The sequence below is a fragment of the Bos grunniens genome, chromosome 11, assembly GCF_055505025.1.
Source record: "Bos grunniens cultivar Pamir isolate PY7600 chromosome 11, Bosgru_T2T1.0, whole genome shotgun sequence".
Taxonomy (NCBI): domain Eukaryota; kingdom Metazoa; phylum Chordata; class Mammalia; order Artiodactyla; family Bovidae; genus Bos; species Bos grunniens.
The window spans coordinates 78684968-78829146 of NC_141175.1; the positions used below are offsets into that span (position 1 = coordinate 78684968).

A 144179-nucleotide genomic window follows, 5' to 3' on the forward strand; every position below is an offset into this window, starting at 1 on the left:
CTATTTTATTATTTTCCAGTATTTTAGTTATTAACTCCACAAACTACATGTTAACATGTTTCATAATCAATGTTTGTCTATACTTACCTGCATATTTATCATTTTCTGGAACTGACCATTATTTCTTTAATGGTCATTAAATTAATTTCATTAATTTTGAGCTCATTTTCTTCTTCCTGAAATATGCCTTTTGGAATGTCCTCTACTGAGGATTTGGTTGGTTTAAACTCACCTGCTTGCCTAAAAATGTCTATCTCATTCTTGTTCTTAAGGAGAGATTTTAATTTTCTACCCCATGTCTTCCCAAGGCTAAGGCTAGGATAAAAACATATTCCCGCTGCCTTTTTTGTGTGTAAGTGGGGTTTTATAGTAAATCCACTGAAAACAATGCTTTGTAGGGATCCATGCTTTATGCACCTATGTCTAATCTAACCTTCCCACCTTGCTCAAGTCCAGGGCTTTGTCTTCTATGCACATGATGCTTTAAGTAGGTTTTAGACACTGACAGATTGTTGGAACTAATGTACATTTTGGACTTCTTTTTCTTCGTTTCTGGGCTCTAAGAATCATTATTTCCTGCCAGTTGATACATACACAGAAATTTTATATACTTATATGAATATGTATACATGTAAATGGCACCCCACTCCAGTACTCTTGCCTGGAAAATCCCATGGACAGAGGAGCCTGGTAGGCTGCAGTCCATGGGGTCGCTAAGAGTCAGACATGACTGAGCGACTTCACTTTGAAACATGTAAATAAATATTTTCCAGGATTTTTATTGTACGACTAAGTTTCTCTGGCTATCTTTTCACAATGCTGTTGGAGACTTAAGTCCATCTATTTGATCTGTACGTCTAAAACTGCAAATCTTTTAGCAGGATGGAAAATTAAAAACCAAGAAAGAACACCATTGCCCCCTGGTGGAGGAACTTACTATGAGAACATATAAAGGAGACCCACTATAACTCAACTTCTCATTTCCTCATTTAGTCAACAAGGCAGTCAAATCTTTTAACAGCTCATTCGAATCTGTCCCTTCATTTCCATTCTCTGAGTATCACCTTGGTCTAGTTTTTTTGTTGTTGTTGTTAGAATTGCTGTTTTTGAAACAGTCTCTCTCTTTAGTTACTATTCTTTCAATATATTTTCTCTGTACATTACTTTTATAATACTACATTAATTGATGGTTTGTTTATCACATTCTTGCTGATGGTTATGAGCAAAAAACTTGGAGCCAATAAAAGTAGTCTGATTAGGGATGAGAACACAGTATAGATTCAATAAATGTTAGCTGAATCGAAACAAGTATTTAGTATCAGTTATTCACTTACCAAATTCATCTGGGAGGCAGCATAAGCACAGAAGTCCCCAAGCTCTTTTCCTGCACCAACAGACTGATGAATGACATTCACACGTATCATTCTGTTGGCTTACTTAGATTTTTAAGAAACTTAAAACTATTTTTAATTGCAAAATACATGAGCAATATTAAACAATTCAAAGTTCTGCAATAATGATGCTGGAGACCCAGGTTCTCATTGTGGAAGAAGATACAAATATCAAATGGGTAAAGGCAAGAAAGAACCCTGTGGGGCTGGTTTGGAATTGAAGGTATTAGAGAAACTGGGGATATCTAATAAATGTTTCTTGGTTCTTTCTGTTGAAGGCCCTATAAGCAATGACAAGCCAGCAGGTCTAGATCTTAGTTTCTGAACACCATTGTCCACTGAAAGAAACTAAGAATCTTTGGAGAAATGGCTGATTTCCAGGGATGGGTGAAGGGAAAACAACACGATAAACTTGGAACATTTTGTGCTGGAGAGTAAGAAACTTCTCAAAGAACGATAAAAACATGTCAAAAAGACTCAGAAGCCAGCCTAGAAGGTCTCCCACTGACCAAATATGGAACAATTTGACATTAAAACAAATGAGAGTAACAGAGGAATAAAATAGGAATTTATGAGTTCATACTAAAAGAAGTGAGAAAAGGAATCTTTTCCTTATAGTAGAATGCCAACTAATAAATGTGGGGGAATGACAGAACTGGAAAACCATCATTTGGCAGCCATCAGAGTAACAATTCAGCCAAGAAGCATCACTAGATGCTAAACTTAGCGTATGAAAGTTTGCTGAGAAACAGAATATTTACAGTCTCAAAGTATCTCCCCACAAAATGCTTGCTAACTTAAAAGAAAAAAATTAGAAACTTTACAGTGTAAAAATCTAGCAGATACCACCAAAAATAAGTGATCAAAATGAACAGCTTGTGATGGAACAACCAATACCATGATTCGGTGCACTCAAAAGGACACAGTGCCACTTCTATGATATTCTTGCCAAAAAGACATAAGCTCAATTTAATCACAAACAAACATCGGAAAAATCTCAAATTAAGGGACACTTCATATACGTAAGTAGTCTATGTTTTTCACGCCCTTGACATTTCTGAGAGACAGACTGAAGAAGTGCTCCAGACTGAAGGAGACTAGAGACTTGACAATTAAATGGAATGTGTTATTCTGGATTGAATCCTGGACCAATTCTCCCTGGCCATTACTGGAACAACCAGTGAAATGTGGAAAATATTAGATACGCTGTATTAATGCGAATTTTCTGATTTTGATAATTATGCTGTGGTTATATAAGAAAATATCCTTATTCTTAGAGAATACACATTTAAGTTATTTGGGGTAAAGAGGAATCACCTGTAAGTAATATTCAAGTGATCAGAAAAAAAGCATTTATTCTACACTTATGATAAATAGACAAAGGGAAACCTTTTCTTTAGAGTAGTATGACAACTAATTAATATAGAAAGAATAATGCAGGTAGAAAAATCACAATTTGGTAAACATCACAGTAAAAATTTATTCAGACAAAAATCATCAAAAGATGCTAAATCTAGGAGGGGAAGGTTTGACAAGGAATAGAACATCAATCAACCTGGTCTCAAAGTTTCTCCTCACAAATTATCTACTAATTGCAAAAGTTAAAACAGGAACTTAACGATACAGTGGAGAAACTGGACAACATCTTACTCAAGTGATAAAATTAACATCACCAATAAGAGGCGAGGGGACATTCTGAGAGCCTAGACATGACACTGAGAGGACACATCAGTCACAGGATTTCAGCCCATACTGCATAATCCAAATCTAACCATAAGGAAGAATCAGAAAAACCCAAACTGAAGGATAACCTATACTTTAACTGTCCTGTATTCTCCAAACAAATACTATAAAAGACAAAGAAAGGCTGAAGAACTGGTCCAGATTAGAGTCATGATAATCTAACATATGATCCTGGGTTAGATCCTGTAGCAGTAAAAAAATTTACCAATGGGACAACAAAACGGAACTGGAACAAGATTAGATGAAAATATTAATGTTAAATTCCTGAATTTGATAACCATACTTTACATGCTTGTTCATATGAAGTACTGCTGCTGCTAAGTCACTTCAGTCATGTCCGACTCTGTGCGACCCTATAGACGGCAGCCCACCAGGCTCCCCCGTCCCTGGGATTCTCCAGGCAAGAGCACTGGAGTGGGTTGCCGTTTCCTTCTCCGATGCATGAATGTGAAAAGTGAAAGTGCATATGTAGTATTAAAGGGTATGATGTCTGCAATGTATTCATCACGTGGTCAAAAAAATGTGCAAGGAGACAGAAAATGGTAAAGGAAATAGGAGAAACATTAACAATCTGAAGTGCAGAACAATGTATATATTTCTTCTGCTTGAAATTCTCAAGAAATAAATACGTATCTATGCATGTAAATACATATTTCTAGGATATGAAAATTATTATTACTCTCCTGCTCCCCCAGGTAAAGGAATTAGAAGCTAAAAAGTACTAGGTAGTTGGCATGAGGCTGTAAAGGGGTTAAGTCTCTCTTCTGAACCCTTAGTTCTACTCCACAGAGAAAAACCATCAGTGGCCTTCAGATGTTTTCTATTTGTATACATAAACTTCTGCACAAATACATAAATCTTGTATTATTTTGATGACTGCATATTTTAATGAGTGAAAGTACTTAAGAAGTGTTCTGTTGGTATTTGTTTCTGACATACATACATTAAATACAATCTGAGATTAAAAAAATGTTATTTAACTTGATAGAGGCTAGATATGATCTTAATCCTGTCATCTTAATGTTATATTTTCTATTTTTTAATTTCTTTAAAAATATTTTACGTTTATGTTTTATTTTGGGACTTTCTTCCTCTTTTAATAACTTCTATTCAATTTATGGCAGTCACATTGTTATTTCAACAATATGAAGGTCTATAACACTTACACTACTCTGAGGTATAACACTGACAAATATCTTCACAGAACAACCTGAGTCTGGCCATTGGATCATTTACATAGAAGGCTAGTCAGGCACGAATAGGAAATATGAGTTGTGGAAATCCACATCCCAGGTGATACCTGAAAAATGTACCTTCCCAAAGCTGACCAATATAGCTTTTAATGGATCTGGGTCACCCTCTTACCCAGGTCCTATTATGTTTCCCTTGTGCTGATTTTAGTTTAAAATCCCAAGCTAAAGCGTGAGAAGATACTTCTTGCCCTCAGAGCTATTGTTATTATATTTTGCAATTATCGCTGTGATATTTCTGGGTAAGGATAAGAACGTATCCTAGGGGGGAAGAAACCTTATAGATAAAATTAAACAGTTAAAACTTTAAATACTTTCCACAGTAATTTTAAAACAAATAAAAATGTGGTATCTATACCATGTGTATCATCACTGTATCTAGTCTACCATTTTATAGTGATACGTATTTATACTGCACTTGGCAATGGGGAATACTTTTCTTGGCCTCCCACAGTAAGCTTGTTTCAAAAGCAGAAGTCCTGTACCTCTGAAGGCAGCGAAAGAAAAGGCTTTGTTTGAAACCTGAAAGTGAACAGACAGCCCAGAAATAAACCCACACACCTATGGCCGATTAATCTTCAACAAAGGAGGCAAAAATATACAATGGAAAAAAGACAATCTCTTCAGCAAGTAGTGTTAAGGGAAAGTTGGACAGCTGCATGTGAATCAATGAAGTTAGAACACATAGAACACACCCTCTCACCATACACAAAAATAAGCTCAAAATGACTTAAACACTTAAGTATAAGACGTGATACTGATACCATAAAACTCCTAAAAGAGAAGGCAGGCAAAACATTCTCTGAAATAAATCGTACCAATGTTTCTGAGGTCAGACTACCAAAGCAATAGAAACAAAAGCAAAATTAAACCAATGGGACCTAATCAAACTTACAAGCTTTTGTATAACAAAGGAAATCATATACAAAATGAAAAGAACCTACAGACTGGGAGAAAATATTTACAAATGATGTGACTGACAAGTGCTTAATTTCCCAAAGACACAAACAGTTCATATAATTCAACACAAAACCCAAACAACCCAATCAAAAAATGGGCAGAAGACCTAGACACTTCTCCAAAGAAGACATATAGATGGCCAACAGACACATGAGAAGATGCTCAACGTCACTAATTATTGGAGAAAAGAAAATCAAAACTACAATGAAGTACCACCTCACACCAGTCAGAAAGGCTATCATTAAAAAAATCTACCAATAACAAACGCTGGAGAGGGTATGGAGAAAAGGGAATCCGCCTACAGTGTTTGTAGGAATATAAGTTGGTACAGTCACTATAGAAAACACTATGAAGGTTCCTCAAAAAACTAAAAATTGAACTAACATATGATCCAGCAATCCAACTCCTGGGCATATATTCAGACAAAACTACAATTCAAAAGACTGACACATACAATGGAATTTATTACTCAGCCATTAAAAGAATGAAATAATGTCCAATTAACATGACGGCCTTAGAAATGACTGTACTAACTGAGGTCAGAAAGACGGATACCATATGATTTCACTTAAAGGCAGAATCTAAAATATGACACAAACAAACCTAAGAAACAGAAGGAGACTCACAGACAGAGAACAACCTTGTGACTGCCAAGGGGGCTGTGGGGTGGGGAGATGGACTGGGAGTTCGGGGTTAGCAGATGCACAGAAGGGATGAGCAACAGGGTCTCACTGCATAGCACAGGGAAGGTATTCAGTATCTTGTGATATAGCATAATGGCAAAGAATTTAAAAAGCAATGCATATAGACGTATACCTGAATCATTCTGTTGTACACAGCAGAAATTAACACAACATTGTAAATCAGCTACACTACAGTTAAAAAAAAACCTCAAAGCAGTCTTTTAGCAGTCTACATTATATATATATTAAAAAAAGAGTCAAAATGTTTGCTTTGTCTATTTATTTTTGGTGGGGGAGGGAAAAGAAGAGGAGGTTAAAAAAATGCTTGGTGTCTGCTTCAAAGCACTTTTCCGAAGAATGGTGATTCATTCACTATACATCATTATGGGTGTACAGTGTTCTTCTGGCTTTCATGATGGCCTGAATTCAGGGTGATATGTGTTTTTCTGAAATCCAGTGTATTTTTTTGGACATATGTGGGTTGTCCCCTGAGTTCCTGTTCTCATATCAAAGGTATTGGCACTTTGGCTTCACAAATGAATAAAAAATAACATAAAAACAACTTTTGTTTAATTTGGGTTTGGGCTAATTTATTTAAGGAACTATTTAACAATAATGGGCTCAGATATTTAAATGCCCTATGATGCTGCCATTAATTAAGGAACTGCTGATCCTAAAACTACACAACCAACAGGGAATGAGGGAAGGATTACAAGTCTGAATGCCAAATTCAAAGCCATATATCAATAACTTCCTTCTTACTTTTGCGCTATCTATAATGTAGAGGGAAAAAGAATAAAAATTATATGAGTAATGATAAATTAAAAAGTGCATACAGAACCAGGAAAATATTTTTGTTAGATTTGTTACTTACTCCAGTTAAATAAGATGTTTGTAAAGAAAAGCTTGAGGCAGAAAACTAGTTACATTGCTGCTGAACTTCTTGACAGCAAAAGAAAGAATACCAGTCTGCTTCCCTGGTTTACTTAAGACATGTTATCTTGTAACTTGAACATCTAAGTTATGCCTTGAAAATTCAAAGCAAAAAGTAAAATCATACAGAAAACCAGAAATTTCAATACATCTAAACAGACGTTTGCTTGTAGTTTTTGGTATCCAAAACCTTTTTCCCACACATAGCGCAGATGCCTAAAACAAACAAACAGAAAACTCACGTAAGCAATCAAGTGTTAACAACAACTAATTATACCAATCAAATATTTAACTAATATCAAGGATTTGGTTTATTTAAGTCACTGCTGAAGGTAAAAAAAAAAAAAAGTTAAACAGCATCAGAAAAGAGAAAACGAATATACTTTTAACTATGACACGTTCTATATTCTTTGCCTTAGAAGAAAGAGCATTTATCTGACAAATAAGGTTTATGAAGGGCTACTCTTATACTGTGTTATCCAAATCAGTATCAAAAGAGGTACATTTGATATGAATATAAAAGTGGTATTAAGAGAAACTCACCCTTTTTGTAGGCACAGCCCTGGCAATAATGAGAACCCGGCTGGTGTACAGAACTTTTACAAATTCTGCAAGTGGAGAACTTATTCTTTCCATACGGATCAAACCTAGAGATTTTTTTTAAAGAAAGAAAAATATACAATACAATAGAAATACTCTTAAATAACCTCACTTGGCAACAAATGTGATTAAACTATGCCCTCCGGTCCCTCCAACTCTACAATTGATAGGCAGAGCACTCTTCTAACTGGCTACTCTCTTAACATACCTGCACACTTCTGCCCCTTCCATGTAAGCTGTATGCTTATAAAGAGTCATCTGTACTTAATTCCAAACCTGTTTATAATAGTTGTATTTGTCAATCTATTCATGTGGTACAATTAAATATTATGGAAACTCATGAAATGAAGAGTACAAAAAAAGTAACTGATTCTATTAAAAACTAAGTAAATACTTGAGGATGACCAGAAAAGAGTGAATCATTAAAACTGCTACAGCATTAGTCATGGGTAAGAAAACTTAAAAATTGAGAAAAAATTCTAAATGGAAGGACTTGGCACTTGAAAAGTTATCAGTTCTTGAGCTACTTTAAAGATATTGAAAATATATATTCTGGTTATGATTTATATAAGGCAAATGATAAAGCAGACTCATATTCAAAAAGTCTTGTCTCAATGTAAAATGACTGATGAAATATATGTACAGTTATATGGTTTGACTTAAAATAAGGTATGTGTATCTCTTCATGACTACCTAGTTTAGCTGATAATTTCAATTAACTGATGTAAACTTCTTTGGATAAAAAGTTTCTATTAAATGAAAATGTCACCTTACTGTAACTGGAGTGCAAAATAATTTCAGAGGAAATACTTCCCATCAAATTGGCAGTAACTTTTTGTAACTGAACTCACATACTGAACACTAACACTGTTGAGACCTGGTTTCTTCTCTTGGGTACAATACGATAGCTCATTTTCAAAGGTTAATTTTTCTAAATCCAAAAGAATGTCACTTTACTTCCCACAAGGGAAGTTAAGAGTGAACCTGATTCTTCCTTTGAATAACAAGCTCAATTTGTTTGAACTTACAAATCTAGAGATTACTTTTTCTTAGAACTATATATTTTTCTAAAATGTACATTTTAATATCTCAGAAATCTTATGTACACTTCCCAAAGTGAGACATTTAAAATACCCCAAAGTAATAGCTACTTATTAATGTTACCGAAGTAAGTTTGGGAGCATAAAGGAACTAGGACCTAAAACTGTACGCTCTGTAAAAGGAACAACTTGGTCAATAATAACTGAATGATCTTAGAAGACATCAATAGGTCAGTCAACAATACACAATGAGACAATGCACTGAAGTTTAAGTCTATTATGCTATTTTATACTCATTATTTAATAAACACCTTTATGTGTAAGGCACTTTATGTATTAGCAGCTTTATCATTAAAAGCCAAAGATGAACTTGACAAAGCTTCTGTCCTCATCCAGTTGACATTTGTGAGAGGAGATAGACAGTAAGTAAGGAGACAACCACACTTTTAAGACAGTAATACCTGTTGTAGAGAAAATTCAAAGAGGATACTGTGGTGGACAGGAGGGGAAGGAAGAAGGAAGGAAGACATTTGTTTAGATGCTGCTTAGGGACTGTCTCTGAAAAAATGACATTTCAGCTGTGACTCAAGTAACCAGAAGGAGCCAGCTACGTGAGCTCTTAGGGATGAGTTCTAGGAAGAGGGCACAGTAAGCAAAACCTCTTCCAATGAGAGTGTGCTTGGCAAATCTGATTCAAGAGTTGGCTCAATGGGAAGTCACAGAGGTAGGAGGGGCCAGACCATAAAGGATCCATGAGAACATGGCACAGGGCCTAGATTTTATTCAATGTAAAAAGAAACCCAAGCAAAGGAGTTACATATCCTTTAAGGAACCACGCTGACTATTTTGAGAATGAAGTATAGGGAATCAGAGAGGAAACAGGGAGACAGAAGTTATTACAGTATTCAATAAGAAATAATGATGGTTTAGAAGAGGGTACTAGCAGTGAGATGAGCAGAAGAGGGTGGATTCAGGTTGCTTTTTGGTAGTAGAGCCATAGAACTCACTAATGGATATGGGAAGTAAATGAAATGAAGAAATCAGTGAGGAATTTTGGTTTGTACAAGTAGATTGAACCCCAGAGCCATGATGAGAAGACTATGATTAGACTGAAGGAAAAAGAGGATAACTGTCAAACATCAAATTAGAAAAGTCAAGGAGGCAACTGGATATATGTCTGGAGTTCAGAAAAGTCATGATGAGATATACACATGGAAGTCATTAACATACAGTTTGAATTTAAAGGTGCTGGACTAAAGTCACTTGAGGAGAGATAGCAAATTTATAAATGGGGAAAAAATATCTAGGATTGAGTCTACAAGTACTGGATTGAGAAGGAACAGTTAGTGAGTTAAGAGGAAAGGAGAATGTGGTATCTCAAAGCCAAGAGAATAAATAGCTGCAAAAAAAAGAGAGAGAGAGAGACAGCACGCTGTTCAAGGTTAAGAAAGGTAAGAACTGAGAAGTAGCCAACAGTTTCAAAGTTCATGTGTGATCTTGACAAGAGTAGGTTTAGGAGTGTGGTAGAGGCGGAGGCCTGACTACAGTGGCTGAAGGAGTGAATAGAACTTAAGGACACTGAGAAAGTACTCTAGATATGGCTTTTGAAAAGTTCTGCTATAAAAGGAAGCAAGAAAATGGATGGCAGCTGGAAGAATTTATGGGGCTTTTAAAACTGAATATAGTAGAGCATAGTGTCAAAAATTGTTTTTATGGTGGGACACATTTTTATCCCCATTCCTCGGTAAAAAAGCAATGTTCAGGAAAGTTAAGGAACTGTTTTGACTTGCTTAAGGTTCTAGAACTAGACAGTACAACGTCTAGATTCAAATTTATGTCTGACTTTAGAGCTCATGATCTGTCCACATTTGTCTGCTGCCTGTGATTCAGAGAAAAGCTAAGAACTACTAAAAATAAGTACTATTTTCTGGTCAAATTATAAAAATAATACATAATATCTTCATATATTGATACAGTGAAAAGAACAGGGTGAAACCAATAGGATGTAACAGATAGCTTGGTTATACACCCTGGGAAGTACCTAAGTCTATGCTTTATTACAACAGAATGAGGCAAAACAAATTCATTCCAATATACTTAATAGTAAAAAGAGTGGAAATTTATCACTGCTGTACAGATGCTCTTTTACCTACCTTGCTTTTTTTGAGGTCAAAGCCTTATTTTCGTTCAGCTTTCTTCCACCACTTTCTGTATTGAAATATACATACACTTTAGTGGGTTATTTCTACACATTTCACATAATAACATAGCCATGCAACATATAACAATTAGAATGTTCATTTTTTGACTTCTAACCAATCAGTTCAGTTCAGCTGCTCAGTTGTGTCCGACTAATTGGGACCCCATGGACTGCAGCATGCTAGGCTTCCTTGTCCATCACCAACTCCCAGAGCCTACTCAAACTCATGTCCATCAAGTTTGTGATGCCATCCAACCACTTCATCCTCTGTGGTCCCCTTCTCCTCCTGCCTTCAATCTTTCCCAGTAGTAGGGTCTTTGCAAATGACTCTGTTCTTTGCAATCAGGTGGCCAAAGTAATGGAGTTTCAGCTTCAGCATCAGTCCTTCCAATGAATATTCAGGACTGATCTCCTTTAGGACGGACTGGTTGGATCTCCTTGCAGTCCAAGGGACTCTCAAGAGTCTTCTCCAACACCACAGTTCAAAAGCAACTATTCTTCGGTGCTCAGCTTTCTTTATAGTCCAACTCTCACATCCATACATGACCCCTGGAAAAACCATAGCCTTGACTAGACGGACCTTTGTTGGCAAAGTAACATCTCTGCTTTTTAACAGGCTGTCTAGGTTGGTCATAACTTTTCTTCCAAGGAGTAAGCGTCTTTTAATTTTATGGCTGCACTCACCATCTGCAGTGATTTTGGAGCCCCCCAAAATAAAGTCTCTCACTGTTTCCATTGTTTTCCCATCTACTTCCCATGAAGTGATGGGACCAGATACCATGATCTTAGTTTTCTGAATGTTGAGTTTTAAACCAACTTTTTCACTCTCCTCTTTCACTTTCATCAAGAGACTCTCTAGCTCTTCAGTTTTCGCCGTAAGGGTGGTGTCATCTGCATATCTTAGGTAATTGATATTTCTCCCGGCAATCTTGATTCCACCTTGTGCTTCATCCAGCCCAGTGTTTCTCATGATATAGTCTGTATATGAGTTAAAAAACAGGGTGACAATATACAGCCTTGACGTACTCCTTTCTTGATTTGGAACCAGTCTGTTGTTCCATGTCCAGTTCTATCTGTTGCTTCTTGATCTGTATACAGATTTCTCAAGAGGCAGGTCAGGTGGTCTGGTATTCCCATGTCTAGAAGAACTTTCCAGTTTGTTGTGATCCACACAGTCAAAGGTTTTGGTGTAGTCAATAAAGCAGAAGTAGATGTTTTTCTGGAACTCTCTTGCCTTTTCAATGATCCAACAGATGTTGGTAATCTGATCTCTGGTTCATCTGCCTTTTCTAAAACCAGCTCGAACATCTGGAAGTTCATGGTTCACGTACTGTTGAAGTCTGGCTTGGAGGATCTGGGGCATTACTTTGCTAGCATGTGAGATGAGTGTAATTGTGCAATAGTGTGAACATTCTTTGGCATTGAAATGAAAACTGATCTTTTCCAGTCCTGTGGCCACTGCTGAGTTTTCCAAATTTGCTGGCATATTGAGTGTAGCACTTTCACGGCATCATCTTTTAGGATTTGAAATAGCTCAACTGGAATTCCATCACCTCCACTAGCTTTGTTCATAGTAATGCTTTCTAAGGCCCACATGACTTTGCATTCCAGGATGTCTGGCTCTAGGCGAGTGATCACACCATCGTGGTTATCTGGGTCATGAATATCTTTTTTGTATAGTTTTGTGTATTTATGCCACCTCTTCTTAATATCTTCTGCTTCTGTTAGATCCGTACCATTTCTGTCCTTTATTGTGCCCATCTTTGCTTGAAATGTTCCACTGGTATCTCTAATATTCTTGAAGAGATCTCTAGTCTTTCCCATTCTATTGTTTTCCTCTATTCTTTGCATTGATCACTGAGGAAGGCTTTCTTATCTCTCCTTGCTATTCTTTGGAACTGTGCATTCAAATGGGTATATCTTTCCTTTTCTCCTTTGCTTTAGCTTCTCTTCTTTTCTCAGCTATTTGTAAGGCCTCCTCAGACAGCCATTTTGCCTTTCTTTTTCTTGGGGATGGTCTTGATCACTACCTCCTGTACAATGTCATGAACCTCCGCCCATAGTTCTTCAGGCACTCTATCAGATCTAATCCCTTGAATCTATTTGTCACTTCCACTGTATAATCGTAAGGGTTTTGAGTTAGGTCATACCTGAATGGTCTAGTAGTCTTCCCTATTTTCTTCAATTTAAGTCTGAATTTGGCAATAAGGAGTTCATGATCTGAGCCACAGTCAGCTCCTGGTCTTATTTATAGAGTTTCTCCATCTTTCGCTGCTAAGAATATAGTCAATCTGATTTCGCTATTGACCATCTGGTGATGTCCATGTTTAGTCTTCTCTTATATTGTTGGAAGAGGGTGTTTGCTATGACCAGTGAGTTCTCTTGGCAAAACTGTTAACCTTTGACCTGCTTTGTTTTGTACCTCAAAGCCAAATTTGCCTGTTACTCCAGGTGTTTCTTAACTTCCTACTTTTGCATTCCAGTCCCCTATAATGAAAAGGACATCTTTTTTGAGTGTTAGTTCTAGAAGGTCTTGTAGGTCTTCATAGAACCTATAGCTTGTTCAGCATTACTGGTTGGGGCACAGACCTGGATTACTGTGATACTGAACGGTTTGCCTTGGAAACGAACAGAGATCATTCTGTTGTTTTTGAGATTGCTTCCAAGTACTGCATTTTGGACTCTTTTGTTGACTATGATGGCTACTCCATTTTTTGTAAGGGATTCTTGCCCACAGTAGTAGATATCATGGTCATCTGAGTTAAATTCACCCATTCCAGTCCATTTTAGTTCACTGATTCATAAAATGTTGATGTTCACTCTTGCCATCTCCTGTTTGACCACTTTCAGTTTGTCTTGATTCACGGACCTAACATTCCGGGTAGACTAGCCTATATCAACATTTTCAAAAATCTTCATTTAAAAGCCAGGTTTTAAAGACACTACTTAAAAATAAAACAATTTTTTACTAGGAGAATAAAATTTGAATAAAAGGCAATCATTATAGGAATTCCCTGGCAGTCCATGGCTAAGACTTTGTCCTTTCACTGTCAAGGGGGTGGATTCGATCCCTAATCAGGGAACTATGATCCTGCAAGCTTCACAGCATGGTTGGGGATGGGGGGCAGGGTGTGGTAGTGGGAAAAAAGCAATCATCTTATTCCTCAGACTCAATGTAGGACTTTGGAAATGGGTCTATATTTACTCTATCTAATGTAAAATCCAGACGCCACTACTTTACTGCCAGTGACATTGAATAGTGAAAATATTTCTTTTTGTTCCCTCTGAAAAAATCCTCAGTGTATTTAATGATTATGATGGTGAAAACATTTAAATAATTTGTTCAAGAATATAAAAATCAGGTGAGGCTTTCAATACTAACCCTATGTAAGCTTAATCAAATGAGAGTTGGACTGTGAAGAAGGCTGAGCGGTGAAGAATTGATGCTTTTGAACTGTGGTGTTGGAGAAGACTCTCGAGAGTCCCTTGGACTGCAAGGAGATCCAACCAGTCCATTCTAAAGGAGATCAGCCCTGGGATTTCTTTGCAAGGAATGATGCTAAAGCTGAAACTCCAGTACTTTGGCCACCTCATGCGAAGAGTTGACTCATTGGAAAAGACTGATGCTGGGAGGGATTGGGGACAGGAGGAGAAGGGGATGACAGAGGATGAGATGGCTGGATGGCATTACTGACTTGATGGACATGAGTCTGAGTGAACTCCGGGAGTTGGTGATGGACAGGGAGGCCTGGCATGCTGTGATTCGTGGGGTTGCAAAGAGTCGGACACGACTGAGCAACTGATCTGATCTGATCTGATGATGCACTTGTTGCTTAAAATTCATTTAATTATTTTGCTATTTCCTTTCTACCAAATCAGGAACCCTGACACATCACTGAAAGAATGAAATAGAAGAATATATTAAACTGTTGGGAGATCTAGTATTCTTTAATGTTTAATAAATAAAGTATGTTGTACATATAACAATATTTCATTTTACAAATAATGTGAAAATGAAAACATTATTCACAGGAAGTATCTGATTCAATATCTATGTTCTAAAAGGAAAAATACCTGTGGTATTCCTTGCACCATCTTTCCATGTATCTGGAGTAATAACAGTACCAAGTTTCTTTTCACCTGTTATAAAAAGATAGTAAAAACAAGGGGGATTAGTGTTTACTATCTAATAAATACACTACATTGTGCCTAAAGTTCACAATGGTATCACCAGTCATAATATGTACAAGCTTGTTCATGTTGGGGTCAGGGCCACTAAACTGAGACTTAAGATATTAACTGTGGGCAATGGATAACTGACTCTCAAGTCAAATTTGTGGATAACAGGATGGCTTATAATAGGCTTCCTCTGTACGTGTATAAACAAATCTGATAAATCTATTCATTCCGTAAATATTTACTAAGCATCTCTGATGTATAAGCCATTGTACAAAGTACAGAGAAAAGTAAAATGAATTAGATAAAGGTCTAGATTTCAAGGAGTTTATAGCACACTCATTTCCCTAACAGTAGTCCTTAGTCTGAGTCCCACAGGTAGGCCACAGACGATATATGAATAAGACAAAACCATACACAAACTTTTTGTATATTCATTTTTAAGCAGACTATACTAAGTCCATAGCTTTCATCACATTCTCAAAGGGCTCAGAGAACCACCCCCAAAAGTTAAGAACTATTCAACTAAAATATAAGCTGGAAAATAAGCAGTATAACAATTCAGAATTGTAGTATTAGGAGAAATCCCATGGAAGAAAAAATAACCTTGATCAGGGAAATCCAGGAAACCTTTGTGGGGAAGGCAATAGAGAGGGTTAGTGGCAATAGGACTGGTAAGAGGAGAAAAGAGGATGAAGGTAACCTGATAAACACCACATCCGGGGGAAAAGCATGAAAAACTCAGGTCAGGCATACGAAACAGTTTGGTTTGGCTGAACTGCAGAAAATAAGGGTTAGTGAAAATGAAGTTTAAAATGTAAGCTGAGGCTGTATTGTGGAGGGTCCTCCCGAATGCCAGGCACCAAATATAAAAACACCAAATTATTTTCTGTACTCTGAGAATTTAACAAAGAAACCATCCATGGTCATTCTTTCACCTAATATAAAAACTCTGATTCAAACTCACAGGCGTTTGTGTTCAAAGTTTTATATACTATGGGGATATAAACAAAACGGATCATGTTAATTATCACGATATGAGGACTTGAATCTTTTTTACAGAAGAGTCAGACATACCTAACGGTACGAAAAAGGTATTTGAGGATATGACAGCTCTTTTCAAAGCTATAACCAGTTTGTGACGTCAAAAAATCATATTTTCTAGAACTGTCAAGGGTTAGCGTTAGAGTCACCGAATGGCAACTATAAGGAGGAAAGTGTTAGTCGCTCAGTCCTGTCTGACTCTTTGCGACCTCATGGACTGTAACCTGCCAGGCTGCTCTGTCCATTGAATTCTCCAGGGAAGAATACCGGAGTGGGTTGCCATTCTTTCTCCAGGTGATCTTCCGGACCGCGGGACGGAACCCGGGTCTACCTGCACTGCAGGCAGATTCTATAGATTCTGAGCCATCAGGGAAGTCCATAAGGAGGAAGGACTTCTCTAAAAGCCAGTGAAAACTACAGGGACTTCTTTGAAGATGGTAAGATTCTCCTAGGCCCGTGCCTCAGTACTCTAGGCATTCATGCAAAGAGCACTTAATCATTGGGTGGGATCCTCATTTAGGCTTGTTAGATAAAGCACAGGACACCCAGTGAGATTTAAATTTCAGATAAACAAAGAATACTTTTTCAGTAAAGAATGTCGTAAAAGTGCGTGCTTTGGGACAAAGCACTTAAGAGTAGTAAGGAGCAGCAAACAGGGCCAAGTCTCAAATACTGCATAGGACATATTCACACTAAAAGTTATTCGTTGTTTACCTGAAATTCAAATTTATCTGGGCGTCCGGTACTTTTATTTGCTAAATCCAGCAACTCCAGATGTTGTGGAAGTGATTTTTAAGATCCATTCCAACCCTGAGGGTCTGTGAAGCGAGGGAGCCTGTCAAGAAGCAGTACAGGATGATAGCCGGGGTCAAGGGGAAGCAACCGACATAGACAAAACGGGGGCAAAACTGAGACCACCCCGAATCCAACAGATACAGGACTATACGGTCATTGGGGAGGGGCCGGAATGGTCAAATAGCAAGACAGAAGGACAGAGACTAGAATCAGAGGCCTGTGGCCGAAGGAAAAACAAAGGGCAGAGTTTCCGGGGAGTTCGAATTAGGGTCTCCCAGCCTCTTTCTCCCAGAGAAAAGTCTCCTTAACTCACATTTTTCGCACACCATCCTTTCGCGATGATACCCTCAGCCGCAGAACAAGCAGCAGCTGGAAGATATCAACACTACAGCCAAGAAAGAACTCAGCTTCCGGGTTACTAAAACCCACTTCCGGCCCTACGGCCCTTCGCCCCGCCTATCCTGCACCTGGAAAGCAGCGGGAGCAATAAACGCGAGCGAGAAGGCGGGGCTGGCTTCTTGGTCCGCCCCTCCACTTCTGCGATTGGCTGTGAGGCCTTGGGTCTCCGCCCCACAGGCTGCGCCTGCGCGAGGCTCAGGGCAGTGAGTGGCACCTGATGGTGGGCGGTAGTAACCCTCGCTTCCGTTCGGCGGGCGAGAGAGATAGGTAAGCCCAGCCGAACGCCCTCGCATGTGAGCTTCCCGAGGCTGCAAGCCACTTTCGCCAACTGCCCAACTGGCCGGAAATCTCTGTCCCCGGCCAGTTGGCGCCTGCCTGCCCCTCGAGCGCCGCCCTTCCGGCGTTACCCAAGGGTTGCCGTGATGGACTGGCCTCTTTCAGATACGTCTTTCTGTGTCTGTACCTCTGTTTCTGTTGGTCTCCACGTCTGTGTTCTTTGATTATGCTTCTCAGCTCGTCCCTCGCTGCCCACACTCCGGTCGGCTGAGACGGGCTTAGGCAGAGTCCAGAGCAATACAATTTGGGATGAAGCTGCAGGTTCATGTCCCGCCAAGGCTCCTGTAGGAGTCGCTCAGAAGGGCCTTCTCTACCTCTGCAAGGCTTGAGGGCCTGGGTCAGGTCTGACTGCGGATGCCGGGTTCCTGGCCACCTGAGAGGGCACCTGACCAGAGTCGTCCTCGGCTGGCCAGGACCTAACACAGGGCTGGTTTCTCAGAGGGGCAGCACTGGACCAACTCTTTGTTCATTCACTCATTCCGCAAGCTATCTAAGTTTGGGTACCGCTCACTGTTTTAGGTCCAGATCTGCTTGGTCAGTCGGGATTCTGAGGGTGGCCCAGAAAAATATCTGAAGGGTTGTCTATTGAGAGAATATATTCTTTTTTTTTTTTTTTTGAGAATATATTCTAGATCTCCCTCCCCGGCCCTCAGCTGAGCGTAGCACCTGTGAGAAACATTTCCTTTCTTGCCATTCATTCGCTTTTCGACCCCCTTGGTGCGTATATATCAGCGAGGCTAGGTTTTGAAATGGCTTTAGCACTTGAGAGCTTGAGACCTTGGAGTATTTCTTAATCTGTTTTAGCCTGTTTCCTTATCAGTAAAGTAGTAATATTTGCCTTTGAAAAGTATAGATGTGAATTAATGAGAACGTTGGGATAAGGTGTGGATTCGCCCTTTTGCCCTGGTGGGTGTCCTGTGTGTATCTATAAAATATATACATATGCATATATATATGTGTGTGTGTGTGTGTGTACATATATATATGTAGGCTTCCCTGGTGGCTCAGCGGTAGGTAGAGTGCTCACTCAGTCCTGTTCGACTCTGCGACCCTGTGGACTATAGCCCGCCATGTTGCTCTATCCATGGGATTTTCTGGGCAAGAATACTGGAGTGGGTTGCCATTTCCTTTTCCACAGTGCCTGCAAAGCAGGAAACTCAGGAGACCTGAGTTCGATTCTGGCCGGAACAATTCCTTGGACAGACGGGCCTGGCAGGCTACAGTCTATAGGGTCGCAAAGAATCGGACACGACTGCGTGAATGAGCACGTTGTCCATATCTATATGTATGTTCATGTAAGTTTTTCTGGACTGTTCACCACAGTGTAACCTGTGGACTGTTACTTTAATAAACGCCTTACTTAACATCAGTCCATACCATGTATAAGCTCTCTGTTAGGTAATCTGTAAATATGTACATACATCAAATATGTGTTTTATAGAAAGAAAGTAGGTATTTTTCTTCCTTTCATTCATACCCTGCTTTTGGTTGGAATCTGGCGTCTGTAACGGACATTGCCATTTTGGTATTTTTGCAGCACTGGGATTCCTTGGTTTAGCATAATGTTCTTTGAAAGCTCTTAATAACACTGGCTGCCATTTGAGTATTCCAGTGTGTACCTGGTGTTACTTGGCATTTGCTAGAAAATGTGAACTTCTGTGACGTTAGACAAAGGTCTGTAATGGTAAAAAATGCCAACAGTCCAGCCAAAGTGTATTATGGGGTTCCTAGAATGCATAGCCTATAATTCCAAAAGGGCAAGTTATTAACCTATGTCCTTTGTTTTCACCTCTGATTTTGGCAAAGAAAAAAAGGAAAAGTACAATGGATTGCTTAAACAGTCCTAGCATATGAGCATGTTGCAGAAACTAAACACAAATATTTAAGAAATTAGTTAATGTGTCCTTTTTTAGGCTGTGAGAACAGTTTGTACCATATTAGTCTACATGTATATTTCCAGATATGCATCTCCCTGTGCTCTAGCACTTAGACATTTTTGCCCATAGAAAACTGACTTTGGTTCATGGCTTATTTTTAGATGTCTAAGCATTTAGGACAATGCAAAAAGTCATTATTGTCTATGCTCTTTTCTTAATTTGTTTTTCATTAGATAGCCACTCAAGAAAACACCATGAAAGATACTGACATCAAGAAACTACTGTATACCCATCTTTTATGCATATTTTCAATTATCCTAAGCATCTTCATTCCATCATTCTTCTTGGAGAACTTCTCAATATTGGAGACACACTTGACATGGTTATGCATCTGTTCTGTTTCTGTAACTGCCGTCAATTTAGTATTGTATTTAGTAGTGAAACCAAATGTGTCTTCTAAAAGAAGTTCATTATCATACAAGGTAAGGCTTTATTTCTTGATAAATGATTTTCAGATGTAGGTAATTTTTCTTTTACTTGAAGGATAAAGTATTAGTCAAGCATTTATTAGGCTATTTACAGTGAATAAAGAAGCTGATATTTTCACCCCCAAATCAGTAGTGTATTGCTTGCTGAAAGATTGTCCATTATGTTTGATAGATTCTTGCCATGAGTTCATTGGATATCATAGCATTGTGAACCTATATAGTCATGTTTTATGTCATCCTAAAACATGATGAAGATAAAAACATGTAGCAATTGCACCTTTAATCTTTATAAGACATTTCAGTTTATTTTCATGCATCTTTTGCATTTCTGAAAGACACAATGGGTTTTTTAGACATTATAAAATAAACCACCTTGGTAGCTCTTGTTTCAAACATGGCCTTCCTTGACTAAATAGTAGTTGAAGTTTCAGATATTGGAATCTATTTTCTGGAATATTTATTACAGTGTAACACAACTATTATTTGAAAAGTCCTCACTGAACATTATTCAGTACTATATGTATGCTATTAGGTAATTTAAAACATGTTTACTGCCCTTTGATATAAGAAGCTCAGTGTGTGTTTTACCGTTAGATCTTCTTGAAGTCAAGTAGGTCCCACACACTGATTTTCAAACATGCAGGCCTTTTTTATAATAACATAAATATGATTCGGGGAATTATTTAATATTGTAATTTTTTGTCCAGTTTTTCTAGGAATTTTGTTTTAAAATGAAAAAGATTTATTATAGTTGTTATTTTCTATAAATATTTCACGTGTAACATTATCACACAATAAGGACTATTTGTTTTTTGTGTATCCTAGCACTCTTATTGGTAAATATTTCGTAAATACTGCGTAACAGCATAATTCAGTACTCTTGCCTGGAAAATCCCATGGACGGAGGAGCCTGGTGGGCTGCAGTCCATGGGGTCGCTAAGAGTCGGGCACGACTGAGCGACTTCACTTTCACTTTTCACTTTCATGCATTGGAGAAGGAAATGGCAACCCACTCCAGTATTCTTGCCTGGAGAATCCCAGGGACAGAGTAGCCTAGTGGGCTGCCGTCTATGGGGTCGCACAGAGTCGGACATGACTGAAGTGACTTAGCAGCAGCAGCAGCAGAGGAACAAAAATGTTTTCTGACTCTGCTGTTGGTTAGGTGTGTGGAATATGGAGGTCGATTCTTATCTTTTAGGCTTTTTAAAAGTGTTGTGCAAAGCATATGTGATCTGACTTCAGGAGCAAATCCAAAGAATAGTCCCCTGTACCACTCAGTGTGGGACCAAGTTGTATTTGTAGATAAAATTCAAAGTATCTGCTGTCCTTCAGGCACTCTTGATTCTTTAAATTGTTCATTTCTTTTTTTAGGTAACCAGATTTTTGAAATGCTGTATCTACTTTCTTACGTCTTGTTTCTTCTTTCATGTAATTTTTGTTCTGTATGGAGCACCACTAATAGAGTAAGTCTGAAATGTGTACCTTAAGCCAATTATATTTTAAAACAGTCATTGGTAAAACCAAATGCTGATTCTGTTGGTGATTAGAGAAATAAAATGGTGTGTTCCGTTAATGGATCACAGAAGGATACTGAAATCATTGCCTTTCCTTGCCAGTGTTATTTATTTTTTTTAAAGACAGTGAAATAACTTAATTCACTAAATGCTCCTATTATCTAGCCTTCTGTTACCCAGTTGCCTGAGGAGGGACGTACATGAGAAATTGTCATATACCAGTAAGTGTATGATACTGGTAATCATAAGTCCTTAGAACCTCTAAGGAAACTGATTATAATGATACATGTAAATTAGTTATAAACAGCATATCAGTTCGGTCAGTTCAGTCACTCAGTCGTGTCTGACTCGTTGCAACCCCATGAATCGCAGCACACCAGGCCTCCCTGTCCATCACCAACTCCCAGAGTTCACTCAGACTCACGTCCATCGAGTCAGTGATGCCATCCAGCCATCTCATCCTCTGTCGTCCCCTTCTCCTCCTGCCCCCAATCCCTCCCAGCATCAGAGTCTTTTCCAATGAGTCAACTCTTCGCATGAGGTGGCCAAAGTACTGGAGTTTCAGCTTTAGCATCATTCCTTCCAAAGAAATCCCAGGGCTAATGTCCTTCAGAATGGACTGGCTGGATCTCCTTGCAGTCCAAGGGACTCTCAAGAGTCTTCTCCGACACCACAGTTCAAAAGCATCAATTCTTCGGTGCTCAGCCTTCTTCACAGTCCAACTCTCACATCCATACATAACCACAGGAAAAACCATAGCCTTGACTAGATGGACCTTTGTTGGCAAAATAAACAGCGTATCAGTTCCTAGTAAATGTGATTCTAAACTGCTCAAAAAGTTTGTTTTCTTAAAAGTCAGTAGATTGCTGTATTGGAGAAGGCAGTGGCACCCTGCTTCAGTACTCTTGCCTGGAAAATCCCATGGATGGAGGAGCCTGGTAGACTGCAGCCCATGGGGTTGCTAAGAGTCGGACATGACTGAGCGACTTCACTTTCACTCTTCACTTTCATGCATTGGAGAAGGAAATGGCAACCCACTCCAGTGTTCTTGGCTGGAGAATCCCAGGGTTGGGGGAGCCTGGTGGGCTGCCATCTATGGAGTCGCACAGAGTCAGACACGACTGAAGTGACTTAGCAGCAACAGCAGCAGCAGCAGCTTGCTGTATTTAATTACATAATAAGCTAATGTTTATAGTTGAAAGGTAAAATTTGACTAAATACCTTTTCTAAACTGAAAAATTTTTAATTAGGGAAAGGCAGATTCTTGAATATGTGTTATGCACACAGTAGTTGAAGAAAGTTCAGCTTAGCAGTGATAAATGATCATGGTGAAATGAGTGATGTAATACACATACACACACATAGCTGTGTGTGTATATATTTGTGTGTGTGTATATCTGGTTATATGTACACACAATAAGTTAATAGGCAGTTATTTTCTAGAGAGGGGACAAGCCCTTGGTAACAGGAAATGGTAGTTTTCTGTCTAATCCATTTAGAGTAGAGTGGATGTCTGGAGCAGTGGTTCTCCAAGTGAGGTTCTAAAACCAACAGCATCAGCATTTTATCAAAATGCAAATTCTCAGGCCTTAGAAACTAGTTTACTAGTTCTTCATATGGTTCCAGTATAAGCTAAATTGAACCACTGGTTGCATAGAAAGTTCCAGAGACTATTGAGGAAAAAGTTAATGATCTAGAAGTGGGTTTTCTTGCAATGGACAGTTTCAGTGTCAAAGGGCATTTAACACTTCTGAATTCTATAGTTAAAGCCACATATCTGCTAGATTGTTTTTTATAGTTTGCATTTCATTAGTAACATTTTTTATAGTCATCATTTTGGTAAGACAGTAGGTTTATATTATTAAATCTGTTTAAATAAAAATGACACAAAATGTGTCCATGCACGTTTAACAGTTCTTAAAAAGTTAATGAAGGTTTCCTTTTTTCTAGGTTGGCTTTGGAAACATTTTCACTTGCGGTTATTTTGTCCACTTTTACTACCATACCTTGTTTATGTTTGTTAGGACCAAACTTCAAAGCCTGGCTAAGAATTTTCAGTAGAAATGGGTAAGTTTTAATTTTATATTCTAGAGATGTTTGAAGTATTAAAAAAACTGACTAGTTAGTATTAAAAAACTAACGAGGTCCTTTTCTATTCGGGGCAACTGTTTCTCAGCCCTGGATGGTTCCCAGAGATGCCTTCCGGGCCCACTGCAGCTGGGGACTGGGACCAGGGGAGGATTGTGTGCACTCGAGGGGGACCCAAGCAAGCAGAACTATAGGCCTCTCCCTCCACTTCAGCATGAGCAGCTCTGCTTTTCTTTTTTCCCCTGTATGGCAGAATTTCACTTAGTCTTTTGTGGAAAAAGAAAACTGCTACTGAAAGAAAACCTTGGAAACACTCCTTGGGGACAGTTTGTCACTGTGATAAAATTGCCGATAAAATTGCTTCCATACATCTTATTATGTAGAATTGGCATTCATTAGCCAAAAATGTTTAGTGTTAACAACCATAGTTTTTTGTTCACCCTCTTTTGTGGTGAGACATCCAAGTGCAGGTTTTACAGGATTTTATTCCCTTAGTAGCTGTATGTATTTTTAGCATCACTAAGTTAAAATTTTAGTTTCTTAAAAAGCATTGAAATTACTTATATCAGAAATGGTTGAGTCATAACTAAGAAAACTAGAAGTTAGTTGGTACCCATGATTTTGTCCTATTTATCATCCAGCAGCAAAAACTTCTTGAGCCTTTAACTCTGTTTAGAGTTTGTACAGAGTTTGTACAAACAGAGTTTTTGGAGGCTGAATCAGCTGATTCTCTCCCTAAGGGGCTTGGATGTTCGAGGGGCAGGGATGAGAGGAGCAAAAACATAAGACTAAATTTGTGTAAACAGTAAAGTTTTAGGAACTCAGTAGCAGGGTTAGGGTTAGGGTTAGGGTTAGGGTTAGGGTCCCTGAAGAGTGAGCTATAATGGGGATGATCTATGAAAGACTTAGATCAGGAGTAAGAGATTTGGTGAGACTCGGGAAAGGGGAGACACTGCATGATAGAGGAATGAGTGAAATCATAGAAACTGAAATGAATGTGGTATTTTGTGTGATTTGGAAGAGAACAGCCCAAGTAGAGAGATACTGCTGTGTAGCGAGACTCCATACATTACTGACTTTTTCCTTTGGAAATGCATACTGTTGGTACCCCTTCAGGACCATCTTCTAGTGTTCATAAAGTCTCTAGAAAACAAAAGTGTATCACCGTTTGAATACCTTTTCCTACATCATTACCATATTATTCCAAATAGCATTGATTTCTTTTAGCATTTTAGTTTGAAAATTTTAAACAGTGAAAATCATTTGAAATCTTACTGGTTTGGATTGATGATTTATCCAGCTTTGATTTCTGTTTCTGATGATAGCACCGATGGTGCATTTAGAGTGATATTGTTATCTGATTGGACAGTCAGTTCTACTGTATGATGCATACCTAAAAATCCTTGCATTATACAGAACTAAGCAGTAAACACAGAGCTTGTGAAGAAAATGGGATTGAGGTGCAACACTCAGAAACTTGGTCAGTAACACATCATAAAAGATATTTGGTATTCAGAAGAGCATGTGCCCGCGTGTTCAGTCGTGTCTGACTCTTTGTGACGCTGTGGACTGTAGCCCACCAGGCTCCTCTGTCCATGGGGATTCTCCAGGCAAGAATGCTGGAGTGGGTTGCCGTATCATCCTCCAGGGGATCTTCCCAGTCCTGGGATTGAACCTGTGTCTCAAGTAGATATGGGAGGGGTTGCGTCTTGTAAGGAGGGTTGTTAAAAAGTTAAGGCGGATGGTGGAAGGTGTGGCTCAGATACGTGAGGGGAACTGAGACAGCTGGGAGGCAGGTTTTTTTTTAAATAGTATGGAGATATAATTCAGACACCATATATGTCACCTATATAGTGTCCAATTCAGTATTTTTAATGTATTCACAGATATGTGCAACAGATATGTCAGTTTTGAATATTTTCATCACCTAAAAAAGAAACTGTTTCCTTTGGCTATAATTCCCTTATTCCTCTCCCCTAGCCGTAAGCACCCTGGAGAGGGAAATGGCAACCCACTCCAGAATTCTTGCCTGGGAAATTCCATGGACAGAGGAGCCTGGTGGGATATAGCATGGGTCGCAGAGACTCAGCAACTGAACAAGCCCTAAGCAACCACTAATCTATTTACTGTCTGTAGATTAGCCTGTTTTGGACATTTCATAACAATGGAATCATATAATATGTGATCTTTTGTGACTGGCATTTTCATTTATCATGATGTTTTTGAGGTTTATCCACGTTGTAGCGTGTTGTTAAGTCATGTCTGACTCTTTTGCAACCCCATGGACTCTAGTCTGCCAGGCTGCTCTGTCCAGGGGATTTCCCAGACAAGAATTCTGGAGTGAGTTGCCCTTTTCTTCTCCAGGGTATCTTCCCTTCCCAGGGTTTGAACCCTGTCTCCTGCTTGGCTGGCGATTCTTTACCACTGAGCCTCCTGGGAGGCCAGTTGTAGCGTGTGTTAGTACTGTATTCCTTTCTGTGGTTGAATAATAAGGATGGATATGTACTGCATTTTGTTCATCCATTCGTCAGCTGATAGACATCTGAGTTTTCACTTTTTGCTATTCTGAAAAAGTTGCTGAAGGAGTCTGTGTGCAGATTTTTGTGTGGATATATTTTTAAATATGAAGCAGTTTTTTATTTTATGTTTTTAAACTTTACTGAGGAATAATTGATGATATAAAATTATACATATTTAAAGTGATTTGATATACATTGCAGAATGATTTCAAGATCAAGATAAGTAACGCATATGGATAAATGTTTTTATTTTACTTGAGTGTATGCCAAGCAGTGGAGTTGTTGGGTCATATGGTAACTCCACATTTAATCATTTGAACAACCGCCAGACTTTTTCAACGTGGCTCTTCCATTTTACATGCCCATAGCAGTGTGTGAGGGCTCCAGTCCCCTACATCCTCACCGACAGCTGTTAGTATTTGACTTTTTAATTAATGGGTGTGAAGTATTATCTATTTGTGTTTTTTATTTGTATTTCCCTTTTGACTAGTGAGGTCAAGCGTCTTTTCCTGTTCCTATTGGCTGTTATGTTTTCCTTGAAGAAATATCTCTTTAGATCCTTTGCTCATTTTTCAATTGAGTTTTTTATGTTTTTATTGTTAAGTTGTTAGAGTTCTTTATGTATTCTGGATACAAGCCCTTTATCAGATGTATGCTTTGCAAATATTATTTACTCTCTTTCTGTCTGTTGTTTTTTCACTTCCGTGATAGTGTTCTTTGAGACACAAAGGTTTTAATTTTGATGAAGTCTAATTTTTCTTGGGTTGCTTGTACTTTTAGAGTCATATTTAAGAACACATGGCCAAATCCAAGGTGTTGAAGATTTACTCCTGTGTTTCCTTCTAAGAGCTTTCTAATTTTAATTCTTAAATTTGGGCCTTTGATCCATTTTGTGTTAGTTTTTGTGTATGGTGTGAAGTAGGCGTCTCCCACTTTATTCTTTTGCCCGTGGCTTCCAGTCGTGCTAGCATCATTTGTTGAAAGGCCGTTTATCCCTCTGAGTGATCTTGGCACCTCTGTTGAAAATCAGTTGATCATAAGCACATGATCCATTTCTGGACTTTCAGCTCTTATTCCATTAATGTATATCCTGATGCCAGTATAACACTGTCTTGATTAGCTGCTAGATGTTTGAGGAGTGTGCATGTTGTATGTATTCGTACGCTGCTCAGTTGAACTAGGTGCAGTTTTTGTGTTCACTCAGTGTTTCTCACAGACAAAGTCACTCCTATTGTTCTTTAATATATCAATCAAATTGGAATAAATTCAAAATTTCAAAACAAGCATTATAGCAGAACGAACTAAATATGTATAAATTCCTAATATTTTAAAATTAAATAAAGTCAAACTTTAAAACTGAAGGGAAACAGAGTAACCATTCTTAGTTTCTCATAGTAATTTATCATGAACTTATTATATAGACATTTTCTGAGCCTTTTTCTTTTGATAATTTTTTTGAAGTATAGTTGTATTATATGTTACAAGTGTATAGCATAGTGACTCACAATTTTTAAAGGTTTTACACCATTTTCAGTTATTATAAAATATTGATTGCATTCCCCGTGTTGTACAATATATCCTCGTAGCTTATTTTGTACGTGATAGTTTATACCTCTTAATTCCCTGCCCCTGTATTGCCCCTCCCACCCTGAGTTGAGTGAGGTTATGAAATAGTAAGTGCTCAAGAAATGTTTGTCAACTGGATTAACAGTTGTCAGGAGACATTTGTATACTTCATGCTCCCAGTCCTGACTGCCATCTGTCTTAGTACTTTTCTTGGTTTAGGTAACAGACCAAGGAGTGCTAAGCATAGACAACCACAGGGAAGGAAGAATGGTTTTTACAGTATATTTAATGTAAAGTTGATTTGAACTTTGTCGTGGGGAGCTTAAGTCTTCATGCTTCTACCATACATTAGTGATATTTCAGTTTCCTCCTATCACTTCCCTATCACTTTTATCACACTTGAAGGATTTAGTATAAATATGTCACATGTCCAATTTTGAATGAGGTAGGAAATAATCTGATACAGTAACTTGTTTAATGTTAGAGTTAGCCTTAAATGTTCACTTTTATGCAAAAAATTTTAAAAATTCAAAGATCTGGTGATTCTGCACTGTTAGTATGAAATACCTAAGAAAAACAATGACTTGTGTGTTATTTTGAAATTATTTGAATATATTAACATTATTTATATTGAGTTACAACTTTAATTTAAAATAATGTTATAATTTAAGGAGGTTATATAGAACATATGAATAATACTTTTCTTCCTAACCAGTAATCATTTTCAGCAGAAATTAAAGTTCTGATTTGAAGTACTTATGCTATAGTTCTAATTCACTGAAAGTATTTTAAATACCTTAAAGTACTGATTGAAGATTTTAGAACTTTAAATTTTTATCATTCATCCTGTGTTTTAGTATACAAAACATAGTAGAGTATTTTCCTTTTGTTTTGCTTATTTAAAGTAGGCCCTTGTATTATTTTTGAAATATAACTAATTCAGGTGTTGAGTATGAATAGCTCAGTTTGGAATTAGGCTGAGATCATATGTTCTGTATAACCTCCTTAAATTATTGATTTTTGTAGAGTTTTTTCCTTTTGTTTTGCTTATTTAAAGTAGGCCCTTGTATTATTTTTGAAATGTAACTAATTCAGGTGTTGAGTATGAATAGCTTGGAATTGGGCTGAGATCTTGTTCAGTATTGAATCAATATTTTGTACTATTTTAAGTGAAATATCATTATATCCTAATTTTTAGTGTATTTATTTGCATGTTTAACACTGAGTAGATGATAATCAAATAAAGACTGAAGACACCAAAGCTCTGAATTTGAGAACTATGTAAGAGATGCATCCCAAGAGTAAAGGGCCAGTTGGACACTATTCAGATTGAATATGTAATTAAATGACACTGTTTTCACAAGACTTTTTCTTAAAGGCATGTAAAATTATTGTAAATTTTTTTTTTTTTTAAAGAATGCTATTTTAAAGAGGCTTGAAGATAGAAAAGTCATTTGGTTTCCTAAAAAATTCTAGCGACTTCTTTTTGGTATACTTTATTACTGAATATACTCAATTTGTACTGCTGCTGCTGCTGCTAAGTCACTTCAGTCGTGTCCAACCCTGTGTGACCCCATAGACGGCAGCCCACCAGGCTCCCCCGTCCCTGGGATTCTCCAGGCAAGAACGCTGGAGTGGGTTGCCATTTCCTTCTCCAATGCATGAAGGTGAAAAGTGAAAGTGAAGTCGCTCAGTCATGTCTGACTCTTAGGGACCCCATGGACTGCAGCCCACCAGGCTCCGCCGTCCATGGGCTTTTCCAGGAAAAGTAATGGACTAGTTTACTTACATTTGTTGCTTTGGTGTTGTAATTATTGTGGGGCCTTTTTTTTTTTCCATTTGTCGACTTCCTTATAAAGGAAAATAATAATTCGACTATCTTCATCCTACATTTTTCATTCAAGTTTGCTTTTTCTTTTATCAGTTTATTTTATGCTTTTATTTGAATGTTTCAGAATCTGATCACTTTTCATGAAATGAAAAAGTTTAATTTCTGAATACGTTCCTGAATCTGTGATTATCTTGCCAAGGTAAAGACAGCCTATAAGCCCTATTTGTATAGTGAAAACAATAGGCCTCTTTTTGCCATCTTTGTGTTGAAATGGACTTTATATTGAAAAAAACCACTGTGGACATTAAAAGTGAAAGGATGGTGAATGACCAATTTTTATATGTATTAAAATTAGGTAATTTAGTCTTAATGTGGGTACAAAAATTTAGTAGCAAAGAGGCATTGGTTTTAATATTTATTCAGTGGGGGAAGGGGAAAGTTTATGTAAGATTTCTGTAAATATCTTTAGCCACTAGGAGGAGTTGTTTAGTGCCTCTTTTTTAGATAGAGATCAACAGTTAAAAAGATCAACTCCATCTAAACAAGCACTGTTGTGGTGACAGCCTGTCTGAGCCATAGTATTTATTGTTAACTATCTCAGATGACTGATACAGTGTCTGGAACATAGATAGTAGGCATTTGAAATGGTTTATTTATTTCAATTAAGATTTGATTAAATGAATTTCAGTGGAGTCAAATAATGTGGACATTTACTTAGAACTCACTGTCACGAAGACTGATCTGTAATATTCAGTCACTTCTAAGTTTGTTTGCAGAATAGTGCACTATGTATTCTATTCTCAATCATATATATATATATATATAGAACTTAACTATGAAGAAATTAGCCATTAACCATCGAATTCCAATGGCTTTATTATGGAAATTTATAAAATGAAAATAAATCAATGTCAGTGCTGCTATAAATCAGTGACTAGAAAGGAATTTATGCTTTTTGTTTTTTACAAAAGAATATTATAAAAATTCAAATAATAGAAATCAAAAGTTAAAAAGAACAGCTGTTACTAACAGATTTTATATGTTCCAGATTTTATCTATGAAAAAATATATGTAATTTAAAAATAAAACTGGTTATACTAGTCACTGCTTTATAATTTGCTTTACTTCTCACTTATTGGGCTGGTAGGGAAATGGCAGCAACTTCTCTTCTCTCCTTAAATCTTCCTAAACTAATCATTGGGAAAGAATGGGATCACCATGATTTAATTAGCCTAATCATCAGAAATGAGATGAATGTTGGCAACTAATCATCATTATAAGTATTCCATGTACCATGATTTAACTCATTTCCTATTGAGGGCTATTATCAAATTTTCATGATATAAATAATGTTGTTATGAACATCTTTGTACCATATAATTTTGTATACTTGTACAGTGATTTCTGTATACCAGATTTCTGGAGTAGAATTCCTAGGTCAAAAGAAGTTGATAGACATCACCAAATTAAAATTCTAATTTGAAATATATACACACACAATATATATACTTTATTATTATATACATATATATATATATACACATATAGCTTCCCAGGTGGCACAGTGGTAAAGAATTGCCTGCCAGTGCAGGAGACCCAAGTTCAATACCTGGGTTGGAAGACCCCTGGAGTAGGAAGTGGCAACTCACTCCAGTATTCTTGCCTGGAAAAATCCATGGATAGTGGAGGCTGGCAGGCTACAGTCCATGGGGTTGCAAAGAATTGTACACATCATCTGAGCACATCTGACCTTATATCACACAACTGAGCACACACATCATCCTCAAAACTCAAACACATGCAGACACCTCAGCAGAGTGCCAGCTTCCCTGAACCCCCATTAGTGCTGTTTATACTCTTTATCAGTCTCCCAGGGCTGCTGCCTACTGGGTTTTACCCAGGAAGCAGACTGTTCTACTATAGTTTCATCTGATTCCTAATGGGATACATAAGCACTGGTCAAAATTTTTGTTAATTTGTAGCACCACCATTCATTAAATTGCAGCTGAATATTTCTGATTATATTGCAAAGACACCATTTCCCTTGCCTTGGCTCTCTGCCTCCATTCTTTCCTTCTGCCTCATGTCACCGAAAATTTGATAGAAAAGAACATCCAGTCCTCAAAATGCAACTTCAAGACTTAAAAAATTGATGTTGGTTAAGATAGAAAGGCGGCTTCAAATAACACATTTGTTTTATCCAAACAAATGGGTAGTTTGGGCAGCCTGACCATATGAAGTATGGGCAAGTTGAAAAGAAATGGTCTGACAATGCCTAAAAACAAACTATAGAAGAAGAAAAAGGCATGTAGAAGATAAGGAACTCAGCCTGGAAGAAAATACTACCCAAGGAACAAAAACAAAAAAGCTCCACACAGTTTACCACTGAAAAAAATGTTATTAAGGATATTAATGCAATAAAATAAGAGCTCAAAGATGAGATAATTAAAGAAAATGAGGTGGAGAAGGAAATTGAAAAATTAATGAAATAAATTCAGAATCCAGATCATACTATTAGATCATAAATTAGAAACATAGATAAATTAGAAAATCAAGTTGTAGCAGCAAGAAAGGTTTGAGCTAATCAAAATGAATGAAAGCTAATGGGGGTTGGGAAGAATAAAGCAATTAGAGAAGAAATGATAAATATAGAGAACATACAAAGGAGATCACTTAAGACAAGTTCCAGTTCCAGTTCTGTCACTCAGTCGTGTCCGACTCTTTGTGACCCCATGAATCACAGCACGCCAGGCCTCCCTGTCCATCATCAACTCCCGGAGTTCACTCAGACTCATGTCCGTCGATTCGGTGATGCCATCCAGCCATCTCATCCTCTGTCGTCCCCTTCTCCTCCTGCCCCCAATCCCTCCCAGCATCAGGGTCTTTTCGATTGAGTCAACTCTTCGCGTGAGGTGGCCAAAGTATTGGAGTTTCAGCTTTAGCATCATTCCTTCCAAAGAACACCCAGGACTGATCTCCTTTAAAATGGACTGGTTGGATCTCCTTGCAGTCCAAGGGACTCTCAAGAGTCTTCTCCAACACCACAGTTCAAAAGCATCAATTCTTCAGCGCTCAGCTTTCTTCACAGTCCAACTCTCACATCCATACATGACCACAGGAAAAACCATAGCCTTGACTAGACGGACCTTTGTTGGCAAAGTAATGTCTCTGCTTTTTAATATGCTGTCCAGGTTGGTCATAACTTTCCTTCCAAGGAGTAAGCATCTTTGAATTTCATGGCTGCAGTCACCATCTGCAGTGATTTTGGAGCCCAGAAAAATAAAGTCTGACACTGTTTCAGTACCCCTAAAATACAAAGCAAAAAATAACTCAAAGATATGATAGAAGACAGTTCCCCCAGATGAAGGAATTACTGAGTGCATATATAAGGGGGTTACTATATCAATGAATTGGAGTTCAGAACAGAATATAAATACTGTATAAATATCATAGTTATACAGTGGGTGAAGGGAAGATGGAGAAAGATGCACCCCCAACCACTCCGGCTACCCCCAGATCCTGAGCCTAGTTGCTACAACCTCTTCAGGAAGGCTTAAACAAAATTCTACATACTAAGCAATGAGTCTGTACCTTATGCCTAGTCCTTTTTATCTTCTAGGCCCAGAACACTGACAGCCAGGCTTATACCATCTAGGCAGAATACTGAAATGATTTCTCTCTGAGAAAAATGGTCCCAAAACACCTATAGATACTGACATTTGAGATTTCTCTTAACAGGCAGGGTTCCTACCCAGTTCCTGAAACAGTGAAGCCCATCAGTTGAATCATGCTATTTGTGTACAGTGATCAGCCAGCCAGCTGTTTAGAGTTTCACTTTTTTTGTTGTCTTTTTAAAAAGCACATTATTGAGATATAACTTGAAGCTATAAAACTCACCCATTTAAAGCGTACAGTTCAAGGGGACTTCCCTGGTGGCCCAGTGGTTAAGACTCCACGCTTCCACTGCAGGGGACAGAAGTTCAATCCCTGGTTGGGTAACTAAGATCCCACATAACGGCCAAAAAATAAAGCAATGAAATGTATAACTCGATAGTTTTTTTGTGTAGGTACTGTTTTGTAACTGTCAGTACAATCTTAAGAACATTTCATCACCCCAAAAGAAATACCTGTCAACAGTCGTTCTCCATTCCCACCCTTCTCTCCCACCCACCCCTTACTCTCCATCCCAGGTAAACACTAAAGTACTTTCTGTCTCTATAAATTTGCCTTTTCTGGACATTTCATATATAGTGTTTTACATTTAAGTAGAATGGTAACTGAAGAATCACTAGACATTTGAAGAACACCTCTAAGCTGAAAACCAGAAATGGAAACAACAAGAAAACTCAGTGGAAATAAAAGCAGTGTAAGAACCAGAAGATAACTTTAAAAAATATATATTTTTACATCCATAAATGTGAACAGGAGGTAATCAAAAGGAATATTCATAGAAGAAAGCTTCTTGGGAATTAAATTCAACAGAAGTAGGGACAAAGTTGAAAAGATCCTTTAGTCAAACAAAAAGGCAAAGATATGGGAAATGAGTTAAAAAGTAAGAAGATTAGGGAATTAATTCATAAGGATAGTATCCCCAGCAAAAGAGTAAGAAAAACAAAATTCTTAAGGGACCTGGGCATCAAACAGCAAGTCTTCAAATGAAAATTTCAAGAACTAAAAACCTGAGAGTCTAAATTAAGAAAGCCCATGTGTATTTCTGGCATAATGGACGAAAAGACCCACTCCAAGACATGTTAATGTGAAATTTTAGATAACAAGAAATAAAGAGATGATTCTAGAGGCTCCCAGAAAGGATGGTGGGAGGTGGGGTGTAGAGAACATGTTACTTACAGAGAACTGGGAGCCAGATGGCCCTGAACTTCTCAAGCAGGAATCAGAAAACAATGGAGCAAATGCCTTCAACATTCTGAGACAAAATGATTGCCAACAATTATAGTAAAGTCACTGTCAGACTTTAAACATCTCTAAAATCTGTTTTCCCCCTACATTTTCTCAGGAATATGTTAAAGGATGTACTTTAAAAGAAGGGGACGATAGAAGGAAGACGTCTTGAAATTCAGGAAAATGAAGACCCAGGAGCACTGAGAGAGGCAAAGGGAATTCACGAGATGGTGTAGGGCACTCACAGGAACACAGTTGTGCCTCAGGCTTTTTAATTTTAAAAAGATAGGCTACAGATTTCTTCTAATTTTTAAATTAGGTCTTGGTTCCATTTTTTTATGCATTTGTTGTACGTAAGATCATAAACACTCTTCATACATCAAACAAACAAAATAGAGGACAACCTCTTGGATATTTGCCCTTCCCTGGAGAAGGAAATGGCACCCCACTCCAGTATTCTTGCCTGGAGAATCCCATGGACGGAGGAGGTTGGTGGGCTACAGTCCACGGGTCGCAAAGAGTTGGACACAACTGAGCGACTTCACTTTCATTTTCACTTTTCTTGGATATTTGCCTTTATTTTAACAAATATAAGATGACCACAAGTGTGCTTATAACAATGAAAAAAAAAGTGTGACGACATGGATCTTGCCCCTTAGCCCAAGGAACTTGGAGCTCAGATTAGACGTGTACATAGATCTTATTAGACTTAACTCATATTGCTGACTGGATTTAAAACCTTCAGAGACTTCTTTTGACTTAAAAATTTGACTTTTAAGGCTTTTATAAAATCCTAAGCCTAAATCTACCACAATGAGATACCGCTTCATCACTGCTAAGATGACTATAATCAGTAGTAGCAAGTATTAGCAAGAATCTGGAAATTGGAACCCACATACACTACTGATGGGAACACAAAATAGCTCAGCTGCTTTGGACTATAGTCTGGCAGTTCCTCAAAAGGTTAAGCACAGAGTTATCAGCAAGTCTATTCCTTAGTATATCCCCAAGAAAAATATATGTCCACACAAAACTTATACATGAATGTTTATAGTAGCATTAGATGTAATAGCCAAAAAGTCAAAACAACCCAGGTGTCCATCAACTAATGTGTGGAAAAAATAAAATGTGATATATCTGTATAACAAAATATTATTTGGCAATAAAAGGGAATGACATTTTTACGTGCTACAAAATTGATGAACCTTGGAAACTGTGCTAAGTGAAATAATCCAGTCGCAGAAGACCACACATTGATTTCATTTGCATGAAATGTTCAGAATAGGCAAATCCATAGAGACAGAAAGTGGATTAGTGATCTAGAGGGAAGGGGAAATTGGGAGTGACTGCTAATATAAAGGCTTTTGTTTTGTGGGTGATTGTGCAATTCTGTTAATATACTAAAAACATTGAATTGTGCACTTTAAGTGAATCGTATGGCTGGAAAAGGTTTCTCTGTAGCATTTTTTTTTAAACTGTATTCAATAAAGCCATTATTTTTTTAAAAATCCTACTGTAACCTACTTTTCCAGTGTTGTTACCCATTCTTCCACTTGGGCTCAACCAATTTTACTTACGTTCTTTTAACCTACAGTATATCTCTTTCTCCATTTCTTCAAGACCAAATACCACTCATTCTTCCAAATTCAGCTGAACTTCCTTTCATAAAAAAAGAAAAAAGTAAAACTCTTCTTAGCAGAAAGTAAACTCTGCTCTCAATTTTGTATCTCTCGGCAAATCACTTTACACATTGCAATACCAAGAAGTGTGTGTTTTGGTGAAAGGAAGTCAACATTTCTCAGCAACATAAAGTAAAAAATTACCTTAGACAAACCTTTAAATTGCCTGAATCGTACAATTCTCTCTTTACATTCAACTCATCAGTTTTTTCACCTCTTAAGACTGGAATAGATCTCTATTCTGTTGAATGTTAGTTGAAGAAATTGACTTTTATTTTTAAGTGTTACACAAAATAGAGAAGAAGAATTAAGCCCAACAAATAACACAGATTTGGATGTATGGGGATTGCCTCCAATCTTCTTCCAGCCCCAGTTTTCAATAGAAACAGGCTGAAGCTCTTAACTCGTGTAGGTGAGGGAAAGGCAGTACTGAGATGGGTAGGTGATGGGATGTTGGTTTATGGACTGACTTGTCATTCTGGATGGTTTTAATTCAGGGTACTTTTGTGTATAGTCATTAGCCTGTTTCTAAAGCAGTCATCTAACAAAGCAAATGTTTCCCCCCTTTACCACACTAACGGAAGAAACTGCTTTTCATAAACTTCAGAATAACTAAACACTGCATTTGAAACAATTGAATATTTGGACTCCAGTTACTGCATTTTTGGGGAGTAGTTTACTCCACTGTAATGAGATTCTTATTCCACCCAGTTAAGTGATCCCATTAGGGGCAGACTGAAGCCAAGACTTTCTAAGAGACAGATAGAATTATGTCTCTCCACCTTTACACTGTAAGATGTGCATTTAATAAATAAGAATGGTAGGCCAAAGCAGTGGATCTTTTGTAATGTTTTGTTCTCATTCTCTACTCCTTCCTTACCAAATAGAGTTGATTTTGTTAAATGAAATGTGCCATAAGGGACTAGTTGAATAAATGATGCTTCCTTGGGACAATGGAATACTAGTAAAACTGTTAACAGGGGAAGATACACAGCAAAACCGTGTTTATGACATGGTACATTTGAGTTTTGTTTTGAAGGGTTTATACATACATGTGTGCATATAAGTAGATGTGCATGTATCATTCTAAACAAAATTGTGTGGTTTTGTGTGTATACAATATTTCTAGAAGGATATGTACTTAGTTGGTAATAGTCATTTCTGGGAAAAGGAACCAAAGTTGATAATAAGGGTGAGAGGAGGACTTAGCATTCATTGCAAATACTCTTTTGTATTATTTGACTTTCAGTATGTGTATATGTTACTTTTCCAGCTGAAAACCACTTATATCTTCTTGCCAATTAATTGTTAATGATTCATAGCAAATATTTATGTGTCAATTTGAGATGCTTATTTGAAATGAACAGAACATGTACATATGTATGGTGTTAATACGTGCTCTTTGTTTGATTTCCCAGCAGCTGAGATCTGTTCCACCAATGATTTATATATTTGTGTTTTACAGAGTTACGTCCATTTGGGAGAATAGTCTTCAGATCACTACAATTTCTAGTTTTGTAGGAATATGGCTTGGAGCCTTTCCTATTCCACTGGATTGGGGAAGACCATGGCAGGTTGGTTTCAACTCCTTAAAGCAGCAAAGTAAATGTTTGTACAGTGAGGGTAAAACTGATGACGCCAACGAGTGTATATATAAATTGTTTCATTGTTCAGTTAAGTAGGGATGTCGGTTCCCTCTGTCACTGTAATCTGGGGGACTTATTGGGGCCTCAGTGCTACAGGTATCCAGATTAGCCTGTTTCTGTCTTCCAGCACTGTTTAACATATAGCAAAGTTGATTTTGAAATAAGTGTGTGTGAAATTAGAGGAAACTTATAAATATCAGATTTTTCATTTTCTATCACAATAGGGTATGGCTATTAAGCTAGGTGAAGCACCGTAAGTATTCTTTTATCTGCATTTTACAGATGAGAAAACTGATACCTAGAGGACATATGATATTTCCAAGGTCACTGAGCTAGTGATGCATATATCTTTGTCATAATTTTTAATGGCTTTGTAGTAAATCATTATATAGTTATTCTAAAATTTAACAAATTCGCTATTGATCATTTAAGTTACTGCTAATAATTAACTATTTTTACTATTATACTGTTATAAACGTTATGATAAAGATCTTTTAATCTGTATCTTAATGGATGTTTCCAATTATCAAGATAATTTCTCCTAAATCAAGCTTAGTATTAAAAAATAAATATACTTTCTTTTTCCAAAATGAGAATTTTTCTCTTGATTACAAAGACAGTATACATTTATTTAGAAAACTTCAGCAGTACTAATAATTATAAAAAGTAAGTTAAAAATTATCAAATATCCAGCCACCCAGAGGCAGCTCCCATTTGTGTTTTGGTGACAATCTTTGCAGCTCTCTCTCTGTATAACTATTCATAGTACACATACTATTTTTAATCTGTTTCTTTCCCCTTCAGCAGTATATTGTGGAACTCGTTCCATGTCAGCAACAAGTTGCATGGGTGTAATACTGTATTATTTGTGTAAAATCATATATGAATTTCTTATGAATGGATATTTAGATTATTTACAGTTTTCACTATTATTAATTACCATAATTATCATAAAACATACATCCTGGCAGTTTTGTCCAGTTTTCTCCTTAAATTTTTCTTAGTTTGTCCAGTTTTCTCTTTAAAATAAATTCCTAGGTAGTGAATCTCTGATACGTGTCTCACTTTCCAAAGGCCACTGAGGGAGCTAGATTGTATGCCTTGCACTTAACTGCCTACTTTTTAAGTCCATTCTTTGTGGTTTCTATTAGATGTTGTGTTTCCCTAACAAATGAGTTGTTTTACATTCAGTAAGTCTGGTAGGTTGGCCCTTCCCTGTAATAGTTCTTCACCTACTTATATGTTATAGAAATCCCTGGAGGTTTGGCATGTGTGATGTCACTGATACCATTCCCAAGGTTATAGTATTAATAAAGGTTTCTTTTATATTCTCTTGGCCATCTCAGTGATTGCTGGGAAATAGAGATTCATTTGTACTCAAGTTACCATCTTATGAAACTTAATTTCATTCAATAGTGTCATAATTTCTAGATTGGAGGACAATCAAAATCACTGAAAAGTGTACATAGGAAATTGTGTCTTAATCCCTTATTTCAGATATATGAAATTAAATCTAATACAAAGTATCAGTATATAACGCACCATGGGCCATCAGCTTATGAGTTGGTAAGGTAACGTGTAATTAGCTTGTTAGTTTGCATATAGGTGGAATATTTTGGAGTGTAAAAGTTTGATATCTTGTTGTTGTTGTTGTTCAGTTGCTAAGTCGTGTCCAAGTCTTTGCCATCCCATAGACTACAGCACACCAGGTTTCCTTGTCCTTCACTGTCTCCTGGAGTTTGCTCAAACTCATGCCCATTGAGTCGGTGATGCCATCCAACCATCTCATCCTGTGTTGCCCCCTTCTCCTCCTGCCCTCAATCTTTCTCAGCATCAGGGTCTTTTCCAACGAGTTGACTCTTTGCATCTTAGACCTGTATAAATCGTCTTAAGACTATGCAGGGACATCCCTGGTGGTCCAGTGGTTAAGACTTCGCCATCTGGTGCCGGGTACATGGGTTTGATCCCTGATTCGGAAACTAAGATCCCACATACTATGTGGTGCAGCCAAAGGTGGGGGGAACGACAGGCAAAAAAGACGATGCAGAAGTAGATATTGAATTATGGGGAGCAGATGCATCTGTCTAAAATCGGGTTTAGGTTTGTGAAGAAAATATATATTTCAGTTATTTACAATCCAATTATCCATTTTTGATTGTTTAGGCTTCTAGCTAGTGACTCTCATTTTTCTACCTCAATTCTTATTTACAGTAAGAGGTGAACTGGATCCAAATTAATGGTATCAGACTTTTAAAATTAATATAAATTTTCTACTTGAATTATCGACTTTAAAAAAAATTTCTAGCTAGCTAATTTAGTATGTAACAAATGTTGGTCTTCATTAGGAATGTTTCATTTGACTGGACTATTACTGGTTATTTAATAATCTTTACTATTGGGTTGTTTTAAGAGTATTCCAAGTTAATGAGCCACTTATTTACTATCATCTTTCAAAATTATGATAGATATGTATTCACTATCATCTTTTAAAATTATGATAGATATGTTAGAAGTGATATATAATTAATCATCTTTTATTCACATAATAATTACCTGCCCCTCCCCAGTTTAGTGATTATTTACTAATTTAGCAATTATAAACTAGAGAAATGATGTCTTTTTTTTTTTCACTTTTTATTTTCATCAAAGTTTTCTGTTCTGTTTTTTTTTCTTTGTAAACCTAACTACGCAATAAGTACTCAGTGTGGCTCATGATGCTGACAGAATCTGCCAGAGAAACAATAAACCAGATAAAAGATTATGGCATTACTTCAGAATGGAGATTTTTCTAAAGTAGAATTTCAGAAGAAGAAAACCTCTGTCTATACTTTATTATTTAAACTTTAATATTATAGTATTAGGAAGAGATTTTAGTTCTGTATTCCTGTAGCCCAATAAAGATTTGATATGTTTGTGGTAAAGCAAGCTTTTCTGGGTTGTGATCTGATTTTACTCATGTTTAATAAAAAGAAGTAAACTTGGAGAAGCAAGAGTATCTGGTTAAGCAATTACACTTTCTTTAAAAACACATACACACAAACCACCTCACAAAAACTGTCACATATTGTAGTTCCATTTTTCTACTTTGTACTCAATCTGACTGTGTATAAAGTGCCCGAGGCCAAGCATAAGATTATATAATGATGTGAGTTCTGTATTGAGCAAGTTCAAGAATGCTTATAGTTTTTAAGTTGTTTCAGAATTTAGTGACTGGAAAGGCCCATTGAAAATACATAACCTTAATGAAAAGGTTTTTTCACTTAACTAATAGGAATTTTAAATAATTTTAAGTAATGACAATTGACGAAAGATTCCAGGCATCTTTATATAATTGGAGGAAGCCTTCCATTTCTAGGAGGCAGCAAGAGAATTTGGTGAAAGAGAATATGGTTGATGGCTACCCACTCTGTTGTTGGTCATCTTTATTGTTTTCTTTGAAAGTAATTCAAAGTCATCTTGCTTCTCTTCCCTGCCTTAATTATTACATTATAAACATTGAATTGTCCATAACCCAGACTGGCTTCTTCACCCCCAGAGAAAACTTATAGCTGCAGTAACTGACAAGATTTTTGACTATGGAAAATCTATTTACATTATAATTTGATGCTTCCATCTGCCATAAAAATAGCTAATCAGTAAGTATTTGTTGAGTTCTTACTGTGTACAAAGTACATATTAACTATATAAGCTATAACAGAAATATTACCAGGACTGGAATTTAATTGTTTGGTAATGATAATTTAGATCCAGATTGTGAGTTAGATTCTGATTCAGATTTAATATGCTCTAAATATTTTCAGAATATATGGTTATCAGCTTTTCATCTGGAAAATATCTTAATTCTTTACTTATCAAAAATCAGCACTTCACATTATTAAAACAATTAGTACAAAGTTAAGAATTGTTGTTAGTCATTCTAAACAAAGGAAATTTACATGAAGTTTTTAAACCCACATGTTTTATTAATAGGTAGATAACAGGATTTTTAAGAGCTGAGGCATCAAATTACTGGGTTCAAACCCTGGCTCTGACACTTGTTGCTGCTGCTGCTACTAAGTCGCTTCAGTCATGTCCGACTCTGTGTGACCCCACAGACGGCAGCCCACCAGGCTCCCCCGTCCCTGGGATTCTCCAGGCAAGAACACTGGAGTGGGTTCCCATTTCCTTCTCCAGTGCATGAAAGTGAAAAGTGAAAGTGAAGTTGCTCAGTAAGTGTCTGACTCTTTGTGACCCCATGGACTACAGCCTACCAGGCTCCTCCGTCCATCGGATTTTCCAGGCAAGAGTACTGGAGTGGGTTTCCATTGCCTTCTCCGCTGACACTTGCTAGTGAGGATTAAATAATTCTGAATTACTTAGTTTAGAACCCTACAGTTAACTGCTTAACTGATGTTATAGGCATTTGTGACCTATAAAAGGAGTAGGTTAATGACTGTTTTTTCTTAGCATTCCCAAAAAACTGCCAATTCATTATTTGAATTCTCCAGAGAATGTGCTTGTTTTATTCATTCTGCACAACGGTCCTTAAATTGGTAGAGTGGATTGTTAACTCATCTTTTTGTTTCTCTGGTATTTGGGTATTTAGGGTATTTGGATTTCACTTAATTTTCAATCCTATCTGACATTTCAGATGGCAATAGAAGGAAAACACAGTATCTCTTTATGTACCAGGCATGGGGCTTGGCACTGTCACACAAGTAACTTAATCCTGGTAACCATAGTGCAAGGTAGGTTTCATCCTCATTTCTACACATAAGAGAGCCAAGTGTCAGGAGAGGAGTATGCATCTTGTTCAGCATTTCTTGACTGATTAGAGGAAGACTCGGAATCCAGTGCTCCAGGACACCATGATTCTCTTTATCCCTGTTCTTCTTTAACAATGGCCAGGGCTTAGATTTTTTTGAAAAAGGTCGAGTAATTATTATATTGTATTTCTTTCCCCACATGAGGATCTCATTTAAATGCCACAACCACTCAACTGGTAGTGTATGTTAGACCAAAAAATTTAATATATTTGTAGGAGAGTATTTGAAGCTAATAAATGAGGATTTTGTACCTAGAATACCAACAAATACCTTTAAACTCTGGACTTCCAGTTCTACTATCTCCAAAATGGAATTGAACACATAATCAAATCTCTTCTGAGTGTATTTGTTTCTTATAAAGTTAAAATGTAAAATGGATGGAGATTGTCTTTAAAACAATTTAAAATTGTTAAATATTTGTACTTATTCCCATCAGATACCAGATAAATGAGGCATTGTTGTATTTAAAATTTTTTTTTTGTTTTCTCTGGTTTTATCAGGTTTAAAAATTAATATCTGTGAGACATATATTCATTATTAAAAGTCACAGGTGCCACAGGTAATACTTTAATAAATTGATGCTGGAGATCATTAGGAAAATTAAATGAATCACAGCAAATAATGGTAGAGAAAGGGATGAAGCCAAGATTATGGATTTAATTATTGAAAGAGTGCATATTTTTAGGTTAATTGGTGTTTCTGTTACTAAAGGTCTTACACAGTGTTTTAGACAAACCAAAATAAAATATTAATTTATATGAATGTGAGTTACATACTTCAAGCATGGGAAAAATACTAATACTTAACTGATAGAAAGTGGTTTGCGATTTAAAAGGTGGGTTCATTGTAGGGCAGTGATACTGAAAATGATATGCCAGTAGGACTTCCATGTGATAGAGGAGAGTGCTGGCTGAGGTAAAACTCATTTGCATGGTCCTGGCAGGGACCTTACATCGTCACTTTAACAAGAAGTTCCAGCCTGGAGACTGTGGACCTCTCCACAAATAGCTCTTCCTAAATCTGTGTTCTTAGTCACAGGAGAGTGGTAGAGTAATCATGGCTCAGAGCAGAGTTACAACCAACTCTGGACCAACCAACTCTGAGTTACAACCAAGCAGAGAAATTACCCCGATGAGTAGACTCATCTGCTCGTGTATTCTTACACAAGACGGCAGCATCTACTTTATGTGCATCTGGGAAACACAGCGTTAAAACCAGGTTCAGAAGAAAATACACACAATCATCTAAAACCAGGTGAAGTTTGGAAGTAAGTCGGTTTTGAAAGATGAATTGTATCAGTCATGCAAATGTAAATCTATGGTAAGCATGATAAACAAAACATAGTAAAAAGTAGTTTGTGTGAAATTTAGAATTGCCTGGGTTTTATCTTCATTTTTATCTGAAAGAGTCAGTAATCCTAATGGTTGTGGGTTGTTCTAAGTGTTTCTAGGTTTTCTGATCTGCAGATAAGTCAGTTTTCCCTTGAGATCTCTCAGATCACATACCTCTCCAAAAATTATATTGCAACACATTTTTTAGTTTGTGTTATTGAATTTATCTAAAAAAGAATCTTAGTTTGCCCCTTAATTGCTTGGTTTATAGTAGGGGCTCTCAATACATAGTTTTGAATGAAAAGAGCCATTCAAATGGAGACTCTTAAAAATGATAGAAATTTCTGCTGTATATATTAGGTGTAGTTTTTTAGAAATACTTTAAAAAATAGCTTTAGAGATGGTGTATTTGAGGAATGATAGTGTTGTAGATTGTAATTACAACTTACTTCATATGTGCCTGTTTAAAAATATGAACTGAAAGATTATCCATTGTAACCCATTGATTGGTCACTTGTCCTATGTGCCAGACCTGTGTTTTAGGTATGATTGTGGGTACCACATAGGACTTTACCTCATTTGGTCATTACAGTAACCCTGTGAGGTGAGTTTTACAGTGATCCTCATTTTGCAGATAAGAAACCAAGGCACAGAAAGGTTAGGCGACTTGCCTAGGGTCATCTTTTTGTTAACTTTTTTTTTTTTTTGAAGTATAGTTGATTTACAATGTTGTGTTACTTCCAGGTGTACAGCAAAGTGATTCAGAATATATATATGTATATATATACACACACAGAGAATACTATTCTCTACTACTTAGAAAATGCTTTCAAACTTTGTATATTAGTACATTTTCCTTTTCTAAAACGTAAAGCAGAGTTTTATAGCAGTGCCTGATCAGAAGAATGTAGTGTGGTCTTCAGGTAGAAATAAGCTTATATAATTTTGAAGTGTCTTTCAAGCAGCAATAATAATGATTTTTGTAACAGAAAAACACATATCTGTATTATTTCAAAAGTTTTTTAAAGCTGATTAGGGTGAAATTGTTTTATTTCTAAGAGAAAAATAACCTATTGCCAGTACCATGTACTAAGATCCTATGTATCAGGCCTTTGTTAATGCTGATTATTTTAAGCGAACACTGACTTTTTTCAAGTGCTGAGACAAATAAGGAATTATTTGATTTAGAGCAAGGATAATAGTAGTACTGTAAAGCAGGGCACTTTCTTCACATGATGTAGCTACTCATTTTTGTGAAGTTTTTCTTTTTGACAGTAACTATAGTAATTTTACCCAATTGCACTATATTATCTTTTGTTATGCAACAGAAAATTTTCTTTTATTTAGTGATTTTTAAAAAAAATTTTACATTTATAAAAAATTGGATAAAAAGATGGTCCTTTGGTGATAAACACGTGACTTTTACATGAATGTCTTTGAGTTTTCTATTTTCCTTAAACAAAACAAGATAATTATGTAGCTCCATCTCAGATGACCATCATTTGGAGACATGTTTATAGCAACGAAGTTGAATTGTCTGTTCAATAGATACCGTGTGTGTGTTTCTAATCCTATTTGTAGTATGAGGAACGATAAATAGAAACATCTCTGTATGTGAGATGATAATTTAAATGGAAAACTTCAAAATCTATGAAAATACGGGACAAATCTAGGATTGTTTGACAATTCAGTATGATCTGTTGCCACAGGATAGTTTTTAAATTGTTTTAAAGCAGTTACAAGAAGGTTAGTAGCAAGCTGTTTGAGGAAGGGTGGTTTGTTGGCAGCCTCCCGCCCCTCCCCTCCCCAACTCCCTCCAGTAGCCTCTGTGCCATTCCCTATCTTGGCTTATAGAAATCAGGAAAGTCTGCCCTTATATAAAGAAAATCTCTTGTTAAAAATGACTGTGTTACAGATAAGGATTACTTACTTTAAGGAAAATCAAGCAGGAGAGTGTGACCTGTCACTAGCGAACAGTGTCCACAGTTAGTCCAGCATTCTGATTTGTTGATGGCATGGATTCCTTGAGATGTTGAATAGCAAGTGTTTCAAACTTTAACCCCTCTTTAGGCAAAACTTTTAAACTTTCTAATATCTACGTCATTGCTGGCATTCCACTGGAGGTGAGGTATGGCAGCTATTTGAAGAATGTGTGTGTAAATGTATCTTTGTGTTTGGAAACAAAGAGCCACACTGAAATGACAAAGTGATTAAAATAGAATTTAGTAACCCAAATTGGAATCTGGCTGGATTCATGAGGGATTATGATTCTCCCTACACTTTGACAATGTGCTCTTTACCAAAGTGCAGGCGCTCACAATTGGCTGATGATGCATAAACTCACAGCAATGAGAAACAGAGGAAAATCGAGTGTTAGTCCAAATGTTTACATAGAGTGTTAAATAAAAACTACTAAGGTAAGAAGTTCAATACTTTACATAGGTAGTAAACTATGCATATTATTTTATTTGTAACCCCATGTGTTGAGATGGGACACTATTAAAGTAACAATCACTTAAAAAGCAACAACCAACAAACGAGTATTCAATTTGGTACGTAAACTGAATAATTAAAATCAAATGGAAGCAATGCCTAAAGTAACTACGATAATTCACAATAAAAACCATTAGTTCAGGCTCTACTTATTGGAAAGATGATAATTCAACATAGGCTAACCTAAAATGTACCTTTAGAGATCGAATAAGGATATAAGCAAAATATTAAATAAGATGTCAGGAAGTCCCTAAAACTATGTTTAAGGACTTAAAACTGATTACTTACATGCAAAAAAACTAAGTTTGAATTCATTCATACATGATCTTATTTGAAGCACTGTATTTTCATTCACTAGCAAAATTCATGTCAGTAAGATATTTTTGAAGTATTTTATTTTCCAGATATTTCACTATGTTGTTCCAGTGATTAGCCTGAATTTCTGTGGAAACCTAAGTTTTAAATGAAGACATGCTTCTGAAAATAAGGCAACTTTTCTATAATCTGTTTATAAACAGAAAAAAAGAAATCTTTGGTTTTAGTTAAAGTGGCTGAAAGGGTTTTGCAAAAAAAAAAAAAAAAAGAGAGATACTAAAGAACCAAAGCAATGGAAAGGCTCTTCATAAGCAATAAGCAATGGGAAACTCCAAACCCCACCAAGGTCAGTAGAGTACCTAAGGCACCTCAGGTTCAGATGATACAATCATCTTTGCTTAGAGTTCTAGTAATCTATATACAGGATTTTTACCATCTTAAGAACATGAAGCCGAAAAGGTAATGTCCAACAGTGATTACTGTAAGAAAGAAGAAAACCATAGCAGTTGCTAGGAAGAGAGATTAGAATCCATATTTAAAAGATGAGAAAAATGAGGCCCAATCAAGAAACAGATGACACTAGGGTTTGTGTTTCTAGAGTCCTAGTCCATTTCTCTTAGGGCAGGGCAAATTCTAGATTTTAACTTTATTGGCTAGGAAACCAAGTGTGAAGAGTTTCAGATATGTGAACTGAGGAAGAAAAAAATTCCCATCAAATCCCCAAAGGCAAGCTGGAAATAAATATATAATACTTTACTGTCTTAATTCCTTTATATCATGTGTTGGACAACTTGGCTAATATACTAATTGAGTTATACAGTTCTTTCAGTTCTATCTAAAAATAGCAGACCAATATTAAATGAGAAAGTTACATCAGATTCCATTTGAGCATACATAAGGCCATGATACTTAACACGAACCACCACTTCTTGGGAGAAAGAAGATATCCACTGTCCAGTTCAGGAGAGAAAGCTCCTGACCAGTTATCCAGTAGATTCTCCACTCTTCAATGGGGATGATGCTTATATTTTTAAAAAAACCTCTACAAAGCTCACATACAAGACAATACATCCTAGATTTGTGACTGCTATGAGCATTTAAGGCTGTCATTTTCAAGTATAAAAGTTTAGTGTTCCATTACCCAATCTGTGCAACAGACATAGCTGTAAGCTCAAATCATGGAAATTAACAGAAGCTCACCAAAGACAGACAGAAATCATAATTTAGGCAACAGCAAGTTTAAATGTAGGAAAGGATGGGGAAAAAAATTATGTATTAGATTATGCTTCTCTGAACTGCATCAGTTGTTCACACTGAATCTTTGTCTAACACACTGTCTGTTGCATGGCATTTGGACTAAGGTAGATCAAGAGCAGACCAAACAAGGAAGCTTAATTAGGTAACAGAACTATCATTAAGATGGTTCACCTCTAACACAGTTATACGGCCTGTTTCCCTAGAGAAAAATTAGAAATGGCTCCAGTATACCAAATGAGCTTCACAGATAAACATGAAAAAAAATTTTTTTAAAGCAGGACCTTTCACCTTGGGACCACCATGCACTGCTCACGGATGATCAATAAATCAATGTTATTTACTTCTGGCTAGAGGTAATATTGTGAAATATAACATGACTGGAGAAAAATGGGTATTTGGAAGCCAGCACATCATTTAACTTATACTCTAGATGTGTACATTAAGTTGTAGTTCTGTAACTTCTACTGTGGTTTCAATATCTATGTCTGAAAGGTGACATCAGTTTTATTATGAAAGCAGCTGCTTTGTTATAAATTCGATGTAACATGCTTGAATTCTAGGTCATTTGTCTTTACATGATTTAAAGTTTCTTGTGGTTTGGTCAGCATACATACTTTTTGTCTCATTTGATATACAAGCCAATGTGGAAATTAAAAAAAAAACTACCAACTAGTTCAGAGAGCTAAGTTGAGTCCAGGATTATGACAAAGTCTGACCCAAAGTTTTTAATCTGTAATCTCAGCATGTATCTCATGCAGTCTGGGGAGCATCAAACTAAATCTACAATCGCCAGAAGCCTTGTTACAGTTGAACGCACATTAACTAAAGTGTGTACATTTTTAGTGTTCATGATAAATGCAGTTATGACCTTATTACACTTTTGGCATTCTTTAAGAAAGCACGTTAAGCTTTAATATAGAAATATTTAGGTTACACTTGTGCTCAAGTAATAGTAAAACATTTGTTCTTTTTGATCTCATACATTCTCTCCTCAGGAATGGCCCATCTCCTGCACGCTTGGAGCAACCTTTGGCTACGTGGCTGGCCTTGTTATTTCACCACTCTGGATATACTGGAATAGAAAGAAACTCACATACAAGAACAATTAATTGGAGCAAAGGGAGAAGAGATTTCTTTGTGCAGATTCCATAAAGACTGTGCAGAAATGTATATGGTCTAGGCCAGGCAGTTCCACTTAACAGCACTGTTTTTTTATGTAGTTACATGATGTGATTGTAGCTTTTTAAACTATGAAACCCCTGAGAGATTGTACCTTCTAGTTGAAATAAAGTATTTATAATAGATTGTGGCTTCAGATGCTGTTTGCTGCTTCTTGGACCTTTAAGAAACATTCTTAATGAACTTTTATAGAATTCTGAGGACAGGGTTGGTTTTTTTTTTCCTTTCAAGTTTTAAACTGCTTCATTATAAGAGGTCTGGGTACAGCTGTAGCATTTCATATGCTTTCTGAGAGAAATGTACAGTTTCCTTGGCCACTGAAGATGTTTCTCACGTAATCAAACAACAGTTTATACATCTTGATCCTATTCTTTTTTTTACTGTGTGTTTCTTTGGAGTTAAAATGGCTATGATAGCCTCATCAAAAACAGTCTTCAATCCCTTCTGTGTTAAAGCTGAACATTCCACATAGCAGCACGCACCTATCTGGGAGGGAGAAAAAGAAAAAATCACAAATATATAAAATCTTTTTTACACAACTGGTACCACACAAACATACCATTATAAGGAAAATCATAAAATGCAAAAAGAATGAAATCATATTTATGATTCCCTAGAGATAGCTAACTGTTAAAATATTAGTGTATATCCTTTCAGACTTTCTCTGAAAAATTATTTCAATCATCAAATGTTGACTGGATACCTATTAAATGCCTGGCACTGTTTCTAGGTGCTGGGAATCATGTCTATGAACTGAGCAAAAGAGCAAAACCCCTGCTGTGTGATGCTCACATTTGCCTAAGTTCTACTGGGGGAGGAACACATGAAGGAATATAGAAATGGTGGCACATGCTGTGGGTTAAACATGGAGGGAGAGGGTGCAGATGACCGTGGTGATGGTCAGTGGAAGCTGCTCAGCAAGGTAAAGTCTGAGCAGTGAGGGATACCTACTGGCAGGGTTTCCAGCCATAAAGAGCCACAGACGTAAAGATCCCTGATGCAGGAACGTGCTTGGAACATTCGGGGCAGGACGGAAGCCAGAGTGGCAGGGGAGAGGGTGAACAGGGGTAGTGGCAAGAGATGAGGTCAGTGAGGTAGCCTCAAGATAGTGACTTCGAGTAAGGACTTTGGTTTCTACTCTGAGAGGGGCCCCATCCATCCATCCGTCTGTCCATTCATTGAAAACTTACAGAGCACTGATTTGCCAAATCAGAGGAAGGAATTTGTTCCTTCCTACAACAATGAACAAAATTAAGTCCCTATGCAACGCTCAATGAAATGTATTTTAGAGGAAGAAGACCATGGATTAATAAATATAGAGGTAGAAGTGGTTTGGAGAAAAATGGGGAAGGAGATAGGGAGTGGGGACAGGTCAGGCAAGACCTCATTGAGAGAGTGATATTGGAGCAGAGATCTAAAAGGAAGTGCTTTCCTAGTAGCTCAGCTCGTAAAGAATCCACCTGCAATATAGGAGACACCAATTCGATTCCTGTGTTGGGAGGATCCGCTGGAGAAAGGATAGGCTACCCACTCCAGTATTCTTGGGCTTCCCTGGTAGCTCAGCTGGTAAAGAATCTACCTGCAATGCGGGAGACCTGGATTTGATCCCTGGGTTGGGAAGATCCCCTGGAGAAAGGATAGGCTACCCACTCCAGTATTCTTGGGCTTCCCTGGTAGCTCAGCTGGTAAAGAATCTACCTGCAATGCGGGAGACCTGGATTTGATCCCTGGGTTGGGAAGATCCCCTGGAGAAAGGATAGGCTACCCACTCCAGTATTCTTGGGCTTCCCTGGTAGCTCAGCTGGTAAAGAATCTACCTGCAATGCGGGAGACCTGGATTTGATCCCTGGGTTGGGAAGATCCCCTGGAGAAAGGATAGGCTACCCACTCCAGTATTCTTGGGCTTCCCTGGTAGCTCAGCTGGTAAAGAATCTACCTGCAATGCGGGAGACCTGGATTTGATCCCTGGGTTGGGAAGACCCCCTGGAGAAGGGATAGGCTACCCACTCCAGTATTGTGGCCTGGAGAATTCGCTGGGATATGGAGTGGGGACAGGTCAGGCAAGATCTCATTGAGAGAATGATATTGGATCAGATACCTAAAAGGAAAGGATGAACAGTGTCTACATCAGGAAGACTCCCAGGCAGAGGAAGCAGTAAAAGGGCAAAGGCCTGGAGGCAGAAAATGGGAAACAGCATGGAGGCCGTGTGCCTGGAGCACAACGAGTGAGGCAGAGGTGGCTGGGCCTGGAGGCCACAGTGGGGGTTTCATTTATTCAAAGTCAGCTGGGGAGCCACTGAAGGATTCTGCACAGAGCAGTGAGCTAATGGAGCTTCTGTTTTTAAAGACTCAATGGCTGATGTGTGGAGAACAGGTTAACAGTCACAGAAGCAGAAAGGTGAGTGAGGAGCTGTTCCAGTTAGTCCAGGCAGAGAGGGAAGGAGCCTGGTCCAGGCTGCCAAAGGAGGGGACAGTGAGGAACATAGGTATTCTGGATATATTCGAAAGCAAAAAAACAGGTTTTGCTGAAGTGTTCACTGTATGGTATGAGAGGAAGAACAAGGTCAAGTGTGACTTCAGGTTTTTAACCTGAGAAACTGGGAAGACAAGCCTGGAGGATAAAATTGGGAATTCTGTATTGGACGTGTTAATTTTGAGATGCTTACCACCAGGATGGACTTGTTGGATGAGAAGTTGGACTACCACGTCTGGAAGTCCAGGCTGCAGATGGGAATTTGGGAAGCTCAGTAGTAGATTGTTCAAACCACAAAACTGACAGAAGCTCAACAGGCCTAAGGACTGAGTGTGGATATAGAAGGAAAGACATCCAAGCAGCTGAGGGCTGATCCCTGGACTCTCCAACATTCAGAGACAGGGAGATGAAGAGAAGGAGAAGAGGCCAACGAAAGAGGACAAAGCCCAAGAGAGGGCGTTCAAGGAAGCCACGTGAAAGTGTTTCAAGAAGGGACCAATTGTGCCAAATGCTGCTGACAGGTCTAAAAATGGGATCATAGTGTTTTGCAACCATTTTTTCCCCTTAAACTATAAGCATGAACATTGTAATAGGTATATTAGTATAAAATTTTAATAGGTGCAGGATTTTTTGATTTTTGCTGTTATAAACAATACAGCAACTTTATGGCCATCTCTTTAAGCACATCCTATATAATTTTTTTAGGATATACTCCTACCTATGGAATTGCTTGATCAAAAGCGTTCATGCCCTTAAGCCTTTTGCATGTTGTTGAGGCTGCTTTTACTCACTGACCAATAGAACAGCAGAGCACCCACTTCCTTGCCCCATTGTGTGTTAGTTGTTCAGTCGTGTCTGACTCTGTGCGACCGCATGGACTGTAGCCCACCAGGCTCCTGTCCATGGATTCTCTAGGCAAGAATACTGGAGTGGGTTGCCATTTCTTTCTCCAGGGGATCTTCCCAACCCAGGAATTGAGCCCAGGTCTGCCTCATTGCAGGCAGATTCTTTACCGTCTGAGCCACCAAGGAAGCCTTTGCCTGCTGGGACAGTGTTTTTGCCAATTTTATAGATGGAAATTGAACTACAGTTGACCACTAAGGAGTATGAATGTATTTCTTATCTTCTGTGGCAATCCGTGTTTTTTGAAGAATCTGAGTCCCTTTTCCTATTGGAGTGTATGAATATATATATATGTAGAATTCCCAACATATGTATACCTGTCGTTTTGTGATTAATCCATATGCAATGGGGCTCCTGTACACTAAGGATATTAACCCCTTTTTCTGCCATAAATGTCAAGTTTGTTGTATGACTTTTAATTTTATTTCTGGCATTTTGATGTATTAAATTTTTATGTAGTTAAATCATCAATGTTTTCATTTATGACTTTTACCTTTATGACATTTAGAAATTCCTTCTCTCCCAAGATGACAGAATTTAGTACTTGGAATTTGTAAAGTGACTTGTTAGTGAAACTATTTCTCTTTTGCTTTAGGAAACACTATTTTCCAAGAAGTTTTCTTGCTTTTTTCTGCCTCTTGATATTTTTAAAAAGACCTGATTAGATTTCATTTCCACAAAAATCCTATTAAAGTCATAACATCTAAAAATAGAATCCAATAATGTTAGGGCCAAATGGAGAAAAAAGTATGCCTTTCTTTGGGGAGAGGAAGACTCTAAGTTAGGAGGCATGTTGTGCATCAGAGTTATATTTTTAGAATGATAATATTTTCCACCTTTCATAAAAAGACTGCAGCGCATTTCCTCTCCTACCTAGCCATAATTTTTTGTTTTTTAACTGCAGATTTAAATCGTCCTCCAACTGCACTCCACTGCCTACTCCATGAGTCTTCACTGAAGACAGGGCCTGATTAAGAAGCCCCTTTTTCTGACACCTCTTTCTACACATGGCTTATTAGGAAAATAGTGTTGGCGGTGTAGCACAGGTTTAAAGGCTGGAGTCAGGTCTTTACTGAACTCAGCTCTGCCATTTATTACCTGCAGGACCTTACAAGCTACCTGACAAGTTATCTGACATTGCCATGCCTCTGTTTTCTCCTCCAGAGCAACTGGTCAATCGAGGATTAAATGATTGAATGCATGTAAAACACTCATCACAGTGCCGGCATATGGTAAATGCACAATAAATATTTGCTTCTATTACTACCTTAGCTTCATTTACATTTATTTTTAAATTCTGTAAATAAATAAATAAAATCTGTAAAGGTTGCATTACCTCTTTTGCTAGTTTCTGTCCTTGCTCCACACATATAGGTTTTTCCTTCATATCATTCAGTCTTGCTAAAGTTTTGGGGTCATCTCGGAGATCAATCTAGTTAAGAAAAGTTGATAACATCCCATCATAGCGTCAGTCTTTAAAGATAAAACATGTAGTACCATTTAACCCCCACATATAAAAAAAAAAGATTACAATGGAACTTGATTTTTAGAACAGACTAATACAGTAATTGCTTTCTTTTGACACTACCTTTCCCAAAAGTGTGACAGAATTTATTATAACTAACAACTGAGATTAAACACGTATCTCATTTGCTAAACCTTGGGGCCATCATCTAAGAGCAACATCATGAGGCAGGCCAGAAAGGTTATTCTTGAATGGGTAAAATCAAAGCATACATACCTGAGTTCCTATTAATAAAAAGGGTACATTTGGTGCGTATTCTTTAAGTTCTGGCACCCACTCCTCTTTCACGTTTTGAAATGAGGCTGGATTCACCACAGAGAAGCATATAAGGAAGACATCAGTCATTGGGTAAGATAAAGGCCTCAGACGATCATAGTCTTCCTAAGGAAGAAAGCAAAACCTCATGATTTCCATCACTGTGAGTTTACTAATAAATATGCACATTAGATTAGATGGTCAAAAAGCATGCTCGGGACTATTCCACAAATAAAACACATGGCATTCTACATCCATCAACATAATTCCATTCATTTCTGCTGCTCTTCTTTTGGAAGTTCTGAACACCAGGGGGGTAAAAAGATGACAACATCATTAACAACTACAAGGAAACTTGGAGAAAATACATTGTGATGACCACAGTTCTCACTGGAAGCATCTTTAACCGAAAAGTTTGCACACAGAATTGATTGTGGCTAAATATCTAGGTACAGTCATGTATAATAACTAATATTCTGAATGTTACTATGTAAACATACCATGTTACTTATTTAATCCTTGTAACAACTATACAACATAAGAACCACTCTCTCGGTGTTGCATTTGCATAAACTGAGGCGCCCAAGTTAGATGACTTGTGTAAGGAAGCGTAATAAGCAAGTAAAGGAGACAGGATTCAAACACGGGCAGCTTCACTCTAGAATCCACGCCTTAACCACTATACATCTTCACCGAGACCTTAAATCTTTGTTTTCCCTGTTTATACAGTTTTCTTAATTGTGTGTTTGTGTTACATGTGCATGTTTGTGAGAAAAATTAAAGATAGAAACACATGGAATAAATCTACAGAATCCTTCTTACTCCCCACTTTCCATTTCTTTCCTGAACTGCGGATTTTTCAGATGTGTCTTTTCTGTTGTTTTTTGTGCATGTATATGCCTACATATACATGTGCATGTATATGTATTTAAACATCTGTACATAGAAGAGACTGTGCAATCCATGTTGTTCTGCACCTTTCAGCATGTCCTGGAGCTGGTCCCAGACTAGAACCCGTTAGACTGCCATACGATTTTAAACTGAAGTGTAGCTCATTTACAATGTTGTGTTAGTTTCAGGTGTATAACAAAGTGATTCATATATATATAATGAGTATATGTGTGTGATTATGTATATATGTGCATGTGTGCATGCTAAGTCACTTCAGTGGTGTCTGACTCTTGGAGACCCTATGGACTGTAGCCCACCATACTCCTCTGTCAATGGAGATTCTCCAGGCAAGAATACTGGAGTGGGTTGCCATGCCCTCCTCCAGGGGATCTTCCTGACACACACATATATAATCTATTCTTTTTCAGATTCTTCTCCCTCGTAGGTTATTACATGTTGTTGCTGTTCAGTCACTAAGTCATGTCCGACTCTTGGCAACCCCATGAACTGTAGCATGCCAGGCTATGTCCTCCACTGTCTCCTCGTATGTGTGTGTGCTAAGTCCCTTGAGTTGTGTCCAGCTCTTTGTGACCCCATGGACTGTAGCCCACCAGGCTCCTCTGTCCATGGGATTCCCCAGGCAAGAATACTGGAGTGCGTTGCCATGCCCTCCTCCAGAGGATCTTCCTAACCTAGGGATTGAACCCGCATCTCTTTTATCTCCTGCATTGGCAGGTGGGTCCTTTACCACTAGCGTCACCTGGGAAGCACTATTTCCTGGAGTTTGCTCAAATTTATGGCCATCGAGTCCGTGATACTATCTAACCATCTCTGTTTCTGCTGCTACCTTCTCCTTTTGCCTTCAATCTTTTAACAGACATACAATTTTAAACTGCTGCTTCATATTCTACAGAAGAGCTGCACCATCAATGGCTGTTTTAACATCTCTCCATCACAAAAGGCAGTGAATATCCTGTTTGCTTAGATTATTTCCTAGGACACAAAATTCTGCTTGCTTACATTCCAGGGAGTGAGCAGAATCAGGATTCCATTTTTGTCAGGGCTAGCCTCTCATCTGGTTTCAAGGAAATTTTATTTTTGGCCTAAGCTGCCACCCCTCTTAAATGACCCTTCACTACTAGAACTGCATGAATGTGGAACTAAAGGCATATTAAAAATATCTTCCACTAGGAGTTTCAGTGGTAGTATTTCTCTCATGGGACGATTTTCCTTTCATGTCATCTTCTGACATTTTTCTTACTACAGTGTTACACTCAAGCATATTATTACCTCAAACTCTTGACTTTGGAGTTAACCCTTCTGGTTTTTTGCAATGCTTTCTAAGGGCACACGTGCAGTCTGGGGCCAAGAGTATTCAAAGATTTCTCAGGTGCTGGCTCAGGACAGGATGGGAAATGCCACCCCCAGTCTTCTTGAACATTTGTTTTTAAAAGTAGAGGCTTCTAACCAGTTTCGAAAGCAGAGCTCTAGTGTTAAGAAATTATTAATGAAAAAAAAAAGAAATTATTAATGATGAGCTCAAGTAGAATGGGTGTGAAATATGTTGGCACCCCAGTCAGTTACAAAAGGACTATTATCAAAAACATGTTTTAGAATCAGTTTGAGTCCATTCACGTAGAATGGGAAGCTAGTGGGAAGCTGCTGTAGAGGGCCAGGAGCTCAGCTCAGGGCCCTGGGATGACCTAGAAGGGTGGGATGGGAGGTCCAAGAGGGAGGGGCTGTGTGCATACACACAGCTGATTCACTTTGTTGTACAGCAGAAACACGACATTGTAAAGCAACTCTACCCCAATAAAAATAAAAAACTAGATAAGCAAAAAACAAACAAACACATCAGTTTGAGTGTTAAATAGTACAATTTGTTGCATTAAGTATACTTTCTGTACTCATGTTAAGAAGGAGAATTAAAGGGACAGCATCTGATCTTAGCATTCTACCAGCAGCTGTCCCTTCCTGAGCAAACTTGCACACAGCATGGTCAGGGGAGGAGGGTGGGGTTCTTGCTACAAATCCCTCTTCCACCATATTTAGAGATCTAGTTTTCACAGAATTAGTAAATGAAGATACTATCTCATAGGATTATGAGGAATAAATGAGATAACGCTACTAAAGCACTCAGCAGAGTGCCAGACACATAAAAATCTCTTTCAATGCTTTAACATACATTCTTCAATCTCATGGGAAACTGGTTCTCCTATTTTCTGCCATCCACACAGGGTCCCATCAATCCCATATCAGTCCTGGCTCTGCATCTCTCTCTCTCCAACCACAGGGAAGAAACTCTTCTAGTGAGAAACACAAATTTTCCACCCTGGCATCAAAACACACAAATGAAACTAAGGTCTCTTGAGGACAGTATAATTTTCAGATTACTATAAAAGAATGATATATTATTACTGTACTAATTAATCATTTGGGGACTCAAGAGCCTTAAGACTATTTACAATGTAACCCCCCAAAAAGAATTATGTATTTTTCAAGAAAATCAAATTAGATTTTTTAAATGAAAAATTTATTTCATCAGGGAAACAGAACATGCATTCTTTCTCGAGGAGGGTATTGAAAGTGAAAGTCGCTCAGTCATGTCCGACTCTTTGCGACCCCTTGGACTGAATTCTCCAGGCCAGAATACTGGAGTGGGTAGCCTTTCCCTTCTCCAGAGGATCTTCCCAACCCAGGCATCAAACCCAGGTCTCCTTCATTGCAGGCGGATTCTTTACCAACTGAGCTATGAGGGAAGACATAAAAACTAACTGAATGGAAAGGTCTCTAGAAATGCTTAACATTCACCCAAATATTCTATAGAACATAAGTCTACTGCAAGCATTCTTTTCATACCTCAATGAGAGACACGTGGGCACAAAGGAAGGAACCTAGACTAATCATTTCTACATTTGCTAAATTGTAGATTTTTGTTGCAAAAGTTAAAATATGAAGAATTGAGGTTAAAAAAAAAAAAAAGACTAGTGTGTTTAGAACTCCTTGGAAAGAAATGTTACTTAAGTCTGAACTATCTAATATGAATTTCTTCTGCCTATAGTCTCCAGCTAAACCACCGGCAGTGATTATCAGAATGAAACCTTTCTGCTTCCATCTAGCCTAAGTAATTAGAAGTCTAATAATAGATAACAAATTAAAAAAAAAAAAAAGATTCCCTGTGCATACTGTACCACGCATCATATACAATTATTTATATCCACTGCACAGTATCTTGAGAGAAGACAATGTGCAATTTTAGATTTGGGGATAAACAAATTGAAGCATGTAACCCTTTCCTCCCCAGCTATATATTTAAAATTTGACAACACAAAGAAAGTTAAATGTGGAACTGCCCTTTCTTTTAAAAATCCTAATTCCTTAAAGTCAATTCTCATGTCCTCCTAATTCACAAATTGATTATATTTTAGTCCAAAAAAACTTTTTTAAAGGTAGATGTTTAAACATTTCAGCCTGGTAATTTAAATATTCTCAGTGTATTGAAGACAACTGTCTTATGTCAAAAGCTGAGAAACAATGGTGAACTTGGTCAACAGGATTGCTGAACTGCTTAGTAAAAGCTCTAGTTTCTTAGAACTGGCTGAGTACCAGTGGGATCCATTTTCTTACAGTGGGTTCTGGTAGCTCAGTGATTGATTAGACTCTCCGTGCTCATCAAGAGTGCTTGACCTGTGAGGATGACCGGCTTCACCCTTCAACAGTATCACAGTTGACGATCTGACAAGAGCCCACACACAATGAGGCCAATGAAACATGCTCTGAGAGGAAACGAAACACCTTCAGTGCGACAGAGAACTGCGGCAAGTGGCCATCAGTCAGGAGACCCCTTTTAACGCCCAGTTCAGCCAGCAGTGCTCCTCAGGGTGCCCACTTTTGTTCCCTTCGTGTGGAGCTGGGTGCTCCCTCCCACTTTAGTGAGTTCTGTTTAAAATACATGTTTTTAGAATGTGTACACCTACTTCAACTACATATCCAAAATATGTACCTTAAGCAAACCACTCACATTGGGTGGTGTAGCCTCTGCCATGCTTTTTGTGGTATTCTATCACATACTGGTCATTGAAAATTAGCAAAGAGGTTCCAAGGACATGTACACACAAATGAAATAATCATCCCCTCTGGAGCTCATATTTCATTGGGAATTCAAGACATGAATACAGAAAAAGATAGTCAGATACAGCAATGGGAGAAAGAAAAGTGTAGACGGCAGCAGGTGGACATATACATGCTTGATCAAAAAGACACTAGTAAGCAACTACGGTGTGTCCAGGATGTGCAACCATCAGGGAAATGAAGTCAGGACAAGATTCAGCCATTTCTAACTTGTGACACGCTTTATTTGCAAGATGCTCTTAAGACATCTGCATGCTGAAAACGTGGCAACGAGCTTGAATGAGCACCAACACCCATGGTGTGCCCGGGTACCTCACTAGGACTTTGCATACCTCAAAGCCATAGCCTAGAACAGAAGAAACTGTGCTGCTGCTGAGAGAACATGCTAAGGTTGGCATTGAGGAGGAAGAATTGACAGAGACGAGACCAAAACATTTATAACGGCTTTTGCTCTTAGGGAGTTCACAGCAAGGGAAACAAACCTATGCGGACATTATATTACAAGTCAGAATGTGGTGAAAACCAAGGGCAGTAATTAGGAGGCGCTAAGAAAAGACAAGAGGCAGCATTTGAGCTGGCCCTTACAGGAGGGAGAGGACTGGAACCTGTGTGACGGGCCAGCATGTGCCCCGTGTCAAACCACTTATGTCTTAGAGCTTTTGTTTACCAGTCTGTGAAATGGGAGATTATCAATGACAAGTGCTTTGAAGACTATAAAGTGCTATAAGAATATATTATGCTTCCGAATAATCCAGGATGTTACTTTAGAAAATATTTGTCAAAACCTGTAAGAGTTTTCCTCTTTAACAACCTGGAATGAGAAGTGGGACCACAATTGAATAATTCTTTTAACAGTCAAGTCCCAGACTCCTACTACTTCAAGATATATAAAATGTAAGGCAACTGAGCAAGAATGTCCCTGACAACTGGTGGCTTGTGGTCAATGAAGGAGGAGTCGTCTCCATCTGAAACATCTGTTTCTGCTGAGAAGCCCAAAATAGGTATCAGGCATGGCTCCCGAACCACTCCAACCCCTGAACGGTGCTCCTCTAAAGCCAAGAGGACACATGGGCTGAAGCTGGCTTCTGAAGACGGAAAGCATTTTGTCAGAAATCTTATAAATGATCAACATTTCTATAACAATTCTCGGTAATAGCAGTCTATGAAACCTCATCTTCTTTGTGTAGCTCTTTTGTTCTTTTCGTGTTCATTTTGTATTTCCCTTTTGTGAAATATCACTTTTCAGCCCCTTAAAAATAACTTTCCAAGGAAGCTGGGTTGGGTTCTTTGGAGGAGTATTTTGGTAAGTTTGGTTCAAAATGCATTGACGATGACTTTATTGGACTAAATAAAATTTAGGGAGAATTTAATCGTTAGAAATTCCTAAAAGGTCATTGTTTTTCAAAAACTTAAAAAATTTTTTTTTACTTTCTTAACATTGTTTTCCCTTCCTTTCTTCTTTTCTTCCACCCTCTTTACCTCCCTCCTTCCCTTTTTTAAAAAACATCTTCTGTTCAGTTGTGAAATGGTGTTTACTTATCATAAGCCTGATTAGTTCCTGGCGAGAGTTCTTGAAATTGAAGGCTCAGCTTCTAACTTTAAGCAACTGTCATCTTCATATATTTTGATTAGAATAAATCCATTTCCCAGTTAATGTACTAATTATCTAGGAGCTAGGGAACTATATCTTTGGCTTCTTTTCCATTATTATCTTGCTTTTGGCTGTCTGACTGATTGTAACTCCTGTTCAGGTTAGCTGGAGAAAAAAAGAGAGAAATGTAAATGTGTGGTAGCAGAAAGACAACCAGCTGGAGCACTGACTGTGCCGTTATCTAACCATGTCTCATGAACCTGCACTTCCTCATCTCTAGAAGGAGAGGACTGAACTAGATTGCCACATCACATGGTGAGACATGCTCAAACTAACACTTTTTACCCTTGTGAGCAGCCCTAGTAACAGATTTAATGTGGGTGGAGGTTTAAACTACTGAATAAAAATTGAGTTTTAGGGTACTGTTTTATCTAAGCTGACCCCCCAAGGCAGGGGATCAAGACTTAGCTAAATATGGCCCTTCGGCAAGCTTCATTTCCCCATCTGTGAGGGGAGAATAAATATAGCATACACATGTTAAGATAAATGAGAGAGCTGGTCAAGTGTTTTGAGCTCTTCAACAAGACAAGCCTGACTTTCCAAAAAAAGACAAACCACAACTTCAGAGCCAGTGCAATTTCTTTTGTGTGTGATGAGATGACTTCCTTCATTGTAAAGGATTTAGAGCTGCAATTCTACATTGTCTGGAGCTATAATTGCAAGTCTCTTTCACTGAAACAGAGGTCAGCTGGCCTAAGGCAGTCAGAAGGATGGTCAATGGCAGGTCACACTTCTGTGCAGTGCGTTCCTTTTCTAACTTCTTTCGGTACAAATTTCACATTGATGGAACAGTCATGCATTCCTGTATTCCAACAAATACTACCCACTAGCTGCTAAACCCTGCGTGCTCCAATGAGAAACAGTTGCATACCCGGCCCTTGTGGAGTTCACCACACAGCAGAGGCACCCCACTAGGGCAGGACTCCTCCAGGTTCAGGGGACACCGGGAAAATGCAGGAGTTAATTTTGATTGTCAACATGAATGTGGGAACCCTGGCAGCACTTGGGGATTGGGAGCCGGGTGCTACCTGACCTGTGTAATGAAAACTGGCCCTGGGTCCCGCATGATTGATGAGTGTATCTTGCTAGGTGCTGAGTGACTCTAGGACCTATCTCTGCTGCATATGAGACAAAGGTAGATTTACCTGGTGTTGCTCAAACATTACAGGAGTTACTTATCACTACCGAAAATTGTACACCACTGGCAATACTACTTCTAGTACCCTAACTGCTAAAACTAAAACACAACCCTGTTAGTGAACTTTTGGAGTTATTGCTACAGTTGTTCAACTGATGACTTCATTTATGATTTCTGAAGTACTCAGCCCTGGGAACTTAGGAATTTAATACTGAAATAAATGCTTTTATTATGAATTACTTTCCTTTTATTTCTCCTTCTTACTACTGCCAGGATGTAACACTGCTTTAAAATTATGTATACAGAGAGGTTACATTACCTATTCATTTGAAGATAAGTATAGGAGAACTCTATTTTTAAAATTGTTATCAAAAGGGGAGAAAGAGATTTCCCTGGTAGTCCAGTAGCCAACACTCTGTGCTCCCAATGCAGGGGGCCCAGGTTTGATCCCCGGTCAGGGAACTACATTCCATATGCCACAACTAAAGACCCTGCATGCTGCAATGAAGACCAAAGATCCTGAGTGCTCCAATTAAGACATGGTTGCTGCTGCTGCTGCTGCTGCTAAGTTGCTTCAGTAGTGTCCTATGCTGTGCGACCCCATAGATGGGGCCCACCAGGCTCCCCCGTCCCTGGGATTCTCCAGGCAAGAACACTGGAGTGGCTTGCCATTTCCTTCTCCAATGCATGAAAGGGAAAAGTGAAAGTGAAGTCACTCAGTCGTGTCCGACCCTTAGCGACCCCATGGACTGAAGCCTACCAGGTTCCTCTGCCCATGGGATTTTCCAGGCAAGAGACATGGCAGAGCCAAGTAAATAAATAAAAGGGGGGGGGGGGCGGGGCGGGGAGGAGCAGTGTGGATCCAATGTATCAATACCAAGGACTTCCCTGGTGGTCCAGTGGTTAAGAATCTGCCTTTCAATGCAGTGGATATGGGTTCGATCCCTGCTTGGAGAAGTAAAATCCTACATGCTTTGGGGCAACTAAGCTGGCTCCCCACAACCAGAGAAAGACTGTGCACCACCAGGAAGACCCAGTGCAGCCCAAAAATTAATAAATAACCACTGGACTGGTGGTCCAGTGCTTAAGAATCCACCTTGCAATGCAGGGGATGCAGGTCTGATCCCTGGTCAGGGAACTAAGATCCCACATGTGGCCAAGCACTAAGCCCACACACTGCAACTACTGAGCTTGTACGACAATTAAAGAGTCCATTCGCCGCAGTGAAAGACCCTGTATGCTGCAACTAAGACCCAAGGCAGCCAAATTAAAAAAAAATATATATATATATATATGTGAGAGAAACTGAGTCAGGTATTTAACAAATTGGGACAAAAATGATTATGAATGCAAACTGGGATATGCTGAGAAGGAAAAGAGCCAGGAGAGAGGGCAACCAGGATGAACAGCTTCAGCCTGGTTGGTGTGAAAAGACCTCCTGGAGGGAGTGATGTCTAAGCTGAGATCTGAGGGATGCGTTGAGGAGCCAAATATAAGATTGCAGGGGCAAAAGGCCCAAGACAGGAAAGCCCTGACAGATGCGAATGCAGGAAAGGCCAGCATGACAAGGTGAGACTGGAGAGGAAGCCCGCCTGGATCCTTAGAGCTTACTACAATGGAAAGTTATGGAATGAGTGTCTTGTAATTTGTGTTTTGTTTTGTGTTTTTTAAAGGCAATTCAGTCTGCTTTGTGGTGAATGAATGAGGTGGCCAGGAGTACAAGGAGAGACAGTATAATAGTAATTCAGGTGAGAAAAGATGGTGGTTTAGATTAAGTGGAAGCAGCTGATAGCTAGAGAAATGGTGGGTTCTATTCTGGAATTAGACTCAAGTTTGGGTGATGGATATGGAGGTTTAGGCCTTTAGGTTGGGGAGGCTTCTGGAATAATCCAGGGTTCAGTGTGTGCAGCTGGATGGGTAATGCCTTTTACAGCGATGAGGAAGACTGAGCGTGGAGAAATTGGCCCACAACTAGAGAAAGAGACCAATTTTGGGCCCATTAAGTTCGAGATACTGAGTAGACAATGGAAAAGTGTATCTGGAGAAGCTCTCTGCCTCTGAGTTCTGGACTCAGCTCTGGAAGTCTCCTTTTGGCCGAACCGGACGCATCTGAAATTTCACATTTCTTCTTCCTCAAATTTTTAAGTCCTCCTAGGTTCACCATCTCATGAAAAGACATCACAACTCAATCAGGATCAAAACAGAACTCTGGAAGGCCTCAGTATCAACATCAAACATAAAGTAAGTCAGTCACTTGCCCAGCCAGTCTGTTGTCCCCTCTCCATATTCCCCACCTGGGTACCTCAACTCACCTTTCAAAGTTTGGTCTAAAAATCGCTTGGTCCAACAAACTTTCTTCAAACCCGCAATTCAGATTAAGGTCCCTCTGTAACACAATGTCATCCCATTTCTTACATTGTAATAGATTGCCTCTTTTCTTTTCTCTTTTATCTGTATCCTTCGCAAGACTCCCTGAGGGCAGAGGACCACTCTTCAAAGTCTGGTTTATAGTAGCTGCTTTTAAAGTCTTGCTGAATGAATGAGGATAGCATGTGGGAGGTGAAGTCAGAAGAGCCAATTGCAGCCAGATCACAGAGGCCTGCACGTCCTTCACCAGCTACAAAGCTGGAGACAGTGGATAAAGCATTTGAATTCTCCACTAACAGGTGAATTTTTCAAGTTGCTGTTACCACTTTCAGCCAAGAACCCAACTGCCTGTCCAACCCATCTTCCTAAATAATAAGGTGAGCTCTAAGGAGCAAAGCCTCAGACTGAGTGATTCTTCTCGTATTTTACCTCCTGCTACTGTTTTTCACTGCCACCTTTTTTCCATTGTCTTGACACTTTTTCTACCCTGGATGGAGGAGATCATCGACTGTCTACCCAGCATCCTTTTCCTGCTTGTTCCTTCTTTCCAAAACTAGTTTAGTTCAGGACCTATCTCTCTTCTATCCAGACACATGACCCCATATTTAGCTTAAAGTAAGTCTTGGTTGGATTTAAGCCAATCATGGAGTTTCATTCCTTACCCCTTAGCCAAAGTAAGTATGGAAGGATTTACCACTCACTGGCCTCATCTCCAATACTTTGGCCACATGAAGTGAAGAAATGACTCATTGGAAAAGACCCTGATGCTAGGAAAGATTGAAGGTGGGAGGAGAAGGGGATGACAGAGGATGAGATGGCTGGATGACATCACTGACTGGATGGACATGAGTTTGAGCAAGGTCCAGGAGTTGGTGATGGACAGGGAAGCCTGGCGTGCTGCAGTCCATGAGGTCACAAAGAGTCAGACATGACTGTATGACTGAACTGAACTGAACTGGCCCCATCTCTGCAGCCCCTGAAGAGTGTTCAGGGACTCTGCCCAATGCTGTGGTCCCTGTATCACAGGGGACCAGTTTTTGCCCAGGGCTAACTATTTCAATGCGGGCATGGATAATTTCAATGCACGCCTGACACTTCCAGGGGAGCAGCCCTCCTACCCTTCCAACACCTGAGCTGCAGAGGACCCTTGGGCACTGTGGCTGCAGGTCACTTGGGCTTCCCGTGGGCAAGGCTGCCAACACAGAACTAGGAGTTATGGATGGGCCAGATCCAGAGGAGACACCACTTTTCTTGACTGTGGACTAAGACCTACATTCTTTGCCTTTGAGGCTGAGAAAGAGGCTGCTGCTGCTGCTGCTACTAAGTCGCTTCAGTCGTGTCCAGCTCTGTGTGACCCCATAGACGGAAGCCCACCAGGCTCCGCCACCCATGGGATTCTCCAGACAAGAACACCGGAATGGGTTGCCATTTCCTCCTCCAATGCATGAAAGTGAAAAGTGAAAGTGAAATCACTCAGTCGTGTCCGACTCTTAGCGACCCCATGGACTGCAGCCTACCAGGCTTCTCTGTCCATGGGAATTTCCAGGCAAGAGTACTGAAGTGGGGTGCCATGGCCTTCTCCAGAGAAAGAGGCTGATGATGACTAAAGTCTCTCATTGGCAGACACCTTTACACACAGACTTCCAATACACTAGGGACAAACAGCAAGAGAAGACTCAGGAACTACCCTCTGATTAATCCTGAAACGCTGGTTTTCTCCATGCCCACCGAGGCAGCCATGCTACACAGAGGAGTTAAATCATAACTAGCAAACATATTTGGAATCTGAATACTTGAACTACACTCCCTGGCCAAACACGCGGTACAGGCTGATGGGGGAAGGAGGATTCCGGGCAGGTAGGCAAAATCAGGATGACCTAATGCCATTCACAAATACTGTCACAGAACAGACCCTTTAGGAAGTACACACAATTTCCGTTGGACCTTGACGGAGGTGGCAGTTGTGCAACACTGTAAATGTACTGAAAAGAAGTGAAGTGAAAGTGTTAGTGATGTCTGACTCTGTGCGACCCCACGGACTGTAGCTGCCAGGCTTCTCTGTCCATGGAATTCCAGAGGCAAGAATACTGGAGTGGATGGCCATTCCCTTCTCCAGAGAATGGCCAACCTAGGGATTGAATGGGAGTCTCCTGCATTGCAGGCAAATTCTTTACCATCTGAGCCACCAGGGAAGCCCATAAATGTACTACGTGCCACTAAATTGTACACTTAAAAATGCTTACTGTTACGTTGTGTGAATTTCACCTTAATTTAAGGGAAATACATGGGTTTACAAGTGTGCAAAGCCAGGTCTTTGTGGGCACCCTCACACATGTGTACACACATACACACACACAGATTTCTATGAAATTCAGAGAGATGCTTGCACATGGCAGAAATACTCTTCTCCTGCAGAGAGTCCCTGGCAGAAACTCCCAAGACATCCACTCCTCAGGAGGTGAGTTCATCCCCATGACACGTTTCCACATTGTGGAGCACAACTTACCTTCCTTCAGGCATGTCTCACACCCCCTACTCTGCCAGTTCTGCATAACCTGCTTCATCTTCTCCCTCCTTTTCTGGTCCCCTTGTTCTGCAGGAGGCTCCCAGCAGAGCTCTTTGCCAGGCTTATTATGGAGTGACTGAAGCGACTTAGCAGCAGCAGCAGCACCACGCTACTTTAGCCCTATTTCACTTCACAGCAGAGAAAGCACAGCAAGCACAGCCTTGCTTCTGCTACCACACTAGTCCGACCAGCCCACCAAACCTTCGGCTCCCAATATACTGATGAGGAAACTGTGGCTCAGAGAAACTCATCACTTGTCCAAAGTCACAGTTGAGTTGGTCAGAAGTGAGGCAGGAAGGCAGTTTCTTCCATCAACTAGTATAGGACCCTCATGGCCTCTTTGTTCTAAGCAAGCAGTAGATTTTAGACACAGACCTTTTAAATCTCTGAATCATAGTCTTACTGGCTATGTGGCCTCAGGCAAGTTACTTACTGTTTCCATTTCCTTCTTCTATAAAATGGACTCAACTGTTGTAAGATTAAACAACAGACATTGAGCCTGTGTGGTGGCTGCAAACTTATCACCCCACCCGATGGCACACATTCTCTGTTCAGTTTCAGGAGATTTGATGCAAAGGAATAAATTGGAGGAAAAGGAGGATTGAGGGGAAAATCGACTTTGTGAAAAACACACGGAGAAATTTGGCTGCTTACTAAGTGCATGTTTACCACGGCAGGCAAGAACTGAAATTCGAGGTTTTACTAAAATAACTGAAGATAGCTAAATCAATAGACCCCAAAAGTATTGTTTTAAAACAATGGTTAACGAGACTTGAGAAGTGAAAGAGAGTTAAGATGCGTGTGGACTTTGATGTGGCCGCCCGGCCCTGCACTCAGCACAGGCAGTTTTCAGCTGCTGCCTGTAGAAGGTTCATTGGACCCACATTTGCACCAGCATCTTTGTGCTCCCAGAAACTCAGCCAATCCAGGAGCTGGATTGCCCACCACAGAGAATCTGGCTAGAAGAAGATGTGACACTGGCCAAACACACCAAGGGCCAGAGCAACAAAATCAAAAAGCAGCAGATGAGGAAACAACAAAGTTTTCAAGAAAAACCTCAGTCATTTCCAGTGGTTTCGAATGTGCATTCTCTTTCCTAGATCCTCTAAAACACTTGAAGGCAGCGCTGGGACAGGAGCTGCCCCCCAACTAGGGCAGAGAGCAGCAGCCAAGCCCAGGGCAGTGGGTGAAGTGCTGGGAGGCCGTGGCTGGAGCAGTTGGGCCAGTTAGCGTGGGAGTGGAGGCAGTTTTCAACTGCAGAGGTGTGGACCCTAGAGTCTGGTCAAATTGCCAGGAATCTGTGAGGTTCCAGCTTTCAGCACCGCCCTAAGTCACCCACTAAGCTGAGTCCCGTCCAAGCTGACATGTCAGCCCTTTTACGGAGTCTGTGTTATGTGCTTCCTGGAAAATCAAACAGTGTACATCTCCTTTCAGAGAGCCACTAGCTCAGTTAAGCAATCTAGTAAGACCCTGGCAGCAGGGGAAGTCACTAATGAGAATAATGACTTACAGATCTGGAGCCTGTGGGCCTGGTCTGAGGCCCAGCATCGCTCTCCTGGGCTGTGTGTGTAACTCATGCAGGTCATTTCAGTGTGTCTGTTTTCTCATCCATTTAAGCAAACGCAGGAGGAGGGGTAGATAATATCACCTACTTCAGAGGTTGTTGTTATGATCAAATGGGATACACAGGTCCAAAGAAGGCCCGCTGATGTAGGCAGGAAGAGACACATGTGCTAAGTGCCACAGGAATTCATATGCTATGTCTACCGCCTGAGGACTAGAGAAGGCTGCGAGGAATACCTTGTCCTACCCATCTTCCCTCTGAACCTCAAACGCACATGCTCCCATCACCTCCTCACCTAAGAAAACTGTCCTGACCCTCCCTGTCCCCATCCTCAAAGTGGAATTGCTCCTTCCTGCTTCCCAATGTCAGTATCTGGGGATGCAGTTAATAAATATAGGGGAACTATAGTAGGACATCCTAATAGTTTGACATAAAGCTACATGTTGAGAACTAAAGTCATGAAAATGAAACCATAATCGTCATTAGTCATCTGCAATATGGGTCATTACTAAGAGATCACATTACTAAGAAATCACTGACATGCTTGAAAACACCCGACTCTAATCAAGGTGAATAAAATGTAAGTAAAGGGAGCTGTAACCTAATCAGTTCAGTTCAGTTCAGTCGCTCAGTCGTGGCCGACTCTTTGCAACCCCATGAATTGCAGCACGCCAGGTCTCCCTGTCCATCACCAACTCCCGGAGTTTACTCAGACTCACGTCCATCGAGTCAGTGATGCCATCCAGCCATCTCATCCTCTGTCTGTTTTAGCCTGTCTGAAAAATGTTGACTTAAAAATCATTATCTATAGGAATTCTAAGTAGACTCTTGTTGTTGTTGTTTATTTGCTAAGTCATATCTGCCTCTTTTGCAACCCCATGGACTGTAGCTGGCCAGGCTCCTCTGTCCATGGGATTTCCCAGGCAAGAATACTTAAGTGGGTTGCTGTTTCCTTCTCCAGGGGATCTTCCCAACCCTAAGTAGAGTCTAGCAAAGGGGAAATTGCATAATCAGAAATATTCATGCCCATCCAGCTTTGCCCAACAGTAAGATGCTGGACCTGGTGGACAAAAAGATCCTGGACACTAGAAAGCCAAGCTCTCACATGGAAGGGACAGCTAACCATACGGTTCCAGGATCCAGATGAAATTCATATAGCCTCTACCACCTTTTGTTCCAAAGCCTGAATCCCAAGAAAGCTTCTAATGAATTAATTTTCCCCGATACCTTAATACTAAGGGAAGGTACACTGGATAACAGGCACTGAACAGGTATTTATCACTATAGCTTTGCTCTTCTTATGTATGTTTTCTGACTATGAAAACAAATTGGAGAAGAATTCAGTTAAATCTTAGGCAACTGAACACATGCATCTATCTTTGATCTTTCCCAAATCCTCTGACATATATAGTAATTAAAAAAAAAAAAAGGCATAAAGCCACAGGACAAATTAAACAGCCACATCATTTTAGAAGGTAGAAAGCCAAAGAACAAGTAAGAACTGATATGCAGACCCTGGGAGCCAAATCCTGGATCCTGGGCCAACAACAAGGGGAAGTTATAAAGCACCTTGTTCTGCTCAACAGAACCCTTTAAAGGTGTGGGAGCTCGCACAGTGTGTTCTGAAAGGGGGTTGAAAGCGGCGCCACAAACAAGGGGTGGGTTGATAGTCTGCTTGTAAAGCAGTTACACCCCAGATACCGTTCTCTATCATAATGTTCTCCCCAACCCTGACAAAAGGCAGAGAGATTTATTTCCAGGAAAGTGTAGAACAGAGGGTTCCCTGGGTGGGAAGACACAGGGCCCCGTTGAACATACCTAACACACGGGCTAAGAACAGTGGAGCCTAGCAGGACCCTCTCAGGCAGCAGAGTAGAAGATTCTTTTCTGGGGAACATGACCAGTGCAAGAGGAAGGACCAGGTTCCCCAGGGAAAAGGCCCAGACAGCTCACCCTACAGCAGTGGTTCTCAAATGGGGAAACAGGAAGTAAGGGGCGATGTTGCCCCAAGGGAACACTTGGCAGTGTCTGGGACATTCTTGATCATCATGACTGGGGTGGGAAAGACAATAGGGATGCGCTCAACATCCTACAGTTCACGGGACAGCACCCACAACAAGCTGTCCAGCTCAAAATACAATGGTGCTAGGCTGAGAAACCCGGACCTTCAGTAAGGACCAGAGTCATCCAGGCCCATGTATACACAGAGCTTTCCACATTCTCCAGTGTCACTCTCATAAATATAATTAGACACTTGAGAAACTGCCACAAAAGGCAGAGACTAAAACAAAAGACTGTGGGAAAACAAAAATTTCAAAAACCTATCATTAATATCCTCAGAGACTTCTGGTGTTTGCTTTATGTAACTTTATCTCTTTGTTGTTAAGGTGTCTAATGGTTTAGGATGTCTATTTTCTTTGTGAATTGTACCTTTTATCATTAAAAATATTCATCTTTATTTAAAATAAATTTTTTCAAAAAGACAAAAAAAAAAAAATACCCTCAGAGAAATTAGAGAAGATACTCAAACCAAAAGAAAGCCAAGCCAAACTTAGAAAATGCTGAAGAAAAAAAGAAAGGCACATCCAAAGAACAGGAAAAGGTTCTGCTAGAATGACATTAAACAAACAAATAATAGTAAGGGTAAACTTGAGGAACTCTCCCAAAATAGAGCAAAAAGACACAGAAAGGGCAAATATAAGACAATTGTGACTCAGCTGGTAAAGAATCCACTTGCAACGCGGGAAACCTGGGTTCGATCCCTGGGTTGGGAAGATCCCCTGGAGAAGGGAAAGGCTACCCACTCCAGTATTTTGGCCTGGAGAATTCCATGGACTGTATAGTCCACGGGGTCACAAAGAGTCAGACACGACTGAGCGACTTTCAGAGAACCACCCCAAAGCTCCAAAATCTAAAACCTGGAAGTTCTAGTGTATCAGAAGAGATTAACTGGAAGTGAAGAAATCAAAGAAATAAACCAGGAAAATTTCTCAGAACAGAAGGACACGAATCTCTGGAGTGAAAGGGCTCACAACAGTTGGCTGGACCCTAACCCAAAGACCATGAGTGTGAAACTCCAGAGAGGAAAACCAGGTTCTTGACAATGAATCCAGATCCAGATTGGGATCAGACTTTCTGACAGCAGAAACTGAAAGTGGAAGACAATGGAGCAATGCCTTTAAAGTTCTGAAGAAAAAAATGATTTCTAACCTATTTTCAAAATGTCAATCAAGTATGATGGAAATAAAAACACATTCAAACACACAGGCAACAAAAAATTTGCCTACAATGCACCTTTTCTCAGGAAACTAATAAAATAGATGCTCTACCAAAATGAGGAACTAGACTATGCAGATAAGAAAAGTAAGAATGTAATACATAAGATAGAGCCAAAGGGAATCCCAATAATGATGTAGGAAAATCCCAGGATGACAGCTGTGCAGCAGCTGGAGGCAACTAGCCCAGTCTGAAGCAGAACAGCAGGCTCATGGCAAAAGTCTCCCAGAAGAGACGGACAGAAGACTTGATACACTGGAATGCCTGGAAAGGCAAGTTCAGGATGAGACAGACATACAATGAAAACTTAGCAAGGGAAGAAGCAAAATAATTAGTAATTCCAGGGAAACAAAAAGTAGCACAAAGAAGGAAAAGTAATTATAGTACATTACATGGCTCAGCTGTGCTAACACAGCAGTAAGGATATAACGATGGGTCAATAATCAAACGAAAATGACCGTGTTGCTCCTGGGGATGGGTGGATGGGACGTGGAAGATACTCTGAAAGAGAGCTAAAGCCTCATCATTCCCAGTGTGAAGGCAACAGAGGATTTCTTTTACCAAAATAAACTGCTAAGAATTGAAAGTGCTTGCCTTGGGGGAGTGGAAGGACTTTTCTACAGAGAAGTGGAGAGGAATCTTTTGTTTTTCCATAACAGGATCTTATAGAACTGTTGACTCTTTAAAACTTAAGCCATTTGTATATATAACTTCAATAAAACAAAGCAACCTTTTTTCATAAATTGAAGGAAAACAGAATAAAGTATAAAGAAGTAAATTTCTAAAAACATTCACCATCACTACCTAGAGCCAACAGATTAACATTTTGACAATTTTGTACCAATTTTTTTCTTACACATTATACATATGTATGTTTTTCAAAGTTGTAATCATGCTACAGTTTTGATTCCTGCTTTTTCACACTTAAAATACCACCAGCCTTTTCATATATCTTCAAATATCTGCTCAAAGCAGTTTTTAATGGCTGTGATTACTCTAATACACACTATGCTATCATTTAACAAATCCCTTTTTACTATGCATTAATGTGTTTATATTTATCACTGTTATAAGTATCACTATGAATAACATCATTTTATGTAAATCTTTGTGTACACTGAATGTTTCCCTGGCATAAATTCATAGAAATGGATCATTGAAAATGTAACTATCTTTGCCAAATTAACTTCCAAATGGACTGTATCAGTTTTTACTGAGCTGATACAGTTCAGTACATAAAGCATCCTCTTCCCTGACTTCTGAATATCAATTTTTCTCACGTTCAATTTGATAAGTGAAAAAAGTTTTTATTTTCATATCTCTGCATATTGTGTGTCCATTGGCTATTGGCTTTTCTTCCTTATGAGCTACTGGTTTATGGCTTGTGTCCATTTTTCCAATGAGACCACATGGTAAGTTAATCCCTCCACAGCCTTGTTTGTATCTGGATCTGTATGAATTAACACAAATCAGACCCATGGACCTGATGATGTGTGAATGCCTCAGTGAAATCAGGTTTCTATAAGTCTCAATGGCCCCACTGAGGGCTGAGCTCTCTGGGAGGCTCCAGGCAAGCAGCATGGCAGCCAGGCACCTCTATGACACTCCTCACACTCCTACCTTTTCTTGGCACATCCCATTTTCTGCTTTCATTTTGTCATATGGACTTCCCTGGTGGCTCAGGTGGTAAAGAATACACCTGCAATGCGCGAGACCTGGGTTCCATCCCTTGGTTGGGAAGATCCCCTGGAGAAGGGAAAGGCTACCCACTCCAGTATTCTGGCCTGGAGAATTCCATGGACTGCATAGTGGGACACGACTGAGCGACTTTCACTTTCACTTTCATAGTATACATCTTCTCTTTGCAATAGACTCTAAGCTCCTACAGAGGATGGATCTTTGTGTTCCTCATGTCACCTATATTTAACAGATACTCATGTACCTAAGGGTGTGGATGGTGGGAGGTGGGGGAGGATTATGAACACAGGCAGCAGGAGAACTGGAACACTGAGAGTAGAGGGCGACCAGCCCCGACCCCTTCTGCAGGCTTGGGTGAAGACTGCACCAGAAGTACGTGACCAGCAGGACTTCAGAAAGCGGTTTCTGGGGTTCAGGCAGAATGTTCGTGTAATGAAGACTGACATATACGAATAAAAAGGACAGGCAAAGGTTATTCAGCCACAAAAAGAAATGACATACGGGTATACTCCACAACATGAGTGAACTTTAAGAACATGATGCTAAGGGAAAGAAACCAGACACAGGGTTACATATTGTATGATTCCACTTGTATGAAATGGCCAGAACAGGCAAATCCGCAGGGACAAAAAGCAGATTAGTGGTTGCTAAAAGCTAGGGGGAGAGGAGAATGGAGAGTATTAGTAGGTACAGGGTTTCTTTGGGGAATGATGAGGATGTGTTCTGGAATTAAATAGTGGTGATTCAACTTTGTGAATATATAGAACCTGCTGAATATGAATAATACCTCAACTTTTAAAAAGGAAAGAGGAGTAAACTTATACATCAAGCAGTCTGGCCCACGGGAAACTTCTGAGGAATCGCTTTGTTCATAATACCAGCTTCCCTAGACTGATGCTTCCACAATGCCTGACCCAGCAGCAGGATGTCTGGGCTCCCCACCAACCTCCTGCTTTTAACAGAGGGACACCTAACATAAAACACACTTAAGGGATCCTAGAGATCCAGACTTGCTGGAGAACAGCACACATCGTGTCTTGTATTTTATCCAAATAGGCCTGGAAGCCTTTCTGCTAATGGCATCCATGAGTTAAGAAATGAGTTTTACTGTGCTTCAGTGGACACCTTACAATGACCTCCTATAACCTGATTTTAAAGAACTTCAATAACATCCAGACAGATCAGAATCCCCTTTAAAATGAGCTGATGGAGGAGGTGTAAAGTCATGGGAAAAGTACTCTCCATGATTATCTTTCTGATAATCCCCTAAATCCAACACACACCTGGTTGTGAGCTGTGCTGAGTGTACCTGCCACTTGCAGCCTGCTCCTCCCTATTCCCAGGGCTTACAATCTGGGGGCTGAGTAAAGATTTACACAAGAATAAAATGAAATGCTAGACTAGAGCCTATAGATGATTTTCTCAGCTGAAATGCAAAGAAGGAGTTCAATCCTTAAGAGGGCTGGAGCCTCAGAGGAGGAGCTCATGGGATGCCTGGGACTCAGAAGGACCTTCTCACTTTCTGCAGACTGGATAAAGCCCAGAAATTCCCTCCTGCTGGACAAGGCCCCTGTCTAGAGACCGCAAGAAACCCTTTCACCTCCAGCCCTTCCCCATTCCTCCAGGGCCAGGGAGGCCACGAGAAACACCTTAATTAGGAACCCTTCATCAGCTAACTGGGAAGGACAGCTCTTTGAAAATTAGGCTGGGGTAAATGGAATTTTAATCAAGCTGGACAATAAGAATTAAATGCTTTCCCTCAGTGGCAGCTCTTACAGCGGGCACACTTGAGCCAACTCATTTATAATCCCAACCATTAGCTCATTTGAAAGAGGATGGTCTTTCTACACTGGAACAAGTTCTGAAAAAAAGAAAGAGCAAGAGAGAAAAAAAGAAGGAAGAAAGAAAGGAATGAAGGAGGAATTCAAAAGTGGGGGAAGGGAAGGGGAATGGAAGAGGAGGACACTTACACAGACAGCCATGGTCAGCCCGAAAAGTAATTACAGCTGAGAAGAGTGTCTGAGTAATGGCCTGTCCCAGTGACCTGCCTGGGGAGTTTCAACACAAAAGGATGTCATGCTACCTGTTGCTTTGTAACTGATTTAGCACAAACCGAACCAGCATTGTCCTCAGGGGCGGGCCTGTCACCTCCCAGAGTGCTAACCTCAGCTACAGTGAACACAGCAGGGCCTGAGCCTCAAATCTGTCTGGCTGCTTACAGTACAGGGGAGAACATGGCTTGACACTTGGGTTTCATCAAAGTATACTCATGGAACCTACTGTGTCCACACCCTGGGCCAGACAGCAGACCACTGGAGCCAAGGGCAGCTTAAGAAGTTCTGCTTCCGTTTTCTGCTGCTGATATTGCCTCGGCCCCATCTCCACCAGACAAGTGAGGAAGGCGGCACCACTGCCTGAATGATTCAATTCATTCCAACATATACAGAGCGTCCCAACTGCATGTAAAGAACTAGAGATGAGGGTGTATGTAGGCGTGTTTGGATGGATAGGGGTTAAAAGATGAGTAAGCTATGTACTGCACTCTGGAGACAATGTGTAAGTAGAGCAGGTATACAGCACGTGTGTGTATGTGTGTGTGTATACACAAGTGTTGGGGGAGAGGAGGTGGCTTGCTATGAGGAGATACATGACGTTCACAGTTATTCATTAATGGTGGCTCTGATACTTCAGTTGTATCCGAATGACCTGGAGGGCCTGTTATACCAGAGTTGTCCCGGATTTTCTGATTCAGGAGGTCTGGGTTGAAGCCTGAGTCTGGATGCCTAAACAAATTCTCAGGAGACACATGTTGGCTCGAGGACCACATTTGAGAATCAGTGTAGTTTAATTCAAGGCGTTCCCAAGTGGCGCTAGTGATAAAGAACCCACCTGCCAACGCAGGAGACGTAAGAGATTCGGGTTTGATCCCTGGGTCAGAAAGATCCCCTGGAGGAGGGTGTGACAACCCACTCCAGTATTCTTGCCTGGAGAATCCCATGGACAGAGGAGCCTGGCGGCTATAGTCCCTAGGGTTGCAAAGAGTCGGACACGACTGAAGCAACTTGGCATGCACGCACATAGTAATTCAAACCCTTGCTGAGCATTGAGTACATGTAAGAATCCAACCTGGCACTTTCTTCACCTAAAATCGACCTGGAGAATCCTAGGCAGCTTAGCTCTTAGGAGCAGTTCATTGCTTGGGAAGGACAGAACCCAGCCCCCTCTGCGCCCCCTGATGAACAGGCACCTACTCCCTTGCCCCTTGTGCTGAACTGTGAGCTTCTAGCGGCAGGACCTGACCTGTCTTGTAAGCCCCGCCCCTGGCACAGGTACCGGTGGCCCAGACTGGTGCTCAAGGAATGTTTGCTGACTGAGTGAATGAATGTTTTCATCCAGTCCTGGCAGCCTCAGTGGCGGGATGCAGCCCAGGCTGTGGGATGTGGGAGCTGAGGTGGTGCCAACGGGATACTCAGGAAGGCAGGCAAAATGAGGCGCGGGTGACAGAGGGAGCACATCCAGGGCATACCCAATGGAAGAGGGACAAACAGGTTGAAAACAGCAATTTTTACCTAAATAAGAAAACCCCTAAAGGGAGAAGAGAAAAGCCTGGGGCAGCCCCTATGGGATGGAAAAGACACCTGCCATTTGCTGGCTGTCACGGCCCTGCCCAGTTGCCGCTGCACACGTACTCCAGTCAAGTCAGGGCTGGCAGGCGAGCGGGGGTGGCAACACAAAGGGGGCCCAAGCACAGCCCGGTCCTCCTTCCCAGGAAGAGGCGACACAGGCACCGGCACGAAGCTTCTTCCACAGCCTCACTGGCAGTGCAGCCTCCGCTACCACACAAGGGACGGCCTCTTTCAGCAAGAATGGAAGTTAATGAACACATGAAGAAAACGCCCTTAATCTCCCAGGTGGGGGTGCGGCGGGGGTCTCCTTAAGGGCCATTTCAGCAGCAGCCCCTGGTGTCCCAACTATAGATACCATCCCACCCACTCTTTCAACCAGAAAAGCAACAGGCCTGGAATACACTGTTAAATGAAATCGCAACGGAGTGTACATGATGTAGAGGAGACATATAACACTGTCGAGCTGATTCACGTGAGCGATTTAACATGAAGAACCCAGGCCTTGGAGTTGGGCGGTCTGGCCCGCAACCTTCGTTTTGCCTTTTATCAGCTGTTATGGTATGAACAAGTTACTTAACTTCCCTGACCCTGCACAGGAGACAGTGGCAACCGGCTTTCTTCACTCACAGAGCAGGTGAGAGGCCTCATGGAGGCATGACATGAAGCATGCTTTGTACCCTGTAAGAATACCATTCAATGACAAGGGTGTCATTATTGAAGCCCAGAGTCCACCCTCAGTCTGGAAAGGGCTGGCTTGTGTGGGGATGGGGACAAGAGGTGGCTAGGCCTCTACTCAGTCACTTGAAATGAAAGAGCAGGCCCTTCCCCCATGTTCTGCTCTTTCTATTAAAATCAACAAGCAACGCAGCACCAGATTAATATCTCTCTAATTACTAAGCTGTCGCTTACCAGGTGAAAAACTCCATAATTTAGTACTCATCCCTACTCCACATGTTGACACTGAGAGCAGGGATCTGGGGTACCATAAAAAGACACATTTGGGACACCCCATGCCTGCACTCCATGCTCTTCCTCTCTATCCAGAATATCAGTTCTCCGTGCACCTCTGCCTGTGTCACCTCATTTAGTCCATTGCTTCTCAAGCTTTCACTCCACAGGAGAGAAAAGAGATATATGTTCAGCACACAGTGGGTGGGGTAGAGGGGCCCTGGGGTAAGTGACTGAGGTCAGGCTGATTGAGCTGGAAGGGACAACTTGAGCCCAGGGCTGTCCATCCTAGGCCCCACCCAGCTGCCTTGAGGCTGAGAAAAATCCCTTACTTGGCAGCTGGAAAGCTCTGATTTAATAATCCCCATTTTACAGATAAGGACACTGAGGTTTTGAGAGGTCAAGACCCTTGTTGAGAAGTGGATCCTGGCAGTCCAATGTGGGGGCCCACCATTGTAACCAGCCTACTGTGCCGCCTTCTATCTCTTCCTGCAAGCCAACAACTTCCAAAAGCTTGTCTGGACCACCTCCTCTCAGCTGGGACCATGTGGCACTTGGTTTCACACGTGGAGTGTTCCCTATTGCATAGGTGGACCTTTATGCCATCTGATCCCCCTTTTCTCCTCCCCCAGACGACTGACACACAGAGCCAGCCCTGAATCAACATCAGCTGAACTGAACTGGGGTGAAACCCCCAAAGCTGGCCTGGACCATCATCACAGACTGAGTGCCAGGCCATTTGGGACCATCTCTAATCCTGATGGAACCCTGCAAGGTGGCCATTATCTCCCCACTTTATAGGGAGGGAAGAAGCTGGGCTGCCTGACGCTCTCACAGAGAGAGGAGGAGCGGGATTCAAAGATGTTCCAGACAATTCAATACCCATACATTTACTGCCAAGCCGCCTCCTCCCCAGGGGATTTGAGACTGCGAAGCCTCAGGAAAGATTCTTGAGACGGCATTGGGGGACAGACCCACAGGTGATACTAAAGGCCCCCAGGGTCCGAAAGAGGGGATAACACTATTGGCCTGCTGCTTACCTACATGCCTGTCACTCCTTTGAAACTTAAGAGACTCCTACTAAATTTAAAAAGCTTTTTTTCCCAAGAAAGGGGGTATGCCAGAAGCTCTTATTTAAGAGCAATAACCCTAGTCTTTGGTTAAGCTTTTAGCAGAAATGGGTTGACAGCCAAATGGGAATCAACTCAATTTAAGAAATATTCATTGGAGGCTTACCACGCACCAGACACGGGGCTACGAGCTGGAAACGTGGTGGAGAAAAAGAAATACAGTTGCCTGTCCTCACAGAGCTTAGAGGGAATGGAGCCAGACCTGCAGGCAGCAGATCTGGAAGGACTGAACTCAGGAGGGCTGGGAGACCCAGGGAAGGGCTCTGACGGCTCGCCACGGCCAGCCTGCCATGGCCAGCCTGCCACCGTGCGCAGCCTCCCTGGCTGGGTCTCCCCTCGCTTCCTCGTGCAAAGCAGCTGTCTGCCAGAAACTAAAAGAGGAACAGCAAACTGCTGAGGGCAAGGAAAGCTGCTCCTTGACCCAAGCATGCCAAATTAGGGCAAAACCAAGCCCTCTGACTGAAAAGAAATTCAGCTGAGGCGCACAAATTTTAAAGACATGTGTGGTCTTGGGCTTAGCTTCTTTGTAACAGCCTCTCTTTCCTCCTCCTTGTATATTGCTATTCTGTATCTGAGGCCTCTCAGTAGTACCAGCTGCTGCCAACACATGTGTCATTGCTAGAAACTGATAGCCCCATGGAGAGTGGCTCTGTTTTGTGTTGTTTTAATACCATTAGGGCTCATCTCTTGAAACCCCAAATTCCACAACAAAACCGCAAACACCCAGCTCCCCATAAGGCCTCCGACCCCTGAGCTTTAACGCAGTGCTTCCCACCTTTTTCACATCCTGGCACACAGAGAAAGGACCGCATCTGCTCAGCTCCCTGGAGGCTGCACACTGCCCCGCCCCCCCAGAGCCGAGCGGATGCTATTTGGGCACACCTGTAACACCATTCCTGATACACCTGCTGCGGAGCTTTGGTTCCCAGAGCGTAAATGTCACCAAACTTCAAGAGAATCATGACAGAAGTGAAGCCAGATGGATCAGAGGACCACATCCCAAACCCGTATCAGAGTCCCAAGCCAGGGGACACAGGACCTTTGGCCACCGCAAAGGCTTTGGAGCCAAAAAAGGCCATCCACCTTCCCCAGACGGAGGTGGAAACCAGCATTCCCTATGATGCAGTGCAGGCTAGAGATATAAATAGCTTCTAAAAAGGTTAGCAAAATGCAGAGATGACAAATCTACAGTAGGTTACTAAGGGAAACCAGGGTGCTCAGTGCCAGCATCTCACCTGTTGTGGCTGATGTCTGAAAGGGACACTGCCGCTCCTCTCAAACTCTGCTCCCTGGCCCCTCAGGACGAGTGAGGGGGTACAGGGACCTGGAGGCCTGGTGATGAGAGTAGGCACTTCCTGAGTCCCACTGATCTTCCCCACAGACCCCTCCAAACTAAGGAAAACCTTTCTCTGGGTCTGGTTTTCACAAGCACACTCCCTCAACTCCCTCAGCAGGGAAGAGTCCACCTCAGAAGGTTTCTTGAGGATGCTGGCCTGAAGGCAGGAGCTGTTCCATGAGTGGCGATTCCCTGGGCTTTCCCCTCCCCCTTCCCGTGACCCTGGGCCCTTGGGTGCTGCCCAAGGAAACACTGAAGGCGGGGCATTTCAGAAGGCGGGGCATTCCCAGGCTGCCGGCCCTGGAGATTCCCTTCTGGAAGGGAAGTGCTTTCCTGGGCAACCAGAGGGCTTGCAAGGGAGCCACAGCTTCTGGGTTACGACAAGAAAGAAACAGACCTTGCCTGTCCCTGATCCAACCCCCGGGGACACCTGAACTAAGGTATTTATAGCTCTCCTGTATGCATCCTTGAACTTGTGTGTGTTCAAGTTAACACATATAGCAACAGTACACCCCAAAGCACACATATGGATGTGTACGCACTGAGGCAGTGACTAAATCTGGAACTCTTGGGAACCCAAACTCAGCCCCAACACACACCCTCTTGAGTGTGGGTATTCCGGGACCTGGGATAAACTGGGCATCTGTCCTTCCCTCTTCAAGGTATCAAGTTCTGCCTTCCTGCCAAGGATTAAGAGATCAGCCGGGTGCTGGAGAGCAGCTTGCCAGGCAGCTCCCACCAGCTCATCTGCCAGAGCCCTTTCCACTTCCCCCAAGCTCCCTGTACAGAGGCAGGAGGGAAAAATCTCACCCTCTAGCCCCTCTGTGAGCAGACAGAGGGGCTGCAGAGCCGACCTCAGAGCCCTGAAAGCTGGGCAAGAAAGGAGAAGCACTGCAGAGGCCCAGGCCAGAAGCCAGACCCTCCAGCAGGCCCCAGGGAAGAGGAGGGAGTGTCCTCAACTTCCACTCTGAAAAGCTTGGCAGTAAAATATTGGGCCTGCTCCTGGGCCACCCAGGGTCTTGGCCCAGAGAGGGGGGCTTCCCTTTGGCCTAACACTGGTGGTATTGAGGGATGTGCCCAGGCAGAGCGCGTGACCAGACTAACACTGCCCATCACACTCACGTTCTCTCTCTCCCTGCCAGCAGCAGAGGTGAAGGGGGAAACTGCCAGCTCTGGAAGGCAAGAGGTCATCTGCTACAGCCACCTCTTGAATTGTTCTAATATGTTCTTTAATACATAAATTGGGCAATTGTTACATGGCTTTGAACTCGACTGGGGTCAAAGAGGGGACCCAGTGGGACTTCCCTGGTGTTCCAGTGGTTAGGACTCATGCTGCCAATGCACAGGGCTTAGGTTCGATCCCTGGCTGGAGAACCAAGATCCCACATGCCAAACAGGGCAGCTAAAAAATAAAAATTAATAATTTCTTTTTAAGAGGGAACCCAAGAGTAGGTGCCCAGACTAGGAGTCCCAACCAACCCGGGGAAGGTGCTGTTGCTATGACTCAAATACAGAGAGCACCCAAGTATACAAGTGAACAGCATACTTTATTTTTCAAAACTTTTTATATTTTTTTCTGGCCTCAGGTAGGATCTTAGTTCCTCAACCAGGGATCAAACCTGGGCCCCCTGCATTGGAAGTGCAGAATCCAAACCACTGAACCACCAGGGAAGTACCCCAAGTGAACATCTGAAAGTGCTGAGTTCCTTCCCCATCCCAACCTACCTCCTAAAGTAGCATCAACTGAAACCTACATATCCCACTTGGTTCTCAAATTCTACACTGAACTCTTCATTTTGCTAAGAGTTCTATCATTGGGGATGTAGGTTCTGATCGAGAAAGGAAAACCATCTGACACAACAGGGCATTTAGAGAAGGGAGCATTCAACTGTGTCCATGTACCCATGGGGTACATGTGATGGGGACTGTGGGAATTCTGAAGGACAAAGTTGGCACCATGGCTCCACTCAAAAGGCTCTAGGATCTGGCATCCTAGTGGAATTTCTATCAGCTCCAAGTATAACATGCTGCCCTCTTCCACCTGCGACCCCTTCACCCCACAAAACTGCCCACAGTGGAGCACAGTGATTTCTCCAAATATTTATTACACATCTACTATTATGAATGAAGGACAGTGTCTGCTGCTTTTCTACACATTAAACAATTTAAGTTGGCCTACAACACTGCAGTGCAGATTTTAATTATCTACATTCTTACTAGATCACAAAGAAGGTTAATAATGTGGTAAGAATCACAAGAACACTTCAGCCAAGTAGAGATCTGGGCCCACGCTAATTTGGTTCCAAAGCCCATGGGCTTTTTTCTGGTGCCCATTAGACTTTAAAATTTCTCTATATATGTATATGTGTTCCTTGATCACTATTATTATTGTAAGATTAACCTGATATCAATTCATAAAGGCATGAGGCCTTAATGTCCAAGTATAACACAAGTACCTCCTATATAACACACATGGCATCTAATTCAAACACTTTCACTTATGCTGTCATTGGCCATGGCAGATCCCTCTCTTAAATTTATTCTTTGTAGCCCCCAGGTGCTTAGTGCAGGGCTAGGTATCATAGAGTTGCAAAGAGTGGGATATGACTGAAGAGCCTGAGCACAGACACACACAGGTACAAAGTGGGCACTCATTTAATCTCATTGAGGATTATGTCGCTAAGACTGCTTATTAGTAATAAATGCTTGGATGCTGAAAGATGAACTATTGCCAAGAAAAGTCTTAGACACTGGGAGAAACACCAAGGGGGCCTAGTCCACCTCTTGGTCAACAGAATAGGTGATCCACCGATGGGTAAAAACAGTAAACTTTAATCACTAATAGGTTGATCCCACTAGGTATACAGCTTACAATCTCCACTGGACAGAGTAGTTGACTCTTTGGACCTGGGTTCTTTCCTCTACAGGACTGGCATATAACCCCCAAACAGAGAATAGCTGTGAAGATTCCAGGGACCATGTCTAGAGACATACAAGCAACCCAATCAACCCAGGTGGTATCTCAGCACCTCCCATGGCTTCCTGTGTATATAACCACCTCTAACTAGGGCAGATTCAGACCCATGTCCTAACCCCAGCAACACCCTTCAGCAGTTGTGTGACCTTAGATCAGCGACCTAGCTTCTTTAGGCCCCTTTCCTCATCTGCAAAGATAGTGGATTACCTATCTCATGGGGTTGTTTAGTGGAGAAGATATAATATTTGCATGTGGATGTCCCTGGCCTGATATGTACGATAGAAGAAAGTCAGCAAATATTAGTCACATTTGAATGTGCACAGAACAGCTCTGACAGATACACGTCCTGTTGAACAGGGCTTGTGGTCAAAAAACAGTCATGGTGACAAGTAACAAAGAAAAGGGAAGAGGCACTAGTGAGAGAAGTTAAAATTAGAGACAATCCTTAAAAACCTCTCTCCTTTCAACCAATAATTTCAACCTGTTGTTTACCAGCTGTACTTCTTAAACATTGGTCTTATTTGATTGAATGGGTTCTGCCTCTTGCCGTCCATGACAGAAGGAGTAGCTACAAGGCAGGTAATGAAAAGCGGCCCTGGAAAACTAAGAACTGGTTATACTGGGACTTCCCCAGTGGTCCAGAGGTTAAGACTTTGCCTTCCAATGCAGGGAGTGCAGGTTCTATCTCTGATCAGGAGCTAAGACCCCATATGCCTCCAGGCAAAAAAACAAAATATAAAACAGAGCAATACTGTAACAAATTCAATAAAGACTTCAAAAGTCGTCCACATCAAAAAAAAAAAATCTAAAAAGAACCGGTTATACTGACCTGGGTCAGTTTGGTGAGAGGGGGTGGCCTTAGGCACCTCTCTCTGCCAACAGTCTCTCTTTTGAGACTACTCTATAGAGTCTATTCTAACAGTCTCTCTCAGAGGCTCCACTAACTTCACAGTACAGAAACCAGAGGTCACATTGAGGTGCCCCCTGAGAAGACCTTTTCCAGAATCTAACCTTATACTACAATTCTGAAACCCAGATCTAGATGAGTTACAAAGAAAACCTCCTCTTTATTGACCAAGTATGTGCCAGACTCAACGCTAAGCATCTAGCATACAATATACGCCCAGGGGAACGGTCTGAATTTTTTACGCCCCATCTTACGCATAAGGAAGCTGCGCTGTTGGGTATTCCCTACAGACTCTCTCTAAGGCCCTCAACCGCCCACTCGTCCTGAAGAACTCAAGTCAGGATGACACATAGAAACTTCCATCTGAATTTTCAGGTCTAATCACAGGGCTGGATTTTGCAAAACTTCATCACACATCTTAGGCCCACAGCAAAAGTGGGTTTGGGAAAAGGGTGGAGCTGGGACAGAGTCAGAAAGGAGACTTCAATCCTTCAGAAGCCACCTCTACTTTGCCAATAATGGTTAGAGACTGACAGGAGGAGGGTGCATTTCCTTTCTGCACAGTGATCTCTACCAAAGAAAACCCAGACAAAGTCACCTGGCCTTCCTAGGGAACAACAACAACAAAAGCTCTTCCTCCAAGGTTCAGGCTGAACTCCTAACCCTTCCTTCCTCTCCCTGACCCAGGGAGTGGCTGGATGGTTGTTGTTTCTTTTCTTTTTTTCCCTGTGGTCCTCAGTAACACCACAAATTACGTTTCCAGGGACTTGAGTCCCAGAGTGCAATGATGTTGTAATAAACATAACCAGGACCAAATGCCTTCCCATCATATTAGATGATGCCATTTCCCACCAATCAGGCTCCTCGGGCAGGCAGACCACTCACCAATGAGGGACCAGACAAAGGCTGTGAGGGGAGACCTGGTCATCTGCAACTAAAAATAAGGGCGCTTCAGGATTGGCTGCTGCCACTTTGCAACAGGAGTTGGGACCCACACACCAGGCACCACACAGGAGGCACACACAGGCAAAAACTTTCAGCCCAGGGGTTCACATGGGGTGGGCTGGTCTGCCTTTGTTGCTGAGGTTTTATCTTTTTCCCAATGTGCTGACTCAAAGAAATACTCGATCCAGAGGGACCCTCGCAGACACACCCTCGCTCCTAGACACCTCAGTTTCTAAAGGCTCTTCGCGATCATCCTAAATTGGGGAAAGGAAGGGGGGTGTTGGCCAGGGCCAAGACACTCACCTGTCCCGCTGTGTCATAGAGTCCCAGGAGGTACTGCTTGCCCCCCACGGTGACGCTGACTGCAAGGGCAGAAGTGGGGGCGGGGAGAGAAGCTCAATTACCTAGACTCTGGGGCAATTCTGTTCCCCACCAGGACCCTCCCCTCCCAAACCAGCGCTCGCAGGCGGGAGCTCCCAGGGAGATGCCACTCCTTTTCCCAGGCTCACAGTGAAGTGGGGGTGAGGCTGGGATGAAGTGGCCCCCAGCTGCCCACTCCCTTCTCCCGAGTCCCGTAGCCACGTTTCCCCCTCGGGGTTTGACTGTTGGGAAGGCGACTGTAGGAAGGTCAAGGAGGTCGGCCCGGAGCACCGAGGGGGTTGGGAAGTGCCGGGAGCCCCGACGCGGGACGCGGGACTGGGCTCCAGGATTGGGGGGGCGGGGTGGGAAGAGGAGTAGGTCCAGCTGGCAAGGGGGCTGCCCGAGGGATAGCCTGGGGGTGGGGCCGGGCGCCCAGTGGAGGGCGCGGCGGGGGAGGGGCGGGGAGCGCGCGCAGGGGAGGCGGCGAGGGGGCTCATCCAAAGTTGCTCCAAAGTTCCCGGCCTGGGGAGCTGCCCCTTAGTCAGCACTTCCGAAGCTTACCTGCGTAGTGGTCGAAGACGGTGGGCACGTACTCCTCCGGGAAGGCGTCGTTGGCATAGCTCATGAGTAGGCACGTCTTGCCCACCGCCCCGTCACCGACCACCACGCACTTGAGCATCAGCGCGCCGGGCCCGTGAGCCATGCTGCGGCCGGCCGGCCTCCGGGCATGGTCCCCCCGGAGCCCCCGCCCCGGCCCCGGGCTTAGCCCCAGCCCGCCTGGGGGGTCTGCCGCCGCCGCCGCTCAGCGCAGCAGGGCCGACCCCCCGGCCCCATGCAGCGGCTCCCCCGGCCCAAGGGGAGGGGGCGACGGGCCCGGGGCGCTGCCGCCGCCTCGGTCGCTGCCCGGATCCCCGCCCGGGCCCCGGTCTCCGCGCCCGCCCGCTGCCCCCGCCGTTCGGCGCCCGCGCCCTCTCCCCGGCCCAGCCTCCCCAGGAGGATCCACTGGATCATAAGACTGGCCGGCCCCGGGGGAGACGGCAACTTTGGGGAGGGCAGCGGAGGGGAGGGGCCAGGCGGCTCACCCCGCCCCACGCCGGGCCGGGGCCCCCTCCCCGCTGGGCCCCAGAGGAGGGCGGGCCCAGGCGCCTCCCCCGATTGCGGGCAGCCAGCCTCGCGCCCCCGCCCGCCCGCCTGCCGGCTCCAGAGCCCCGCGCCCCGCCCGCAGCCGCCGCTCTGCCCTGCCGGCTCACCCTAGCTTGGCTCCGCGCGGGGGCTGCGGGGAGGGGGCGTGGAGGAGGAGCCGAAGAGCAGCGTAGCGGGGAGGAAGGTGAGACTGGGGGAGGGGGGCCGAGAAACCCGCGCTCGGGCGGAGCCGAGGGCTCCTCGCGAAAGTGCCCGCAGCGCCCAGAAGCGTCCCAAGGCCCCGAAGCTGGGAGAAGATGTGGAGCCCTCTTGGGAGACCACGACGACTTTTATGATGACGCAATAGTCGTGCAAAATTATTCGTATATATTTAAACTCCACCCGGAAGGCAGGATCCATTCTATTAGCCTCTAAATGCACAATAGAACTAGAAATCGGGAAGGAAGAAAGGCCAAGAGAGTTTGAAAAAAAAAAAATTTTTTTTTTTTTCAGGCGCACGGGAGTGACAGGGGAGGGGTGGCGGTAGTTCCTGAGCTGGAAAGTAGGAACTCCTGAATTGAGGCTTGGTTTCCCTTCCTTCCCCTCCACCAACCCAACCCATGCTGTCCACATCATTTGCTATGAAACTGGTGACTAAGGGAGTTACAGCATCTTGAACCACTGACGCACTCTCTACCCCCCGCCCTCCTTGCCAGAAAAGGTAGATTGGGCGACTCTGGATGCTGCGGGTGTACCTGTGCTCCCCCTAGAGGCGACATTCTCTGAGGCCCCTTTACAGTCCCAGTATCCCTCGAAGGTGTTAGGTTGGGATCCCTGAGGAGTGTTACACCCCAGAGCTCAAAGACATGGCCAGTGAGCCAGGCGACAACCCCTGCCCTCCCGCCTGGACGAAGCCTGGAAACACCCATCTGTTCACTGGCCAAAAGTGCTGCTTCTAAGTTTAGGCCTTGGAGGACAGGGGAGGCGGGGATGATACACTCCACGTTGACACCACACCCTCCCTCCCCTTGCTGACGCCAGATAAATCGCTTCCTGTCATCAGTTCACAGGATCAGAAAACGCTGTGTTGAGAGGCACCGCAGAGGTCAACCATACGGTCTCCCTGAGATCTCTCTCAGATTATAGGTAAACAAATTGAGACGCAGACAGGTGAAGTGGTTATCCCAAAGGTCTCCACCTCTTTTCAGCATTCAGGTTCTGGGAACACACCGTGGGAAATGCTCAGTTGGTTATGTACTCATGCCATGCTTCCGAGGCCTCAGCCCTCAAATCCCAAATCTGATTTCCATTGTCCTGAAAGACATCCTGGCTTGTCAGAAGTTCCTTGTGGAGTCCCACTGGATGTCTCACCAGACCCCTCCATCGTGTTTGAGTGTGAGTATTTACACTGCCAGCTGCTTTAGATTATGCAGTCAATCTGAAAGACACTTTATATGTACTGAACGCCCTGTTAAGGAAGGCAGTTCAGTGTCTTGAAGTCAGAGCTCAGTTCAAGGCCAATCTCTGCCACTTCCTTCTAGAGGGGAAGGAAGGAGGACTTGCCTCCTTTGCCTGCAGGACCACTTCTTCAGGCAGCATTTGCTGCCACTAGAATACTGAAAGGAGTCTATTGAGACAGGTTAAGGAGCTACTGCATACTCTCAGCCGAGAGAAGACATTTGGTTTCAGCTCTGACAGTAGTCAATCCTAAAGGAAATCAATCCTGAATATTCATTGGAATGACTGATGCTGAAGCTGAAACTCTAATACTTTGGCCACCTGATGCGAAGAACTGACTCATTGGAAAAGACCTTGATGCTGGGCAAGATTGAAGGCAGGAGGAGAAGGGGACAGCAGAGGATGAGATGATTGGACTCAATGGACATGAGTTTGAGTAAGCTTCCAGGAGTCGGTGATGAACAGGGAAGCCTGGCATGCTGCAGTCCATGGGGTTGCAATGAGTCAGACATGACTGAGCAACTGAACTGACTGACCATAGTTAGCAGTGTGACCTTGACCATGCCACTCCTCAGGGCCTCAGGTTTCTCATCTGTAAATGTGAGCTTGTCCATAGGGTGTGATCAAGGCTCACCTTTGACAACTCTAGAGCTCTTCACAATGTACTCTGAAAGATCCTGGTAAAGGCTTTGGGCCAGTTGCTAGAGACATGGGGGAGGCTTTTATGAGGGATAATGAGGTCTGTTCCAGGACTGGGAGGATGGAGGCTTCCTCCATTCAAGACTCCAGCCTCTCAGTTCTTTTGCTGCTTTTCAGAAAGGCAGATATTTACTGGGGATCCAGAGAGCTGGATGATTAGCTCCAAAACCTTGACAGATGGAAGGGTCTCTAGGTTCTGGATCCTTTGGGAGAAGTTCTGGGAATATCAGGACATTCCAAATGGGGAACTGATGTCAGATGAATCATGCAATGGTGACTTCATTGATGATGGTGACCTCATCCCTTTGGCCCATAGAAAAGCCAAAACAGACTGCCAGGAGTACTTCGAGCTCTGGGTTGATTCCACCAGTTGTATATGGAGGCAGAGGGGAGTATTATCCCAGATGCCCAGGTCAGCCCACCAATAGGTTAGCTAGAAGGACGAAACAGATCTCAACAGATAAGTACTATATAATGTGTTCAGTGCTGTAGTAGGGGATGAAGAACAGTCTTTGGGAAGTGCAGGAAGGCTGTTTGTACCTAGCTCTGGGTGTGCAGAAGGGTGTCATTGGCCTGGGGTTTAATAGGAGTAAGATAAGAATGCCTGGGAAAGACAGAAAGAAGGAACAGCACGCAACTTCTTGGGAATGCTGAGCCATGTAGGGTGGACAGAATGCAGGATTAGTGGTGTGAAAGAACTGATTTGTGTTTAATTGAGAACTGTGTGGTGCTACCAGGCCATGGGCCTCTGGATGCCACGTTAAGGGCATGCGGGGCCAACCTGGGCTGGGCAGTCTGTGCACTGCACAAAGGCAAAGGGAGAAATAGGATACCCAGAAAGGCCCACGTGATACCTGCAAAGCCATGACCCTAGCCTAAGGCTGTGTACACGGGAAGAAGGGGCACTTTTTTTTATCACAGAGGCCACTTTTGCTTATCAGACCTGTGCCTGTGGGGTGGCATCCACCCACAGAGGGACATCTTTTTAATTTGTTATTGTTGTTTATTCACTAAGTCATGTCAGGCTCTTTGCAACCCTGTGGACTGCAGCACGCCAGGCTTCCCTGTCCTTCACTGTCTCCCAGAGTTTGCCTAAACTCATGTCCATTGAGTTAGTGATGCCATCCAACCATCTCATCCTCTGTCATCCCCTTCTCCTCCTGCCTTCAGTGAGTCAGCTCAGGGTCTTTATCCAATGAGTTATTTCTTTGCATCAGGTGGCCAAAGTATTGGAGCTTCAGCTTCAGCATCAGTCCTTCCAATGAATATTCAGGGTTGATTTCCTTTAGGATCGATTGGTTTGATCTCCTTGCTATCCAGACAAAGGCACTAGCTAGGTAAACAGTGGCTCTGGCAGTAAGGAAGTGATGAAGGGAGGAAAGGAGGATTTGCTGTGTGCTGTCACTGTGTACTGTGCCCAGCCACTGTCCTGGGTATTTGCTGCTCATTTCATAGGTCATCCTATTACACCCCCAAAATAACCATGCAAGATAAAATTCATAGAGAATACCTACTGGCTTCTCTATCCAAAACAACACCCTTTGCTTGTGTTACATGTTCTTTCTGTGATCGTGTGGTTTATTTTCTTTTTCTTTTTAAAACCATTTACCTGTTGATTTATTTGGCTGCTCCAGGTCTTAGTTGCAGCATACAGGATCTTTTAGTTGTGGCATGCAATCAAACCCAGGCTCCCTGCACTGGGAACATGGAACCTTAACCCCTGGACCACCAGGGAGGTTCTGATCATATGGTTAAATGGTAGATGCCCTCTTCATACACATCCTGTCCTTGACCTCCATTGATTAGCCCTGGGCACCTGACACCAGATGGGATGACCAGAACCCTTCTTGAGAAGTTTGAATTTGGGATTCAAAACTGGTACTAACTAACTGGAAGATAAGAGCCTAAAGGCAGTGAGTCATTCCTGCTTCATGTTTCAGACATTTACAAAATAGTTAACTCAAGGAAATGAAGCAACAATGCACAGAGAAACAAAAATGGAGAGAGGTGCTCTCCACCCATCCCCCCTAAAAGTGGCAGGGATGACACAGGATATTTAAGAGTTCCTGATTCTGGGTATCCCTGAAACTCTGTTGTATACTAGTGGGCTTCAGTTGGTCACTTAATAAGTCCTCCCTTCCTTTTTGCCTAGATGGTGTAGATTGGTTTTCTGTCACTGGTAAAGGAATCTTGTCTATGATAGTATTATCACTGCAGTCAAGATAGATGATGTGCAGAGAAATTAAGACATTTACTCAAAGTCATGTAGCTGCTAAGTGGCAGAGCTAGCTTTCAAAATAATTGGTCTGAGCTCATACTATTTCCCATGTTCCACAGGAAGGAGGCATTAAAAGTGTTCAGTTGGAAATGACAAGTTTAGAGCTATCTTTTGAGATGACCACTCTGGGAGTGGTGTAGAACATGGATTTAGAAGGGACCAGAGTGAAGGCAGAGAAAGTGAGGAGGAGAGAGGTCAAGAAGGTCTGGATCAGGCATGGCTGTGAAAGTGAAGAAGCAGGAAGTTTAGATGACCAAGTTCACAGGGCTTGGTAACACAGAGAAGGGCTGGGGTACTCTGAGGTGTCTATGTTATGATTCCATTGACATATCCCTTCTCTCCCTTTTAAATCTTCTCTGTTTTAGCCTCTTTACTTCTTTAGGTTTCTTCCTAACTTTTCGAAATTTACCAATCTCCTCTTGGTGATTAAACATGTGACCAACTGCCTAAATCAAGCTGAGAGTAGAACTCCAGAAGGTCACTAAGTTTCTAAAATGTATTCGCTTTCTGTCATTTTGTTTGTGTCCCCTCACATTTACTCCAGAAATGAACAACTGGATTCCAGTAGACCATTGGTGTCACGATGCTTTGGGTTCCAAGGAATAGGAAAGTCAGCCCAAATGGTTTCAACAGCAAAGGGAATGTATGGACTTCTTTGACTGAAACAACCAGAAGTAGCTCAGGCTTCAAGTATGGCTTGGTCAAAACCCTGAATCAATTTTTTTTCCTGCACGTCTTTCAGTTTTTCTCTTCTCTCTGGGTCAGCGTCCTACTTAGGTTGCTTTCTCTCTTGAAAACAAAATGGTTACACCGGGTCCAGGCCTTACCACCCATATACCACACTGCCCAGCAGGAGAGAGAGCTTCTCTTGATTCGCTTAATACACAAAGTTCTTGGACTTCCTCTCTTCAGATTAGCTGAGTTCATCACGGTGGCCAGCAGAATGTCAGATGCTCATTGCCTTAGGCCTGGGCTACTGGCTGTCCCGGAAACCATTGCTGGGACAGGGGCTTGGAACTATCCTTATTAGGCGGGTCAGGGCCCACCCCAAGGCCAGAGTTTTATTCCCCCTCAAACTCTATGTTTCCTGCGCAGTGGACAGTAGGCATGGGGGGTAATATATGCTGGGGAGGCAACCAACAATACCTATTACCCCTGGATTGTTGCCAACAGTCCAAGATTCAAGGTCTCCCCAAGCTATACTAGAAATAAAGAAAAAGCAAATTTCAAGGGAAGAGGGAGGTGAGAAGGATCCAAGTCAAATCTGTGATTTGTTTTAAATGTCAGTCAGTTGATTTGTCACTACATGAATCCAAGCTTGGTGTGAGTCCCTGATTCTTGGCTGATAGTAGTTACTCCTTTCCCCCTTCCAACTTCCTTCTTAGAGTTATTGGCAAGGAGGTAAAATGGTAATCATTCTTCTACCTGGTCCCTTTTACTTATTTGGCTGCACTTGGTCTTAGTTGCAGCACACTGGATCTTTGATCTTTGTTGCAGACCTCAGGATCTTTAGTTGGCAGTATGTGGGATCTAGTTCCCTGACCAGGGATTGAACCTGGGCCCCCTGCGTTGGAGGCCCAGAGTCTTAGCCACTGGACCACCAAGAAAGGCCCTCCTCTGCTCTTCAATTATGCTTCTTTCCTCCATACTTGCCCAGTGTCTTCAGACTGCAGCCTCTTCACTCCCCAGGGCTGTCCTGCTTCCCAGACTCCACCTGGCCCACCTTTGTAGCATCACACTGTGTGCCATACCTATTCCTCTTTTTCTTCCTACCACTAAAACCTCCCATCTGCATCCTTTTCTCTTAGGGGTCAGATGTAATGTATTACACTATTTTTTAGTTGAGATGTTAATGGCTTAAACACTGCAGCAATTTCTTAAAGGTCAGTGGTTTCTGATGATCAGGATGATTTAAAAAATCCAATACATTGGGCTCACTGATTTCATTTCTAGTTATGTTTCTAGAACACATCTAGATCTCCTTTTTTCCAGCTCGTTACATACTAGAAACTCAGAAGTAAATCCCAGCCTCTGAGAATTTTAGCTCAAGCACCCTTAATAATGTTTTCCCATCTTCATTTCTAACCATCTTTTGCTGCAGCCTAGGTCAGGAGACCAGTCATTATAACAGATGGCATTGCCACTATTGCTGAATCATAGAAAAGGACACTTCTTAGAGGCTGCTGGTACAGAATACTTCTATGATCTGGGAGTGGCCACCTCCTGTAAGGTTCAAAGGAGGCCAGATCATAGATCCATCTTCCAGAAATGAAATTAATGATTTTATTCCAGGCTTCAGTTCTAACAGTGCCAGAAAACCATCCAAGATTTGTTGATGATTATTTTTCCATAGTGGATCCTGTAGTCACTGAGTGTTATATGCGCATTTTGAATTTGGGGAATCTTCCACTTTGTAAGTCTTGGTGGGAAGAAAAAGATCACTCTTGTGGAAGCTGTTACAGACTCTTGCTTTCCTTGTCGGACTCAAGAGCTGGAGTGACTACAGTTAAATACAGAGCGCACTCTCGAAGCTTTGGTGCTTGGCCCACAACTCAGTGCTGAATACAGGAAGTGGCACATAGGGTGGGTGGTGGTGCTGGTTGTGGTGTAACTGAGTTCCTGGTGCAGAAGTGACCACTGTATACACTGAGTGTCTAGAATTTGTTGGCAGCAACAATACCAGAAGTGGTTTTCTCATCAGAGCAGGTCCTGAGGCGTATGTTGGGCGTGGTTCCTGTAAAGACAGTCCTGAGCAGCTTCTCTAGCCTGCCACTATCCTGTGAGCCACGCATAATCCTTAGAATTTCCTTTTCTGTTCTGTTAACCACTTCCAGCTTCTGTTCCTCACAACTCCAGCCTCCTGAGAAGACATTGGAGGACTGGATCGCTGTATTCAATGTGCCTCATGCAGTGCGAGCAGAGATTCCAACTTCTACCATACCTAAATCCCTGTTTTCAGATATTGAATGTAGTTCAGGACTGTGATTTCTGAAAGACAGGAACAAATGAGGCAAACTCTATTACTCTTTCTGCTGGAAGTACTTTCTGAATCGCAGTGCACAATTGAACCAAAGTTGACCTTAGTGGTCTTGCTGAGTTGAGGAGACTTTTCAAGACTGAGTACCAGAGAGGAGGGAGTATTCTCTTGAGTCCGTTGCTTATGCTAAGTTGCTCATTGTTCAGTTGTTAAGTGGTGTCCGACTCTGCAAACACATGAACTGCAGCATGCCAGGCTTCCCTGTCCTTCACTGTCTCCCAGAGTGTGCCCAAACTCTTGTCCATTGAGTCGGTGATACCATCCTATGATTTCGTCCTCTGTTGCTCCCTTCTCCTCCTGTCAATCTTTCCCAGCATCAGGGTCTTTTTCCAACAAGTCAGCTGTTTGCGTCAGATGGCCAAAGTATTGGAGCTTCAGCTTCAGCATCAGTCCTTCCAATGAATATTCAGGGTTGGTTTCCTTTAGGATTGACTGGTTTGATCTCCTTGTTGTCCAGAGGACTCTCAAGAGTCTTCTCCAGCACCACAGTTTGAAACTGTCAATTCTTCGGCAATCAGCCTTCTTTATGGTCTAACTCTCACATGACTACTGGAAATAGTATAGCTTTGACTATATGGGCCTTTGTCAGCCGAGTGATATCTCTGCTTTTTAGTACACTATCTAGGTTTGTCATCACTTTCCTTCCAAGGAGCAAGCGTCTTTTAATTTCATGGCTGCAGTCATGTGTCTGCAGTGAGTTTGGAGCCCAGGAAAATAAAATCTGTCACTGTTTCCACTCATGTGCAGGCACAGAGTGAAACGCCACAGGGAGTTAAATTCTTATTGAGCTCTATTTTCCAAGTTTGTGGGTGGAACAGGAGGAGGTGTCTCCCTGGGGCAACCACTGCAGCACCTCTTCACATTCCTCTCTCCTCCATCTGAAAAAGAGTTGCAGATCCCTAGGATTGTGACAGTCTATACAGAAGACTCTTTCCTCACTATCCATCCGTTTATCTATGAGTCCAACAGATAATGCTTAAATGCTATGTACTGGACTCTGTTGTTGTTCAGTTACTAAGTTGTGTCTGATACTTTGCAACCACATGGACTGCAGCACACCAGGCTTTCCTGTCCTTCACTATCTCCTAGAGTTTGGTTAAATTCATGTTCATGGAGTCACTGATGCCATCCAACCGTCTCATCCTCTGTTGCCTCCTTCTCCTCCTGCCCTCAATCTTTCCTAGCATTAGGCTCTTTTCCAGTGAGTCAGCTCTTTGCATCAGCTGGCTTGGAGCTTCAGCTTCAGCATCAGCATCAGTCCTTCCAGTGAATATTCAGGATTGATTCCCTGTAGGATTGACTGGTTTGATCTCTGGGCAAAGTGTTAAGATGAGCACAGAGGGGGTCAGAAAGAGCTTTTCCCAACTATGTCATATGGAAGCCCCTGTGCACCGTGAGGGACACAGTTGAGTGGATACACTCTCTTCCTTGCAAGCCAGTAGCTACCCTGCTTCTGGGCTTGAGCTGTGTCTCTTAGCAGAGGTGAAGCCAGTCAGGGCCTATAGCAGCAAACATTAAGTCAATACTAGAGGAGCATTTGGAGAAGGCAATGGCAACCCACTCCAGTACTTTTGCCTGGAAAATCCCATGGACGGAGGAGCCTGGTGGGCTGCAGTCCATGGGGTCGCTAGAGTTGGACACGACTGAGCAACTTCACTTTCACTTTTCACTTTCATGAATTGGAGAAGGAAATGGCAACCCACTCCAGTGTTCTTGCCTGGAGAATCCCAGGGACGGGGAGCCTGGTGGGCTGCCGTCTATGGGGTCGCACAGAGTCGGACACGACTGAAGCGACTTAGCAGCAGCAGCAGCAGAGAAGCATTTGGCATCTGAATGCATCCCCTGAACTGGGAACAGGTAGCAAACATTGAACAAGCAGAGCATCTGCTCTTTCTAGGCCAGCCCTGACCGTGGCCCACCAGCTGGAGACTTGGGCAGCCAGCTCCCTTAGAAAAGCTTGTGTCCTGGGGCTCCTGGATGACCTCAAGCCCACCCTCCACTTGCCTGGGGGCTTTCGAGGGGTATGACTACTGGCCTGCTCCTACCTCAAGGCAGCTTGAGGTTCTGGGAAGGGCAGGATGATTGGGGTGGTGTTTTGTGAATGAGGACACCTGTGGTTCACCTAGCATTTAACACAGCATTTGGCTTTCACAGAATTCCTCAGTAACACCCTCTCTGTAAACAGATGAGGCTTTGTGTCTTTATCCAGAGGGAGTTGGAACAGATTGTGAGCCCTTATCCAGATCATCCAGCCTGTGAGTGACATCAGGATTGAACCCTTTACCTCTGATGCTCCATCCATTGCACTTCTCACGACACCAGTTATGGCCCATGGGGGCATCCAGGGCAGAGAGAGGCCTCTTACTTCAGGGGCAGCCTGGTTCCTACCCTCAGCTACCATCCCATGATGTCCTGTGACCGCCCAGCCCCTGAGGGCATGCTCAGTAGATATTAGCCATGTAAGTTGCTCATGCTTCCCAGGTGGCTCATAAAGATAAAGACTCTGCCTGCCAATGCAGGAAGACACAGGAGATGCAGGTTCAACCCCTGAGTCGGAAAGATTCCCTGGTGGAAGAAATGGCAACCCACTCCAGCATTCTTGCCTGAAAATTCAATGGACAGAGGAGCCTGGCAGGCTACAGTACGTGGGCTCACAAAAAGCTGGATATGTCTGAGTGACCATGCTCCTCATACGTCATGTAGCCAGAATCTCAGACCACTTCCATCCACCCCCATCCCCACCTAGAAGAGATGTGTTTTGGGGATGAATACTTCCATAGATCGATTGAGGGAGAATTTCCAGGGTCTGCTTGAGTAACACTGGGTGCCTTCTAAGGAGGTTGGATTCAGTTAACTTGAGGTCAGAGTTTTTCGTTGTCGCTTTGTTTTTAAAAGTACTATTTATTGGGCTGCACTGGGTCTTAGTTGCAGTATGTGGGATCTAGTTCCCTGACCAGGAATCAAACCCAAGTCCCCTGCATTGGGAGCACAGAGTTTTAACCACTAGACCATCAGGAAAGTCCGGAGGTCACTGTTGTTCAAATGTTTTGTATATTCAGTTCAGTCGCTCAGTCATGTCCGACTCTTTGCAACCCCATGAATTTCGGCATGCCAGGCCTCCCTGTCCATCACCAACTCCCGGAGTTCACCCAAACTCATGTGGATCTAGTTGGTGATGCCATCCAGCCATCTCATCCTCTGTCGTCCCCTTTTCCTCCTGCCCCCAATCCCTCTGAACATCAGGGTCTTTTCCAATGAGTCAACTCTTCTCATGAGGTGGCCAAAGTATTGGAGTTTCAGCCTCAGCATCAGTCCTTCCAATGAACACCCAGGACTGGTCTCTTTTGGGATGGACTGGTTGGATCTCCTTGCAGTCCAAGGGACTCTCAAGAGTCTTCTCCAGCACCACAGTTCAAAAGTATCAATTCTTCTGTTTTGTATGTTAAATCACAGTTAACAAATACATTTTCATTGTGCACCAGAATACGTATGTACGTATGCATCATATATATGACAAAAATTTGACAAACAGCACTTAAGCTCACTACCTGTAATGAATTTTGGATTTTCTATTCCTTTTGGTTTTACAGCCCACACTTTGAAAAACCCTATCTAGAAGCTTTGTTTGCTGGCTGGCTGGCTACCTGGCTGGCAGCTGGAGTGCTCAGGACCACAAAGTGATGAGAACTCCTACAACTAAACGACAAAAGCAACCTGGTTTTTAAAATGGGCCTGAATAGACATTTCTCCAAAGAAAATACACAAATGCCCAATAAGCACATGAAAAGATGTTCAACATCACTAATCATTAGGAAAATGCAAATCAAAACTATAATGAGTACCACCTCACACCCATTAGGAAGGCTTTTATCAAAAACACAGAAAATAACAAATATTGGTGAAGACATGGGGAAATTGAAACCCTTGTTGCATTGCTGGTGGGAATATAAAATGGTGGAGCCACTGTGGAAAATGGCACAGTTTCCTCCAAAAAGTAGAGCATTGCCATGTGATCCAGCAATTCCCTTTCTAGGTAAATACCTATAATAATTGAAGGCAACGACTGGAACAGATATTTGTACACCCACACTCAGAGGAATGTTATTCATAATAGCAAAAAGGTAGAAGCAACCCAAATGCCACTGACGACTGAGCAAAATGTGATAGGTACATACAATGGAATGTTATTCAGCCTTATAAAGGAAGGAAATTCTGACAAGTGCTACAACATGGATAAACCTTGAATACATTTTGCTACGTGAAATAAGTCAGTCACAAAGGACAAATGATTCCACTCCCAAGAGGTTTCAAGAGTGGTCAGCTCTAGAAAAATGAGCATCAAAGAACTGATGCTTTTGAACTGTGATGTTGGAGAAGACTCTTGAGAGTCCTTTGGACTGCAAGGAGATCAAACCAGTCATTCTTAAAGGAAATCAGTCCTGAATATTCATTGGAACGACTGATGCTGAAGCTGAAACTCCAATACTTTGGCCACCTGATGTGAAGAACTGACTCCTTGGAAAAGATCCTGATGCTGGGAAATATTGAAGGCAGGAGGAGAAGGGGATGACAGAGGATGAGATGGTTGGATGGCATAACCAACTCGATGGATGTGAGTTTGAGCATGCTCCAGGAGTTGGTGATGGACTGGGAAGCCTGGCGTGCTGCAGTCCATGGGGTTGCTAAGAGTCAGACATCCCTAAGCCACTGAACTGAACTGAACTGAGGGTGGTCAAATGCATAGAAACCCAAAGTAGTGTGGTGGTTGCCAGAAAATGCGGGAAGACGGAATGAGGAGTTAGTGTTTGATGGGTACAGCATTCTGGAGATGATTGGTGATGTCTGTCACACGACAATGTGAATGTATTTAATGCCACTGAACATTACTTCGGAGAAGGCAATGGCACCCCACTCCAGTACTCTTGCCTGGAAAATCCCATGGATGGAGGAGCCTGGTAGGCTGCAGTCCATGGGGTCGCTAAGAGTCGGATACGACTGAGCAACTTCACTTTCACTTTTCACTTTCATGCATTGGAGAAGGAAATGGCAACCCACTCCAGTGTTCTTGCCTGGAGAATCCCAGGGACGGGGGAGCCTGGTGGGCTGCCGTCTATGGGGTCGCACAGAGTCGGACATGACTGAAGCGACTTAGCAGCAGCAGCAGAACATTACTTAGTGGTTAAAATGACAAAAATTTGTTACGTGTATTTTACCACAATAAGACAAAAAAAAAAGATAAAAGGATTTTACTTTTCAAATGGGATTTCCAGCTTCCCTAAAATATGAGAACTTGTGCCCCCACGTCCCCATTTCCAGGAGACTCAGAAGGCTGAGCCCTTTAGGCAGCGATGAAACGGAGGGGTTTTGTTTTGGAGGTGTGGGGAGCCACCACTGCAAACCTTTAGCCATGCAACTTGTAGCACATTGCTCTCTGGGAGAACTGGACTCCTTTGAAGTAACCTTCCTGCAGATGTGTGAAAAGGAGAAACTAAGTTGTAAATTCTTAATGTACATTATTTGGGGAAGAAATGTCTCTGACCCTACTTGATTCTCTACTTTATATTACCTGCCTGCCTCTTGTGGGCATTAGCTTTCTCCAGTCCCAATCACAGCCTGCTTTGCCACTGGGATGGAGTTCTTAGATTAAAACTGTATGTGTCCCCTTAGTTATCAGCAACTGAAGCAGAGATAAAGCTTTGTGGACACTTCTGATTTCCTCTCTGGGGGGACGGGTCTTTTAATTCCTCACCAAATGAACTCTCTGGCTGTTGCTTTCTCTATCCCCAGCTGGCTCTGGAAGGAGCAGTGTGCCTCACACCTGCTTTCCCGTATCTTCACACTGAGCTGAGCAGCTCAATCCTGTGGGTGGAGCTTCGGCAGGTGCTGCCAGGGCCAGACCCTGAGTCTTCAAACCTGCCAGCTCTGGTACCACATCTCCTTCCACCTCTGTTCTCATGTTCTTGTCCAAGCATCCATGCAGTCTTGACCTGGCATTTACTTAAAGCCAGACTCTCCAGCTTTCACCACCACCAGGCTAATCTTTCTAAACCCGGGTTTGGCCAAGTCACATCCCTACTCAAAACCTTTAATGGGTCTCCTTAGCCTCATGTCCCAGCCCTCAGTCTGACATTTCAAATCTTCCCCAACTGAGCTCCGACTTTCTAGACATCGCTCACTCCCACTGCCACTGGAGGCCTGTTTGCTGCTGCTGATCCAATCTGTTCTCTGCGCTCAGACCTCCTACACATTCCCAGCACAGTGCCTCTGCCCACAGCGTTCTCCCTGTCAAAAGACTCTCACTTTCTCTTCCTGCTTCTCAAGTGTCTGTCCTTCAATCCCCATCCGTGCCTCTCCCTCCGAGGTTGACCCTTTACCCAGAGGACCACTCCTTCTACTGCAGTCTGCAGTCACAGCCTGTGTCCTCTGCTTGCTCTTATTCCTTCCTATGTTGGGTTCAGGTACCCTTCCACGTTTCTGAGCCAGAGTCCTTCTGGAAACCCCAAGGCATTGCTTTGAGTCAGGTATCCCTAACAACTTGATTGATTCTTATCTATTTGGAAAACCCTCCTTCATGAATATACCAACTTGCTACCTTTTCCAAGTGGTGGTGATGGTTTAGTCACTAAGTCGTGTCTGACTCTTGAGACCCCGTGGACTGTAGCCCACCAGGCTCCTCTGTCCATGAAGTTCTCCAGGCAAGAATACTGGAATGGGTTGCCATTTCCTTCTCCAGGGGATCTTCCCGACCCAGGGATAGAACCTGGGTCTCTTACGTGGCAAGTGGATTCTTTATCAGTTGAGCTACCAGGGAAGTGACCTGCATCTAAAGCATTTGTTGTCACTAATGGTGTGTTTCAAACCACCCGCTACATAGCTTAATGGTTGCAGAACAATTCATTATAAAAGAGCCCATGGTGAACTTGGGAGGGAGGGATTTAGGCATTGGATCCCTTCATTTGCTTAGCCTTTTTCTTTTTTTTACTATATATTTATTTGGCCATGTCAGGTCTTAGTTGCGGCATGTGGGATCTTTAACTGCAGTGTATGGGACCTAGTTCCCTGATCTGGGATCGAACCCTGGCCCCCTGCACTGGGAGCTTGGCGTCTTAGGCAGTGGACCACCAGCGAAGTCCTCACCTAGCTGTCTTGGAGCTGCTGATTGCTAACAGGCCAACCTGTAGTGTGACTTCCTGTTGACCTGTCGGTCCCTCCTATGACATCGTGGGCTTGGGAGGCAGGGCTGGTGTTTGCTTGTTCTCTATCTCTAGTGCCTACATGGTACCTGGCATGTAGTAGATGTTCAGCAAATATTTGTCCAAAGACAGAAAAGGGGACCCCCCCTTTCCACATATTAAGTATTTTAAACCCCCAGAGGAGTCCTTATTTTTCTGAATTTCCTCACCCACTTCCTGGGCCCTGCAAGTTGCCCCGGGCACCCTTCCCTTGCTCACTCTGTCATCTCTAAGTGGCTGGAGGCCCCGGTTTGGTGCTGTTTGTCCTTAAACCAGGGAGCCCAGACCTGGACACGTGACCTCTCAGACTTACAAATCCCAGCTGGAATGAGGAACAGTAGCATCAGGGTCTGGACAGGGTTCCAGGCTGACAGACACATTTGGCCCCCCAAGCATGCCTGCTTCCCCTCCTCCCTCTCGTGGTGACGAGGATTCTCCAAGGTGCACACAGGCTCCTGTAGGTGAGGACTGGCGAAGAGAGATTTCCAAGCCCACACTTCCTCTAAGAACACCTCTTATGCCTATGAATATAAAATCATCAGCTTTGAAATGTCTTCTTCCCCAAGGTCATAAGGAGGGGTTTCTGGGGGTGCTGGTAATGTCCTTGTGCTTGACCTGGGTGCTGGTTACTGCATGTTTGCCTCATAATAATTCATTAAGCTGTATACTTTTCTGAATGTGTGTTACAATTCACGATAAAAAAAAAAAGTACTCCCCCCACCCCAGCCTCAAGCCTTTAATCCAATCAATTCATGTTTAACGAGTCTGCATCCAACCCCTGCTAGAGAAGGAGATTTTTGTCCTCAAGGAATTTCCTGGAGGAAGCAAGGTAACTGGAGCATCAAAAGACTGTGAATTATATCTGGAAAATAGGCCATGCTGTCATTTTGAGGAGGAGTCCAGAGGTCAAGGAGGTAGTGGGACTCACATTGGGCCGAAGATGTAGATGTGATTTAGTTAAGTGGAGAGAAGCAGAGGAAGGCTGTTTAGCTGAGGGAACTGTGTGATCACAAGCTATGTGAGTTAGGTAGGGCTGAGCCTGCTGTGTCTGGGGGGCAGTGAAGAGACCTTGGTATTGAATAGTTTATGGGAGTAAGACCATCTTGAGAGCTTTGGGTGCTGTCCCCTACCAAGTACGGGCAGGACAGATGCCACTTACAGTGCAAGTCTGCCTCGTGGGACGGGAGAGTCCTGTGCCCTTGTGCAAGAGCAGACACGTATGTTTCATATTTCTTAGCTCCTTTTCATTGTTTTCTTTGAGCCACAGGCTCATGTGAGTTCATAATCCCCATCCCAGACAGACTGGAAGTTACATCAGCCAGATGCATTATACGGGCAGCTGCTTTCCTGCGGAGACACTTGCTCAATCCCTGACTTCTAGCCCTGCCCCACCGTGCAGCTGCTTTCAAGTCCCAGCACCTAGAGACTGATTAGAAATGGGAGTCCCAGAGGAGGTATGAGAACTCAGGACTGCAGTTTCAGGGACTGTTACAGGCTGTGAGATGACTCCACCTCACCCCCACAGCCCAAGAGCCCTGAAATTCCAGGACTTCACCTCCCATCACCAAGGATATGGCTGGCCACCTGAGATCACGGGTGAATATGCCGTGAAGCGCTGGGAGGTTCTCAAGCTTCTTGCAGGGTTACTAAGTTGAATACAAGGAAGCAAGACTAGGACGTGTTTCTACTTACTTTTGAGAATGGAAATCAAAGCAGTCTCTGTACATATACAGAGGGACGATGATGAGGCTTAAAGCAGAGGAGAAGAGCTAGGTATAAAGCAGTAGCAGTCTAGTAGTGACGCTGATGATGACGGGAACTGCCAAGCATGACGATTAACTGTGTGCTTAGCATTATGCTAAACACTCACTTCTTTCATTTAAGCCTCACAATAATCCTATGATGTGCATGCTATTATTATTTCCACTGTACAGATGAGGAAACTGAGCCTTCAAGGCATGAGCTGATTCCCCAAAGTCATACAAATGTTAAGTGCTGAACTAGGATCTCAATTCCAGCAATCTTACTCCAGAAGATTACTTACACTGTGGAAGCCAGTGATGCCCCCTTTGAGCCCTGTCTGGACTTGGAGAGGATGTCCTCGCTTATGGACCAGAGCATGCCAGCACCTGTGGCCAGCGTGCCATTCTTAGAGACCATCTGGCACATTTTGTTTGCCCTGGTTTCTCACTAGACAACTTTTGCATTTGGCTTCCCATGTGACTCACATACAGAGAAAGAGGGCCATGACCTGCCAGCTTGACGGCTGTATCTTTCATTAGTAAATTAAGAAACTGGCTGCCTGGGTTCACACACGCATCTGTCTCTGATGGTTTGGTTAAGGTGGGCCCACCCAAGAGTTGAAGCCCACCGTGTGCCAACTTAATTGAGATTCTGGGTGTGCAAGCACATCCCCCAGCCCAGGCCTGTGTGCCAAGGAAATTCCTCTTGGCCTCCTTTTGGCGGGCTTGGCTCGCCTTCCCCAGTGACAGCCTGGCTCTTTCAATTCGAGCTGCCAGGTCAGACTGAGAGGGTCGTCTGCAGAAAGAAGGAAGCAACAGTGCCAGGTTCCAGTAGGTGTTCCAAGTTCCGCATTCCGCCTGCAGACTCCGGCACCAGAGCAAAGGCTGGCCCTTGGCAGGGGGGCTGGTAAGGATTTGTCTGGTACATTTTTTTCCTCTATACACTTAACCTGCAACTTCCTGCATCTCCCACTCTCTGTCTTTCATTTACAGTGGCTCTCAAAGCTGGTGATCAGCAGGGTTACCCAGAGAGCCTTAAAAAAAAATTTAATGGACTTGTCTTATTTAGGAACAGAGAATGTTTTGCTGTTTACTTACAAAAGCGCAGTTTAAGAAAAATTACATGCTAAAATAATGGAGAATGGATGGGCTAAATTATTTTCTTTTTAACTTCCGATGACAGTTTGCAAAGTTGAACCCAAAGTCTTGGTCTTTGTCACAAACATGGGTATGTTTTTCCGACAAGCTTTGGTGAGTGGTACATCTTTCGGGGACAGCATTTTTTTTTTTTTCCAATTAAAAAAAACAGGTAACATACAGTCTACCCTCTTAACAAAAAATTTAAGTGTACAGTACTAGCTATATACACATTGTTGTATAGCCAATTTCTAGGACTTTTCATCTTGCATGATTGAAACTCTATACCCATTAAACAGCAACTTCCTAATTCCCCACCATTTAGCCCCTGGAAACCATCATTATACTTTCTGCTTCTATGAATTTGATTCTTAAGATGCCTCATTTAAGTGTAATCATGTAGTATTTTTCCTGTGACTGACTTGTTTCACATTGCATAATAATGTCCTCAAGGTTCATCTATGATATAGCATATGACAGAATTTCCTTGTCATATTAAGGCAAAATTATATTTCATTGAATGTATATACAACATTTCCTTTATCCATTCAATCATAAATAGACATTTAAGTTGCTTCTACCTCTTGGTTATTGTGAGTAAATCTTCAGTGAACATGAGAATGCAAATATCTCTTTTGAGATCCTGTTTTCAATTCTTTTGGGTAAATCTCCAGAGGTGAAATTGTTGGATTATATGGGATTCTTTAATCCATTTTGAGTTGATTTCTGTGTAAGATAAGGGTCCAATTTAATTCTTTTGCCTGAGGATATTTAGTTTTCCTGGTACCATTTGTTCAGAGAAGGCACTGGCGACCCACTCCAGTACTCTTGCCTGGAAACTCCCATGGACGGAGGAGCCTGGTAGGCTATAGTCTATGGGGTCGCTAAGAGTCGGACACGACTGAGCGACTTCCCTTTCACTTTCCACTTTCATGCATTGGAGAAGGAAATGGCAACCCACTCCAGTGTTCTTGCCTGGAGAATCCCAGGGACGGAGGAGCCTGGTGGGCTGCCATCTATGGGGTCCCACAGAGTCAGACACGACTGACATGACTCAGCAGTAGCAGCAGTACCATTTGTTAAAGAGATTGTCCTTTCCCCATTGCGTATTCATGGCACCCTTGTTGAAGATCATTTTATTGTGTTTGTGTGGGTTTATTTCTAGGATCTGTATCCTGTTATATTGGTCTCTCTACCAGTACTATACTGTTTCAATTACTATAGGTTTGTAATATGTTTTGAAGTTAGGAGTGTGACGCCTCCAGCTTTGTTCTCTTTCAAGACTGTTTTGCTGTGAAGGATTCCTTGTGGTTTCATTTTAATTTTAGGGTTGTTTTTTCTATTTCTTAAAAAAAATGCCATTGGGCATTTGATAGAGATTGTATTGAATTTGTAGATCGATTTGAGTAGTATGAACAGTATTAAGTCTTCTAATGAACATAGGTTATCTTTCCATTTATTTGTGTCATTAAATTCTTCCAACAGTAATTTGTAGTTTTTAGTGTTCAAGTATTTAGCTTCCTTGGTTAAATTTAGTCACAGTATTTTGTTCTTTTTGATGATATTATAATTGGAATTGTTTTCTTAATTTTCTTTTTAGATTATTCATTTTAATATTACAGAAATAATTGATTTTTGTATGTTGATCTTGTATGTTTCCAATTTTGATGTCTTTCTCTTGTCTAATTGCTGTGACTAGGACTTCCAATTCTATGTTGAATAAAAGTGGCAAGAGTGGGCATCCTTGCCTTATTCCTGATGTTAGAAAAACAGCTTTCATTTTTTTACTGTTGAGTATGAATGATGCTGTGTGCTAAGTCGATTCAGTCGTGTCCGACTCTTTGCGACTCCATGAACCATAGCCCTCCAGGCTTCTCTGTCCATGGGTTTCTCCAGGCAAGAATATTGGAGTGGGTTGCCATTTCCTTCTCCAGGGGATTTTCCCGACCCAGGGATTGAACTCATGTCCTTATGTCTCCTGCATTACAGGCAGGTTCTTTACCTCTAGCGCCACCTGGGAAGCCAGGTGGATGATGTTAGCTGTGCACTTTTCATATATGACCTGCATTATATTGAGGTAATTTCATTCTATTCCTACTTTGTTGGTTGTTTTTTTATCATGAAAGGGTGTCTAACTTTCTCAAATGCCTTTTCTTCATCTGAAATGATCATGTGATTTTATCTTTCATTCTATTAATGTGGTATATTGCACTGATTGATTTTTGCATGTTGAATGATCATTTGTATGATCATTGATTTTTATATGTTGAACCATCCTTGCATTCTAGGGATAAATCCCTCTTGGTCATGGTGTATAATTCTTCTAACATGCTCTTGAATTTAGTTTGCTAATATTTTGTTGAGGATTTTTACATCTGTGTTCATCAAGGATATTGGGCTTCAGTTTTCTTTAGTGTCTTTGGCTTTGTTATCAGGGTAATTATTGTCGTTCAGGTGCTCAGTCATGTCCAACAATTTGTGACCCCATGGACTGCAGCACACCAGGCTTCTCTGTCCTTCACCATCTCCCCAAGCTTGCTCAAACTCATGTTCCTTGAGTCAAGGATGCCATCCAACCATCTCATCCTCTGTCATCCCCTTCTCCTCCTGCCTTCAATCTTTCCCACCTTCAGGGTATTTTTCAGTGAGTTAGTTCTTCTCATCAGGTGGCCAAAATATTGGAGCTTCAGCTTCAGTATCAGTCCTTCCAATGAATATTCATGGTTGATTTCCTTTAGGATTGACTGGTTTGATCTCTTTGCGGTCCAAGGGACTCTCAAGAGTCTTCTCCAACACCACAGTTCAAAAGCATCAATTCTTTGGTGCTCAGCTTTCTTTATGGTCCAGCTCTCACATCCATACATGACTACTGGAAAAACCATAGCTTTGACTATATGGACCTTTGTTGGCAAAGTGCTTTTTAATATACTGCCTAGGTTTGTCATAGCTTTTCTTCCAAGGAGCAAGCATCTTTAAATTTCATGGTTGCAGTCACTGTCTGCAGTGATTTTGGAGCCCAAGAAAAAATGCTGACCTCTTAAAGTGAATTTGGAGGTGCTCCCTCCTCTTCCATTTTTCGGAAGAGTTTGCAAGGAGTTGACATTGATTTTTTAATTTTTTTTTTTTTGGTAGGGTTCTCCTTTGAAGTTACCTGGTCCTGGGATTTTTTCACTGGGAGGTTTTGATTACTGATTCAATCTCCTTACTTGTTATAGCTATGTTCAGATTTTCTATTTATATTTAGTCTCGGTAGGTTGTATGTATCTTGGAATTTATCCATTTCTTTTAGGTTTTCCAATTTGTTGGCATATGGCTGTTCATAGTAATCTCTTATAATCCTTTTTATTTCTGTGGCACTGTTAGTAATGTCTCCTCTTTCATTTTTTATTTTATTTGAGTCTTCTGTTTTTTTCTTAGTCTAATTAAAGGTTGTCAGTTTTATCATTTCAAAAGCTCTTAGTTTTATTGATTCCCCCCCTCCATTTTTCTGTTTCATTTATTTTTGCCCTAATTTTTATTATTTCCTTCTGCTAGTTTTGGGCTTAGTTTTTGTTTTCCTAGTTCCTTAAAGGTATAAAATTAGGCTGCTTATTTGAAAATTTTCTTCTTTTTTTAAAAAAATATGTATTTTTGGCTGTGCTGGGTCTTTGTTGCTGTGAGCAGGCTTCCTCTGGTTGCCGTGTGCGGGCTTCTCATTGTGTTGGCTTCTCTGGTCCGTGGAGCACAGGCTCTAGAGAGTGCAGACTTCAGTAGTTGTCATGCACCGGCTTAAGTCATCATGAGGCATGTGGAATCTTCCTGAACCAGGGATAAATCTGTGTCTCCTGCATTGACAGGCAGTTTCTTAATCATTGGACCACTAGGGCAGTCCTTTCTTCTTTTTACTTGTAGGCTTTTAACACTATAAACTTCTTTCTCAACACTGCTTTTGCTACATCCCAAGTTTTGGTATGTTGTATTTCATTTTTGTTTGTCTCAAGATATTTTTTAATTTCCCTTTTGATGTCTTCTTTGAGCTACTGGTTGTTCAAGAGCATTTTAATTTCCACATACTTGTGAAATTTCCATTTTTCCTTCTGCTACTGATTTCTAGTTTCATTGCATTGTGGTCAGAAAAGATGCTTGGTATGATTTCAGTCTTTTTCAGTTTGTTAAGACTTGGTTTGTGACCTAACATGTAATCTATGCTGGAGAATGTTAAAATTGTACTTGAGAAAAATGTGTATTTTGCCGCTGTTCATGGAATATTTTGCTATGTCTGTTAGGTCTGTTTGATCTATATCATTGTTACAGTCCTCTGTTTCCTTATTGATCTTCTCTCTGGATGTTGAACTCTTACTGTTATTGTGTTCCTGTCTATTACTCTTCAGTCCTGTCAATGTTTACTTCATAGTAGTCTGATGCTGGGTATGTATCTATTTATAGTTATTATATCTTCTTGTTGAATTGACCTTTATTTTTATAAAATGTCTTTCTTTTACTCTTAGGACAGTTTTTTACATGAAGTATATTTTATATAACTTAAGTACAGCCATTCCTGCTCTCTTTTGGTTACCATTTGCACAGACTGTCTTTTTCTGTCTTTTCACTTGAAAGTAAAAAGAATATGTGTTTCACGGCCTATGTGTGTTCTTAAAGTGAGTCTCTTGGAGACAGCGTAGGATTGGATCTTGTTTTGTTTTTAATTTCATTTAGCCACTCTATAGCTTTTGATTATGGAGTTTAATCCATTTACATTTTAAATAATTACTTGTAAAAGAAAGATGTGCTATTGCCGGTTTGTTCATTGTTTTCTGTCTTCCAGCATTTTTTGTCCCTCTCCTGCTGTCCCCATGTTTCACCGATTTGTTTTAGAGACATGATTTGGTTGGTTTTTCAGTTTTGCTTGTGAATCTGGATGTCCATTGCCTTCCTCAGATTTGAGGAGTTTGGAGTCATTATTTCTTCAAATAAGCTTTCTGCTCCTTTCTTTCTTTCTCCTCACCTTCTGGGACTTCCATAGTGCATATATTAATCCATTTGATGGTGTTCCATATGTCCCTAGACTTTCTGCACTTAAAAAAAATTTTGCTTCTCCAATAATGGATACTTTCAAATGGCCTATCTTTGAGTTTGCTGATTATTTCTTCTCCATAATCAAGTCTGTTGTTGAACACCTCTAGTGAATTTTTCAATTCAGCTATTATATTCTTTAGCTTCAAATTTTCTGTTAGGTTCTTTTTAATATTTTCTGCCTCTTTATTGCTAGTCTTATTTTTTCATATGTCATTTTAAAAATTTCCTATATCATTTGCCTGGGCTCATTAAGCATCCCAGAGAGTCTTTTTTTGTTTCTTTTCCATTATGGTTTATTACAGAATATTGAATATAGTTACCTATGCTATACCATAGGACCTTGCTGTTTAACCATGCTATATATAATAGTTTGCATCTGCTAGTCCCACACTCCCAGTCCAGCCCTCCCCTGCATCCCATCCACCTTAGCAGCCACAAGTCTGTTCTCTATGTCTGTGAGTTTGTTTCTTTTTTGTAGATAAGTTCGTTTGTGTCATATTTTAGATTCCACAGATAAGTTATATATATATGTCTTTCTCTTTCTGACTTACTTTGCTTAGCATGATAATCTCTAAGTCCATCCATATAGCTGCAGATGGCATTATTTCATTCTTTTTTATGACTAAGATTCCATTGTATATATGTGTGTGTGAATATATATATACCACATCTTTTTTCCATGCATCTGTTCTTGGACATTTAGATTGTTTCCGTGTCTTGGCTTTTGTGAATAATGCTGAAATGAACTTAGAGGTGCAGGTATCTTTTCACATTATAGTTTTGTCTGGATGTGTGCCCAGGAGTGGGATTGCTGGATCATCTGGCAACTCTAGTTTTTGGAAGAACCTTCATACTGTTCTCCATAGTGACTGCACCAATTTACAGTCCCACCAACAGTGTAGGAGGGCCCAGAGAGACTTAAAGATATGGATTCCCACGCAGACCCTACTGGCAGAGCTTCTAATTCAGTATTCTGGAGTGGGGCCTAGAAAGCTGTATTCCTGAAAGGCCCACAGGTGATTTATACGTACATCTAGGTTTGGAAACCACTTCCAGTTAAAGGATTAGCGTCAACCTCTCCCACCTCCAGTTCTCTCCAGGGTGCCACTATCTGTCCATGAGTATTGTGTCTCTTTGTATCATTTGAGGCACTAAAGACCTTTCTTTTTCTAGGCAACCTTCCTGGATTGAATCCTGTTTAACCACAAGTTTCTTATGACTCCCTCAGCCCTCTCCAACCTGAAATGTGCCTACACTTTCCATTTTTGTATTAATTTGACCTTTCCATTCTCTCCACTTGTTATCTATGATTGAGCCATTGCTGGCTGGAAATCTTTTGTCTTGATTGTCTCATATTATTTGATGACAAAAAGGTGATGAGTGTAGTAAAAATGAAACTCTGGGAACCCAAGTTTGAGTCTGATTCTACTAGGGTATGACCTTGGACAAGTTGCTTTCCCTCTCTGGGCTTCAGTTTCCTCATCTGTGACATGAGTCATGAATAAATGGTCTCTGTGATCCTTCCCTTTGGACCCTAACTCTATCCTTCCTCCCCTCATACACTCCACAGCTCAGAAAGTGGAGCTCCAGAAACACACCTGAAATTCTGCCCTAAGTCAGAGGAACCAGAGGTCCACCAGTTCTTCCTCTACCTCCCTTTCCAGGAGCAGCCATGGCCCTGAGTGATGTCGATGTGCAAAAGCAGATTAAGCACATGATGGCTTTCATTGAGCAGGAAGCCAATGAGAAGGCAGAAGAAATAGATGCCAAGGCTGAGGAAGAGTTCAACATTGAGAAAGGACGCCTTGTGCAAACCCAGCGACTGAAGATCATGGAGTATTATGAGAAGAAAGAGAAGCAGATAGAGCAGCAGAAGAAAATCCAGATGTCTACCTTGAGGAATCAGGCAAGGCTGAAAGTCCTGAGAGCCCGAAACGACCTCATCTCAGAGTTGCTGAATGATGCAAAGCTGAGACTCAGCCGGATTGTGACAGACCCAGAATTTTACCAGGGGCTGCTGGATAAACTAGTGCTCCAGGGTCTGCTCCGACTGCTGGAGCCTGTGGTGATTGTACGCTGCAGGCCACAGGACCACTTCCTGGTGGAGGCTGCAGTGCAAAGAGCCATCCCCCAGTACACCGCAGTCTCCCACAGATGTGTGGAAGTTCAAGTTGACAAAGAGGTGCAACTGGCTACAGACACAACTGGAGGTGTGGAGGTCTACAGTAGTGATCAGAGAATAATGGTTTCTAATACTCTGGAAAGTCGCCTGGATCTCTTATCCCAGCAAAAGATGCCAGAAATACGAAAGGCCTTGTTTGGAGCCAATGCCAACAGGAAGTTTTTTGTATAAGCCTCTGGAAAGTGAAGCTCCTGTTGAACTTCTAAGCCGTAAAAGCATAACCTATTAGGGCAAAGCAAACTGGTAATATCTCCTCCTCTGTTTTGCCCTGGGATTAGTCTATCTTTATGAAATACTCTCTGACTAGCTAAAGGCATTATACTTTGGAATAAAGCCTGACTTAATGCTTATAAATCTAATTCCATTTTATCTATACATTCTAGAGCTCCTGGTCAATTCTACAGTCTGGGCTGAAAGAAATAGAGACATCTGCTCGTTAGCTCATCTTTCAGCTGAGATGTGAATGGTAATCTTGATGTATGCGTCTGAGTGTCCTAAATTTCTTTAATACGCATTTGAAGTGTGTTTTTCTTTTTTTGTTTCAGCTTCTTGTTCTTATTTTACTTAATAAGGTTTAGACCTCTTTTTCAAGGAGGGCCTGGCAACCTACTCCAATATTCCTGACTGGAGAATCCCATGGACAGAGGAGCTTTGTGGGCTACCGTCCATAAGGTCGCAGAGAGGGGGACACGACTGAAGCGACTTAGCATGCACGCCCACACAGAACTCTTTTTCTTGTGTAGAGGGTCAACTTCATGGGCGTATGATGAGTGCAGTCACACAGAGCTCCATGCTCAGAACTGCCCAGCAGTTGGGGTCTACGACAGAGGATGAGATGGTTGGATGGCATCACTGACTCGATAGACATGAGTCTGAGTGAGCTCCAGGAGTTGGTGATGGACAGGGAATCCTGGCGTGCTGCAGTCCATGGTGTCGCAAAGGGTCAGAGACGACTGAGTGACTGAACTGAACTGAACTGAGGTCTAATGCTCGGTAGCTAACCGTCTTGAAGTTCTTACTTTTATCTTTGAATGTGTGCTTTATAAGTGAAGTCCAGTAGGACTTCAGTGCATGTGCCAGGGGCTTGGGCCCTGGCTCATGTGTGCAAGTACTAACTCTTAAAGTCTACTCATCTCTCTGGGATGGGTTCTTGAGCACCCACTTCTCAGCTCCCTGGTACTCCAAGATCCTGCCTTCCTCTCCCTCAACCAGTGAACACTAGTGCCCTCTGCCCCTGGTTAGGGCCCAGTGTGTGCAGGGAAGGTCTGTATCCTTCATAGAATCTTAGGGCTGGACATAATGGTGGCCCAGGTTGGCAGCTCCATGGCACATCCAGCAGGGAACTTGGTGAGCATGGGTTTCTTACCCACCAGATACTGAGCACATCTCAGTGTGGAGGTCATGACCCTGGGATTCACCTGCCTACTGTGAATTGGATCAGCTAGCCTATTGGAATGGGAGATGCGTGGCTTGACTTCCCTGACACTTGGCAGAACACACAGATTTGGGGACTGGTGGGAAGGAGGGCATAACGTTTGTTAGGGTTGATCTCTGGGTCAGGAAGATCCCCTGCAGAAGGGCATGGCAACCCGCTCCAGTATTCTTGCCTGGACCACCTCCATGGACAGAGGAGCCTGGAGGGATCCATGGGGTCGCAAAAAGTCAGACAAGACTGAGCAACTAAGCATGCATGCACTACATGTTGTAGTTTCAGAAACAAATTTGCTTTTCTTAGAGTCAGTTCCTCTTTTCTGAGAAGGAGTCCATTTGGCCCAGCTCAGATCAGATGTCCATCTCCAGTCCAGTTGGTGTCTAGGGTCAATTCTATGAGAAAAGGGTGTCTTTGTTAGCTGGACAGACTCCTTAAAAGATGTCATCTTTGTGGGCCCTTTTGAATTGCAAACTCAGTCATTCATTGAAAATTTTCTGAATGCCAGGAATGAGCTAGGCCCTGTGCTGGCTGCTCGACTGCAAAGACCATCTGGCCCTGTTCTTTCACTAGTTACGGACCCATTCACAGACGAGAACTTGGTGATGAAACAATGCAGAAGTGCTGTATACAGCATGCTGTAGAAATACAGTAGTAGGTGGAAGGAAAGGGCCACAGAAGGCTCTGGGGTGTTGGCAGTTGAACTGGGGAAAAACTTCAGGTAAAGGTGGGAGTCAGGGGTGGGGAGAGCATTTGGAAAGTCCCTGAGATGTGTAAAAGCAAGTTGTGTTTGAGGACCTGTGTGTAGTTCAGTGTGATGGAGTGTGGGAGTGACAGGAAGTGACATGGATGAGGCTGAAAAGATGGACAGAGCCTGATTACATGGTGCAGTGTGCCCTGCTCAGGAAGTAGATGAATGTGGGTAGGGGAGGCAGGGTGTAGGTGATGAGGGGTCACTGAAGGACTTTATTTTAAATATTTGACCAAGCTGCTTGGCATGCGGGGTCTTAGTTCCCTCACCAGGCATCGAACCCACGCCCCCTGCATTGGACGGGTCTTAACCACTGGTCCGCCAGGGAAATCCCAGAGAGCTGGACTTTCAAAAGATTCTTCTAGCACCGCAGTATGTGGAGGACAACATTGGAGAAAGGGAGAGACTGCAGGCAGGGGCCCTGTCAGAAACTGTTCATCAGCCCAGGTGAGAGATGACAAATAATCTCCCCATCTTTTTGGTGAGGTAGGTTAAATTTTTTGACACTACAGGCTGGAAGAGGTCAGAGTCAGTGACCTGTGTCCTACCCACTCTCAGCTCCCTTCCTTCCATCCCAATAAAACCTTACACTTGTCCAGGGCTTGAGACTTTCCATCACAGTTTCACACCATCTGACAAGTCCCATTGGACACCCCCCCCAGCCCACCCTCTTCTCTCCCAGCCATCATTCCTGGCCCAGCAAAGAAAGCATTCCCTTTCCAGCTGCCTGAGCCCCCTTCCTCCTCCCCTTCTGGGGACTCTAACCCCACTTCAAGCTCTATAACCCAGGAGTGTCTGATCCCCTGCCAACCCCAGTTCTGACCCTCTGAGTTGGCCTCAATCCATTATTGGGGCCCCAACGATCATCCATGTCCCCCAGATTGACATGAATTCATCTCCTCTGCAAATTCGTTGTAATGAAAGGTTTGGGGGAAAGTTGAGAGCTTTACAAAATTTCTCCCAGTTCTACTTCAATGTCTCTCTGTTTTCCAAAATGTCTCTTCCACAACTGCCTGATACTCTCTCTCTCTCCCCAGCTTCCTCCTCAGCCTCTCAACCTGTGTGTTCCAGTCTACACCGTCATAATGTCCCCTCCACAAAACAAAACCCAGTGGTGGACCAAGCCTGCCCTCCCAGCCCCTGATTTCCAGGAACCACAGCCCCGGTTGACGAGATCTTTCCCCTCATTGCCTTTATTTCTGGTCACCAGCTTTGTCTGCTTGGGCCACCATCTTTTTCCACACAGCTCTTTGTGGGCAGGAGTGTGTTTTCATCCTTGTGTGGTCCCTGCTGCCCTGTTGTTTTAGTGCTGACACTGAGGGTGCACGCTGTAGGGTCTGAACAGACATTTATGCTTGTTACAGTCTTCTGCCCTGGCCTGGTGCTGGTTTCTGGATGGCGGCTTCAAGCGTCTGTCTCCTCTTCAACAATGGATTGTGCCATAGAAAGGGATGCTTAGGTCAGGTGAGGGCCAGGCAAGGATGCCCACCCTGTAACACAGGATGGTGTTTGACAAGAGAATCCCTCTCTCCTGCTTCTGGCAGGGAAGGCTGCAGGTGCATGGAGTGTGAACTCAATCAGGACTCACTTCAGTCAGAGTTGGTTCCTCCTGGACAAATCTGGGTTTTATTGCGTCCCTTCCCTCCCTGGGAAACAAACGGGGGGAGGGGCTTGCTTTGGACCTGGGTGCGAAGGTAGGGGGCTGTGGATGAGCTAGGTCCACCACCATGAAGGGGCACCTTTCTGTAGCCCCCAGGCCTACCCTCGACCTGCGGGGCTCAGTTGCTGGTCAACATCCTATCCTTTCCGGCAGCTGTACTGCTGTCCAGATCTTTGCTTTAGAAATGTTTGCACTGGGCACTTTGTTCGATTAGTGTTAACCATCTTACCCTCAAGAAGGCGTGTTCCATGTATAAGTTCCTCAGTGCCTGTGAGCCAGAAGGAGCAAACTGTTACAACCGCAGGCAGGCACAGCCCTTCCTCACCGCTCTCCTCATTAACACTTCCTGCCGAGGTGCAAGGGAAGCTGTTTGCTGCTGACGCAGTCCCAGGCTGTGCTCCAGCCGAGGCTGTTCTGCAGGCTCACTCCCTTGCTCTGGGAGAACTGGGGGGAGCTGAACACCGGGTGGCCAGGCCCTGCCCCTCACCGAGGCCTGCTGCCCCAGGAAGGCCAGGATAACTTGGTGGATGGAGAGTGTGGATTTCAGCTGCCTGGAGAGCCGGAAATGGAGAGGGAGCTTTGCACACATGCTAGCATTTCGGAAAATTCTGCAGGGCTTCCTCTCTGTCTCTAGGGTTCCAGGAAACCCTGAAGGGATCAGCAGACCTATACTGGGCCAACACCAACCCCCACACGTCCAGGGAGCCAGTGCAGCCCTCACTGGACCCCCCAGGGAGGTGCTCAAGTCTTGCCGCCTTCCTCTCTTCTCTGCATCCTGTCCATACCCTCACGGCCCATTACTCTGACTTGATGCCTGTTCATTGACAACACTGTGCGTGCTCAGTCACTTTATTCATGTCTGACTCTGCGACCCTGTGGACTGTAGGCCATCAGGCTCCAATGTCCATGGGATTCTCTAGGCAAGAATACTGGAGTGGGTTGCTATGCCTTCCTCCAGGGGATCTTCCTGACCCAGGGATCAAACCCACATCTCTTACATCTCCTGCATTGGCAGGCGGGTTCTTTACCGCTAGTGCCACCTGAGAAGCCCATTGACAGCACTAGGAAGGACTGACTCTCTCCTGCCACCCCCACCTTCCCAAGCTCTCTCCCCTCCCCCCTTAAGCTCTATTCTAAAGCATGATAAACCCTCACTTTGTCACAGCACCCCAGCTTTCCTACACAACCTCACAGCTCACGTCGTGGGCTTTTCCTGCAGTATGGGACCCCTTTCACTATAAGGCCAGCTACTGCATTCTCATTGCAGATGCAGCAAAATGGATCCCCAGTTCAGAGAGAGTCTTGGCAGACCTTGGCCCAGCTCACCACCTACTCCTGTACACCCTTGGAGTGATGGAATTGAGCACATTTTTTTTTTGCTACTGGGAGATGAGCCCATAAAGGGTGATGTTTGACTCATCCTGGCTGCTACCAAGCCTGAGTGGATTCATGTGCCAAAGATTACACAAGATCTAGAACTTGAAGGGATCTCAAAAACCAAGTGTTCATTTGAATCTGAGGCTCAAAGGAAGTAAGAAAGTAGTCCTGGGTCATAGTCAGCTAATAAGACTCTTGGGACTACAAGCCAAAAACCTGATAAGACCACGTTGTTGTCATTCATCTTTATGAAAAACTTAGTGTATAGGAACTCTAAAACTTTGACTCCCAAGAGGACAAATATGTTAGCAAATACATGCCTATAGCTGGTTCCTTGGAGAATCCTACATTTCTCTTTCCCAGGGTGTCTGTCCTCAGAACACACAGGTCCAATGAAGGTCCAGGGAGAAGATGTACCAAGGATGGGGGTGAGGGTATAAGGGATGTGACTTGAGGGGGCCTAGGGTTAGACTGGGGCCCTGGGTGAGGTCAGGGCACTGGGGACATGTTACGGAGCAGAGTGGGTGGGAAGGTGGGCTTATCACACAGCACCTAGCCAGAATAGGTGCTCATGAACCTCTGTAAAAGAAAGAAGCGAGGGTGGGAGGGAGAAGACGAGCAAGTGGAAGCAAGCTGCACTGGGCTCAGTAGAAAGGAGGGAAGCAATAGGGAGCATGTGAAGATTCTCATCTTTTCTCCTTTGGAATTTGAGCTCTGAGTGTTCGCTCAGTTACATTCTAAGCAGCAGATCTCTTTTTCCTTCATTTATTCCACAAATATGTATTGGCTGGTTCCCGATGTCAGGCGCTCTGCCAGGCACCACATCCAGTTTAGTGAGCAGGGCAATTAAGCCCCAGGTTTTACAGAGGAACCTGCTGAGGTGGAGGGTGGGGCACAAGTGGGAGGGGTCAGGGCTGGGGGTGGTGGAGATGTGGCTACTGAGCAGGTAGACCACTGGTGACTTGGGCTGATCTAAGTACTATGGAGAAGTAAAGGTTTATGCTTGGGTAGGGAGCAGAGGGAAGCAGGAGGAGGCAGCCGTGCATCCAGCAGGGTGAGGGGAAGGGAAAGAATGGATGTTCTGAGCAGAAGGACCCACAGTATAAGGCACCAGGCAGAGACAGCTGTGTTGGGTTGAGGAGCAGAGAGGAGGTCAGTGGGGCTTCACTGAGTGAGTGAAGGTGAGAGAGAAGGGGCAGGGCCAGATCCCATGTGACACTTACAGAATCTGAATTTATTCTAAATACAATGGGAAGCCACTGAGGGTTTGCAAGTATGGAATGGACATTTCATTTTACCAACTTCCTGCTTCTCTGTTCCCCAGCACAGCACTTGTACCTCTTCTTTACTCAAAAGAAATCCCACAGACCCCATGGAAATAGCAAAGCAAGCACCCAGTTATCATCAGCTCAGACCAATGGGCAGGTCTCTTTATAGGCAAGATTTTTTTTTTCCCCCAAAGCCTCTTTGTAAATAGCACTTGGGGCGAGTTGCTTCCCTTTTCCTTACAGAAAGTATCATTACCTTCACATTTGTCTTCAGTAGCAGGAACTACTCCCATTCAGGTGTTCCATGCTTTTCGTTCCAGTTTTGGGACAAACGCTTAAATGTACTGTTTACAGAAATCACCCTATCCAAGCACTTCCGCCTCCCATTCTCCTGACTAGGGACCCTCCCCTGACACCAGGATTGGTAAATCTAGGCTTTCATTCCCCTCTTAACTTTTTGTGCCATTCCCTTGCCCATGGGCATCCTTTGGTTTTCTTTTAACTCTAGAGCACGTGCATCCTGCTGGACCACTTGAGTCATATGTCTGTCTGACTCCTCCTGCTTTCTAGAAGCTTTCCCTACTGGGCCCTGGACTTGTCACGCCCCTGGACTCAGCCCATTGGTTTGTTTCCTGTGTTGCGGAGTTTGAATTTATTTCTCCGGAGGAGTAATTGCCCCCTTGCCTGTGACATCCACATTTTCCTCACCTTGAGTCATAGGGGTCACCTGATCCCCAAAGGAGAGGGGACTGGGGACAGGGTGCTGGCTCTGGACCCATGACAATAGGAAGATCTGATCAGTGGGAACGGCACTGGGTATATCTTGAATGAATTAGTGAAGCCTGGCTCTGTGGAGTTGTGGCCTGGTCTCTGACTAATCCCTTGGTGCTCTGGATTGGGCTTACTCCTGCTCAGTCTGGCTGTGACCCTGGCAAGTCACATCTTCTGTTACATGAGGGACCAGGACCTGATTCCCTGGGGTTCCTCAGCCCCTCCAGTTCCCTACTGCTGGCTTGGCCCACTGTGGCTGAGACTTGACCTCTTCTAATCTCTCTCTCTCTCTTTGTTTTTTTTGATTGAAGTATAGTTGATTTACAATGTAGTTAGTTTCAGACATATAGTAGAGTGATTATATATATTTATTTATATATAAAAGAAAAAATATATATTTGTATATGTATTTTTCTTTTTCAGATTCTTTTCCATTATAGGCTGGTTATAAGATATTGAATGTAATTCCCAGTGCTATATAGAAGGTTCTTGCTGTTTATCTATTTTATGTACAGTTTGTGTATCTGCTAATCCCAAACTCATAATTTGTCCCCCCCTTCCCCACCTGTTTCCCATTTGGTAACATAAGTTTGTTTCCTATGTGTGTGAGTCTATTTCTGTTTTGTAAATAAGTTCATTTGTTATCTTTTTTTTTAGGTTCCACATATAAACGATATCATATGATATTTGTCTTTGTCTGGCTTACTTTACCTCAGTATGATAATCTCTAGGTTCATCCATGTTGCTGCAAGTGGAATTATTTCATTCTTTTTATGGCTGAGTAATATTCAATTGTATATGATATATATATATATATGCCACATCTTCTTTATCCATTCTTTTGTTGATGGACATTTAGGTTGCTTTCATGTCTTGGCTAATGTGAACAGTGCTGCTCTGAACACTGGGTATATGTATCTTTTTGAATTAGAGTTTTTGGTCTTCCATATATACGCCCAGCAGTGGGATTGCTAGATCGCATGGTAGCTCTATTTTTAGCCGAAGGAACCTCCATCCTGTTTTCCATAGTGGCTGCTCCAATTTACATTCCCACCAACAGTATGGGAGGGTTCCCCTTTCTCCATACCCGCTCCAGCGTTTGTTATTTGCAGACTTTTCAATGATGGCCATTTTGACCAGTGAGGGGGTGCCTCATTATAGTTTTGGTTTGCATGTCTCTAATTATTAGCTAATTATTATTATTATATTATATATTATTATTATATAATTATCTAATTATTATGTTGAGTATCCTTTACTGTGCCTGTTGGCAACCTGCATGTCCTGATGCTCTTTCCAGGCTTGCTTGTCTAGTGCCTATCTAGTTTGCAACTAACCTCTGACACATGCTGGCCTGTGGGGCCCCTGATCCTCCTCCTCTGGGGACTCTTGGTGAGACTGTACACCAGACGGTGTGGGGGAGGATAAACTACACATCTATTGGCCTCTCTCTCCATCCAAGACCAAGGCATGTTCCCAGGGAGCCTGTTTTCAGGGACATGGCTGGCTGTGTGTGTTGGGGGTGGAGGAGTTTGGAGTGTGAGGGGAAAGCCTTAGGCCTTAGACATTCCCACTCTGAAGACAGAGAGGAGAAGTAGGGCGTGCTCCATGCCCCCAGGCTCTTGCTCTCTGAAGAGAATCTACACTTAGATCTCAGAGTTGGGGGTCTTAATCATTGTTTTTATTCTCCAGGCAGCACCATCAGCCTGTGCATCAGGAAATTGGTGTGGTTTATAGGCCAGAGTTCTGGGGTTGTAGGCTCTGGTCCCAGGGTTGCCGTGCATTTACTAGCTTACTCCAAGTAACTCATTTGCCATCTTAATGCCTTAACTTTTCCATAGGTAAAATGAGAAAGAGCCTAGTCTCACTGGGGTGTTTGGCAATGAAGTGAGATAAAACAGAAAGCATTCTGGAAAGGTAATAAAGATTCCCGTGTGCTCTGTGCTAATTTTGATATGGAACCTTAACACAATAAAATATTGTGTTATAAATGTTTATAAAATAATAAAATAAAATATTAAAATAATAAAAATATTTTTATTAGTATAGAAGAAACAGAAGATATTATAGAAGTTCAAAAAAGTTTTAAAAATCACACATAATTTTACCATCCTGATAGTTATCTTTTGATATTGTTTTTTCTTTCAGATTTTACAACAGTATTTTCAAATAATTGTGTATAGTATGCCTACCATTTTGTACCTTGATTTTTGACATAATGGTGTCACTTGATCTCCATACCTTTCATTTTCAGTGCCTGCAAATTATTGCACCTAATGTGTTTTTAAATTCATTTAACTATTCGAAGAGTAATTGTCATGAACTACTTTGAAGTTTTCATTATATTAATAATAAATGATATCATAATTAAAACATGACTTTTTAGTGAAATCAATCTGTATATAACATTTTGTGTACTTGTTAAATTAATACATACATCCTGCATTACTTCATAACACATACACACTGCATTAAAAGATTCGAAATAGTATAGAGAGAGCTTAAATCACTGGTAATTGTACCACTGAGGGATACCACTGTGAGAATGTGGCTGTTTGTCTTTCCATTCTTTTGCTATTCATATATTGTGTGTGTGTACATCCGACTGGCCTGATGGTGTGTGTGTGCAGTATTCATACTGATTTCTTGCCAGTTATTACTGTGACAGGCAGTTAAGAGCATGAGGGTTAAAAGGCTGGACTCAAGCCTCAGATTTTGTGGGTTCAAATCCTGCCTTTGTCATTTATCTAGGTAAGCCCTTTGGGTAACTGCTAAGCCTCAATTTTCCCACTTTATTAGCTAGTCAGCCTTAGGCAGGTTCCTTCTCTAGGCCGCAGTTTTTAGAAGAGGGATTATAATGGTATCTGTCTCCTAAGGGTGTAAGTATCAATCCACAGAAAGCATTTAGCAGAACGTCTGGCACATAGGAAGTGCTCAGCAAATACTCCCTGTGGCCATTGTCTCACACATTTTCCCATGTCATGAAAGATTCTTGGAAATCATTTTAAACAACTGAACAATATTATATTGTTTTTTTATACTCTATTCACTTTCCTTATATGGTTGGTTAATTTCAATAACAAAGTGACTTTCATGTACCTAAACCTTTGCCCCAGTTTGAATTACTTCCTGAACAAGCACGCTAGAAATGGAATTAATAGGCCATATGAAGAATTTTAAAAGACCGTTTAACACATATGCCAAGTTGCTTTGACAGAAATGATTTTAAGGAGCCTTAAGCATAATTTTCAAACTGCAGCAGCAGTAAGTGCTATCTTGGACTTTTTTTTCTCTCTCCCCTCCTTTCTTTCTAGCCCAGCCCTTTAAATTGTAACATTTGCAGCCAAATCCTTCAGGATCCTACACTTTTGAGACAGTCCCTTGTTATGAAAGGGACCAGAGCCTGCGAGAGAGGGAGGGAGAGAGAACTGGTTTAAATGTCGCACGCCCAGATCGGTTTAGTAATTGTATCACAGTTGACAGATGCGGGAGCGGTCACGTGACCCGAGCATGACCTCATAGCTCCCGGCTCTCCCCACCCACTCTTTACGTCCACGGTTCGGCCTCCAGCACCCAGAGCGGACTCGGCGGCGGCAGCGGTGGCGGGAACTGGAGAGCCTTTCCATCACTCTTACTTGGCAAGCTGTCGAAAGACCTGGGGTTTGGAAACTCTCTTTGGTTCCCTGGGCGGACAAGGAGGACGCTAGGAAGCCCTGACTTCTGTAATCACTGGCCAGAGGGAAAATTGTACTGCGCGATTAGCAAGTATTTGCTGAGCGCAGCTGGGTACCCAGTTCTGGCTGCAGGCCAGGCTCCGTGCCAGTACGAATTTCATCTCGCTGAATTCTTTATATCAGCCTCTTACTGCTGAGAAGAGAGTCTTGGAGACACAGATGAGAAAACGAATGGCTTAGCTGGGGAGTGAGGACTCGCCCAAAGCAAGAGAAAACGAGGAATCAGTGGGTGCCGCACGTGTACAAGAGGTGTTAGACCGCGGTCAGCGAGTCTGGGGAGGGCAGGTGGGGGCACTGCCCACCTGAAAGCTTCTGGAAGAAAGGAACGGTGACGCGGGATACAAACAAGTCGAAGAGATCTCATACTGACCGGGCAGGCCATCTGTAGTAGAGAGAATGGATTTGGGAGGAAAGCTGAAAATAAAACAAGCGAGAGAATAAAGAAGACGGAGGAAAGTGTTGATAGGCTGAAGCGGGAGCGCCTCGGCCGAGTTTTCACCAGTCAGAGGCCCCACCCCCAGCCCAGCACTTTAAGGGTGCCCCCAGGTCCCTGGAGACTTAGGAAATCCTTAAAGGTGCTGATTTTGCATTCACTGAAGGCCATCCCCTTGCAGACAAGAGCTAAGCTCTGTGACCCTAGTGCTCTAAACGTTTTTCTTGTGGACTCCATTTTTTTTCCGGAAAATCTGTGTACCCCTTTGCACATTTTTAGGAGCAAATGTTCAAAATTTTTACATAGTTTAAATAGTTACATAGGGTGTACTTTCTGGTGTATGCAAATATTGACATTTAAAGATAAAACTGTTACAGTACTCTGAAAAATGTTTCTAAATGAAATAGTATAGTGATTGGATACCCAGCATAATCCTTTTAAAAAATACATGAAATTCTCCCTTGACAGTTGGAAAAATTTCATCTCTTTTTTCTCCTTGAATTTATGTTTCCTTCTACTTCCCCAACAGAATTTTATCCTAATACATTTTTATGATTGAATATCTTTTATTCACCCAATCATACTTCTCTCCAACAAAGCTATGTATATAAAAATGAATTTATTTAAAAATGTTCTTGTGACCATAGATTCTAAATATTACAGAATATTTTGTCTGGACTTGTACCATGACAACTAATCACAATTAATCAAAAAATGCTATTAGAAAATTTAATAGCTACTTCAGTTCAGTTCAATTCAGTCTCTCAGTCGTGTCCGACTCTTTGCCACCCCATGAATTGCAGCACACCAGGCCTCCCTGTCCATCACCAACTCCCGGAGTTTACTCAGACTCATGTCCATGCCATCCAGCCATCTCGTCCTCTGTCATCCCCTTCTCCTCCTGCCCCTAATCCCTCCCAGCATCAGGGTCTTTTCCAATGAGTCAACTCTTTGCATCAGGTGGCCAAAGTATTGGAGTTTCAACTTTAGCATCAGTCCTTCCAATGAACACCCAGGACTGATCTCCTTTAGGATGGACTGGTTGGCTCTCTTTCAGTCCAAGGGACTCTCAAGAGTTTTCTCCAACACCACAGTTCAAAAGCATCAATTCTTTGGCGCTCAGCTTTCTTCACAGTCCAACTCTCACATCCATACATGACCACAGGAAAAACCATAGCCTTGACTAGACGGAACTTTGTTGGCAAAGTAATGTCTCTGCTTTTGAATATGCTATCTAGGTTGGTCATAACTTTCCTTCCAAGGAGTAAGTGTCTTTTAATTTCATGGCTGCAATCACCATCTTCAGTGATTTTGGAGCCCCCCAAAATAAAGTCAGCCACTGTTTCCCCATCTATTTCCCATGAAGTGATGGGACCAGATGTCATGGTCTTAGTTTTCTGAATGCTGAGCTTTAAGCCAACTTTTTCACTCTCCTCTTTCACTTTCATCAAGAGGCTTTTTAGTTCCTCTTCCCTTTCTGCCATAAGAGTGGTGTCATCTGCATATCTGAGGTTATTGATATTTCTCCTGGCAATCTTGATTCCAGCTTGTCCTTCATCCATCCCAGCGTTTCTCATGATGTAGTCTGCATAGAAGTTAAATACGCAGGGTGACAATATACAGCCTTGATGTACTCCTTTTCCTATTTGGAACTAGTCTGTTGTTCCATGTCCAGTCCTAATTGTCGCTTTTTGACCTGCATATAGGTTTCTCAAGAGGCAGGTCAGGTGGTCTGGTATTCCCATCTCTTCAAGAATTTTCCACAGTTTATTGTGATCCACACAGTCAAAGGCTTTGGGATAGTCAATAAAGCAGAAATAGATGTTTTTTTCTGGAGCTCTCTTGCTTTTTCGGTGGTCCAGTGGATGTTGGCAATTTGATTTCTGGTTCCTCTGCCTTTTCTAAAACCAGCTTGAACATCTGGAAGTTCACAGTTCACGTATTTCTGAATCCTGGCTTGGAGAGTTTTGAGCATTACTTTACTAGCGTGGGAGAAGGCAATGGCACCCACTCCAGTACTCTTGCCTGGGAAATCCCATGGATGGAGGAGCCTGGTAGGCTGCAGTCCATGGGGTTGCTAAGAGTTGGACACGACTGAGCAACTTCACTTTCACTTTTCACTTTCATGCATTGGAGAAGGAAATGGCAACCCACTCCAGTGTTCTTGCCTGGAGAATCCCAGGGACTTCGGAGCCTGGTGGGCTGCCGTCTATGGGGTCGCACAGAGTCGGACATGACTGATGTGACTTAGCAGCAGCAGCAGAGATGAATGCAGTTGTGCGGTAGTTTCAGCATTCTTTGGTGGTGGCCGAGAGGAGCTACCCCATGTCCAAGGAGCGGCGGCTACGCGGGCACAGGAGGGCCAAGAAGAGCTACTCCACATTCAAGGTCAGGAGGGGTGGCCATGAGGAGATACCCCTCATCCAAGGTAAGGAGCAGCAGCTGTGCTTTGTTGGAGCAGCCGTGAAGAGATACCCCACGTCCAAGGTAAGAGAAACCCAAGTAAGACGGTAGGTGTTGCAAGAGGGCATCAGAGGGCAGCCACACTGAAACCGTAATCACAGAAAATTAGTCAATATGATCACACGGACCACAGCATTATCTGACTCAATGAAACTAAGCCATGCTGTGCGGGGACCCCCAAGATGGGCGGGTCATGGTGGAGAGGTCTGACAGAATGTGGTCCACTGGAGAAGGGAATAGCAAACCACTTCAGTATTCTTGCCTTGAGAACCCCATGAACAGTGTGAAAAGGCAAAATGATAGGATACTGAAAGAGGAACTCCCCAGGTCAGTAGGTGCCCAATATGCTATGAGTGATCAGTGGAGAAATAACTCCAGAAAGAATGAAGGGATGGAGCCAAAGCAAAAACAATAGCCAGTTGTGGATGTGACTGGTGATAGAAGCAAGGTCCGATGCTGTAAAGAGCACTATTGCATAGGAACCTGGAATGTCAGGTCCATGAATCAAGGCAGATTAGAAGTGGTCAAACAGGAGATGGATGACAAGAGTGAACATTGACATTCAAGGAATCAGTGAACTAAAATGGACTGGAATGGGTGAGTTTAATTCAGATGACCATTATATCCACTACTGTGGGCAGGAATCCCTTAGAAGAAAAGGAGTGGCCATCATGGTCAACAAGAGAGTCCAAAATGCAGTACTTGGATGCAATCTCAAAAACGACAGAATGATCTCTGTTTGTTTCCAAGGCAAACCATTCAATATCCTAGTAATAGCTGCTTAAGGAAGCATAAAAAATAAAGCTTAATTGAAAATGTATCTCTTAATGAGGATGAAGTGCTTTTTTCCCCACCCAATTAGATCATATATCCATAGATGAATATTACTCATTGCCAGGAGGGGTCAAGTTTCAGTATTATTTCTACTTTAAAAAATAGATGCAAGAGCTGAGCTCAGAAACCTTTTCACTTACATAAATACTAACGAATGTAAGGAGTTTTGCTATAGCAGTGTCACTCAGTTTTATAAACTCTTTTTGAGTTATATGTCAAAAATCATATGGGTAATCATTAAAAACCTATCAGTTGACAGACAGCTAGAATAGATTCTCCTTCACTTTGAATGAAAGCAGAGAACTGGAAGCTAGTTGATTTGCCCAGTCATTTAGCCACCATTCTTCTCCACATGGATGCAGGAATTGAGACTCCTGCTTCATTGTGCCATACATGTTCCTTCAAGCCAGTGCACCGTGGGAAGATTCGGGATGGGTAAGAAGCATGCTGGTCTTTGGGGAAGTGGGAGAAGGGTGACGGTGTAAGGGAAGCAGGAGGGAGAACCAGCCGCCTCCCTCACATGTGTACTCAGATGAGACAGCTGTTTAACACAGTGCTTGTGAAAGGTGAGGACTTGTCACGTGAGGCTCTTAAAATGGCCCATGCCAAAATGCCCCAGGGAGGTTCTTTGTGTATGCCCAGGAGCACCAGTACCTTAGTTTTTGCTGGTCCATCATTGGAAAAGACCCTAATGCTGGGAAGGATTAGGGGCAGGAGGAGAAGGGGACAACAGAGGATGAGATGGTTGGATGGCATCACCGACTCGATGGACATGCGTTTGGGTGAACTCTGGGAGCTGGTGATAGACAGGGAGGCCTGGCATACTGCAACTGGGGGTCACAAAGGGTCGGACACGACTGAATGAACTGAACTGAAGTGATTACTGGATGGATGAGCAAAGAAAGGGAAGGTGATGGGATGAGGGGTCCCTGCAGGGTCTGAAGGTCTCTTTGTAGGAGGAAAGATGCTCTGGGCATAGGAGACATCCCCGAGGGGTGAACACCTCTCTGTAGTGTCTTTCTGAGGAAGGGACAGGAGCAATAATAACCTGAGTCCAGGCGCACTGGCTACTGTGTGTTTCTGATCCAGACTCTTTTCTTAGAGCTTTCCTTCTCCTTTTGGTTCAATCTACCTTGAGCTCTTGAAAGACCTTCCTTCTCATTCTTCCATGAAGGACCTCTGCGGGAGGAGCGAAGGTGTCCCCACAGACCAGTCAGAGCAGAGAGAAGCTTAGCAGGGCCAAAAAGAGGCTCAAGATGCTGCAGTCCCCATCTGACCCTGACAGAGGGCTGGCTGCTATGCTGGCTCTCTCCTCTCCATCCCAGGGCATGCTCATTCCTGGCTGGCCCTTGGTGCCTTTGTCACTAGGAAATGGCCTTCTTTGGGCAGATACAGCACCATGAGCATATGAGGTGGGTAGCACAAGACACCTTTGTATGAACAGCTGTCTCTCCTCCAGACTGACACAGCCCAGTGCCAAGAGGCATGGCTTGGCCAGGAGAGGGGAAGTTGTGTTTCAGTCCCTGCCTGTCGCCTTGGCTGGGCACCTTTTGACATTGCACAACCTCATAACCACGTGGGTCATGCTGCTTGTTCTGAGCACACCCTCCCCCATCTTGGAGGGCTGTCCTTCTAGCTGGATTCACCAGTTCCTACTCAGCCTTTGAGGCCCAGTTGTGGTGCCACTTTCTTCAAGAACCAGCTCTTCCCATCCACAATCATCTCCCCCTCATCTGTTGTTGTTCAGTCGCTCAGTCGTGTCTGACTCTTTGTGACCCCATGGACAGCAGCATGCCAGGCTTTCCTGTCCTTCACTATCTCCCAGAGTTTGCTCAAACTCATGTCCATTGAATCAGTGATACCATCCAACCATCTCATCTTCTGTCATCCCCTTCTCCTTCTACCTTCAATCTTTACCAGCGTCAAGTTCTTTTCCAATGAGTCGGCTCTTCTCATCAGGTGGCCAAAGTTTTGGAGCTTCAGCTTCAGCATCAGTCCTTCCAGTGATTATTCAAGGTTGATTTCATTTAGGATCGATTGGTTTGGTCTCCTTGCTGTCCAAGGGACTCTGAAGAGTCTTCTCCAGCACCAGTTCAAAAGCATCAATTCTTCAGCACTCAGCCTTCTTTATGGTCCAACTCTCACACCCATACATGACTACTGGAAAAACCATAGCTTAGACTGGATGGACCTTTGCCAGAAAAGTGATGTCTCTGCTTTTTAGTACACTATCTAGGTTTGTCATAGCTTTCTTCCAAGGAGCAAGCGTCTTTTGGGCTGCACTCACCATCCACGGTGATTTTGGAGCACAAGAAAATAAAATCTGTCTCTGTTTCCATTGTTTCCCCGTCTATTTGCCTTGAAGTGATGGGATCGGATGCCATGATCTTAGTTTTTTGAATGTTGAGTTTTAAGCCAGCTTTTTCACTCTCTTCTTTCACCTTCATCAACAAGCTCTTTAGTTCCTCTTCACTTTCTGCCATAAGGGTGGTGTCATCTGCATATCTGAGGTTATTGATATTTCTCCTGGCAGTCTTGATTCCAGCTTGAGTTTCATCCAGTCTGGCATTTCTCATGATGTACTCTGCTGCTGTTGCTGCTAAGTTGCTTCAGTCATGTCCGACTCTGTATGACCCCATAGACAGCAGCCCACCAGGCTCCCCCGTCCCTGGGGTTCTCCAGGCAAGAACACTGGAGTGGGTTGCCATTTCCTTCTCCAATGCATGAAAATAAAAAGTGAAAGTGAAGTTGCTCAGTTGTGCCCGACTCTTAGTGACCCCGTGGATTGCAGCCTACCAGGCTCCTCCACCCATCGGATTTTCCAGGCAAGAGTACTAGAGTGGGTTGCTGTTGCCTTCTCCGCATGATGTACTCTACATATAAGTTAAATAAGCAAGGTGACAATATACAGTCTTGACATATTCCTTTCCCAATTTGGAACCGTTGTTCCATGTCCAGTTCTAACTGTTGCTTCTTGACCTGCATACAGGTTTCTCAGAAGGCAGGTAACGTGGTCTGGTATTCCCATCGCTTTAAGAGTTTTCCACGGTTTGTTGTGATCCACACAGTCAAAGGCTTTGGCGTAGTCAATGAAGCAGAAGTAGATGTTTTTCTGGAATTCCCTTGCTTTTTCTATGATCCATCGGATGTTGGCAATTTGATCTCTGGTTCCTCTGCCTTTACTAAAGTCAGTTTGAACATCTGGAGGTTCTCAGTTCATGTACTGTTGAAGCCTACCTTGGAGGATTTTGAGCATTACTTTGCCAGCATGTGAAATTAGTGCAATTGTGCAGTAGTTTGAGCATTCTTCCCTGGTGGCTCAGCTGGTAAAGAATCCGTCTGCAATGTGGGAGACCTGGGTTTGATCCCTGGGTTGGGAAGATCCCCTGGAGAAGGGAAAGGCTACCCACTCCAGTATTCTGGCCTGGAGAATTCCATGCACTGTATAGTCCATGGGGTTGCAAAGAACAATTTTCACTTTCACTTGGAACGTTCTTTGGCATTGCGTTTTCATTGGGATCGGAATGAAAACCGACCTCCTCACCTGGCTTCCTGTAATTATCTGTCTATAAACATTAATTATACTGGAAATGATGGGGAGGTGTTTATACTAGAGCAATAGTTCTCAGCTAGAGGCAGTTTGACCCCCATGGGACATTTGGCAGTGTCTGGAGATACTTTTTGTTCTTACAACTGGGGCAGGGAGCCTGTTACTGGCATCTAGTGGGTTGGAGGGCAGGGCTGCTGTTAACATCTTGCAATGCACAGGACAGCTCCCGCTCTTTCCAAGCAAAGGGTGGTGGTGGTGACAGTCACTGAGTCGTGTCCAGCTCTTTGTGACCCCACGGACTATACAATCCACAGAATTCTCCAGGCCAGAATACTGAAGTGGGTACCCTTTCCCTTCTCCAGGGGATCTTCCCAACCCAGGGATTGAACCCAGGTCTCCCACATTGCAGGTGGATTCTTTACCAGCTGAGGCACAAGGGAAGCCCAAGAATACTGGAGTGGGTAGCCTGTCCCTTCTCCAGGGGATCTTCCTGACCCAGGAATTGAACTGGGGTCTCCTGCATTGCAGGCAGATTCTTTACCAACTGAGCTATCAGGGAAGCCCAAGCAAAGGGTAGTGTTGTCCAAAGGGGCAGCCGTGCCTAGGAGAAACTCTGGATGAGATAATCTCTAGTCTTGAAAATGCTTTATGTCACACTCTGTTATATCGTGGGGGTTTAATATTGTGTGTTTTTTTTAATGTTGAGCATCTTTTCTTTCTTTTTTTAATATTTATTTTTATTTATTTGTTTGGCTGTGTTGGGTGTGCGGGCTTCTCTTTAGTTGTAGCACATGGACTCTAGAGCAAACAGGCTCTCTAGTTGAGGCTTGGACTTGGTTGCCCCGTCATGTGAGATCTTAGTTCGCTGGCCAGGGATGGAATCAGGGTCCCCTACACTGGAAGGTGATTCTTAACCATTGGACCACCAGGGATCGTTGTGTTTTAATGATCCGCGTCAGTGTTACTTTGCAGCCAGATGATAAGTTCTTGGAGGACAGAGACCGTGTGTCTTGAAGGTCTCTCCTGCAAGGGGCCTAGCACACGATTCCTGCGTTTTTGGCCGACAGGAAGATGTAGAGGAAGGATGTATGGATACTCCCTGGCCTGCCTCAGTCCTGCTCTCAGGCGTTTCCCATGAGCTTCTGCTAGGATTCTTTGCCAGTCGGACTCTTACTACATGATACCTTAAGGGAGCCAGACAGGCACCGACTCCTTAGTAGGGCTCTGAGAACCACTGAGTCTCCAGTCTGCACCTCACCATGTGCCTAAGCTGTGGGCTCAGCTGAGAAGATGTTGAGAGAAATCATTAAACTTCAGGTTGCGGGCAGCTATGTATCAGCTTTCTCTATAGCCTGGAGCTAAGAATCCATGAACTGTTTTGTAAATCCATAAACACAGCCTGGGAAATCCCTTAGCAGGATTCTGTAGAAAGAAGAGCTCTGATAGATTTCTCTCAAGTGAAGCATCTCTCAGCATCAGATCTCTGTGTTTGCAGGGATCCAGAGCATGAAGACAAATGGAGGTCTACAAGCCACGTGTGTACATATCTTACAGCTATAAAGCAGGCTAACAAATTGTTAAATGTTCCAGCTTTCTGTCTTGAAAAATACATCTTCATGATGACCTGGAAGGTCAAGTTTGAATTGAGAACGCTCATATTTCTCTGGCCACTTGCTGGAATACTTGGTGATTGTGGGGAGAGTGGGCCCCAGGACCCTCCCGACCCTGCCTGTGGCCTGTCCCTTTATCCTTCACCCCCCAGCTCTGCCTCATTCTTCGAGGGGCCTGGTGTGGGCAACCAGCCTGCATATCCAAGTTCCAGTCACACCTCTTGTATGTGCCACCCACCAATTCAGTCTACCCTGTGGAGGATGAACCTGGGGAAGAGGATTGCAGACTCGAGAAACAGGTTTGGGACCTTTTGGGCAAGGAGTTCCTGGGTCTTGTATGCCTATGGTATGTTCTTAGGAGGTGCAGTGTGGTGGGCACATCCATTGGCCCTACAGTCTTTCTACCCTGTGGGGAGGGGTGAGACCAGATAAGAGTCAGCGGGGAGCCCTCTTATAGTGCTGGCTCAGAGTGAGGTCTCTCATGTCATATCTGAGGGGAGACTCCCTCCCAAAGTCGAAGCAGCTTCATCAAGTGCCCTGGGTCACCTGGAATCTCCTGGAGGCTAACCTTTCACCTTTATCTCCCCCACACACAGGCTCAGCAGAAACCTCAAGAGCCATTTTGGAGGGTGAGAACTTTATTGAGATATAATTCATATACTGTACAATTTCCCACTTAAAGTGTGCAATTAGATGACTTTTAGCATTTCAGGTTTTGCAACCATCACCACAGTTAATTTTAGCACATTTCATCACCCGAAAGGAAACTGTGCACCCATACCTCTCATCTCCCAGTCCCTCTGTTACCCTGGTCCTAAGCAACTACTAGTCTACTTTGTCTCTCTAGAGATTTGCACATTCTGGACATTTTATGTAAATGGAATTACAACATTTGTAGTCTTTTATGTTTGGCTTCTTTCACTTACCATGATGTTTTCAAGGTTCAACCATGTGGTAGCATGGATCAATGCTTTATTCTTTTTTACTGCCAAATAATATTCCATGGCATGGCTGTCCCACATGGTGATTATCTACACATCAGTTGAGGGACACACTTGGGTTGCTTCCGGACTGTTCATGGTCTTATCATGGAGCCTTTGTGATTGTACAGACTATGCTTGTCTATGGTTTTCCACTGGGCATCCCCTCTCAGTGATGCCCTGCCACCACTTCCATTGGTAGAGACATCAATACCTCAGTCGCTCATGGTGCCAGAGCAGGGCTGTTTTCCCTCCAGAAGTAATGACGCCCTTCCCACGTGTGTGCCCCCCAATAGCGCCACTTCTACCCGTGTCTATTAAACTCCCTTGTTTAGGTTCATCTGCTTGGCTTTCTCTATAGGACAGGCTGGAAACAGATGCCAAGTTTCCTCCATTAGCTATCACTGAGCTCATGTTCCAACTCATGTAATTCTCTTCTCCTTAGCCAAATGGGAAAGCCCTTATGCTTCAGAACTCTTGGTTCCAAGTGACAGAAACCTAATTCAAATAAAAGTTAATAGCAACTGAAAAGCTTAGGGATGTCTCTTATTTCAGGTGGATCCAGGAGCTCAAATCATGCCAACAAGGTCTCACTCTCTCTCCTTCTCCTCCCTCCCTCTCTTCCCCTGAGTCTTCTCATCCCTTCTTGGCCCTGCTTTTCTCCATGTAAGCTGTATTCTCAGGTCGGGCTTTCCCAAGTGGAGCAAGACAGCCACCAATTGCTCTGGACATTTATTCTGCCTAATTAGTACCTAAAGGAGAGTTTATCTTTCCCAGGAGTTCCAGCAAAAGTCCTAAGTCTGAGACTCACTGGTCAGGCTTGGGTCATGTGTCCACACCAGAACCTATCATTTGGCCAAAAGATGGAATGTTCTGATTGGCCAGGTCTGGGTCTGGGGCCCACCCTCATTTGGAAGCCAGCCCACTGGAAATTTACAAAGACTGATGAACAGGGAGTTCCACAAAAGAAAATCAATGGGGAACGAACACTGGGTACACGTAGCAAATGTCACTGAAATCATGCTATAAACTGACCTGTCTGGGGTCTATCGTACTAACTTATCATACACGTTTAGATATGCCTGAATCCTAGTAGTAGACATACCTAGGCTGAAGCCAAGACCCCTGCTATGTGTGATAAATTAATTTATGAGATTCTAGAAGTTTATATCCAAGATATTACTGTTCCTAAGGAGGGTTTGTAATTGAACATGAACAAATCCTTAGTCCAAGAATTTTTGCCCTGATAGTTGAATTACAGGCTTCCATAGCAGGACAGTGGAGAAAATATTTTTTAATTCAAGAGGCCTTTTGGAGGGACTTCCCTGTTGGTCTGGTGCCTCAGACTCCATGCTCCCAATGTAGGGGGCCTGGGTTCAATTCCTGGTAAGGGAATTAGAGACCACATGCTGCAATTAAGAGTTCTCATGCCACAGCTAAAGATCCTGCATGTTGCAACTGAGACCTAGTGCGGCCAAATAAATATTAAAAAAAAAAATTTTTTAAAAGAGGTCTTCTAGAGACTGATGCGAAGTAAGTAGTTACACATCCTATAGTTACACATATAGGATCTGAATGTCTTTGACATCAGTTCATAGTATTTTCATTTCATAGTATTTTATCCATGCCACGGTTGAGTGGAATCAGGTGGGGGAGGTGGTAGAGGGCCCGGGAGTTATAGACAACGCACCTGGATGGAGGGGAGAGACCTGGCTGTAGCAGCACAATATAGCTCTTCTCTGAGATTCCCCCCCTCCCTCCTTTTCTCCCCTCCTCCTTCCTTATTCCTTTGTTGCCATGGCAACTGATGATATGCCCTCATCCTCTTCCCCTCTCTGGCTGGATCCAGTCCCCAGGCTCCATCTCTCTGTCTCACCAACCTCACAGGGCTGTTGCCAGCCTCTCTCCACATCCCTAAGCGAGGACACCCAGCTTTGCCCTCTGCCTGCAACGCACTCTCTTGCCTCATTTCTCCACCCCAGGCCCCAGCCTTGCCCCTTCTTTAATCCTGTCCAGGCTTGAGTCAAATTCCCATTTTCCTTCAAGTTGTATGAAAATTAGATTTTTCCCATTCTAACTTGATTTGAAATGCATAAAGAGATCTGTCTCTTGAAACACCTCAAGGTGAGGCAATTTGTGAAGGGAAGAAACATCCTTTACTGCTGCTTCTCTGCTTAATGCAGGGCTAGAGTGAATCACATTCTATTTTTGTAACTAGGTGTATTTTCTGTTTAAAGAATTCCCCCAGCACATCTCTGAGTGAAACAGAAGACTGTATCATAAGGGAAATCACATCTCAAGTTCAAAGGTTGTGAGTTGGTGGGCCTGCAGACTTTTGTTAGGTCCAGAGAGTGCCTAAAAAGATGGAGTCAACAGTTAAAAATCAGCAGGTGTCACTTAAAAAGACTGGATTCCTGGCTGCCCTTAAACTAGACACAGGGTGAAAATGGGCAGGAGGGTGGGAGTGGGGTGGGGGCTGCCTCTTTTGCACTGATTCTTCCTTTCTTGTTAGCTCCACGTGGCCAGCTCCCGTCTTTCACCTGCCCCACCCGAGCCAGTGAGTGAGGACTGACATGCGTGTCCCCTCTCAGAGATATTTCCCTCCACAACCTTTAGTGGGAGGAAGGGAGAGAATGGGCAGAATAAAAGGGCAGGTTTTTCAGTCGAGTACCTTTGAAGCCTCTACCCCTAGGTGTGCACAATATAGAGAGATACAGCGGACCTCACAATAGCATTTGAAATACAGTAACATCACTCTTCACATTTATTATCAAAGCAGCTCTGAATCTCATTGACATCCAAACAGACGAGATAGATTTCTCAGCATTCTTTAAAGCAACTTTCAGCTCTGTGTTATACTTGGTCCCAGCTCAGGAAGCTCAGGCAACTCCTGAACCTGTCTGAGTCTCATTCTTATTGGCAGAGTGAGGATGGTTATAGTACTGTCTCACAGGGTGGCTATGGGATGAGATGAGTTGACATGGACGGGACAGAATATACAGTAGCTACAGGGCAAGTGCGTGAGCCCTTCCCTCCTCTCCAAGACATCTTCACAGAAGGTTTGAGCTCAGAGTCTTCTCTCAGGCCGTCTACTGCATCCTTTTGTTCATCGACTTGTTCATTCATTTGCTCCTCAAGCATTGACCGAAGCCCTGGCAGTAGGGTGGTCCCTGCAGCACACAATTAGCTGCTCCAGCTGGGAGGAGAGTGGCTCCATGGCAGAGAATTTCTGGCATATGCCCTACCTAGGGGTGGGGGAAGCTCCCAAGGACACCCCCCCACCTCCCTCCTGCTGACCCCCACCTTCTCAACCAAGGGTTGCCTTGCTCAGCACTTTCTGCCTGGCTTTCCGGTGGCTCTCTTCCAAGACCTGCTTTCTGCCCCAGGACCCTACAAAGGCTCCTTTGATGCAAAGTTTGAGGCAAAGTGACTGTGTCATTTGATACAAATGAGGCTCATGAGGGTAAAAAGTGTAGCTTTATTCTCTTATTTGGGGATTTTCTAGCCCAGAGAAAAGCTAGCTGCTGAATGGGGCTGGGGAGGAAGCCAGGAGGGAGAGGAAACGCCAAGAATTGGGAAACTCAGTGCTTGTGTTAGCCCTGAGATTAGCAGCTGCAAGCCCGGGGTGTGACCTGCACACCAAGAGGTATCTCCCACTCAGCCAGACTCTGCTTCCAGAGCTGGTGGGGGTATGAGCCCCGCCCCCCAACCCCGGACATTGTCTGCGCAGGGACCTTTCCTCCCCCCAGACCACCAGACTCAGCATCCTCAGCAGTTGGGCCTGCTCCCGTGGTCCCTGCCCCCTTTCAAAATGCATAGCACCTGTTCCCCTTCCTCTGGCTGATGGGGTGTCAGGGACCAGAGGGGGATTTCAGAGGATCCACAAAAGCCCCCTACCCCAGAAGGTCTCCCACACTCACTCGAGGGCCAGCCTCATGGGTGGACCACCACAGCACTGCCCCCAGTCTCTATGCTTGGTGGGGGGGGATGGCCTGCACTTAGCCAGACCCCACAGTTGGTTCCAGGATCCTCTGTCCCCACCTTGAAATCCTCAGTGGTTCTTGAACAAGGGACCCTCACTGTCCTTCTGCATTGGGCCCCGAAGATCCTAGAGCTGAGTCCTGATTGCTTCACTTCTCCCGGTTCTTAAAGTCAGGTCTCTGACCCCTACATTCTCTGCCCTTCTCTTACTAACACCTCTCATTTGTAAAGCTGAGCCTGCACCCTGTTATCACATTGTCACCTTGAGTCCCTAAATCACTGACTCTTGGCAGAGGCGTTTGGGGGATTTGTCTCCTGACCCCAGGCACTTTGATGCCACCCCTTTGTTCTTGAGGAACCAAAATGCTTGCCTCCTAACCCTCTCTGTGATCCCCTCTTTCTTAAAGTATAGGAAATTTGCAAGTCCGACGCTCTTAGAGAGCAGCAAACCTAGCCCTCCGAGGGTGCTTAATAAATACCAACTAATGAACCTGCCCCTGCTGCTCCTTCGGCTAATTAAATCTAAATGAGTCACAGACTTTAAATTATGCAACAAGGCTTGGCCAAAACAGCTTAAAAATGTGGGAGTCCTAGCTTTTCTACTGTGCCCTGTGGAAAAAAAATCCCGTCTTTTAATCATGCTTAACCTTCCTGAAAGAACAGTGGCAACCTTTAAATAATGAATGAATGTATATTAGCAAGATTTTCCCCCAAGCTACAACAGAGCCAGATCATAAAAGGGAGAGAGGCAGAGACAGGCCTGGGGGGATTCCGGAAGTTTCTGGTGAACTGCGGAGTGCTGGGAGCAATTATTTGGTTGCTCAGAAGCCCAGAGCAAGGGCTGGTGAAGAGCGTGGAGGGGAGGGGTGGAAATATGGCCACTCAGTCTGTGCCTGCCGGCTGTGAGGGGGCTCCCACAGCCCTCGTAGGGGCTGCACGCTCGCTTATCCTCTCTCCTCTCCTTCCTGTCTGGCCTTCACACCCCACCACCCACCCCGCACTCCCCCACCACCGCCCCCAGCCCAAGACCCTCCAGGCCGAGAGCACCATCTTTGCAACTGAACAAAGGTTGAATCACTTCACCTAGAGCAGAGCTCTTGTCACGTCCACGTGTACAAGAGTCATTGAGAATATTGTCAAAAATGCAAATGACCAGTGGGTCCAGAGTGGGGCCTGGGATGCTGCACTTCTAAGATACCTGGGGCTGCTGGTCCTCAGATCCTGTGTTGAGTCACAAGGATTTAGTTTGTAATGAAGCTGAAAATGTTACAATCAACTGGGGCGGTGTTCAAAGTCACCAAACTCTCTGGACACGATCTCAGATCAATTAAATTGCAATTTCTGAAATCAGACTCAAGGCTCTTTGGTCCTATTCTCTCCACCCCCCACCTTTTTATTTTATTATTATTATTATTTTTTAAACTGAGAGCCTAGGTAATTGGTAGGTCACCCAAATAAAGCCTAGAAAGCTTAACCAACTTGCTTGCCATCGCCTGTTGAAGTGGATTAGAAACGGAGATGGCAGGGAAGTTGGAAGCCAAGCCTGCTCCTCCTTCCCTCCTTGCAGATCTGAGCATTTCCAGGATCCTAGCCTGTCCCTGGGCTCAGGGTTGAAACCTATGTGATTCCACTGGGACAGCAGGCAAGATTCTTCTATCTTTCTCTTCCTAAGACTGCTTGAAACTTTATTATTAGTGCTTAACTGCTTGGGCTAGAGTGGAGTGTACTGTGTAGGATCTGTTATGCTCAGTCTTCAGCAACACAGTGTGAGTGGGATGACAGGATAGATTTTGGGGACAGGGCTCTGTTCTGCGGGATCTGGGACTCAGGAAGGGGAGGGACTCTAGAGGCAGACTGGCCTCCTCCGGCAACCTTGCACCGAGGGGTGTGCCCCCAGGCAAGGCTGAAGCCCTTGTTGTGTAAGATCCTGGGGCCTCAGGCAGAGGTCAAGAGGATGAAGGCAGAGCTGTTCCAGTCCTGTATTGAGAGAAAACTGTGACCTTCTTGCTGTGGTATGTGAGTGAGGCCTTAAGGCAGAAGTGCAGCCATTGACCAGACCCAGCTTGGCCACAGCTGTGCTCCACCCAATTGTCTCAACCCCCACAGGACTGTGATGCTGGGTCAGCACTGAGGCAGGGAGTGGGAGCTGGGCCTAAGAAAGCAGCAAGGTACTGTAGACACAGTTATTTGCTTATCCACTCCTCTCTTTCCCCTCCTCCCCATACTATCAGAATCTTAATTTTGTTCAAGGCTGCAACAGTGTCCAGGCAAAAAACTTACTATACTAAAGATGTCCTGAAGCTAGGAGCAGCAACGTGACCAGTGTGAACCATGAGATGCAAGCAGAAGTCTCTAAGTGGATCTTTCTGGAAAGCTTTTAAGAGGTGGCTTCATTTCTTTTCCCCCTTTGCTGACCAGGAGTTGATACCTGGAGCCATGGCAGCCATATTGAGATTATGAGGCTAAAAGCCATGAAGTGAGTAGGATAAAAGCCATATGCTAAGGATGGTGGAACGAAAAGACGGGTCCTTTATGACTTCCTAGAGAAATTTCACCATCACAGACTGCCTTACCAGGGATTTTGTGAGACATGTAAACTTCTACTTTGTTAAGCCACTGTGACTGGGTTTCTTTTACAGCTAAATGCAATCTTCACATGGGACGTTAGAACAAATGTTCCTAGATTGGAAATGGGAAGAGAAGGTCAAGGCAAGAACGTGGTCCCCAGGAGAGGGGATGGGTGGAGAATTTCCCCTTTTTAGGGGAGGGTCACAGTTGTTGTTATTCAGTCACTAGGTAGTGTCTGACTCTTTGTGATCCCATGGACTGTAGCATGCCAAGCTCCTCTATCCTCTACTATCTCCTGGAGTTTACTCCAATTCATGTCCATTGAGTCAGTAATGCTATCTAACCATCTCATCCTCTGCCACCCACTTCTCATTTTGCCTTCCATCTTTCCCAGCATCAGAGTCTTTTCCACTGAGGCGATTCTTCTCATCAGGTGGCCAAAGTATTGGAGCTTCAGCGGCAGTCCTTCCAATGAATATTCAGGGTTGATTTCCTTTAGGATTGATTGATTTGATCTCTTTACAGTCCAGGGGACTCAAGAATCTTCTCCAGCACTACAATTTGAAAGCATCAATTCTTCAGCGCTCAGCCTTCTTTATAGTCCAACTCTCACATCTGTACATGACTATTGGAAAAATCATAGCTTTGACTATACAGACCTTTGTTGGCAAAGTGAAGTCTCTGCTTTTTAATACACTGTCTAGGTTTGTCATAGCTTACTTCCAAGGAGCAAGCATCTTTTAATTTCATGGCTGCAGTCATTGTCCGCAGTGATTTTGGAGCCCAAGAAAATAAAATCTGTCACTGCTTCAACTTTTTGTCCTTCTATTTGCCATGAAGTGATGGGACCAGATATTATGATCTCACTTTTTTTAATGCTGAGTCTCAAGCCAGCTTTTTTCACTCTCCTCTTTCACCCTCATCAAGACGCTCTTTAGTTCTTCACTTTCTGCCTTTAGAGTTCTATTATCTGCATATCTGAGGGTGTTGATATTTCTCCCAGCAAACTTGATTCCAGCTTGTGATTCATCCTGCCCGGCATGTCACATGATGTACTTTGCATATAAGTTAAATAAGCAGGGTGACAATATACAGTCTTTCCCAATTTTGAAACAGTCTATCGTTCTATATTTGGTTCTAACTTTTACTTCTTGACCCGCATGCAGATTTCTCAGGAGACAGGTAAGGTGGTCTGGTACTTCCATTTCTTTAAGAATTTTCCACAGTTCATTGTGATCCACACAGTCAAAGGCTTTAACATAGTCAATGAAGAAGTAAATGTTTTTCTAGAATTCCCTCACTTTCTTCATGATCCAATGAATGTTGGCAATTTGATCTCCAGTTTCTCTGCCTTTCCAAATCCAACTTGTATATCTGGAAGTTCTTGATTCACGTACTGCTGAAGCCTGGCTTGAAGGATTTTGAGCATATGAAATAAGTGCAATAGCACAGTAGTTTGAACATCCCTTATTTCCTAAGAGATTAAGTTCACATTCCTCAGACCAACATTTAAAACTATAAAATTTGGTTCCAAATCACTTTTACAGGTCTGTTACTATTCACCAGAGTGAGGATGAGCCTACTCCTCTCTTTGAATTAAGATCCCACACTGGTCTGAATTCATGTGAGTTCTCCCTGCTCCTTTCTACCTGTCCCAGGCTTACTGGCCCCTGTGAGCTGCTCTTTTGAGAAGACTTCTGATCACCCTGCGCTCCAGGGCCCTCTTGTTTAATCTCCTTCATCACTGAGGTCTATGTGCCTGCTAGTTTCTTTACAGTTTAGTGTGTATCAGCTGCATCTCCCCAGCAAGGCTGTGAAATCCTCCGAGGCAGGATTTTAGGAATGTATAAGTGTATAAACATCATGTATTTTGGAGTCAGACTTGAGATCTAAGATGGTTTTGGGTGCGTCACTTAACCTCTCTGAGCCTCAGTATCCTTGGCTGTGAAATGGGGATGATATACATGTCTACCTCCCAGGCCTCCATAAAGCTTGTAATCAAGTACCAGGCACATTGGAGATGCTCCGGAAGGGCTTGTGTGTTGACTTGTTGCCTGCTTGGTAACTCCAGGCTGTGCCTTTTTCCTATCCTTTGCATCTCTCTTCGTTTTTCTCTCTCCCTTCCTTCTGATTTCCTACTTTGCAACTGAACTGGGAGGCCTATACCAAATCTGGGGAGTGACCATGAGTTGCTCCCATTTTTACTGAGGGCACATCTTCTCTTACTGGCTCCAGTCTTCTGTCAGAGTAGGAGGAGGGACAGAAGGGAGATTTCATGCCCATTGCTAAGGGGGTGAGAAGAGATGCTAACAGCTGAAGGTTTATTTAGTCTTTCTCTAAAGATTTAATAGGAAAATGGGTGCATTTAATCTAGTTTTATCTGGCAACAGGCTGATTAAATAAATGGTATTATAGCACTTGTTTTTTTCCCAAACTCTCAATTCTATTTGCTCTAGCAGATTAAACATCTGGACCTTAATCTTTTTGATATCCTGATCTCCTCCTTCAGTTCAGTTCGGTCACTCAGTCGTGTCCTACTCTTTGTGACCCCATGGACCACAGCACACCAGGCTTCTCTGTCCTTCACCATCTCCCCAGGCTTGCTCAAACTCACGTCTCTCGAGTCAATGATGCCACCCAACCATCTCATCCTCTGTCGTCCCCTTTTCCTCCTGCCTTCAATCTTTCTCAGCATCAGGGTCTTTTCCAGTGAGTCAGTTCTTCACATTAGGCGGCCAAGTATTGGAGTTTCAGCTTCAAAATCAGTTCTTCCAATGAATATACAGGACTGATTTCCTTTAGGACTGACTGTTTGATCTCCTTGCAGTCCAAGGGACTCTCAAGAGTCTTCTCCAACACCACAGTTCAAAAGCATCAATTCTTTGGCACTCAGCTTTCTTTGTAGTCCAACTCTCACATCCATACATGATTACTGGAAAAACCATAGCTCTGACTAGATGGACCTTTGCTGGCAAAATAATGTCTCTTTTTTTTAATATGCTGTCTAGGTTTGTCATAGCTTTTCTTCCAAGGAGCAAGTGTCTTTTAATTTCATGGCTGCAGTCACCATCTGCAGTGATTTTGGAGCCCCCCAAAATAAAGTCTGCCACTGTTTCCATTGTTTCCCCATCTATTTTCCATGAAGTGATGGGACCATATGCCATGATCTTAGTTTTCTGAATGAGTTTTAAGCCAGCCTTTTCACTTTCTTCTTTCACCGTCATCAAGAAGCTCTTTAGTTCTTCTTCGCTTTCTGCCATAAGGGTGGTGTCATCTGCATATCTGAGGTTATTGATATTTCTCCCCGCAATCTTGATTCCAGCTTGTGCTTCATATAGCCCAGCATTTCTCATAATGTACTCTGCATATAAGTTAAATAAGCAGGGTGACAATGTACAGCCTTGATGTACTCCTTTTCCTATCTGCAACCAGTCTGCTGTTCCATGTCTGGTTCTAATGTTGCTTCTTGACCTGCATACAGATTTCTCAGGAGGCAGGTAACATGGTCTGGTATTCCCATCTCTTTAAGGATTTTCCACAGTTTGTTGTGATCCACTGGTGGCTCAGAGGTTAAAGCGTCTGCCTCCAATGTAGGAGACCTGGGTTCGATCCCTGGGTCGGGAAGATCCCCTGGAGAAGGAAATGGTAACCCACTCCAGTATTCTTGCCTGGAGAATCCCATAGACGGAGAAGCCTGGTAGGCTACAGTCCATGGGGTCACAAAGAGTCAGACACGACTGAGCGACTTCACTTTCACACACTCAAAGGCTTTGGTGTAGTCAATAAAGCAAGATCTTCTCCTTCTTTTGCCTCAATCCTTGCCCCCCGGAAACCCAGATCAAATTAAGAGATGGTGAGAAGTGACCCATAGCAAAAAAATTCTATTGAAACTTTAATGAGAAATGACCATTTTATTTCCTTCAAGTAAATACCTGCCACATGCAGCTACAAATGGGAACAGACGCATTGAATGGGGTGGAAAACAAGAAGTCACTGTGGACTGAAGTGCATGATAATGTGTCCTGACGTTGAATCCTAGGGTGGTCTTCTCTTTTCATGTATTTTCACTCAGCATCACTCAGACAGCCCAACAAGACAGAAATGTATTCTTTTGTTTCTCTTAAAGCAGAGCCTCATGCCCAGAAAGAGGAGGGGGTCCAAAAAAAAAAAAGATTTGACTGATCGCACAGCTGTGTCCATTCGGTTTGCTGCGTTATTCTTGAAGTCTCCTGCACTGGCCATCATTCTCAGCTGGGGCTGGTGGGGTCGGGCAGCTGACAACCTCCTGTGTGTGTGTGTGTGTGTGTAGGGGATAGGGGAGTTGAACACACACACACTGGGCCACTTCATTTGTGCCCTCTGTGAGCCCGCTAGTGCCCAAAGTCTGTTCCTTTTAGTCGTTGCTGCCTGCTTATCTGTGTACCTGTCTATTGTAGACAGCTATTAGCTGTGTGTGTGTGTGATTTGAGGGTTGGGCTGTGTGGCCTGTTTGGTTTTGTCCCCCCTCCTTCTACTTTTCCACTTGTTGTGGTTCTAATCAGACATCAGTGCCTCCTCCCCAAGGCCCCTTGGAGTATGCCCAGATTTTGCCCCCACCTCACCCAGGCCTGCACTGCTCAATGATTAGGATACCCGATAGGCCCATCCTGGGCTCCCTGGAGCTTCAGCATCTCTATTCTTGAATTGCATGTTGCTGAGGGCAGGCTCTGAGCCTGTGTGATGGATTGTGTGCAGTCCTGCTCAGGCCAGGGTTAAATGGACCCTTGCCAATGGCATGGCAATGCCCTCTTGACATGTCTGCAGAGCTGGAAGGCGCTTACAGAGTTTTGGCTCTTGTATTAGTTTCCTGTGTTAGTTCTGCTGCTGTCATAAATTGTTACAAATGCAGTGGCTTAAAGCAACTCATTTATTCTCTTACAGTTCTGGAGGTCAGAAATTTAAAATGGCTTTGACAGGGCTGCATCCTTTCTGGTGACTCTAGGAAAGAGCCCATGTTCTTGCCTTTTCTAACTTCTGTAGGCTGCCTGCATTTCTTGGCTCGTGGTCCCACATCACTCCCCGCTCTGCTCCCGTGGCCACATGTTCTCTGCCTCTCACCCTCCTGCCTCCCTCTTATAAGAACCC

At 42.7% G+C, this 144179-nt stretch overlaps 4 protein-coding genes across 11 annotated transcripts; 2 read left to right on the forward strand and 2 right to left on the reverse strand.

The window, feature by feature from the left end:
* Window positions 1-6292: 6292 nt before the first annotated feature.
* CRIPT (CXXC repeat containing interactor of PDZ3 domain) lies at window positions 6293-17227 on the reverse strand. Its single transcript, XM_086327126.1, has 5 exons — window positions 17129-17227; window positions 14875-14940; window positions 10754-10808; window positions 7504-7607; window positions 6293-7176 (listed from the first exon to the last, which is right to left on the reverse strand). The coding sequence occupies exons 1-5, from the start codon at window positions 17142-17144 to the stop codon at window positions 7112-7114; spliced, it is 306 nt and encodes a 101-aa protein (XP_086183252.1). The 5' UTR covers window positions 17145-17227; the 3' UTR covers window positions 6293-7111.
* Window positions 17228-17411: 184 nt separating this feature from the next.
* Window positions 17412-49162, forward strand: PIGF (phosphatidylinositol glycan anchor biosynthesis class F). Of its 4 annotated transcripts, none has more exons than XM_086327117.1 (6): window positions 17412-18456; window positions 19661-19909; window positions 21287-21378; window positions 23380-23496; window positions 37477-37585; window positions 48854-49162. In XM_086327117.1, exons 2-6 carry the CDS (start codon window positions 19682-19684, stop codon window positions 48965-48967), a joined length of 660 nt encoding a protein of 219 aa, XP_086183243.1. In that variant the 5' UTR covers window positions 17412-18456; window positions 19661-19681; the 3' UTR covers window positions 48968-49162. The 4 variants fall into 4 exon arrangements, with proteins under 4 accessions (XP_086183243.1, XP_086183241.1, XP_086183244.1 ...); XM_086327115.1 differs by having other exon boundaries at window positions 17412-17669; XM_086327118.1 differs by having other exon boundaries at window positions 17412-17507.
* RHOQ (ras homolog family member Q) lies at window positions 46240-86542 on the reverse strand. The gene is made up of 5 exons (XM_086327125.1): window positions 86266-86542; window positions 85648-85706; window positions 54155-54319; window positions 53750-53845; window positions 46240-49523 (listed from the first exon to the last, which is right to left on the reverse strand). The coding sequence occupies exons 1-5, from the start codon at window positions 86405-86407 to the stop codon at window positions 49368-49370; spliced, it is 618 nt and encodes a 205-aa protein (XP_086183251.1). The 5' UTR covers window positions 86408-86542; the 3' UTR covers window positions 46240-49367.
* A 316-nt stretch (window positions 86543-86858) lies between these two features.
* On the forward strand, window positions 86859-112000 carry ATP6V1E2 (ATPase H+ transporting V1 subunit E2). 5 transcript variants are annotated; one of them, XM_086327119.1, is made up of 3 exons: window positions 86859-87031; window positions 87890-87972; window positions 111035-112000. In XM_086327119.1, the coding sequence occupies exon 3, from the start codon at window positions 111137-111139 to the stop codon at window positions 111815-111817; it is 681 nt and encodes a 226-aa protein (XP_086183245.1). In that variant the 5' UTR covers window positions 86859-87031; window positions 87890-87972; window positions 111035-111136; the 3' UTR covers window positions 111818-112000. The 5 variants fall into 5 exon arrangements, with proteins under 5 accessions (XP_086183245.1, XP_086183246.1, XP_086183248.1 ...); XM_086327122.1 differs by having other exon boundaries at window positions 86893-87031; window positions 111129-112000; XM_086327120.1 differs by lacking the exon at window positions 87890-87972 and having other exon boundaries at window positions 86879-87031.
* Window positions 112001-144179: the final 32179 nt, after the last annotated feature.

What these genes read in the sequence shown, in the direction of transcription:
- ATP6V1E2 (XM_086327119.1), top strand. Translation starts at nt 111,137, where the DNA reads ATGGCCCTGAGTGATGTCGATGTGCAAAAGCAGATTAAGCACATGATG.
- RHOQ (XM_086327125.1), bottom strand. Translation starts at nt 86,407, where the DNA reads ATGGCTCACGGGCCCGGCGCGCTGATGCTCAAGTGCGTGGTGGTCGGT. An exon ending in TTTTATTAATAGGAACTCAG is followed by an intron (nt 53,846 to 54,154) that starts GTATGTATGCTT and finishes TTTCTTAACTAG; the next exon opens with ATTGATCTCCGAGATGACCC. An exon ending in GACAGAAACTAGCAAAAGAG is followed by an intron (nt 49,524 to 53,749) that starts GTAATGCAACCT and finishes TCTCCCTCCCAG; the next exon opens with ATAGGTGCGTGCTGCTATGT.
- PIGF (XM_086327115.1), top strand. Translation starts at nt 17,637, where the DNA reads ATGGACTGGCCTCTTTCAGATACGTCTTTCTGT. An exon ending in GAAGTTCATTATCATACAAG is followed by an intron (nt 19,910 to 21,286) that starts GTAAGGCTTTAT and finishes TTCTTTTTTTAG; the next exon opens with GTAACCAGATTTTTGAAATG. An exon ending in ATTGGGGAAGACCATGGCAG is followed by an intron (nt 37,586 to 48,853) that starts GTTGGTTTCAAC and finishes TTCTCTCCTCAG; the next exon opens with GAATGGCCCATCTCCTGCAC.
- CRIPT (XM_086327126.1), bottom strand. An exon ending in TGGTGCAAGGAATACCACAG is followed by an intron (nt 10,809 to 14,874) that starts GTATTTTTCCTT and finishes ATTTCAATACAG; the next exon opens with AAAGTGGTGGAAGAAAGCTG. An exon ending in TTGACCTCAAAAAAAGCAAG is followed by an intron (nt 7,608 to 10,753) that starts GTAGGTAAAAGA and finishes AAAAATCTCTAG; the next exon opens with GTTTGATCCGTATGGAAAGA.